The following is a 144,179-nucleotide window of genomic DNA, read 5'->3' as shown; positions in this document are numbered from 1 at the left end:
GAGTTTTTAAGATTTTTATAAGGAATTTTAAGAGGACAAAACGGGCATATTTAGAAAACATGCAGTTCTTACACCTTCAGCATTTATGCTAACGAGGGTATATACACTTTCATACGGTCGAAATGTGCATCATCGAAATAGTGGTTTTATACTCCAAGTATGTTTGGACGAAATACGTTTCAGACAATTTGGAGTTGATTTAGCCATGTCCGTACGTCTGTCTGTCTGGCTGGCTAAAGCGCACGATAACTCTCAAACCGATCAACCGATTCGGTTCAAAATTTGGCTTTCGTATTATATTGTCCAAACTTAGTTTAAGTTCGAAGATGGGTTATATCGATCCACTCCTTCCGGTACCTCCCCCACAAAAGTTCGGAAATATTGTGGGCACGATATCTCCTAAGGGGAGTAAACGATTTTGTCCATACTTTGTACATCGTAAAATTTCTACTACAGACTTAGATGAGGTTCCAATATGGACTCAATTTGTCCACTCCTTCGGGTACCTCCCACACAAAATTTCGGAAAAGTTCAGTTTAGGAAAAGCTCTCGAATCGATTTGATTTTTGTTGTAACAACTTGTATTTATTGTCCCCTATACAATGGCACAAGTTTTATCAGGGGTAAGGTGCAAAAAAACCTATGACACCGTGTGTAGTTGTTGGAGCGCACGATAACTCTTGAACAGATTAACTGATTCGGTCCCAAATTTGGCTTTCGTAATATTTTCTCCAAACTTAGTTTAAGTTCGAAGATGAGTTATATCGGTTCACTCCTTCAGGTACCTCCCTCACAAAAGTTCGAAAATGTTCGGAAAAATTGTGCGCACGATAACTCTTGAAATTAGTAACCGATTTAGTCCATACTTTGTACATAGTGAAATTTCTGCCAGACTTAGATGAGGTTCCAATATGGACTCAATCGGTTCAGTACTTCGGGTACCACCCTTACAAAATTTCGGATAAGTTCACTTTAAGGCCTTCCATCGAATCACTTCGATTTTTGTTGAAACAACCTGCATTCACTGACCCCCTTTGCGATGGTACAAGTTTTTTTCAGGGGCAAGTAAACACTTCCTAAGAAAATAGCCCGAAAGTTGTAAAAATCCCTATGGCACCAAGTGTAGTGGCTGGAGCACACTAAAGCACTCGCAATGGTCAACCGATTTGGCCGGAAATTTGCCCTTCGACATATTTTGTCCGAACTTAGTTTCAGTTCGAAGATGGGCAATTCCGGTCCACAAAATTCCGTACTTCCCCCAAAATCTGAAAAATTTCACTAAAATGGTATGCACGATGCACTTTCTTGAAAGGGGTAACCTATATGGTCCAAACTTTGGATCTTCTTATATTTTGTCCAAATTTAGATTAACTTCCAAAAATGGCCCATATTGATCCTCTCCTTAAGGTACCTTCCCAGCAAAAGTTCAAAATGTTTGTTTAAATGCAGTTTAGGGTATGTTCGGAGATCCTTTGGAAATGTATACCGATGCTATTTGTTGTCGTCCTGTTTACAGTGATATTATGTTTTCCATGGACAAGTTCATGCTTCCTGATATATTGGTCCAAAAGTTATAAGATGACCCACTGAAATGACTAGTGGGCGCGATATCTATCGAAACGATATGACTCCCAAAATAAGATCTACTTTCATAATGGGCAATGTCGGTCCATTCAGTCAAGTACCTCCTCCGCAACACTTTTGAACTTAAATCCTAATCCACACTTTTGTCTGTAAGTTCAAATGTTCAAAAAGGGCCACAAAATTCTGAAAAGACTCTAAATACATTCGATCTGTCCGTAGATGAACATTTCAATTCACATAGGCTGAGGGTATATCTCTGTCGGCAAGGCCGACTGATACTTTTTTACTTGTTTTCCTTGGAAATATATTACAAAAAATAAGTTTTGTCTTTGAAAATATATTTTTAAAAATTCCACTTTTGTCCTGTGAAAAATACTTTTTTGAAAATAGCTACGTTTGGTCCTTCAAAATTTAGTTTAAAAAAAACACTTGAAAAAATATGAAACCACGTTAGAGGGTCGTTGAAGGTTGAAGATCCTCCTTAAGCGCTCACTATTACTGGTCAAAACACCTTCCTTAAAAGTCTACGATTATGGGCTAAAAAGCCATTAAAAACCTTCTTTAAATGTTCACGATTATTTGACAAATAGTCTTTGATGACAAATGACACCTGAAAAAAATTGTATTGAGTTTTCCAATACGTATAAGCACTGACAATAATAATACGCCCTCGCTCACCCATGTAGGAGTGATTCAAATTAATAACAACTCCTCTTTTACAGTCATCATCATTATTATAACCCTAAAGACATCTGCTATTCACTTTTACATCAATTAATTGACCATTCCATTAGCACAAAAAAACAAAGCATCCTTTTGGATAAATTGGCAACTGGCCAAGTAGTAATGAAACCAACTGAATAGACCAACATTCAACTAAAACAAAAGGAAGCAGAAAAGAAGAAAGTTTATTTGTATAACAACTAATCAATCAGACATTAATTAAACCCATTAAAACAGACACTTTGCACAAGGCGTAACAACAACTAAATGGAGAGATGAGCAAGGAAGAGAGAGTGTGTAACAATAAATGAATGCAGAACCACATAGCAAATCGAAACGGAAAACGTATATGAAACGTTATAATGGCTACATGGCCACCAGCAGTGCCACCAAACAAACGGAAAAGTAAAAAGAAGAAACAAAAAACAACAATAATTTTCGATTTCCACTTGAGACTTGCGGAATTGTTTGTTCTCTCAACTCTGGTGCTAATGATGAACCTGAATAGATATAGACTAAGGATGCCCAGAAGAGATACTCATTATAACACTGGTCGCCTGCCACACCGACGGTGATATTGATTCTACTGATTATGGTACTGAAACAAAGGCAGCAGCATCACAAGCACTTGAAATACAAAATCACTTCAATAATAATTTTAATAGTATCACTGAAGCAAAAGAACTCCAAAAAACAAGTATTTGAAGTGGGAAAATGAAAGAGAGAGTAAGGTGAAACACACAAAACTCCTAGGAACACCAAATTGAAGGTAACCATTGATGACCATAATCATGGCAGTGGATGCTTGTTTTGCTCCCCGAAGACTAACCACAGCAAATACGCAATAATGCTACCTACCCAATAGCCATTGCTGTGGTTTCCATTTCGTTGGAATGCCCAAAGCGTTGATGGCATGGCATGATGCCTTGGTGAATCTCAAGTGATTTTGATAAAACAGAAACGCACACACAAACACGCACACTTTACACAGCGTGAAATGAAAAATAAATGAATTTTATGAATTGAAACACATTTTGAAGAGGATATTACAACCACACTTCAATATGTTGACCGCCGCCGCATTTCAATAGTCGTCAGAGTGAAGGTGAAAGTGTGAGTGAAGGCATTATGATGACCATTAAATCAATTGAAATGAAAATGAAAATGTGTATTTGTATGCGTCTTTTGTTGCGAAATAGTTATAAATTATTAACAATATTGATTTGATGTAATTGAAAGTAGAATTGTTGGGGAATAGAATAATTATTTTCTAAAATCAAAAGTTGGCGTTTAAGTCTTTTCTATTGAGTGTACGGGTGCGTATGATCATAAAGGCGAATCATACGCCCAAGCTGTCATTACTCTAGTAGAGAGATCGCCCGAGCGTATAACTAATGAGAATAATTATACGCTCATACTTAACGAAATTTATTATTCTTTCAGTTGCACATTTAAATTTATTCTAAATTATAAAATAATTGCATGCTCAGCAATACAATACAACTTGACTCAATACACCAAAATGAATATGAAAAACTGCATTTGATTAGCACAGACAGTTGGTTTCTTCCTCCAAGTTTTATAAGACCAAAATCAATAGGTGTTTGCATAAGCTGATAAGTAGTGACACTTTACGTCAAGTTCTGTTATTTGCCATCGACTAAAAGCACCAAAAGAGGCGTAGAAAATTTAAATATATTTTTTCAAGGACCAACATAGGCGTGGAATTTTTAAATATATTTTTCCAAGGACCAACATAGGCGTGGAATTTTTAAATATATTTTTTCAAGGACCAACATAGGCGTGGAATTTTTAAATATATTTTTTTCATAGACCACATAGGCGTGGAATTTTTAAATATATTTTTCATAGACCACATAGGCGTGAAATTTTTAAATATATTTTTCATAGACCACACATAAAAATATTTTTAAGGACCAACATAGGCGTGGAATTTTTAAAAATATTTTTAAGGACCAACATAGGCGTGGAATTTTTAAATATATTTTTTCAAGGACCAACATAGGCGTGGAATTTTTAAATATATTTTTCATAGACCACATAGGCGTGAAATTTTTAAATATATTTTTCATAGACCACATAGGCGTGGAATTTTTAAATATATTTTTCCAAGGACCAACATAGGCGTTGAATTTTTAAAAATATTTTTAAGGACCAACATAGGCGTGGAATTTTTAAAAATATTTTTAAGGACCAACATAGGCGTGGAATTTTTAAATATATTTTTTCAAGGACCAACACAGGCGTGGAATTTTTAAATATATTTTTTCAAGGACCAACATAGGCGTGGACTTTTTAAATATATTTTTTCAAGGAACCACGTAGGCATGGAATTTTTAAATATATTTTTTCAAGGACCAACATAGGCGTGGAATTTTTAAATATATTTTTTCAAGGACCAACATAGGCGTGGAATTTTTAAATATATTTTTTCAAGGACCAACATAGGCGTGGAATTTTTAAATATATTTTTTCAAGGACCAACATAGGCGTGGAATTTTTAAATATATTTTTTCAAGGACCAACATAGGCGTGGAATTTTTAAATATATTTTTTCAAGGACCAACATAGGCGTGGAATTTTTAAATATATTTTTTCAAGGACCAACATAGGCGTGGAATTTTTAAATATATTTTTTCAGGGACCAACATAGGCGTGGAATTTTTAAATATATTTTTTCAAGGACCAACATAGGCGTGGAATTTTTAAATATATTTTTTCAAGGACCAACATAGTCGTGGAATTTTTAAATATATTTTTCAAAGGACCAACATAGGCGTGGCATTTTTAAATATATTTTTCAAGGACCAACATAGGCGTGGAATTTTTAAATATAATATTTCATGGACCAAAAGAGGCGTGGAATTTTTAAATATATTTTTTCAAGGACCAACATAGGCGTGGAATTTTTAAATATATTTTTTCAAGGACCAACATAGGCGTCGAATTTTTAAATATATTTTTTCAAGGACCAACATAGGCGTGGAATTTTTAAATATATTTTTTCAAGGACCAACATAGGCGTGGAATTTTTAAATATATTTTTTCAAGGACCAACATAGGCGTGGAATTTTTAAATATATTTTTTCAAGGACCAACATAGGCGTGGAATTTTTAAATATATTTTTTCAAGGACCAACATAGGCGTGGCATTTTTAAATATATTTTTCAAGGACCAACATAGGCGTGGAATTTTTAAATATAATATTTCATGGACCAAAAGAGGCGTGGAATTTTTAAATATAATATTTCAAGGACCAACATAGGCGTGGAATTTTTAAATATATTTTTTCAAGGACCAACATAGGCGTGGAATTTTTAAATATATTTTTTCAAGGACCAACATAGGCGTGGAATTTTTAAATATATTTTTTCAAGGGCCAACATAGGCGTGGAATTTTTAAATATATTTTTTCAAGGAGCAACATAGGCGTGGAATTTTTAAATATATTTTTTCAAGGACCAACATAGGCGTGGAATTTTTAAATATATTTTTTCAAGGACCAACATAGGCGTGGAATTTTTAAATATATTTTTTCAAGGACCAACATAGGCGTGGAATTTTTAAATATATTTTTTCAAGGACCAACATAGGCGTGGAATTTTTAAATATATTTTTTCAAGGACCAACATAGGCGAGGAATTTTTAAATATATTTTTTCAAGGACCAACATAGGCGTGGAATTTTTAAATATATTTTTTCAAGGACCAACATAGGCGTGGAATTTTAAAATATATTTTTTCAGGGACCAACATAGGCGTGGAATTTTTAAATATATTTTTTCAAGGACCAACATAGGCGTGGAATTTTTAAATATATTTTTTCAAGGACCAACATAGGCGTGGAATTTTTAAATATATTTTTTCAAGGACCAACATAGGCGTGGAATTTTTAAATATATTTTTTCAAGGACCAACATAGGCGTGGAATTTTTAAATATATTTTTTCAAGGACCAACATAGGCGTGGAATTTTTAAATATATTTTTTCAAGGACCAACATAGGCGTGGAATTTTTAAATATATTTTTTCAAGGACCAACATAGGCGTGGAATTTTTAAATATATTTTTTCAAGGACCAACATAGGCGTGGAATTTTTAAATATATTTTTTCAAGGACCAACATAGGCGTAGAATTTTTAAATATATTTTTTCAAGGACCAATATAGGCGTGGAATTTTTAAATATATTTTTTCAAGGACCAACATAGGCGTGGAATTTTTAAATATATTTTTTCAAGGACCAACATAGGCGTGGAATTTTAAAAGAATATTTTTCAAGGACCAACATAGGCGTGGAATTTTTAAATATATTTTTTCAAGGACCAACATAGGCGTGGAATTTTTAAAGAATATTTTTCAAGGACCAACAAATGCGTATAATTTTTAAAGAATATTTTTTCAAGGACCAACATAGGCGTGGAATTTTTAAAGAATATTTTTCAAGGACCAACAAATGCGTATAATTTTTAAAGAATATTTTTTCAAGGACCAACATAGGCGTGGAATTTTTAAAGAATATTTTTCAAGGACCAACAAATGCGTATAATTTTTAAAGAATATTTTTTCAAGGACCAACATAGGCGTGGAATTTTTAAAGAATATTTTTCAAGGACCAACAAATGCGTATAATTTTTAAAGAATATTTTTTCAAGGACCAACATAGGCGTGGAATTTTTAAAGAATATTTTTCAAGGACCAACAAATGCGTATAATTTTTAAAGAATATTTTTTTCAAGGAACAAAATAGGTGTGGAATTTTTAAGAATATTTTTCAAGGACTAACGAAAGCGTAGAATTTTTAAAGAATATTTTTCCAAGGTCTATCGAAAGCGTGGAATTTTTAAAGAATATTTTTTCAAGGACCTACAGATGTGCAGAATTTGTTGAGAATATTTTTTCAAGGACTAAAAAAGGAATTTTAAAATATAATCTTTCAAGAACCAAAAAGGCGTGGACTCATTTAAAACGAAATGTTTTCCTAATCAGTTTCCATGGGTAATCTGACTATTAAAAGTGGATTTTTAAAGAAGGTATTTCGAAGGAATGACTGGCCAATAAGAGTGAATTTTAAAATAATATTTTAAGACACTTCTAGTCAAAAGTCGCAGCTTTGTACAGAACTTGTTTTGCCAATAAAGTGGGATATGTGCAGGTGCTGAGGCTTCACATAAATTGATTGAAATTTTTCCATATATGTAACGACAACAAGTAAGAAAGTGTCAGTCAGCTGTGCTGACGGAGATAGAACCTTAGCCGCTGAAAAAAAACAACAACAACAAAACCAACCCAAAGGCAACAATTATGCCGTATCTAAAATATATTGATTTTGATTTTTTGATGTTAGGCTATACCAAATCATTAACATATACCAAAAATTTTTAGTAACCAAAATTCTTCATAAAGGAATTGAAATATTAAATTACGTTAGTAAGATTGGAAAAAAATTAAAAAGTTTTAGAGTTATCATGCACAGTAGCAATTGTAGTGTGTGCCGGCAAGGTTTTAGAGCTGGGTCATTATGTCAGAAAATATTGACTTACACCGGAAAAAAAAGATTGTGTCGTTGTAAATGAGGCCGCTAGAACAACCTACTGGAAAAATTATCAAAACGATGCGAGAGGAGCTCTTAAACTTCACTTTTTCCGAATTTTGTGTGGGAGGTACTCGTAGGAGTGGACCGATATATTCCATATTCCTGATACATGACTGGATGGAATAAAACGATGTGCAAAGTATACACCAATCGGAAATTCCCAGCGAGAATTATGTTACGGATTTGACATTTTAGTTGGTGTCGTGAGGGTTTCTTTGAGCTATAAGGCCAATATCTCAAGAAGTATGGACTTAGGCAAGAAAAAAATTGCACCGTCGTAAAGGCAGTCGCAAGGACAACCTTCTAAAAAGTTCAAAATGATCCGAGGGGAGCTCTTTAACTTCTTTTTATCCGGATTTTTGTGTGGGGGGTACCCAAAGGAGTGGACCGATAAAGACCACATTCCAATCCGATCTATATCTTGAAGGAATAGTACGATGTACAAAGTTTGGACCAAATCGATTACTACCTTCGAGAGCTATCGTTCACACTATTTTACTGAAAAAAATGGAACTTTTTGGAGAAAATACCCGCAGGAGTGGACCGATATGGCCTTTCGTCGAACTTAAACTAAGTTTGGACAAATTACGATACCCAAAATATGATTCGAATCGGTTGATCCGTTCGAAAGTTATCGTGTGCACCAGCCACACGGACAAACAGACAGACGGAAGGACATGGCTATATCGACTCCAAATTGTCTGAAACTAATGTCGTCCAAACATACTTGGATTCTAAAACCGTTATTTCAATGAGGCGCATTTTTGGTCGTATCAAAGTGTACATACCCTTTCTAGCCTAAAGGCTGAGGGTATAAAAATATGCAAGAGCGAATGATTTACGGCACTAATCATATGCTTGATGCGGATACAAAAGTGGCGATCAACGTCAATCGCACATAAGGAAATACGGAAGGGGCGTATGATTAGTGTCAATAATCATACGAACTAGGAATCGCATTTAAATCATTTTTTTTTTTCAAAAATAGCCCAATTCAATTAGGGTTTTGCAGAAAATGTTTCCATGCATTATCTCACTATTAAACGTGAATTTTCAAGGAAGGCATTTTGAACAAATATCTGCCCAATAAACGTGGATTTCTAAAGAATATTATTTTTATTATAAGGAATATTCTTCTTCATGAAGGAAAAAAAATCTTCGATTGTATGTGTGTGTGTATTGAAGACGGATTCTATGAAGACCAGACACACTAGGCTGACTTGATAGTAAAAAGGCTTTAAAAATACTTCACAACTGCAAATTCGCAATAAGTTTAGTACATATATACACTTTTTCAAATTCAGCCTTTGTCTACCACCACATCTAAATATGCCTGAATAGCTGAATTAAACCACCAGCGAAACGATCTTAGCATATTGTTCGGGTGTGTGTGGACTTTGCTAGATATCACTTTTTCAATACAAAACTCCTTAGGTCATGATAGCTCAATTAATTCAATTAAATATTCTTTTTATTTGGCTTTTAAACTTGGATTTTGAAAGGACTCTCGGGCCAAAAAAAATTGGATTAAAGGAAGTGATTTTACTAATGAAAGGGACCACTCAAATAATTTAATAGACCGTTCGACACCACACACCGGCCGAACTTTTTATAGCATACACCACTATACAACTCGTGAATGTCACGCCAAGGCTTATCAAATACGACATCAGTGTTTTCTACCCAATCAAAGTCGTTGCAGTCTTTCCGTTTGAATGGTGTGTGGACAACCTTTAAAATACGTGAAATCGGGTGGTAACTTCATATGGGTTATATATGTACCTAAATATGAGTCTATATTGATGCGTGGAGGTTTTCCACCCGTTTAGAATCCGAAATACCAAGTTACAGCCACTTCAGTAGAAAAAACGTTAAAAGACAACGGGCGGTATCGTTTAACTTCTATCTAAGAACTTTTTTATTTTAGTTAATTTGCTTATATACATAATAATTATACATAAGTCAAATCGCTCCAATTGGACCTTCTAAGAACTTGATATACGAAATAACAGCACTATCGCCCTACAATGTTAGGGATAAGTTTTTCAATCTCTAGAAACCTTAAACTAAAGTCTTCAAAGTAGCTAAAACCGTGACATGGGGTAATACAAATCGTTTTTGTTAATTACAACAATTGTTTTTGTCATATCCGACAATAGTTTTTGTCTGCTGTACAATATTATTCTCTTTTCTCCTCATATCTTTGTTTTTATACCCTACACCACTATGTGGAAAGGGTATTATAAGTTTGTTTTGGTAAAAATTCATGTAACACCGCGAAATATTCGTCGGAGACCCGCAATGTGGTATACCAATCTTCATATCTCGGCGAGATAAAGCGATTTTGAGATGTGTGTCCGTCTGTCCGTCAGTGTGTCCGTCTGTCCATTATAAATTGTAATCAAACTCCTGGCCGCAATTATGGACCGATCGAAAATTTGTTATGGAGGTCGGTTTCACATCAGAATAGATCGCTATTTTAATTGGTGATGATCGTAAAATATTTAGCGGGGGAAATGGACCAAAAACATAATTTTTATCCAATTTTGTAGCGGCTCTGGTCGCATTAATGGTCTGATCAACGCGATATTTTAAATAAGGTAAGAGTATATGACAAAGAAGAAGCTTGCAATATGAGATGGAGATCAGATAATATTTAGAGGGTTAAATGGACCAGAACTTTTGTGTGAAATGTGTGAAATTTGTTAATATACAGCATATATCTTTATTCCTGGAAGAGACATTCCGGGCAAGTAAGCTATACTTTGAAGACGATCTCTTGACCTTTCCATTGATGTCAATTATGTAGATGTACGTGATCAGATAACAGAGTTACAGCCTAACTAAAGTAAATATTGTAGACAGGAAAATTATCTACAAGTTTGACTTTTATAATTTTTTTCCTAGGAGGAAATATTCTTGAGATATAGCTGTTCTAAAAAACACATGATTTTTATGCACTTATAAGGGAAATATGCACATATTCAGACGAACTGGCTAAAATAAGCGAAGTAATCGGGTCTGTCCCCCCAAAAAATGTATTTTTTCTTGAAGAGCGAAATTATAGCTATCTTCTAAAAAAAAAATCCAACAAAATCGGAGCGTGTTTAGTAGAGTTATTCAATGTTAGAGTCATTTTATGCGAAAATAGCCCATTTAACCCACATGTATAATCGAAAGCCCAACGGGAACGACCCCAACGAAAACTCTCCGATTTTTTTCAAGTTTTGTCCGAAGGTAGGGTTTGTTGCGCTGATTGCGGAAATGTATAATTTTCAACGGTTGCGGATCCGGTTCGCCGGTTATTCGACCCGAAAGGCCAAATTTAAAAACCGGGTTAGACCCGGTTCTACTGAACCGATTACTGCAAAGTGGATATCGTTTGAAAGCTTACGGAAGTATCTAATTCTTTATTTGACCTATAGATCGCGATATCTCGAAAATGGTAAGTCTTTTTTAAGAATCATAAAGACCATTCTTGTAGGCAATTATTAAATCTACAACTTTTACTTTAGCCGGCTTTTGCTAAGCCTTACCGTTTTTGAGAAAAATTAAAAAACTGAATAATGGCTCCAAAAATGACCTTTGACCCCGAATATCTTGTTTTGCACACATGGGATCGATGGGGACTTTTAGGACATTGCTTCTAATGGCTAACCCTAGCTCTCCACCAAAATTCAGCTTTGTGGGAATTTTTGCTATTTCCGCCTTATACGCATGTCTATTTTGACCGGACTAAATATATAATGGGTTTTGTGTAGAGAACCACAATTTTCTCTCATGCTACAAATTGTCTCAATCATGACAGCAATGTTCAGTTCAGTTGTCCAATCGAATTTTTATACAAATATTGCAGCATGGGGTCGCTTCGCCACTTATTTTATACCCTCAGCCTTTAGGTTAATACAAAATATACAAAATAGGACCAAAGATGTGCCCATCGAAAAAAATGGTTTTAGACCCCAAGTATGTTTGGACGAAATTAGTTTCAAACTATTTGGAGTCGATTTAGCCCTGTACGTTAATCTGTCTCTCTTTCTGTCTAGCTGGCTGGTGCGCACGATGACTCCCGAACGGATCTACCGATTCAAACCAAATTTTGGACTTCGTAAGTTTTTGCCCAAACTTAGTTTAATTTCGAATATGGGCTATATTGGTTCACTCCTTCGGGCACCTCCCACACAAAAGTTCAAAATTTTTCTTAAAAATTGTGTGAACGATAACTGTCGAAGTGCGAAATCGATTTGGTCCAAACTTTCCATATATTATTCCTTCCAGATATAGATCGGGTAAGACTATATCGGTCCTTCGAGTACCTCCTACACAAAATTTGGGAAAAGTGCAGTTTGAGGACCAGTCTCGAATCAATTTGAATTTTTTGAAGAAGGTTCTTTTCACGGTACCTATTGCAACGGTACAATTTTTCCGGAGTAAGTCTATACTTCCTGAGATAATAGACCAAAATCTCCGACAAAAAATATTCTTAAACTTTTTCAAAAATCAGAAGTTAACTTACTACAATTGATTTGGTATAGCCTTACATTCCACTACCTACAAAATACAAAATATATACATATATTTTTTATACGGCATAATTATTTTGTTTGTTTCTTTTATGGTCAGATGCTGAGGGTATATCACCGTTAGCGGAGCTGAGTTATACTATCTTATTTGGTGTGTAATTGAATATGAATAATTTGGGACTTATAATTATTTGAATTTTTATTCATTATTAGTTATTTCTGTCGGTATAAAATATGTACATATATAACCACAATGAACTATTGTCCAAATGCCATGAAAATCACAAAACTGCTATGTTACGTATTTTTATCGCCGAATCCGAAAGACGTGGCCTAAGTTGCCACTTGTAAAGAAGTTTTTCATGGCTGAAATACTCAGGAAATATCGGCAGCATTACTAAGGGGTATTATGCCACCGTTGAAAATTTGATGTGGCCAGGCCTGGGAATCATACCCGGACATTCAGCGTGCAAAATGGTTGCACATAGCTAATTCCTAGAAGTTGTGGTCGGCCCCGTCCGACTATTGCCTTGCTTACTTGTTTTAATATTCATTTTGGAGAAGGCAATCCTGACGTATAATTGAATATGAATTTTTCCTGCCACGCAACTTAAACTTTTTAATGGTGGTAAAATATCCCTCAGTAATGTTGGCAACATTTCAGCCATGAACAACTTCTTTACAAGTGGAGTCTTAGGACACGGTAGAATCCACAAAGTTATTTCTTACAATAAGTTTATTTGTTAAATAAATAAATTGTGATGTGCTAGTAGCTAATTGGTGTAGGGTATCACATGGTCGTCCCCGTTCGACTATAGCATTTGCGTAGTTGTTATCTAGTAATTGCAGTAAGCCGGGCGTATGACTGGTGTAATTGTGAATACGCATTAGGGTATAGGTTAGAATATCCAACAAAACTTGTTTATTGCTGATTTTTACAGAAAAAAAAAATAAATTATGCCAGTTAAAATGTCTACAGTAGAGGAAGTCTAAGGATGCTATTAGAGTTTCTGGTCGAGAATTCCCGGTCCGGGATTTCCCGGGAATTCCCGAAATTTTTTGAACGGGATTTCCCGGGAAATTTTTTTGAAATTCCCGGGAATACGGGTATTTGTATTTTCATGTATAAGTCATGTATAGTATTCTCTGCCCTTCCATAAAGTAAATCAATTTTAACTACACCCACTTTAAAAGCTTTTTGTTTTTAAAATTTGAAAACAACAAATCTGTGATTAAGCTGGGCTTATTTTAAAAATAAAAAGTAAACACACATCACAACAAAACTGCCAAAGTGAATCTAAAGCATGTATATTTTTATACTTTCCACCAAAGGGTATAATTAAAGTTGTCATTCCGTTTGTAACACATGGAAATATTCATCGGGGACCATATAAAGTATATACATATCTTCTTGATCAGGGTAAAATTCTATGTCGATATAACCATGTCCGTCTGTCCATCCATCCGTTCGCCCGTCTGTTGAAATCAAGATACAGCTAGCAATATTTTGAAGGTTGTGGCCTCAATATTTCTGCGAAATGGCTGAAATATCTTCGTTGGTAGTATAAAACGTTCCCCTAGAAATTTGGCGGTACAGGTCCACGCCTTAATATAGCCCCCATAGAACGGCATCTGCCGATTTTCGGTATTTTTGAAGGTTGTGGTCTCAATATTCCTCCGAAATGGCTGAAATTTGGTATTTCGTATTTGTTGGTGGTATAAGACTTTCCCCAGAAATTTGTCTTGTACTCAAAACGTCAGCCGTATAAAAATTCGTTATAAACGGATTTGTTCTATGATTAACACGCTCTTCGAACCATAAGAACAACATACCATATCGTTGACTTTAAAAATATAATCGGACAGCATTCTTTGATATCAAACATATTGATAGCATACATATAGATATTCTTGAACATCTGCCATATGCCGTATATGATTTATTGGTTCTTTCATGATTTCGGCGCAACGTCTTTTAAGATGTTTCCTATTGCTTTTTGACCCTTTTGTAGTTTACCCTTAATATTGTTCCAAAGAGATAACTAACGTCACAAATACGCATAAAGGGAGTAAGTACTTCATGTTTGCTTATTCTCTGTCACGTCTATGCCCCACGGATTCGATTTCCCATAGTCCCGGGAATTCCCGGGTTCCCGGGAATGAGAAATGTTCATTCCCGACTTCCCGGGAATGAAAAAAAGTCGGGAATTCCCAAACTCTAGATGCTATCCAAACTAGACTTTAAGACCTCGATTATCTAATTTATTAGAAAAAAACTTTAAAAAGAATATCTCCGTAAATACCCTCAGCCTATGACGAATAGTTCAACCAATGACAAGTACCCAAAAAGATCAGGAGTGCTGTTTATTTTTTAAAATTTTCTAAAATATTAAGACGTTTTTTGGGTACACATAGACAAAATCCTTAATTCTTGTCGGTTTTATCCACAGCAAAATACCCCGAGCTTTTGACAAATATCCATAAATCAACTAAAGTGGTACTAATTTTCAAAATGATCTAAGATCACTCTATAAGTAGCATTTAACTGGATAATCTTCGGTCAAAATTTCAAAACGTACTTTAAAGAGCCCTTAAACTGCATATAACCGAAAATGTTGAACTTTTGTGGAAAACGTACCAGAAAAAGAGAAACAATATAGACCTTAGTGGAATTTGATGTACACTTGGAAGAAATATTACGATTTGCAAAGTGTAACGGAAATGGGAACCGTGGTGCAATGATATGCACACCCGCCTTCCACGCTGAAGGTCGTGGGTTCGATTCCCCGGTCAAGCAACATCAAACAATTTTCAACGGTGGCAAAATGAAAACATATCAAAAAATGTTGTCACGGCGTGTTAGCGTTCAAAGCCAAAACTCATAACTTCAAAGGCAGCGCAAAAAAAGCGTTTGTCGTGAAGAAAATACATTTCAGCGGCCAAATATCCGCGTAAATGTATAAAACACATTTGCATTTGAAAAACGAAAAGTTTTAGGACAGAGAAGCCACTACATAGTCGATACGTCCGAAGATCTGCTTTACCACCAGTGAAATCAGGTAACGTAATTTGGTGACTATGTGGGTTCGAGTCCCTGGATTTCCTTTTTCACTTGCAAATAATTTCCGATCATCAAGCTTAACTCAAAACGAGAAAATAACTCAAAACTCATTAAAAATTATCTTCGCCCTAAAAGGCAAAATTTCAAAAAATACCCCGCAGTTATGTTGGCGACATTTCCTGAGTATTTCAGCCATGTAAAACTTCTCTACAAGTGGTGTCTTAAGACACACCGTTCGGACTAGGCGATAAACTGTAGGTGCCATATCATTAGGCTAATATGAATCGGAGTGCACTCATTGATATGAGAGAAGTATCCCTTGTCCCATCTGGGATGTTTGTGGAACAATTATAACTGAAATGGGTTCACAAATCGTATGTTATCATGCCCTGTTGTGAGTCATTACCTCAGGAAGTATGGACGTGTCCTTGATATAAAATATGGCCCAATCTCAGTCACGCCTTATAATAACTACATAGTGCTCTTTGACCAACTTTAAATTAAGGAGCTTACACCTTGGAAGTTTTTGCGGATGAGAAAAATAAAAAAATCGCCGGAGCGCTTTTTAAATAAATCGCGATCAAAGTTCACATTTTTGGCGTTATTTAGGTTTTCACAATATTGCTTGTTAACCGCAAGTCCTATCGAAATGGCTAGAAAAGTACTTTCAATGGATGCACATTTCTAGAAATGTTCCTTTTTCCTTCTTCGGTAAAGGACTTTGTGACGACAAACGAAATCAAGTATCAGTCGGCTTTGCGGACATGAATATACCCTGAGCCTGTGTGGACTAAAATTTTCATCTATGATCAGATCGAATAGCGGCTACAAAACCAAAATCTTTTAACCCAAAGCTATACATTAGGAGATTTTCAGAATTGTGTAGCTATTTTCGGAGATATGAACTTGCCAACAAAATATGGATTTTATCATTGATCACAAGTGTTGCGGAGGAGGTACCTGAAGAAATGGACCAGACCGACATAGTTCAGCTTGGAAGTAGATCTTATTTTGGGAGTCATTCATTTTAAAAATATTGCGCCCACCATTCCTTTCAGTTCGTCACAGTATAATTTTCAGTTTTTTTTTTCAGACATAATACTGCTCTAAACAGAAGGAATACCTTCAGTATCAATTTCTAAGAATCCTCGAACAGACCTAAACTACATTAAACAATTATTTTGAAGATTTGTGAGGTATGTACCCAGTATAGTTCATTTTCGAGCTAAAACTTAGTTTGGACAAAATATTACTAAATCCAAAGTTTGGACCAAATCTGTTGCTCCATTCATGAAAAATCGCACATTCCACTTCAGCTAAAATTCTTGAAATTTGAGGGGAAAATACCAGAAGGAGTAGACCGAAAATCACAATCTTCGAACTTTATATAAGGCTCGCAGAAATATTGCGATAAACAATGTTTTGACCAACGCAGTGTCCGTTTCAAGTGCTGTCGTGCGCATCGGCCACTACACATGATGGCCGTAGATGTTCTTTACAGCTTTCGGACCAGTTTCTCTCGAAGTATGGAAGTGCCCCTGAAAAAAATTGTACTGTAGTAATAGGGGCAAAAAAGCAAAGCGTTTACAGAGCGTTTTATACCCCCCATTCCGTTTGTAACACATCGAAATATTCAACGTAGACCCTGTAAAGTATTTATATACCTGATCAGGGTAAAATTCTAAGTCGATATAACCATGTCCGTCCGTGCGTCCGTCTTTTGAAATCAAGATAAAGCTCGCAATTTTTAAAACAGAGCTTTGTAATTTGGTATAGAAGTTTATATTACTCCTAGGATGTTTGGTATTGCAAATGGGTTATATCGGTCCACTTTTTGATATAGCCCCCATAGAACAGTACCACCCGATTTTCGGTATTTTGAAGGTTTTAGCCTCATTATCACACCGAAATGGCTGAAATTTGGTACTTAGTCTTTATTGGCGATACAAAACTTTCCCCCAGAAATTTGTTGGTATAAGTTCACACCTTCATATAGCCCCCATAGAACGGTACCACCCGATTTTCGGTATTTTGGAGATTGTGGTTGAAATTTGGTATTTAGTCTTCATTTGGGGTATACAACTTTCCATAAGGTCCACGCCTTCATATAGCTCCCATAGAACGGTACCTCCTGTTTTTCGGTATTTTAAACCGAAATGGCTGAAATTTGGCATTTAGTCTACGTTGAAGGTAAAAGCTTTTCCGACTGAAATTAGTCGGTATAGTTCCACGTTTTCGTATAGTTGCCATAGAACGGCACATCCCGATTTTCGGTATTTTGAAGATTGTGGCCACATTAATCCACCGAAATGGATGAAATTCGGTATTTGGTCTTCATTTAGGGTACTAAACATTCCATTTGAAATTTGTTGGTATAGGTCCACGCTTTTATATAGCACCCAAAGAACTTACCTCCCGATTTTCGGTATTTTGAAGGTTGTGGTCTTAATATTCCTCAGAAATGGCTGATGTTTAGTATTTAGTCTCCGTTGGGGTATAAAACTTCCCCCAAAAATTTGTCGGTATAGTTTCACGCCTTCATATAGCCCCCATCGAACTATACCTGCCGATTTTCGGTATTTTGAAGGTTTTTGCCTCATTATCACAAATTTGGTATTTAGTCTTTGTTGGTGGTACACAACTTTCCACCTGAAATATGTCCACCTTTAGTATAGCCCCCATAGAACGGTACCTCCCGATTTTCAGCATTTTGAAGGTTGTGGCTTTAATATAACAGCGAAATGGCTGCAATTTGGTATTCATTTGGGGAGCTAAACGTTTCATATGAAATTTGTCGGTGTAGGTCCACGCCTTCAAATAGCCCCCATTTAACGTACCTCCCGATTTTCGGTGTTTTGAAGGTTGTGGCCTCAATATTCCTCAGAAATGGCTGAAATTTGGTATTTAGTCTTGGTTTGGTTATAAAACTTTCCCCCCAGAAACTTGTCGGTACAGGTCCACGCCTTAGTGCAGCCCTCATTGAACGGCACTTCCCTATTTCCGGTATTTTGAAGGTTGTAGCCTCAATATTCCAGCGAAATGTCTGAAATTTGGTATTTGTTCTTCACTTGGTATTAAACGTTCCATATGAAATTTGTCGGTGTAGGTCCACGCCTTCAAATAGCCCCCATTTAACGTACCTCCCGATTTCCGGTATTTTGAAGGTCGTGGCCTCAATATTCCAGCAAAATGGCTGAAATTTGGTATTTGTTGTTCACTTTAGGTATTAAACGTTCAATATGAAATTTATCGGTATAGGTCTACGCCTTAGTATAGCCCCCATGGAACGGTACCTCCCTATTTCCGTTATCTTGAAGGTTTTAGCCTCATTATCACACCAAAATGGCTGGAATTTGGTACTTAGTCTTCATTGGGGTTATAAAATTTTCTCCGAGAAATTGCTCGGTATAGGTTCACGCCTTCAAAGAGCACCCATAGAACGGTACCTCCCAATTTTCGGTATTTTGAACATTGTGGCCACAGCAATCCACCGAAATGGCTGAAATTTGGTATTTAGTCTTTGTTGGAGTTAAAAACCTTTTTGACTGAAATTTGTTGGTATGAGTCCACATTTCGATATAGCCCCCATAAAACGGTACCTCCCGATTTCGGTAATTCTGAATGTTGTGACGTCAATATCACACCGAAAGACTGAACTTTGTTATTTAGTCTTCCATGTGGTTATAAAATATTCCAGAAGAGAATTATCAGTATAGGTCTGCGGGTTCCTAAAGCCCACAAAGAATCGTACCTCTTGATTTTCGGTGTTTTGAATATCGGAAATTTGGTATTTAGTCGTCTTTGAGTCCAAAAAATTTCCGCCAGGTATTTGTAGGTAAAGATCGACGTTTTGATATAGCCGCCATGGAACGTACCCCCGAATTTCGATATTTTTAAGGTAACCCGCTTTGTTTTACCGAACTTGCTGAAACTTGGTAATTTTGTCCTCTTCATAAACGAAAGGAAACTAATTGTTCCATTTTACTGCAATACAACTCGTGGTGGAGGGTCTAACAAGTTCGGCCTGGCCGAACTTAAAGCTGTTCTTACTTGTTTTGATGAGATATATTTTTACCTATCAACGGTTATACGCACTATTCGCCATTTCTTCGGCGGCTGCAGGGTTTTTTGTTAACCTTAAGATTTTAATTTCAGGACGTATGGTCTACGCAAATAAAAAGAAGTGAAAAGACCGTGACGAACTTTTTATATCCTCCGTTGCGAATTGAAGTAAATATTCAAGGAGAAAATGTAGTTAAAATCCTATTAATCCCTAATTTCAGAAGGTAAATGACCGAAACTGACCTCCATTGCGAATTGAAGTAAATATTCAAGGAGAAAATGTAGTTAGAATCCAATTAATCCCTAATTTCAGAACGTATATGACCGAAACTGACCTTTGGCTAAACTTTTTCATGGGACATTTTTTAGTTGGTGTGAACTTTATACGTAAAATTTGGTACTTTATACGTAAAATTTGGTACATTTAACTGAAAATCTTTAACCTTTGGACAGCTCGAAAGTTAGAGTTCTGGAAGCCGTTAATAGATTTAACCCAACTTCATTACGATATACGAAGTTAAGACCATGTCAGGTGCTCCTTGGGAAAGTTACATAAGAAACATATAAGAACAATTTTAATCCCAAACGTAGTTTAAATCTCTAAAAATGGCAAACCTTTAAAGTTTATCCTTAAAACATAGATTTGCATTTGAAAAACGAAAAGTTCTAGGACAGAGAAGCCACTACATAGTCGATACGTCCGAAGATCTGCTTTACCACCAGTGAAACTATGTGGGTTCGAGTCCTTGGCTTTCCTTTTTCACTTGCAAATAATTTCCGATCATCAAGCTTAACCCTAAACGAGAAAATGAATAAAAAATAGATTGTTTAAGACACTCTTTCAAGAATATTCAAACAATCATGTGATTATGTGTTATTATGTTAAGCTGAATTCGTTGATCCTAAGAATGCTCAGTGAAAGGTACACCGTGTTATGTTAACAACATTTCTGATGTATTATTCCAAAAGCGATAATATGTATGGATAATATAAAAGATTGTAATTTTTTATAGTTTAAAAAAATTTTCAATAATTACTTGTAAACCTTTTTACATTGGATTGATGACATAAAAGAAAGATACCTACGATCTTCAATCTCATAAAAATTATAACAAAATATTTATTTAGAAAATTATTCGCACCTTTCTATAAATAAATATGCTGCAGTTAAATCAATGCACTGTTTTTACACACTGGCCACAATATATAATTTTTATAATTTATTTTTTCTATTTATTTTTTATTTTTTTTTTTTTAATTTTCTTATAATTTTTTCTTATATTTTATATTATGTTTACAATTTCTTCACTCCACTCTAATCAAACACATTTAAATTTTAACGGTTTTTTTCAACGACCGGTTTAAAACTCGATTTTTCATTAAATTATATTTCAACAATTTTTTTTTTTAAATTATTTAAATATTTTTAATATTTTTTCCATATTTTCATGTGAATTTATATCACATGTATATTAATTTAATTTTTCAAATTAACAACAAAACCCACTTGTCACATCCGTTTCCTGTTTTGATTTTATTCATATTGTATATTATTTTTGGCAATTTATTTAATTTATTATCGCGTTCGCGTCACCGTTTTCATAACAACCACGTTCGACAACGTTCGTTTTATTACTAAAAGTTTTTTTCGTTGCGACCAAAGGAAGTCTTTGTCTGCAGTCGTTTAACATCAACATCATCATCATCATTGTTATAGTCATTAGCAGCATTATTATCATTGCAATCATGATTATCTCTGATTTTCACAGTTGTAGTCAACATCAAATAACCTGCCAGCCAGCCAACCAACCAACCAACAATCGTACACACAACACATAACCACACACACACTCCATCATCAACATTAAAGCCGACCGACCAACATTGCCTTCGTCGTCATCCCCCAGCTAGCATTTGGAAGTGACTTACTCACTTCCTCTACCAAAAGTAATCGCTTTCTGAACTTCTTTTCTATAAAAGAGCGATACTTTATCATTTTACAATAACAAATGTATTACTGTTCAAATTAGATCGATCTGCAAGAACTACCTAGTGTCACAGAAGAAGATGAAAATTCTGCATTTGATTGTTTACACAAACAATTTACATTGTTTTACTATTTCTTCTCGTGAGAGAGATAAGGTGAGAGTTTTACAGCTACTCCAAGTATTTGCAAATATCAACAATAAGAAAAATATCAGTCAGTTTGATATTGTAAGTGCGAAAGGTTCGTGGAAAAGTGAAATTGAAAAAATTAAATTAATAATTTAATATTTAAACATTTATAAATTGAAATGTAAAAAAGTGCAGTGACTAAATAATTGTGAATGATAAAAAGCAGAAAAAATAATAATATGTATTGTGTATAATGTGATTTTCTTTTTCTTTATCATAGAGTGAATTTGAATATTAGAAAAAAAAAAACAAAAAATCGAAAAAATTCCAAAAATTCAAAAGTGCCAACAGTACTTATTACACTCATTCGACAAAGAAAATTAAAACAAATAAGTTTGCAGAAATAATGATAATATAATTTGACTTTTAAAATGTAAACATTTTCGATTTTAATTTTTGTTTTATTTATTTATTTACTTATTTATTTATTTATTTATTTATTTATTTATTTATTTATTTATTTATTTATTTATTTATTTATTTATTTATTTATTTATTTATTTATTTATTTATTTATTTATTTATTTATTTATTTATTTATTTATTTATTTATTTATTTATTTATTTATTTATTTATTTATTTATTTATTTATTTATTTATTTATTTATTTATTTATTTATTTATTTATTTATTTATTTATTTATTTATTTATTTATTTATTTATTTATTTATTTATTTATTTATTTATTTATTTATTTATTTATTTATTTATTTATTTATTTATTTATTTATTTATTTATTTATTTATTTATTTATTTATTTATTTATTTATTTATTTATTTATTTATTTATTTATTTATTTATTTATTTATTTATTTATTTATTTATTTATTTATTTATTTATTTATTTATTTATTTATTTATTTATTTATTTATTTATTTATTTATTTATTTATTTATTTATTTATTTATTTATTTATTTATTTATTTATTTATTTATTTATTTATTTATTTATTTATTTATTTATTTATTTATTTATTTATTTATTTATTTATTGGTCATTGCCACTATTTTATGGTAAAATATACAATATCTTTCAAACAATGTACTTATTTGTCGCCTAAAGGTACTATATCCAACAAGCATTTTCTATCGCCCATTACCCGAAGCAGTCACTCCCGGGCGATAGAAACACACATCCCCGATATCGCATTCTAATTGATGTAGGCACACCGTACGGGAAGAAATGAACCACGCACTCGTTTCCTCATAAATGTGTCTCATGCGTTGTCTTTGAAAGAATCGCTTTAGTCCAGAGTCGAGAGTCACGATGGCGATATTTTTATGAGGAAACGAATGCGTGGTTCATTTCTTCCCGTACGGTGTGCCTACATCAATTAGAATGCGATATCGCGGATGTGTGTTTCTATCGCCCGGGAGTGACTGCTTCGGGTAATGGGCGATAGAAAATGCTTGCTGGGCCATGGCATTTATACTTCGTCGTATAACTCTCTCTCCTTGGTAAATAAAAACACACGAACACACACACAGTCACTTCATGTTGTAGCAACAACATCAAATGTTAAATGTGCCAACAGCAGCAACCATGGACCAAAAATCAACACAGCAAATATCATGTTGTTTTGTGGTTAACGGTAATGGTATTGTTATTTATTTTTTAACAGGAGTTAAGAGAGAAAATAAAAGGAGGCACATGTGGAGAGAGTTATGTTATCGAATAAATGCATTTATGTTAAAATGCCGCCTTTATTCAACAAAGAAAAACACGTGCATTAACATTTTGTATTTACATTCGTCCATTTAAAGAGATTTTCGAAGAAATTTCTCTTAAATTTTATTAAAATATAATTAACAGAATTTATATTAAAAATAAGCAGACATATACTCTTAAAGTGTTTTTATAAATCCATGGTAGTTTCCCCATGGACCAACATATCCATTAAACGTGGATTTTTCAAGGAAATTATTTCAAGCATTGCATTAATATTCTCACCAAGGATAACAATCTTGGCGATGATGTAAGAAGGGACCCTTGTTGATATTTAGGCGACTCAGTGTTGTCAAAATGAACTTCAAAACACAACGATGACTACATTTCAGAAATGTCCATAGATAATGATAATAACAAGTAAAAAAAGGCATTAAATTCGGCCGGGCCGAATTTTTAATACCCTACACCATGAGTTGTATTAAAGTAAAACGGACCAATTAGTTTCTAAAGTACTAAATTCTGCGCCGCGTCAAGGCTTATTCCTAGGAGAAGTGGAATTGCTAACTGAAATGTACATTTTCTTTTAAACATGGTTTAGTACCAATGTGACATCAATGTTTTATACCCATTCAGAAACGGAAATATTATGTCACAGTCATTCCATTTTGACTGAAGATATGTAAAATCAGGACGTACCTGTGTGCATACCATAGTATAACCTATATTTATAATTTTCTGCGTGGAAGTTTTCTACCCATTTCTATGAACCCGCAATATCTCTTCAATGGCAGCTATATTAAAACTTGCATCTTTACCCACAATTCTTTGTAGACATGTTTTATACCCATATCGAATACAATATGCCAAATTTCAACCATTTCGGTAGGATAATGTGGCTAAACCCATCATAATAATAACAAGTAAAAAGTCGTTAAGTTCGACCGGGCCGAACTTTTTATACCCTCCACCATAAAATAGTCTTAATTAAAATGGAATAATTAGGGTCCTTTCACAATTTTAGGTGTAACAACTTTTCGGCAATGGATAGACTCCTACTGCCTCCCACTATTGCTTGAATTACACTGTGAACACAAATGTTGGGGCAGAGATAATTCCTTTTGGAGATGAAAGCCCTTGGTGTGTGTATATTAAAAACCCCGAAGGACAGATGCGCCGTCAGTCGAACTTCCGCGCTATGGCGTGATGAATTTTTTGCAAGAGACCTTGTAAGCCATCATGAATTAGCTTTATATCTTTGTTTGTTGTTTTTGTAGAGCACTTAACCAACAGTGAACAAAGATATAACGCTAATTCCTGATGGCCCACAGGGTCTCTAACAAAAATTTCATCACACCATAACGCGGAAGTTCGACTCACGGCGGATCTGTCCTTCGGGGTTCATAATATACTAACCAAGGCCTTTCTTCCACAAGAGGAATTTTCCGTGCCCCAGACTTTCACCTCCATTTTGTTGCACAGTGTTATCTAATCTAATCTAAAAAATGTGTTCAGCTAGGTGAAAGGTACCATCTACGGGGCTATATCAATGAGTCAACCTATCTTTAAATTTTTTGGCGGAAAAGTTTTATAGCTGCAGGGAACTTCAAGAATCAAATTGACGGTAGTTTCATCAAAACAATGTAGACCCTCAAAAATGGATCCATGTCGACGAATTTTAGTGAAGAAATTTCGTGACCACTGAAAATGGGGGGATATACCAAAACATGGACCTACATTGACGATTATTTTTGAATAGACAAAATTGTAGCTAAAATTCTCAAAATACCGATCATTACAGCTAGTTCGGTTAAAAATTGCAGCTAAAATTCTCAAAACACGGAAAATCGGGAGATACCGTTATATGGGGGCTATACCAAAACATGGACCTATGTTGACGATGTTTGGTGGAGATATTTCATGACCACTGAGAACCTCAAATGGAAAATTACAGCTAGTTCGCTTCGTTGGATATGTTTTATGACCACTAAAAACTTCCAATGTCAAATTACAGCTATTTCGGTTAAAAACTATAGCTAAAATTCTTAAAATACCGAAAATCGGGAGGTACCGTTATAAGGGGGCTATACCAAAACATTGACCTATGTTGACGATGTTTGGTGGAGATGAGAACCTTAAATGGCAAATTACAGTTAGTTCGGTTAAAAATTGTAGCTAAAATTTTCAAAATACCGAAAATCGGGAGGTACCGATATATGGGGGCTATACCAAAATATGGACCTATGTTGACGATATTTCGTGGAGATGTTTTATGACCACTGAGAACATCAAATGTCAAATTACAGCTAGTTCGGATAAAAATTGTAATTATGATGCTCAAAATACCGAAAATCGGGAGGTACGGTTATAAGGGGGCCATACCAAAACATGGACCTATGTTGACGATATTTGGTGGAGATGTTTCATGACCACTGAGAACCTCAAATGTCAAATTGAAGATATTTCGCTTACAAATTGTGGCTAAAATTCTCAAAATACCGAAAATCGGGAGGTACCGTTATATGGGGGCTATACCAAAACATGGACCTATGTTGACGATGTTTCGTGGAGATGTTTCATGACCACTGAGAACCTAAAATGTCAAATTGCAGATAGTTCGGTTAAAAATTGTGGCTAAAATTCTCAAAATACCGAAAATCGGGAGGTACCGTTATATGGGGGCTATACCAAAACATGGACCTATGTTGACGATATTTGGTGGAGATATTTCATGACCACTGATAACCTCAAATGTCAAATTGCAGATATTTCGGTTACAAATTGTGGCTAAAATTCTCAAAATACCGAAAATCGGGAGGTACCGTTATATGGGGGCTATACCAAAACATGGACCTATGTTGACGGTGTTTCGTGGAGATGTTTCATGACCACTGAGAACCTCAAATGTTAAATTGCAGATAGTTCGGTTAAAAATTGTGGCTAAAATTCTCAAAATACCGAAAATCGGGAGGTACCGTTATATGGGGGCTATACCAAAACATGGACCTATGTTGACGATGTTTGGTGGAAATGTTTCATGATCACTGAGAACCTCAAATGGCAAATTACAGCTAGTTCGTTTAAAAATTGTAGCTAAAATTCTCAAAATACCGAAAATCGGGAAGTACCGATATATGGGGGCTATACCAAAACATGGACCTATGTTGACGATGTTTCGTGGAGACGTTTCATGACCACTGAGAACCTCAAATGTCAAATTGCAGATAGTTCGGTGAAAAATTGTGGCTAAAATTCTCAAAATACCGAAAATCGGGAGGTACCGTTATATGGGGACTATACAAAAACATGGACCTATGCCCATATCCTTTGGGATGTAAGTTTGTTGATCACTAGGAACCCTAAGTGCCAAATTATAGCTAATTCGGTCTGCAAATGTGGCGAAGAACGTCAAAATACATCAAATCCGGAGGTACCGTTATATGGGGGCTATACCAAAGAGTGGACCGATATAGCCCATCTTCGAACTTGACCTGCCTATGGAAAAAAGACCCTCGGGTGCAAAACTTCAGCACTCTATCTCAATTATTGCGGACGCTAGAGTGATTACAACAGACGGACAGACGGACAGATGGACATGGCTAGATCGTCTTAGAATTTTATCCTGATCAAGAATATATATACTTTATAGGGACGGAAATGATTAGTTCGATGTGTTACAAACGGAATGACAAACTTAATATACCCTCCATACTATGGTGGAGGGTATAAAAATCGGGATGTTGTTGTTGTTGTCGTTCCTCTGTCCAATCTGGCTCTGGGTATATCTCCAGTTCCAGGAAAGTGGCTGCTTCGATGGGATGGAACCACAGATCCACTGGAGTTAGAGGAGTAGGTTTGACTGGGCAGTTGACTGCAATATCCCGTGCGTAGTTGAGCCAAAACTACTCTAGTTTGTCGTGGCAGCTGACGCTTCTCAGCTGCAATATATGGGGGATGTATTACGAGGACTTTATTCACACTATAATTGCTTAAGGCCTTGGCAACTGCATCCGTGTGAATACTATTTAAACCTGCTTGATATGCTTGTTGATCTAGGGGTTCTCTCCTGTATCGTTGGACCTCTCCCTCTAGAGCATGGATATCCTTCCTGATCAGCCTGAATGTGTCGTGCCTAACCACAAGATGGTGATTGGGGTGGCTCACACGGTAACATCCAAGCAGGTACTGCAACTAAAGCCTCTCATTGTGTTGCTTTACTGGAAGAATCTTTGCCTCCTCATGTAGATGGTCCACTGAAGATTTGAGGAGGCACCCTGTTGCTGTTCTCAGGGCGGCATTCTGGCAAGTTTGAATATTTTTTCAATTCGTATCACATAATCTCGGGGACCACACTGTCGCGTTATATGTGGTCAACAAGGTTTCTTTATCTGCACCCCAAGTGCTGCTGGCTAGGGACTTGAGGACCTTGTTCCTACCTATCAATTTGTCGCAGATAGCTGTGGCGTGCGCGCACGACGTGAAAGTAGTGTCGAATGTGACCCCTAAAATTTTGGGGCAGTTTGTGGTTGGCATTCTGCTACCGTCGACCACGACATTCAATTCTCTTCCAAACTGCGCTGTCCATGTGGTGAACAGAGTGGCTGTTGATTTTGTGGGGGAAATCCACATATTGGTCGAAAGGTGGTAAGATCGGTTAATATTCCTCGAAAGGTGGTAAGATCGGATAAATAGTTGTTCAGTCTCTCACAGATGTCAACAGGATAGGTTCCCGACGCCAGGATCGTGCAATCATCCGCATACGTTACGATCTCGATGCCGTCTGGAGGGGGGCGGAATACAGGAGAGGTAGAGGTTAAACAGTTCCGGAGATATCACCCCACCTTGGGGAACTCCCTGTTTCACTCTACGCGGTTTAGACTTCTTGTTCCTGAATTCCACGTACGACTGGCGTCCACACATATAATTGACTATCCAACGTTTCAAGCTTGGTCGGAGGGTTTTCTGCTCAATGTCCTCAAACAGCGTGGAGTGCCTGACTGTATCAAAGGCTTTTGATAAGTCAAGCGCCACCATCACTGTTCTATCGCACGGCCGTCTCGTGGTTGAGTCCTTGACAAATATGTGTGGTAATGGTGTACAGCGCAGTTGTCGTGCTGTGCGGCTAACGGAATCCATGCAGATGATCGGCAACTTGATAGCTATTTATGATACTGGGGAGGACTAAGGCCTCAAGGGTCTTTGCTACAAAAGCGACAAAAGCGAAATCGGCCTGTACGATTCACTTTTGCTGGCATCCTTGCCGGGCTTCCGTAGTTTGACCACCCTGTCCATTTTCCAGACTTCGGGAACCATGAGGGTGGATAGCGACAAGTTGAGAACTTTAGTGAGATACTCCACTTCCGGCTCATCCAGCTGCTTCAGCATTACCATGGAGATTCCATCAGGACCCAACGCTTTGGATGATTTAGCGTTCCTGATGGCTTTGGCAACATCATCCATTGTAAACTGTGGTGGTTCATCCCCGGCAGGAAGAGATCTGATGCAAAGTAATACTCTTCGCCCTATAACTCTCGGGGTGCTCGACAAACTGTCGATTAAAATAACTTGCGCACCTCTTCGGGTCAGTCAACGTAACGCCGCCAAACGTGACTGAGGTCCTATCTTCCCTTCTTCCAGGGTTCGAGAGTGACTTAACCGTTGCCCACAATTCACCTATACCGGCTTCAATGTTGCAACTCTTCATATGATTTAACCACTTGTTCCGCTTATGCTCGCCGTGTCAGTGTCAGCTCCCTGACTCTGGGGTCATTGGGGTTGGTTCGCCGAAGCTCATCACGCTCATTTGCTAATCCTGTCGCCTCTGCTGGGAAGTTTGGTCTTACTTCGGGCATTCGACCAGCAGGGATATAGCGAGCGGCTGCAGCAGTGATGATGTGTCGGAACGTCCTTTCCTCTACCCGAACATCAGAAGGATTGGGAAGTTCTTTGAAGCGGAGATTGGTGAACTCTCTGAACCCCGGCCAATCAGCTTTCTTATGATTGACGAATGTGCGGCGTTCAGAGGTAATGAAATCGGGTGGTCTGCTAATGGAGACAATTATGGGGAGATGGTCTGATGACGGGTTACCAGGTAACGTCATTTGTCAGACCAGGTGACACGATGGTTATGTCTGGCGAGCTGTGACATTCCCCTCTAATTCTGGTAGGGGCGTCCTCATTGACCGTGCAAAACGTAGAGCTGTCAATCTGCTCAGCCAGCGCTGTACCTCTCTGGTCGTTTCCGAGGGCCGTATGCCACATCTCATGATGCGCATTAAAGTCCCCAGGACCAGACGAGTATGACCTTTCAAAAGCGGGGTAATGTCAGGCTTATAATCTGAGATACAGCTATTTCTCGGCGGGATGTATACGTTCAGCAACTCTTTCTCGGCAGTTCCACACCTGACTGCTATCCCCATGCATTCCATGTATGGGTCATTAGATACAGGCTCAAGCGAGATAGGTCTGTATTGGACAGACTGGTGCAATACGAAAGCTAATCCCCACCTCCACTTCTGGCGCGATCCTTCCTTAGCACGTTGTAACCATCGCAACGTTGTAAGCTACAGTTGTTGTTGAGCTGAGTTTCACCGCACCGACCTTGATATTCCTCCGACTCATGAAATCTACTATTACCTCGGAGTCCATTGCAATTAAATTGCAAAAAGGATGCATTTTCCGGCATTGGGACAACAACGGCTGGTGTTAAAGGCTGCATGTGCGGTTGTTCTCGAGGGGACTGGGGGGAGTCTCAGGCGTGGACCAATCAGGTCAGTGGGAAGTTTAGTACCCCCAAAGAAGACTAAATACCAAATTTCAACCATTTCGGTGGGATATTGATGCCACAACCTTCAAAATACCGAAAATCGGGAGGTACCGTTCTATGGGGCCTATGTGAAGGGGTGGACCAATACCGACGAATTTAAGGTGGAAAGTTGAATACCCCTAAAAAAGACCTAATACCAAATGTCAGCCATTTTGGTGAGATATTTAGGCCACAACCTTCAAAGTACCGAAAATCCGGAGGTACCGCCCTATGAGGCATATATGAAGGCGTGGACCTATAGCGACAAATTTCAAGTCCTTCAGTCAAATTTTAGTCCTTCAGCAAAGACTAAATACCAAATTTGAACCATATCATTGGGATATTGGAGCCACATCCTTCAAAATACCGAAAATCGGGAGGTACTGTTCTATGGGGCCTATGTGAAGGCGTTGACCAATACCGACAAATTTCAGGTGGAAAGTTGAATACCCCTAACGAAGACCTAATACCAAATTTCAGCCATTTCTGTGAGATATTTAGGCCACAACCTTCAAAATACCGAAAATCCGGAGGTACCGCTCTATGGGGCTTATATGAAGGCGTGGGCCTATACCCAAAAATTGCGAGTGGGAAATTTAGTACCCCCAAAAAAGACTTAAAACCAAATTTCAACCACATAGATAGGATATTGAGGCCACAACCTTCAAAATACCGAAAATCGGGAGGTACCGTTCTATGGGGCCTATGTGAAGGCGTGGCCCAATACCGACAAATTTCAGGTGGAAAGTTGAATACCCTTAACGAAGACATAATACCAAATGTCAGTCATTTTGGTGAGATATTGAGGTCACAACCTTCAAAATACCAGAAATCTGGAGGTTCTATGGGTGCTTTATGAAGGTGTGGACATATCCACAAATTTCATGTGAAAATTGTAGTACTCCCAACAAAAACAATATGCCAAATCTCAACCTTTTCGGTGCGACACTGAGGTCACAACCTTCAAAATACCGAATATCTGGAGCTATCATTATATGGGGGCTATATGAAGGAGGGGATCTATACCAAAAAATTTCCTGTTGAAAGTTTCATAATCCCATCGAAAACTAAATACCAAATTTCAGACATTTCGGCGCAAGGAGGTATAGTTCTATGGAGGCGTGGACCGATATAGCCCATTTTCAATACCATACCTAAGTCTAAGTCAGGATTGTGTTACTGTTGGTACCGAGTACAGTTTATCCGATTACGAACTTGAGAACACAGTCGTCCCAGCGACTGAAGTCATCGGTAAACTGGCCTCGACCTCAGCAGAAAGCGCTAAACATTTGAAGCCAAAACCATTAAAAACCCATGAGGACTAGTCATTGGCCCAAGCTTATAGTACTAAACTTCCGAGGCAAGACATTATTGAGGTAGGAACATCGACCAAATAATTGGCCAACAACCTTAACAAGTGTCGCAAATTTGTTGGTAAAAAGTTACCTAAAGATATGTCGACAGGAAGTTCATCAGCAGAGAACCCTCGTCCATTTCGACGAGAGAGTGCAGGTTGATTGGGATCAATCTAAAGGTGGTGAGCAAATTCGAAAGAAGATACTCTTACTTGCCCTAGAGAAATCCTTAGCTCTTGCCCACATAGGCAATGCTGGTTTTGGTTTCTAGCAAATCCGGAACGAAAGAACCCGCTACCGTGGGATTGCCGAAGCGATGGTGATTTGGTTCAATGCCCGATTAATAATTTGACCTCAACATCTTCTTCAAAGGGAGGTTCTGCCACCACACCGACAGGACAAAGTTGTAGGATATGTAGTCAAAAAAGATGAATTAGCCCCAGATTAAGTCAAGGATGCATAAACCGGGAAGGGCTGACTCGGCCTGGGTTTTTTTTTTCTCAACCGAAACCAACCTTTCTCCACCAAAGAAGTGGAATGATAGTTGTAGCGTCTTCCAAGCCAAAAACTTTGCAGTCCAAAAAGCTGCACATTTAATAGGCGGCAGGCGAAGGGACATCTATGGACCGGTGACTATCTACGAGTATAACAAAGCGGCCCTTACATCGCCCAAATCCTATTCTATTAAATCTGCGTAAGTCAACGGATTTATGGTGGATGAATCGGCTCGTCACATATCGGAGTCACACAAAGTTACAGTCATCCACTCGATAAAGTCATCATTGTGTCACTTCATGACATTTGTAGAATATCGCTATCGGGATATGGCCAACCAGATTTGCCGCAATGAACCAAAATGCAATGTTTGCAAGGCAATCTGACCAACCCTCTCCAAATGCAGAACCACTTCTCCACATCCACGGGTCACTGCAATTTTAGATCGTTATCTTATAAATGGGAGGGAGGCGAGAATACGGACTACGACTGCAAACAGTGAAGAAGAAATTGAGAGAAAGTGACGAAGAAATTGAGACAATCGAGGACTAACTATGTAGCTGTCCAATGGTGTTATATCCTATCGAATGCATAACAACAACCCAACACATGGTCGTATGTCAAACGGTCCTGAGTACTCTTAGGCTAAAAACTGTCAAATTTTAAAAAAAAAAAAATTCAAATGACAACTGGCGACACTGCCTGTTGCCTAGGCCAGAAGGTTTTTTAGTGACCCTTGTAGATAGAAGATTACTTTAACTGTTCTTCGGTAGGTTTCATGTGGATAAAAAAGGACTCAACGGGTCTGCCAAAGGTGGAAGGCCTCTTTTTAAGATCTTTTATAAGCAGAAAAACGCATTAACAAGTCTCCTGTAGGTATACAGAGAAGGTCTCTTCATCGAATCTTTTACAAATAGAAGACCCCTTTGGCAGGTTTCCTATAGAAGGAAAACACCTTGTAAAGGTCTCCTAAAGAAACAATATCCCTTCAACAGATCGAATTTAAATGAAAGACCTCTTCAAAAGGTATCTTATAGATAGGAGACATCTTCAACAAGTCTTCTGTAAGTAGAGAACATTTTAAACAGATTTTATGTAGGTAGAAAAGTACTAGAATAGGTATTTTATTCACCGCCAATTGGCATTCTATAGTCGGAAGACACCTTAAATGACTTTCTGAAGTTCTTCTGTACTAGAAAAACCTCTTCAAATTGTCTTCCATTGGTAAAGTAATCTTCTACTGAAGGCAGATGTCCTCCTCACAGGTCTTTGATAAGAACAGTGGTCTTCAACAACACTTCTGTAGATAGAATTTTCTTTTTACTGATCTTGAATAGGTAGAAGACCTTTCCAACAGGTCAGCTGTAGATAAAAATCCACTCAACAGGTCTCCTAAAGGTAGAACCTCTTCAAGAGGTCTTCTATAAACAGCAAACATCATCAACATGTCTTCTGGAGATAGGTCACCCATACAGCCGGCCTTTTACAGATAGAAGACGCCTTCAAAGGTCTCCTATATATAGACAACTCATTCAACGGGTCTCCCTCAGATAGACACGACTTCAACTGGACCACTACAGAAAAAGTTCGCTCCAATAGGTCTCTCATAGATAGAAGGCCTTTTTAACAGTTCTTCTATTGATAGAATGCAGGTCGCCTATATCAAAAAGACTAATCTAACAGGGGTTCTGTAGATAGAAGACCTCTTCAACATGTCTCATATAGGTAGAAGACACTTTTTTTAAAGGTCTTCCTTATATAAAAGACCCCTTCAGCATGTCTTCTATAGATAAAAGACACATTCAACGAGTATTCTATAGATAGAAGATCCCTTCAACAGGACTCAAATTTATAATAGACGACTTTTTCACCAGGTCTCCAATACGTAAAATAGGCCCTCAACAAGCATTTTATAAACAGAAGACCTCTTCAATAGGTAGAAGACACTGTTGAAGGGATTTCCTGTACATAAAAAAATCTTCAACAGGCCTTCTATAGATTGATGATATCTTCAACAGGACATCTACTGATAGATGATCTCTTCAACAGGTCTTCTACAGATATAAGATCTTCTCAACAGGTCTGCTATATATAGAAGACACTTTCAACAGGTCTCATAGAGATAGAAGGTCAATTCAACATGTCTTCTTAATATAGAAGACCCCTTCAACAGGTATTCTATATGTAGAAGATCCCTTCAATAGATCTTCTATAGATAAAAGATCCGTCCAACAGGTCTTCTATAGATAGATTCACCACCTTAATAGGCCAGTTATAACAGAAGACCTCATCACGAGGTCTTCTATAGTTGAACCTCACATCATCAGGTTTTTCTTCTTTAAAAAATCCACGTTGGGCTTAAAACAAAAAAATCTTTAAAAAGTCCACGTTGGGTTCACAACAAAAAAAATCTTTAAAAAGTCCACGTTGGGTTTACAACAAAAAAAATCTTTAAAAAGTCCACGTTGGGTTTACAACAAAAAATTCTTTAAAAATCCACTTTAGATTTACAACAAAAATTCTTTAAAAAATCCACGTTGTGTTTACAACAAAAAAATCTGTAAATAGTCCACGTTGGGTTTACAACAAAATATTCTTTAAAAAATCCACGTTGGGTTTACAATAAAAAATCTTTAAAAAATCCACGTTGGGTACAACAAAAACACTTTTAAATTTTCACATTGGGTTTACAACAAAAACTTCTCTAAAAATCCACGTTGAGTTTACAACAAAAAATTCTTTAAAAAATCCAATTTGGGTTTACAACAAAAAATGCCTTAAATATCCACGTTGGATTTACAACAAAAAAAATCTTTAAAAAATTCACGTTGGACTTACAACAAAAATTTTTTTACAACATCTACGTTGGGTTTACAACAAAAATACTTTTAAATTTTCACATTGGGTTTACAACAAAAAATTCTTTAAAAAATCCACGTTGGGTTTACAACAAAAAATTCTTTAAAAAATCCACGTTGGGTTACAACAAAAAATTCTTTAAAAAATCCAAGTTGGGTTTACAACAAAAAATTCTTTAAAAAATCCACGTTGGGTTTACAACAAAAAATTCTTTAAAAAATCCACGTTGGGTTTACAACAAAAAATTCTTAAAAAAATCCACGTTGGGTTACAACAAAAAATTCTTTAAAAAATCCAAGTTGGGTTTACAACAAAAAATTCTTTAAAAAATCCACGTTGGGTTTACAACAAAAAATTCTTTAAAAAATCCACGCTGGGTTTACAACAAAAAATTCTTTAAAAAATTCACGTTGGGTTTACAACAAAAAATTCTTTAAAAAATCCACGCTGGGTTTACAACAAAAAATTCTTTAAAAAATCCACGCTGGGTTTACAACAAAAAATTCTTTAAAAAATCCACGCTGGGTTTACAACAAAAATTCCTTAAAAAATCTACGTTGTGTTTACAACAAAAAATTCTTTAAAAAATCCACGTTGGGTTTACAACAAAAAAATTCTTTAAAAAATCCACGTTGGGTTTACAACAAAAAATTCTTTAAAAAATTCACGTTGGGTTTACAACAAAAAATTCTTTAAAAAATCCACGTTGGGTTTACAACAAAAAATTCTTTAAAAAATTCACGTTGGGTTTACAACAAACAATTCTTTAAAAAAATCCACGCTGGGTTTACAACAAAAATTTCTTTAAAAAATCCACGCTGGGTTTACAACAAAAATTTCTTTAAAAAATCCACGTTAGTTTTACAGCAAAAAATTCTTTAAAAAATCCACGTTTGGGTGTTGATAAAAATTCTTTAAAAATCCACGTTTGGGTGTTGATAAAAATTCTTTAAAAAATCCACGTTTGGGTGTTGATAAAAATTCTTTAAAAAATCCACGTTTGGGTGTTGATAAAAATTCTTTAAAAAATCCACGTTTGGGTGTTGATAAAAATTCTTTAAAAAATCCACGTTTGGGTGTTGATAAAAATTCTTTAAAAAATCCACGTTTGGGTGTTGATAAAAATTCTTTAAAAAATCCACGTTTGGGTGTTGATAAAAATTCTTTAAAAAATCCACGTTTGGGTGTTGATAAAAATTCTTTAAAAAATCCACGTTTGGGTGTTGATAAAAATTCTTTAAAAAATCCACGTTTGTGTGTTGATAAAAATTCTTTAAAAAATCCACGTTTGTGTGTTGATAAAAATTCTTTAAAAAATCCACGTTTGGGTGTTGATAAAAATTCTTTAAAAAATCCACGTTTGGGTGTTGATAAAAATTCTTTAAAAAATCCACGTTTGGGTGTTGATAAAAATTCTTTAAAAAATCCACGTTTGTGTGTTGATAAAAATTCTTTAAAAAATCCACGTTTGTGTGTTGATAAAAATTCTTTAAAAAATCCACGTTTGTGTGTTGATAAAAATTCTTTAAAAAATCCACGTTTGTGTGTTGATAAAAATTCTTTAAAAAATCCACGTTTGTGTGTTGATAAAAATTCTTTAAAAAATCCACGTTTGGGTGTTGATAAAAATTCTTTAAAAAATCCACGTTTGGGTGTTGATAAAAATTCTTTAAAAAATCCACGTTTGTGTGTTGATAAAAATTCTTTAAAAAATCCACGTTTGTGTGTTGATAAAAATTCTTTAAAAAATCCACGTTTGTGTGTTGATAAAAATTCTTTAAAAAATCCACGTTTGGGTGTTGATAAAAATTCTTTAAAAAATCCACGTTTGGGTGTTGATAAAAATTCTTTAAAAAATCCACGTTTAGGTGTTGATAAAAATTCTTTAAAAAATCCACGTTTGGGTGTTGATAAAAATTCTTTAAAAAATCTACGTTTGGGTGTTGATAAAAATTCTTTAAAAAATCTACGTTTGGGTGTTGATAATAATTCTTTAAAAAATCCACGTTTGTGTGTTGATAAAAATTCTTTAAAAAATCCACGTTTGGGTGTTGATAAAAATTCTTTAAAAAATCCACGTTTAGGTGTTGATAAAAATTCTTTAAAAAATCCACGTTTGGGTGTTGATAAAAATTCTTTAAAAAATCCACGTTTGGGTGTTGATAAAAATTCTTTAAAAAATCCACGTTTGGGTGTTGATAAAAATTCTTTAAAAAATCCACGTTTGGGTGTTGATAAAAATTCTTTAAAAAATCCACGTTTGGGTGTTGATAAAAATTCTTTAAAAAATCCACGTTTGGGTGTTGATAAAAATTCTTTAAAAAATCCACGTTTGGGTGTTGATAAAAATTCTTTAAAAAATCCACGTTTGGGTGTTGATAAAAATTCTTTAAAAAATCCACGTTTGGGTGTTGATAAAAATTCTTTAAAAAATCCACGTTTGGGTGTTGATAAAAATTCTTTAAAAAATCCACGTTTGGGTGTTGATAAAAATTCTTTAAAAAATCCACGTTTGGGTGTTGATAAAAATTCTTTAAAAAATCCACGTTTGGGTGTTGATAAAAATTCTTTAAAAAATCCACGTTTGGGTGTTGATAAAAATTCTTTAAAAAATCCACGTTTGGGTGTTGATAAAAATTCTTTAAAAAATCCACGTTTGGGTGTTGATAAAAATTCTTTAAAAAAATCCACGTTTGGGTGTTGATAAAAATTCTTTAAAAAAATCCACGTTTGGGTGTTGATAAAAATTCTTTAAAAAATCCACGTTTGGGTTTTGATAAAAATTCTTTAAAAAATCCACGTTTGGGTTTTGATAAAAATTCTTTAAAAAATCCACGTTTGGGTTTTGATAAAAATTCTTTAAAAAATCCACGTTTGGGTTTTGATAAAAATTCTTTAAAAAATCCACGTTTGGGTTTTGATAAAAATTCTTTAAAAAATCCACGTTTGGGTTTTGATAAAAATTCTTTAAAAAATCCACGTTTGGGTTTTGATACAAATTCTTTAAAAAATCCACGTTTGGGTTTTGATAAAAATTCTTTAAAAAATCCACGTTTGGGTTTTGATAAAAATTCTTTAAAAAATCCACGTTTGGGTTTTGATAAAAATTCTTTAAAAAATCCACGTTTGGGTTTTGATAAAAATTCTTTAAAAAATCCACGTTTAGGTGTTGATAAAAATTCTTTAAAAAATCCACGTTTGGGTGTTGATAAAAATTCTTTAAAAAATCCACGTTTGGGTTTTGATAAAAATTCTTTAAAAAATCCACGTTTGGGTTTTGATAAAAATTCTTTAAAAAATCCACGTTTGGGTTTTGATAAAAATTCTTTAAAAAATCCACGTTTGGGTTTTGATAAAAATTCTTTAAAAAATCCACGTTTGGGTTTTGATAAAAATTCTTTAAAAAATCCACGTTTGGGTTTTGATAAAAATTCTTTAAAAAATCCACGTTTGGGTTTTGATAAAAATTCTTTAAAAAATCCACGTTTAGGTTTTGATAAAAATTCTTTAAAAAATCCACGTTTGGGTTTTGATAAAAATTCTTTAAAAAATCCACGTTTGGGTTTTGATAAAAATTCTTTAAAAAATCCACGTTTGGGTTTTGATAAAAATTCTTTAAAAAATCCACGTTTGGGTTTTGATAACAATTCTTTAAAAAATCCACGTTTGGGTTTTGATAAAAATTCTTTAAAAAATCCACGTTTGGGTTTTGATAAAAATTCTTTAAAAAATCCACGTTTGGGTTTTGATAAAAATTCTTTAAAAAATCCACGTTTGGGTTTTGATAAAAATTCTTTAAAAAATCCACGTTTGGGTTTTGATAAAAATTCTTTAAAAAATCCACGTTTGGGTTTTGATAAAAATTCTTTAAAAAATCCACGTTTGGGTTTTGATAAAAATTCTTTAAAAAATCCACGTTTGGGTTTTGATAAAAATTCTTTAAAAAATCCACGTTTGGGTGTTGATAAAAATTCTTTAAAAAATCCACGTTTGGGTGTTGATAAAAATTCTTTAAAAAATCCACGTTTGGGTGTTGATAAAAATTCTTTAAAAAATCCACGTTTGGGTGTTGATAAAAATTCTTTAAAAAGTCCACGTTGGATTTGCAACAAAAAATTCTTTACAAAACCCACGTTGGGTTCACAACAAACATTCTTTTATAAGTCCACGTTGGGTTTGCAACAAAAAATTCCTTAAAAAATACACCTTGGGTTTACAACAAAAAATTCTTTACAAAACCCACGTTGGGTTCACAACAAACATTTCTTTAAAAAATTCACGTTGGGTTTACAACAAAAAATTCTTTAAAAAATTCACGTTGGGTTTGCACAAAAAATTTTTTAAAAAATCCACGTCGGGGTTTAATGAAATAAAGTAAAATGGAAATAAATCTTTACAATTTTAAATTTAGCCACTTTTAGTGTCTCTGTTGGTTTTGGTAAAATACTCCTTAAAGTCCACGTTTGTGAGTTTGTAGGTGTTAAGCTCTTATTGAAGGCTTTTTTTAAAAATAACGGATTTTCGATAAAAAATTTAACGAATAAAATTTCCCAGTATTTTCTCAATTATATTGCTCTCTTTTTCTCTCCCCGGAAGATATTGCAGCTTTAAACTCACCGTTAACGGTGCTAAAAGCTGGCAACATACTCTACACCCAGCGTAGCTTATGCATCCCCCCATGATTGTGTTTGTGCTTATGTGTCTGTGTGTGTTATTTCATTTACGAAGCTGCAAACATTAGCTATCGCATGTGTAAAAAAAAGTCACTTGTAGGTGATTGTAAGTTATTATGAGACTATCGCTTACTTATCCAACAATAATAGAATGTAAGAAAGAACTGTGCCACAACGGCGATGCTATCTAAACCTGTCGCTTTCATTACTACCGGAAGTAACTTAACCGATAGTGTTGGTAGCGGTGTAAGTGACACACACAATAATTACAAATATTAATTTTAACGGTTTTATGCATTGCACTCGGTGAATTAACACTTTCGTCATTTTTGAGAAAATAGCCACGATTAATTAAAGTATTCCACAAAAAGTGATTTCATGGGCATATTTTATTCTAATTAGGTGTTTGCATTTCAAACCCCAAAAATTCTAAATGGTTTTTGCAAACCATAGTTGTTTTGTAAATTGTTCAACTATCGCCTTTTAACAGAAAAGGTGTTACAAAGCAGTAACATAATTTCTGAAAGATAAAAAGAACTCTCTTTCAAATTCGTGTATGTGAGTAATGTCCTACATTCAGATAAGCTTACTAACACACTTACAAAACTAAATGCCAATAAAAGCTTTTTATACGGCAGCTTTACCCATGCTTAGATGATTTTTTGTTCTATTTTGAGTAGTGGTTGTTGTAATTTCTGCCTGATATTGTTTTTATTTATAAGAAATATAACAAATTGTGTTTGTATATACAAATAAATATAAATCATATAACCAATCATGAGAGGTCTTTTTATTTGTTGTTGAACTAAAAAAACACAAACTCACCGAAGGGCAAGAGAGAAAAACAAAATAAAGTTCTTTCACAGTTTGGCCTAAACAAATTGTAGTCGCAGTCAGTTATGTGGAGAAAGAATAATGTTAAGGGTATCATCCACGAAACGAGCATAAATTTTGGAAGCACCGCAAGACTGCAAATAATGTGGATTTTTAAAGAAACAATCAAGGACCATAGTATGCGTAGAATTTTATTCGAGATTTAAAAGTTTTATACGAACATCAAAATATCACAAAATATGATGATTGTTTGAAGATTTTCAGGAATATCCAATGATTTTTAAAAGCTTTTGGGAACTTATAAAGGCAACACTTAATGTGATTTTTTTAACTTTCAAGCAAAATTTTTGAGGACCATGTCCGTCCGTCTGTCTGGCTGGCTGGCTGTAGCGCACGATAACTCTCGAACGGATCAACCGATTCGGTCCAAAATTTGGCTTTCGTGATATTTTGTCCAAACCAGGCTTTCGGAGTGGGAGTCGGAGTCCGGAGTTGGAGTCTAGAAATTTTTGCTGGAGTCGGACTCGGAGTTGAGCAAAAAAGCTCGACTCCGGACAAAATTCTTTTTTCTTAATTTATGAAAAGAATTTATATTTTATTTTTGTACTAGCATGATCCCGCTAATTCGTTAGCGAAAATTTGACATTAATAGAAAAGCGGATGCAAACAGATTTTTATTTACCCCGTTCATATTTTGAGCATTGAAAATTTATAAAGTAAAATATGAAACATTTTTATACCCTCCACCATAGTATGGAGGGTATATTAAGTTTGTTTTTCCGTTTGTAACGCATTGAAATACTCATTTGCGACCCTATAAAGTATATATATTCTTGATCAGGGTAAAATTCTAAGTCGATCTGAGCACGTCCGTCTGTGGTAATCACTCTAGCATCCACAAAAATAGAGATAGGACGCTGAAATTTTGGGAAAATGCGTCTTTTGTTTGCAGGCAGGTCAAGTTCGATGATGGGCTATATCGGTCCACGTTTTGGTATAGCCCCCATATAACGGTACCCACCGATTTACGGTATTTTGACGTTTTTAGCTACATTTTCAGACCGATTTGGCTATAATTTGACATTTAGGGTTCTTAAGTGTCAACAAACATATATAACAAAAGTTGTGGACATAGGTCCACGTTTTGGTATAGCGCCCATATAACGGTACCCCCCGATATACGGTATTTTGACGTTTTTAGCTACATTATCAGACCGATGTAGCTATAATTTGACATTTAGGGTTCTTAAGTGTTAATAAACTTATATAACAAAAGTTGTGGACATAGGTCCACGTTTTGGTATAGCCCCCATATAACGGTACCCCCCGATTTACGGTATTTTGACGTTTTTAGCTACATTTTCAGACCGATTTGGCTATAATTTGACATTTAGGGTTCTTAAGTGTCAACAAACATATATAACAAAAGTTGTGGACATAGGTCCACGTTTTGGTATAGCCCCCATATAACGGTACCCCCCGATTTGCGGTATTTTGACGTTTTTAGCTACATTTTTAGACCGATTTAGCTATTATTTGAAATTTAGGGTTTTTAAGCATCAATAAACTTATATAACAAAAGTTGTGGACATAGGTCCACGTTTTGGTATAGCCCCCATATAACGGTACCCCCCGATATACGGTATTTTGACGTTTTTAGCTACATTATCAGACCGATGTAGCTATAATTTGACATTTAGGGTTCTGAAGTGTTAATTAACTTATAAATTAGAAGTTGTGGACATAGGTCCACGTTTTGGTATAGCCCCCATATAACGGTACCCCCCGATTTGCGGTATTTTGACGTTTTTAGCTATATTTTAAGACCGATGTAGCTATAATTTGACATTTGGGGTTCTTAAAAGTCAATAAACTTATATAACAAAAGTTGTGGACATAGGTCCACGTATTGGTATAGCCCCCATATAACGGTACCCCCCGATTTACGGTATTTTGACGGGTTTAGCTACATTTTCAGACCGATTTAGCTATAATTTGACATTTAGGGTTCTTAAAAGTCAATAAACTTATATAACAAAAGTTGTGGATATAGGTCTACGTATTGGTATAGCCCCCATATAACGGTACCCCCCGATTTACGGTATTTTGACGAGTTTAGCTACATTTTCAGACCGATTTAGCTATAATTTGTCATTTGAAGTTCTTAAATGTCAATAAACTTATGTGACAAAACTTGTGGACATAGGTCCACGTTTTGGTATAGCCCCCATATAACGGTACCCCCCGATTTACGATATTTTGACGTTTTTAGCTACATTTTCAGACCGATATAGCTATAATTTGACATTTAGGGTTCTTAAGTGTAACTAAACTTATATAACAAAAGTTGTGGACCTAGGTCCAAGTTTTGGTATAGCCCCCATATAACGGTACCCCCGATTTACGGCATTGTGACGTTTCTATCTACATTTTCAGACCGATTTAGCTATCAATTGACATTTAGGGTTCTTAAATGTCAATAAACTTATATAACTAGTGGACATAGGTCCATGTTTTGGAATAGCCCCCATATAACGTTACCGCCCGATTTCAGGTATTTTGAGAATTTTACCAACAAGTTTTAACCGAATTATCTGTAATTTGATCATTTGACATTTGAAATTCTTAGTGGTCACCACACCTCTCCACCAAAAATTGTCAAGAAAGCCCCCATATAACGGTACCTCCCGATTTTCAGTAATTTGATGATTTTAGCTACAATATTAAACCGAACAAGCAGTAATTTGACATTTAAAGTTCTTAGTGGTCACAACACCCCTCCATCAAAAATTGTCAACATAGGTTCATGTTCGGATATAGCTCCCATGTAACGGTACCTCCCAATTTTCAGTAATTTGGCAATTTTAGCTACAATTTTTAACAGAACTAACTGTAATTTGACATTTGAAGGTTGTAGTGGTTACCACACATCTGCATCAACAATTTTCAACATAGACCCAATATAACGATACTTCCCTATTTTCGGTACTTTGAGGATTTTACTTAAAATGTTTAACCGAACGTAGGTCCATGTTTTTGTATAGCCCCAAAACAAACCTCCCGATTTTCCGTACCTTAGCTTTATTTTTTTGGACGAACTTTCTGTAATTTGAAATTTAAAAGTCAACAAAAATTCTGCAACAAAAATTGTTCATTTAAGTTCATATTTTCGTATAGCCCAGATACCTCCGAACTAGCTGTTAATGACATTTGAAGTTCCCACGTTATGTACCGATTTTCGATATTTTGAGGATTCTAGCTAAATTTTTTAACCGAATTAGGAGTTATTTGCTCCCATCAAAAACTGTCAACATAGGCCCATGTTTTATTATAACCCCTATATAACAGTACCTCCCAATTTCTAGCCCACCAAAAATTGTCAACAGTTAGATATAGGCACCATAAAAAAGGCCTCCCGAATGAAGCATTTTATGTACATTATCTGACATTTTAACGTACTCACTTAAAGTTGGGGACAGGAATGAATATTTTATGGTGGAGGGTATGAAAAGTTCGGCCCGGCCGAACTTAATGCTTTTTTACTTGTTTCAAATTACAAAATTCGATTTCTTACCTGCCTAATACAAGTGGTATAAAATTAATACTTTTCGTACACCTATTGCGAGTTTCTGTAAGAATCGAATTCAAATTCGTTCGTATTAATACCAAACACATCAACGGTGACATTTATTCCAAATTTCAGTATTTAAAAATTTCCAAATTTATGGTACCTATTTCAAAATCAACCTCCTTATCTTAACCCTACGCACCAGCAGTGACCCTAATATCAGAATTCCAGCTTTATCTTTTCAACCAAGTTCTACCAAATTTAGTACCATTTATTACTTTCCGTACGCTCATAGTAATTATAGTTCCAAAACGACCTCACTATCTAAACACACTCACCAATAGTAACCATGTTACCAAATTTCGGATTTCCAGTTATATTACATTCCAGTACATTTGGTACGCTTATAGTTTATATTTTCTCATCACATCACCTGTGACCATAATGCAAAATTATTGGATCCCAATTCTATCCCTTCATCTAATAACAAAATTCCTCCAAATGTTGTACCATTCAAAAATCCCGAATTTTGTACAATTTATAACTGTTGTAACTTTATGGTACACATTCTCATAAACCACCTCCATATCTCAACCCTACACACTAACGTTGTATTGGGTGTACCATTTCGTACCTTTCGTAATAATATAGTACATATATCAAAAATTGTCCCTGTAACCAATACAAAATATAGTACCATTTAGTACCTTTCGGAAACATAAGTACGAATTTTCAAAATGACCAGCTCTATCCATTCACCCAAATTCAAATTGTACCAACTTTAGTACGATTTAGTACACATAAGTCGAATTTCCGAAACTACCTATCCCAATTCTACACTCGAACAGTAATCTTAATTCCAAATTTCAGGATTCCAGCATCATTACGAATTTCGAAACTACCTCCATATCTCAAACCTACACTCTAATCCTAATTCCAAACTTCAGGATTCCAGCTATATACGCTAACCCAAATCCAATTTGTATCCAATTTAGTACCATTTAGTACTTATCGTACACACCAGTACAAAATTCCAAAACTAATTCCACACATCTATCCTACACTCCAACAGCTATCATAATTCCAAATTTCAGGGTTCCAACCCAATTGTACCAAATTATAATTCCAAATTTTAAGATTCCAGCTTTATCCGTTGATCCAAATCAAATTTGTTCCAATCTTAGTACCATTTAGTAATTTTAGTGTACATAAGTACGAATTTCCAAAACTACCTCAAAAACTACAACTACATCAATCCTACACTCCAACACCAATTTTAGTTTCAAATTTTAGGTTTCCCGCTCTATCCGTTCAACCAAATCCAATTTGGTACAAACTTAGTACCATTTAGTACTTCTCATACACATAAGTACGAATTTCCAAAACTACCTTCAAAAACTTCAGCTACGTCTATCCTACACTCTAACAGCAATCTTAAATCCAAATTTCATTCAAATGCAAATTGTACCAAATTTAGTACCATTTAGTACATAAGTGCAATTTTCAAAACTACCTCTATATCTCAATTTTACACTTCAACCGCAATCTTAATTCGAAATTTCAGGATTCCAGCATTCTCCGTTCAACCAAATCCAAATTGTACCATATTTAGTACCATTTAGAACTTTTCGTACCCATAATTACGAATTTCTGAAACTACCTCCATATCTCAAACCTACACTCTAACAGTAATCCTAATTCCAAACTTCAGGATTCTAGCTATATACGCTAACCCAAATCCAATTTGTATCCAATTTAGTACTTATCGTACACACCAGTACAAAATTCCAAAACTAACTCCATACATTCGTCTGGGCGTTGATGAATCAATCAGTCAGTCAATCACTTTATTCTTTTATTAATATAGATGGTAGAGAGATGAACAATAACAAAATTTGGGAATCGTATATTCATTTTATAAAAAAAAAAAAAAAAAAAAAAAAAAAACAAGTAAAAACGTGTTAAGTTCGGCCAGGCCGAACTTTTTATACCCTCCACCATAAAACATTCTGAAGTAAAACGGAATAACTATTTTCTTTCCTATCCACAACTTTAGGAGGAGATATTCCGTGACCACTTACACCTAAATAAGATAAACAAATCATAAAAAATGTATTCAATGGGTCGGGAACCTTATATGGGGCTAAATCAAAGTATGGACCTACATATGTTTTTTGTGGAGAAGTTTTGTGACCACCGGGAAACTCAAATGTCGAATTGCAGATACTTGGATGAAAAATTGTAGCTAAAATCCAAAAAACCGAAAATCGGGAGATACCGTTATATGTGGGCTCTACCAACACATGTATCTATGTGGACAGGGCCAAAAATTCCGAATATGGGGAGGCACCGTTATGTGGGGGCTATACCAAAACATGTACCTACGTTGCCAATTTAAAAAGGGTGGGTGGTGGCTATACAAAAACATGGACCTATGCTGACAGTTTTTGGTGGAGATGTTGTGTGACAACTGGGAACCTCAAATGTCGACTTACAAATAGTTCGGTCGAAATTTGTAGCTAAAATCTTCAAAATACCGAAAATCGGGAGGTACCGTTATATGGGGCTACACCAAAACATGGACCTATGTTGACGGTGTTTAGTGGAGATATTTTGTGACCACTGGGAACCCCAAACGTGAAATTACAGGTAGTTCGGTCAAAAATGTTAGCTAAAATCTTCAAAATACCGAAAATCGGGAGGTACCGTTATATGGGGGCTATACTAAAACAGGGACCTATGTTGACGGTTTTTAGTGGAGATATTTTGTGACCACTGAGAACCCCAAACATGAAATAACAGGTAGTTCGGTCGAAATTTGTAGCTAAAATCTTCAAAATACCGAAAATCGGGAGGTACCGTTATATGGGGGCTATACCAAAACATGGACCTATGTTGACGGTTTTTAGTGGAGATATTTTGTGACCACTGGGAACCCCAAATGTGAAATTACAGGTAGTATAAAATGTAGCTAAAATCCACAAAATACCGAAAATCGGGAGATACCGTTATATGGGGGCTATACCAAAACATGGACCTATGTTGACAATTTTCGGTGAAGATATTTTGTGATTACTAGGAACCTGTCAAATTACAGGTAGTTCGAGTTTGAGTTGTATAACGAGTTTGATTTTAAATCTGTATGTACCGTAATGTGGGGCTATACCAAATCATTGACATATACCAAACATTTTTAGTAACCAAACTTCTTCATAAAGGATTCCAAATATTAAATTACGTTAATAATTAATTAAGTTATCTTGCACAATAGCCATTTTAGTATGTGGCGGGAGGGTTTTGGAGCTTGGACCATTATCTCAGGAAGTATTGACTTACCCCGGAAAAGGATGAGGCCGTTAGAAAAACCTACTGAAAAAAGAATCAAAACCATGCGAAAGGAGCTCTTAAACTTCGCTTTTTTTGGAAGGAGTGGATCGATATAACCCATATTCCAACCTGATACATGACTGGATGAATTAATATGGAGTGCAAAGTCTGCACCAATCAGAAACTCCCTGGTAGAATAATCTTGCGGATTTGCCATTTTGGTTGGTGCCGTCAGGGTTTCATGGAACTGTTAGGCCAATATCTTGCGCAAGAAAGAAAGTGTGCCGTCGTAAAGGGAGCCGCAAGGACAAACTGCTAAAAAAAATCAAAAATTTCCGAGAGGAGTTCTTAAACTTCACTTTATCCGAATTTTGTGTGGGAGGTACATGAAGACCGATATAGTCCATATTCCAACCTGAACATGACTGGATGAAATAATATGATGTGCAAAGTCTGCACCAATCAGAAACTCTCTGCGAGAATTATCTTGTGGATTTGCCGTTTTGATTGGTGCCGTCAGGGTTTCTTGGAACTTTTAGGCCAATATCTCAGGAAGTATGGACTTGAGCAAGAAAAAAATTGTAACGCCGTAAATTGTACCGTACCGCAAGGACAACTTACTGAAACAAATTTCAAAACGATCTTAAACATCACTTTGGTTCGAATCGATTGATCCGTTCGAGATTTATAGTGCGCACCCAACAGACGGACGGACATGGCTAAATCGACTCGAAATTGTCTAAAAGGAATTTCGTCCAAACATACTTGGGGTATAAAAGTGTTATTTCAATCACGCACATGTTTGGTCGTATCAAAACGTATATATACGGTATATATACCCTTTCTAGCCTAAAGGCTGGGGGTTAGGGTGGGGCGATTTGTGTGGAAGCAAAAAAACCTTAATGAGCCCTTCGCGTTTCTGATTCCTGGGATTGAACTGAGCAAAAAAGTCCACTGGACCATATATCTACCGTGAAAATCGATCCTCCCGATTTTGACTTTAAGTTTTTTATTGACGTTTTTTGGATATTTTGGCATATAACAGCCAAACCATTGGGATTTTCGATCCAACACAAAGACAAACATTGTAGCCAAGACAGTAATTGAAAACTCTCTAATACATCGCAAAAGCATTGGAATGCTCCTTCAGGCAGTTTTGGCCTTAAGAATGTGCAAACTTTTCGGAAAATGTCGATAAATGACATTGTGCTACAAAATTTGACCCGAAAAATATTCAAGTGTTCTGATGCAAAATTATATCGTGTTGGGATCCATGGACAACGACAATGCCTTTATTTCGTTTGGGTCACTTCGTTTTATTTCTTTATAACGGTAAAAGTAGTGAAAATCTGGGTTTCTTACATTTTCAAATTTAAACGGGCATATCTTATTTTTCCACAACGGATTTCTTTTGATCCTTCTTCCTTTTAAAGGTGTGAATAATGTCTTTTGAATAAGCTATTATTGTTTTAAATCGGTTAACAAATGGCTAAGTTATAGTGGTTTATGTCTGAAAAACCCCACAAAAAACCTATAAAGGAATTTCTCATAATTTTCAAAATAAATATTGAACAAATCAAAAAAACATTATATTTTTGAAAAATATGAGAAATCCCTTTATAGGTTTTTTGTGGGGTTTTTCAGACATAAACCACTATAACTTAGCCATTTGTTAACCGATTTAAAACAATATCTGTTTATCGATACAGAGTCGGCGAAAAAGGGAACTGATGAAGTTGTTTGGTGACAACTGAAACTATAGTATTCCCTACCCTTCGCCCGCAACTAATCAATTTCATATCCACTTTAAAATATTTTGTTGTTATTCAAACAATTGAATTACAACAAAATATGGACTAAAGCTGAAATAAACACAAAGATGTAAAATTCTGCAGTCCAACAATAAAAAACGCCAACAACGAAAAAACTTATTTATAAAAATTAAACAGAAATCCACGTTCACAAATGAAACAAGTACAAAACAATAAGTTCGTCCGGGCCGAACGTTTTTACACCCTCCACCATAAAGTATTCTGAACTAAAATGGAGTAATTAGTTTCATGTTAGGTGCAAAAATTGTTCGACCACGGATACCCCAAATGCCGAATTTTTATCACAAAATGTATCTAATGGACCTATGAGGACAATTTTTAGTAGACAAGTGTGGCGACCGTTAAAAAAGCCTCAAATGTAAAATTGCAGTTATTTCGGTTAAAAATTTTATCTAAAGTCCTCAAAATACCGAAAGTTGGGGGTATGTTAAATGGGGGCTATACCCAAACATGAACCTATGATAACGATTTTTGGTGGAGAAGTTTCGGGACCACTAAGAACCTCAAATGTCGGTGAAAATTTTAGCTAATATACCCAAAATACCTTAAATCGGGAGGTACCGTTATATCACACATATTAACAAATGTTTTAACGTCTCTATAAGCGGTGTTTTAGTGTGGAGTTTGCCATTATCCTACCAGGCGCGTCTTCCCGGCTGGCGGATGGGAAGGGGGTCACTGCATTGTGTAGAGTCGGAGCCGTCCTTGGGCAACCAAAGCCGGACCCGACCCCGCACATTGTGGAGACCCTGGGGGTCCTCGGACCCCCCGTGGACCAAAAATTGGATCGACGTAGTTCCCTTAAATAAATTAACTAAAATGGGTAGAAAGAATAGGAGAAATAAAGTTACGGTGCAGGGAGTTAATAACCCAGTACCGGCGGCAAGCGTTGGTGTGACCACAAGCCATGTGTCGTCGAGATCAAGTGATTGTGATCCGGCTGTTCTAGGTGTGGATGCCTTGGCACCTACAGCTGTACCTGCTACAAGTGCATCAATTCCAACCCCCAAATTAGATGACGACCCGGCAATTCAAAAGGAACATGATTTAGTCAGGGCTGGTGAAAGCCAGTCTACGGCAGACAGGACCGCAAACAGTTTAGAGAGGCAAAGTAGGGAACTCCTCAACCAGCTGGATAGGCTTGTACCGGATGAGCATTGTGAGGACACACTCCCGGAGTAATTGTTACACAATCTAACCCTGACTGATGATGAGCTGGAAACCACGGTGATCCCGGCCAAGTCTACACAGGAAGGTTGTTGTGACTCTAACAAAGGGAGTGCGAACCCTGATACCCAACCGGATGCAGGTACGATTCCGACTGGTCCTGTGTCGGCACCTGCCGACAATTGTCTTCAAAGGCAGACTGCAACAGAAATGATGTCCGAAGACGGGGAATCTAACGAGACCCCGACAACGGGCAGCGACTCGAAAGTTGCATCTGCACGAGAAGCATCGGATGCGAAGCACTACAAACGTGCTGTATCCTATCTTCGCAAGTTCGTAGGGAGAGATGCGAACTTGCATTCGGCGAAGGAGGTCCACCTCATCAGGGGTAAGCTGAAATTCATAAGGAAGTACGAGAGAACTTACCCGCATGAATTTCATCGCGAGCTCCAGGTTGAACGGATCTTCCTCCCGGATAAAGTAGTGGAGCCGGCTAAGCCTACTGCCTCTGGCAAATGTGCTACGCCGAAACCTATTCAGAAGCTTAACCCGAACCGACAGGTAAAGGAAAAGGCTATTGAGTGCACCCCCAAACCTACAGGCACCACTATGGTTGACCGACCGGTGAAGGACTCTGCCTCAAAGCCCGATTCTGCTCCGAAAGGCAAGGGTGAAGCGGCTGGAAATGCTGGTCTCAATAGGAAGATGGTTAGACCATCTAAGGAAACATCGTCTTCTGGAGGAACGAACAATGCCCCGCAGAATATATCTGTGTAGCGCGTTCGTTCCTCCGAGGGTTCACAGCCTTCACCAAAGAAGACGATGACTTCTCAGCTGGTTGAACCATCAACCTCGTATGCGGCGGCTGTTGAGCGTACAACCAAGGGGAAGCAACCGAGTACAGAGAAGGCATCCACCTCCTCTGGAAAAGTTAACCCCAAGGCGCGCGGTCAAGGACGCAAGAAGCCATACAGTAGACCAGTTACAGTGGCAGATGATAAAGACCTTCATTTGGCAATTATCGACAGAGCTGACCCGAACGGTAGAATCAGCGACAGTCACTGGTTGCTTTTTGAAATTGGTCTTCGTTCTGCCATAGTTTCTGGACCGGAAGATCAGAAAGACCGACAATTTGGCAGCGCTTTTTACGAAAGGGTGTCAAAGTTATTAACTGTCTGAACAAGAAGTCACGAGACTTTCTTGTTCGGACAGTTGAGGGCTTTGGCGCTCTGTGGGAAGGAGCTGATCTTGCGGCGGTCCCCCTAACTGATATTCCATCCAGGAAGGTTCGTTCAGCGTGGATTCCCCCACCTACTGTGGATAAGGAGCTCCTGCTGAAGATGCTTAGATTGCAAAATCCCAACCTCACTACATCGGGCTGGACTGTAATAAGTCTAGCACCCTGTAACGAGGATGGTGGTTTGGTTGCAAGAGTGGCGGTAGACCCCCCTGGGGAGTTATATCTTAGAGAACGTGAGGGAAAACTGAATTTCGGTTCAGGATGGGTTCGGTTTCGACTGAGTCCACCCCACGAAACTCAGTAAGGGTAGGGAAGCGGCAAAGGCTGCGTATTTTGCAGATCAATCTGCATCATTGCAAAGCCGCCGCCGCTGAATTACTCTTGTCCCTCACGACCTCTGAAGTAGACATTGTCTTAGTCCAGGAGCCTTATATCTATAAAAATAAGGTTTCTGGACTAAGCAATGCCAATTTCGACATCTTCGCCGCGTCCGAGGGGGACAAGGTGAGGACTTGTATAGTAGGTAAAAAGAGCTTAAATCTAATCTTTTTATCTAATTACAGCAACGGTGACATGTGCACGGTTAGGCTGGAGCATGGTACGGGGATGGACATCCGTATACATGCCTTTTGAGGCCCCAGACCCACCAAACTTGGATGTCCGACGGTTGCTCGGTGACATGATGGGTACCTATAACGTGATCCTGGGATGCGACGCAAACGCTCACCATTTCCAATGGGGCAGCAAGGACACCAACAAAAGGGGTGAGTCTATATTCGACTTTATTTTATCATATAATTTACGAATATGTAACAGGGGTAATGAATCCAACCTTTAAAATTAGGGATATGGAGGAGGTCATCGACCTTACCCTCTCTAATCTAGATGACTCCGTCCTATGTAATTGGAGGGTATCTAAAGAATGTTCCTTCTCGGATCATATGAAGATATCCTTTGATGTCATTTTGGACGGGGGTCGCCAAATGCCTTATAGGAACCCGCGAAGAACAAACTGGGATAAGTACACGAAAATTACGAGTTCTCAACTGGATCTTAACATTAATGTGGAAACAGCTGAGGATCTTAATGGGACCGTAAAAAATCTTACAGACGTTCTTCTCCGTTGCCATAAGGAATCCTGTCCACTAACCTATCCTGGGAAGAAATCTCAGCCAGTGTGGTGGAATAAGGAACTTGGCGAGCTTAGAAAAACTACCAGGCGACTGTATAACAGGGCTCATGAGACTAAACTCGACATTGATTGGGACTCCTACAAGGTGAGTTTCAATAAATACAAGAGTGAGATCAAGCGAGCTAAGAAAAAATCTTGGGTGAATTTCTGTGAGTCAGTAGAAGGAGTCAACGATGCAGCTAGGTTTCGTAGGATACTTTCCAAGGACCCTAAATCCATTGGAAGTATCAAGAAGCAAGATGGTACGTGGACTGACTCTGCTACCGAGACTCTTAACCTCCTGGCAGAGACCCACTTCCCAGGCTGTAAGGATGCGGACACCGTCAATAATGAATGTGACGACCTCCAAATTCAAGAGCCTAGGGATTTGGATCTCATTGATAAGGTGGTTAACAGAAATAAGATTAAATGGACTGTCAACACTTTCAAGCCATATAAGTCACCTGGACCGGATGGTATAACGCCGGCGATGCTTCAATTTGCAGCTCCGCTTTTATATCAAATCCTGGAGGAGATCTATAGGGCGTGTTTGACTCTCTTATATGTACCGGGTCTGTGGAAAGAGGTAAAAGTTACTTACATTCCCAAAGCGGGAAAACTTAGTCACTCTGCACCAAAGGACTACAGACCCATTAGTTTATCATCCTTTCTCCTTAAGACTCTCGAGAGACTGATCGATCTGGAGATAAGGAGCCATGTAGACACCGCCTCTATAAGCAGCTCACAACACGCCTATATTAAAGGCAAATCTGTGGAGTCTGCCTTGCATGAGGTGGTTGGCTTCATTGAGAGGAATATGGAAAACTCAAACTTTACCTTGGCTGCCTTTCTGGACATAGAAGGAGCCTTTAACAACGTAGAACTTGAGTCCATAAAACTCTCACTTAAGAAAGTTAACACACCTGAACCTCTAACTTGCTGGATAAATAATATGCTAGAAAGCAGAATAAAAAACTCCAGCATTGGGGAGACAAAAATTAGGAAAACAGTAACTAGAGGCACCCCCCAAGGAGGGGTGCTCTCACCGCTACTGTGGCTACTTGTTATAAACAATATTTTGACGGACCTGGACAATCAAGGTATAAAAGTTGTCGCCTATGCGGACGACGTTGTACTACTGATTTCCGGTAAGTTTCTGTCAACCATCTCGGAGCTTATGCAAGGAGCATTATCGACGCTGTCGCGCTGGGCTAAGGCCAATGGCATTGGAGTAAACCCAACCAAGACAGAACTGGTAATGTTCACGAGAAAGCGTAAGCTCGGCGTATTTGTACCACCAACACTGGATGGAGTGCAGCTTCAGCTCTCGCCCGAGGCAAAGTACCTCGGCACTATCCTGGACTGTCAATTGCGATGGAACAGGAATGCTGAGGAAAGGGCGAAGAAAGGATTGACTGCACTTTATTCATGTAAGAATTCATTGGGAAAATTTGGGGCCTAAGCCCATCGATTATACACTGGTTGTATAACACCGTGGTTAGACCCATTTTATCCTATGGTTCTCTTGTTTGGTGGCACTCACTGCGCCAAAAATCGACATCCGGTAGGCTCGACAAGGTACAAAGAGCAGCCGCGATCCTCATAACTGGAGCCACAAGGAGCACACCACAGGCTGCTCTGAACGCAATGCTGAACTTAAAACCGTTGAGTCTCAGCATTAAGTGTCAGACAACTCGCAGTGCCCTACGGCTGCATGAACAGGATCTCTGGCGCAGTTGTGCCTATGGGCATAGTTGTATCCTGAATGAATCAGGCATAAATGTGAACCAACGCGGAAAACTGAGCGACTATATATCACCAGTCCTGAGATTTGACGATATAGACGTCGTTATACCTAGTAGAGATGACTGGAACCGCAGTAACCCCCCTCTGGACGGTCTGGCTTTCTATACATACGGTTCCAAGATGGAGGAAGGTACCGGGGCTGGCGTCTACTGTGAAAGGCTATCTCTTGAGTACACCTACAGGCTAGACAGCAACTGTAGTGTCTTCCAGGCTGAAATCTTCGCGATTTGGAAGGCAGCGGAATTGATAAAAAGTTTGGATGCAGAAATCTTTGAACCGGTGACTATCTTTGTGGATAGCCAAGCGGCTCTTAAAGCCATCAAATCCTGTAACATCAAATCCAATGTCGTCCTTAAGTGTAGATCAGCCTTGGGAACGCTAATTAACGGCTTCCGGCTATGCTGGGTACCAGGACACCGCGACTATCTGGGTAATGAAAGAGCAGACGAATTAGCTAGGCGAGGATCGCAGTCCACAGACCTAGCTATCGCTGACTCTATCAAACCACCCATTTGTCATTTCTTTCAAAATATTAAAACGTTCTCTTACGAAAGAGCCAGTGAATTGTGGCATAATGAACCTAGATGCATTGTGGCAAGATCCATATGGCCGTCTCTGTCAGTCAAAAGAACGAACTCTCTGCTGAACCTGAGTAAAGCTGAAGTTAGAGTAACGACGGGAGTCATTACTGGACACTGCTACATCAGGGCCCATATCAACAAATGGGATGAGGATGTTACTGACTACTGCAGACTCTGTGAGGACGAGGAGGAGTTAGAGACGATCGAGCACATCCTGTGTCGTTGTCCAGCAATGGCTGGTAGACGGCATAGGTTAGTAGGTGCTCACTTTCCACCGTGTCTAACTTTCTACTCAACTGTGGAACCTGCTGTGATCTACAACATCATCAAAAATCTGAAGTGGCTGGGACAGCGCAACCTGAACGCGTAAATAAACTCAACTATTCTGCCTACCATTAAAAATAATTTTTTTCTCCTACTCTAAAACTATTACTCCACTCTTAAACATTCTTGTAATCTATTCGTTCTTTCACTGCGCTAACAACTTTCTCTTTTTATTTTTCCCCTATCCTCCCTTTTTCCACCTCCTCTTTTCCTGCAGCTCTTTTCTACTGGATGATCACAATGGACCGGAAGGTCTCCGAGTGACGCAGTCACAATTAGTGGCTGCACATCCCCTTACCTAACCTAGTGTGCGGCACGTCGTTCGGACTTGGAGGAGGTCACATGTCATTGATATGAAGATGTCTTTATGGGAAATACTTTTTTTCGGAATGATATATTTTATCCTCAAAAAATATGTATTAGGAATATATATTTTTTGTGTATCGAAAATATAAATACATAAATATATTAAATGTCATATGAAATTTGACACTAACGTTACAGCCCAATTAGGTCAGCTGGGTATTGCTGTTTCCTTATATTGTTCTGCCATGTTTCCTTATATTGTTCTGCCATTAAAAAAATAGTGAAAATTTTTCAAAAAAATATGCTAATATTCCAAAAAGTTTTACAATCGTTGAAGTTGAGGTTTACCATTTAATAAATCGCGAACTATAAATATATTTTATGCAATATGAATATATTTCTGTTGATTAAAGTGTTTTAGCAACGATCTCATAACATGGGTCATAAAAAATAATTAACGTGGCAGCTCTGTTGGTGGCAATACACAAAAATGGGTAAAAATGTGTTGAATTAGAAACATTTCATGTATTCTTTCTTGATTTCTGGCCAAACCACGCCAAATTCAGACCTGTGCTCAAAGAAAGAATTAAAGAATATCCCTTGGGCAACATGGTTCTAATGTATGATTTTTCGATGTATACACTACATCCCCCTAAAATCGATGCTGACATTTTGAAGTTTTGATTTCGGCGTTTTTTTAATCTTTTTTTATAATTAGAGGGCGCAAACAGATAATGATCCAAACTATATGTAGGATTGTAGAAGTAGTGATTCAACGTCGTTTGATCTATATCCCATGAGTGCGCTCTGTACAGCTTCCTGGTAATAGGAGTCCAAAGTCGAACATTTGATACGGAACTTTTCTTAAAAAAAAAAAAAACTATTTTTTGACTTAAAAAATTGCAACTGTAGCACTGGTACCTTTGAACACCGCGTGATTTTTTTACGCGCCGGATCTAATGGGTCCTTCCGCGTTCGAATCCATTCAATAAAACGGCGGATATAGATACCTTGAATATGGGAAAATCTGAAAATAATATATTTTGACAATTCCGCGCATTGAACATAAATGGAATCTATACGAGATTATATTATTTGACACACGAAGGTGTGTCATAAACGAAAGAGATTCACGAGTAATATTCGCATTTAACCCAAAATAGAATATGATGACACATCTGCGGTTCTTTACAAATCTGTTTAAAATTTTTTATGTATAAAAACACATTTGCATTTGAAAAACGATAAGTTCTAGGACAGAGAAGCCATTACATAGTCGATACGTCCGAAGATTTGCTTTACCACCAATGAAACCAGGTAACGTAATTTGGTGACTATGTGGGTTCGAGTCCATGGCTTTCCTTTTTCACTTGCAAATAATTTCAGATCATTAAGCTTAACTCTAAACGAGAAAATTAATAAAATCATTAAAAAAAATGATCTTCGCCCTAACAGGCAAAATTTCAAAAAATAAAAAATAGGCTGAGCCCGGCTGGGATTTGAACCCACGTCCTTGAAAACATATCAAAAAAATGTTGTCACGGCGTGTTAGCGTTCAAAGCCAAAACTCATAACTTCAAAGGCATCGCAAAAAGCGGTTGTTGTGAAGAAAATACATTTCAAAACGGCCAAATATCCGTTAATGTATAAAAACACATTTGCATTTGAAAAACGATAAGTTCTAGGACAGAGAAGCCATTACATAGTCGATACGTCCGAAGATTTGCTTTACCACCAATGAAACCAGGTAACGTAATTTGGTGACTATGTGGGTTCGAGTCCATGGCTTTCCTTTTTCACTTGCAAATAATTTCAGATCATTAAGCTTAACTCTAAACGAGAAAATTAATAAAATCATTAAAAAAAAATGATCTTCGCCCTAACAGGCAAAATTTCAAAAAATAAAAAATAGGCTGAGCCCGGCTGGGATTTGAACCCACGTCCTTGAAAACATATCAAAAAAATGTTGTCACGGCGTGTTAGCGTTCTAAGCCAAAACTCATAACTTCAAAGGCATCGCAAAAAGCGGTTGTTGTGAAGAAAATACATTTCAAAACGGCCAAATATCCGTTAATGTATAAAAACACATTTGCATTTGAAAAACGATAAGTTCTAGGACAGAGAAGCCATTACATAGTCGATACGTCCGAAGATTTGCTTTACCACCAATGAAACCAGGTAACGTAATTTGGTGACTATGTGGGTTCGAGTCCATGGCTTTCCTTTTTCACTTGCAAATAATTTCAGATCATTAAGCTTAACTCTAAACGAGAAAATTAATAAAATTTTTTATATTGACGTATTTTTGTCAGGCGGTCACTGAAATCGGATTCGTCTTACAAGCATCTGGACATCGAGAAATTTTTACCTATTTGAAGATTTTTTGAATGGTGTAATGCAATTGACGGCACATTTTGACCGCTGAATGAAACATAGATAAACGCAGACATATTGATAGAGATGCATTCGCTTTATCCGCATGCGCCTCAACTGATTTTAAAGTATTCGCGAATTACACGTTTTTAACTTTTGTTTCTCTTCTTTGGTTGTAATTTCATTATTAATCTCTACTTCTTATTGCTTATTGCTATATATATCACAGTAAGCGAATATATTTTCACGATGGTAAACTATTTTAGCAAAATACTTCAGGTTCTATATGGAAATTTAGCGAAATAGTAGAATGACTCCCAAAAGTTGTTCTCCAATTTTTCGTATTATAATTAAAAAAAAATATATTTTTGAAATAATTTCCAACAAGAAGTTATCGTCTTTTGTTGTTATTGTAATATGCAAGTTAGAAACCCAATCTTCATAATTATACCCTCCACCATAGGATGGGGGTATATTAAGTTTGTCACTACGTTTGTAACTACTCGAAATAATCATAGTAGACCCCACAAAGTATATATATTCTTGATCAGCGTGCAATTCTACATCGATATAGCCATGTCCGTCCGTCTGTCCGTCTGTCCGTCTGTGGAAATCACTCTAGCGTCCGAACGGATTGACGTAGGTTGATGAAACTTTTGGAAAATATATTATATGTACGTAGGACTTTTGGTATTGAAAGCGGGCTATGTAGGTCCACGCTTTCGTATAGCCCCCATACAAAATGACGCGTGACGCGTCGTCGTTTTAAGGAATTTTTAAGATATTTGTCCCATTTTACCACCGAATTGGTTGTAATTTGGTACTTTGTGTCTCCAGAGGCCAAAAAACATTCCTACCAAAGTTGGGTTATATAGGTCCACGTCTTGTTATAGCCCCCATATAAGGTCCCATATAAAGTACGCGTCATTTTAATATACTTTGAATGTATTAGACCCATTTGACCACAGAATTGGTTGTAATTTGGTATTTTGTGTCTCCAGAGGCCAAAAAACATTCCTACCAAAGTTGGGTTATATAGGTCCAAGTTTTGGTATAGCCCCCATATAAGGCACCATATAAAGTACGCGTCATTTTAATATATTTTGAATGTATCAGACCCGTTTGACCAAAGAATCGGTTGTAACTTTGTATTTGTGTTTCCAGAGGCTAAGAAACATTTCTACCATACAATATTTATATAGGTCCACGTGTTGATATAGCCCTCATAATACGATATCTCCCGATTTTCGATATTTTGAAGGTTTCAGCCTCATTATCACACCGAGATGGCTGAAATTTGGTATTTAGTCTTCTTTAGGCTTATAAAACTTTCCCCCAGAAATTTTTAGGTATAGGTCCACGCCATCATATAGCTCCCATAGAACGGTCCCTTCCGAATTTCGGTATTTTGAAGGTTGTGGCCACATTAATCCACCGAAATGGCTTAAATTTGTGGTGGAGGGTAAAAAAAGTTCGGCCCGGCCGAACTTAACGCTTTTCTTACTTGTTTTTGTCTCACATTTTTCTACGCGTTGTCTAGATTCTGTACGTATTTTGAATTTATTTTTTTTAGAGATTTTTATGGACTCTGAGTTAGAATAAATAAATGTACTCCAAGATTTCTTCATTATCTTTTGATTTTCCGCGAAAATAAAAATAAATATAGCAAATATTTTAGCATCTACGGATAGATATAAAATGATGTTAACGATCTCTCTAACATAGGTCCCAAAAATATTTTGCAGCAAACATATATTTGTTTGCAATCAGTCCCAAACATAACAAATGTTTGGGTCCTGCAAACAATTATATGTTTGGGTGCAAACAAATTATATGTTTGGATGCAAACAAATACAAACCCAAAAGCGACAAAAAAAAAACAAACACATGCACCAGTTGGCGCTTACTGAGAGCAAGGGAGCGTAAATTTCAATGTAAAACACATTGAAATGTATGCTCACTTGCTCTCAGTAAGCGATAACTGGCTATCTCTAACATATGAAATGTTTAGAAATAACAAACACAAAAGCAACAACAGACACATAGGTACATAAAAAATCCCAAAGAAATACATAACAGAATTTAATAAAAGAAAAACTGAATGAAATAATTTATAAAAAGTCACACTTTTTAAAAGAAACAAGTAAAAAAGTATCAGTCGGCTTTGCCGACAGAGATATACCCTCAGCCTGTGTATATTGAAACAATTTTTTTCCCAAAATACGTATGTATTTAGGGGATTTTTAAAATTTTGGACGCTCCAACCACCTCACACGGTGTCATAGGGGGTTTCTGCAACTTTCAGGCTATTTTCTCAGGAAGTAAGAATTTGCCCCTGATGAAACTTGTACCGTCGTATGGAGGGCAGTGAATACAAGTTGCTAAAACCACAAGTAAAAAAGGATCAGTCGGCTTTGCCGACAGAGATATACCCTCAGCCTGTGTATGTTGAAACAATTTTCTCCCAAAAAACATATGTATTTAGGGGGGTTTAAAAATTTTGGGCGTTTGAACCCACAAAAATGTTGATTAGGATAAAATATCAAAAGTTTTGCGGAGGAGATACTAAAAAGAATGGATCTCCAGCCACAACATATTATGCCATAGGAAGTTTTAACACCCTTAGGGCTGTTTGCTCAAGAAGTATGGACTTGCCACTGAAAAACCTTTTACCATCGAAATTGAGGCAGCGAATGCAATTTTCTTCAACAAAAATCAAAGTGATTCGATAGCAGGTCTTACAGAGAACTTATCAGAAATTTTGAGTGTGAGGTACCGGATGGAGTGGACAGATATAGTCCATATTTAAACCTGATCTGTATCTGGTAGATATATTAGGATGTGTAAAGTACGGACCATCTCGGCCACTCCCTTCAAGAGTTACCGTACGAAAATTTTTTCCGAACATTTTTGAACTTTTGTGGGGGAGGTACCGGAAGGAGTGGACCGATATAGCCCATCTTCGAACTAAAACTAAGTTTGGGCAAAATATTACGAAAGCTAAAATTTTAACCGAATCGGTTCATCCGTTCGATAGTTATCGTGCTCTCCAGCCAGCAGGACAGACAGACAGACGGACGGACATGGCTAGATCGACTCCAAATTGTCTGAAACACATTTCGTCCAAACATACTTGAGGTCTTAAACTATTATTTTGATGAGGCACATTTTCATCGTATCAATGTGTATATACCCTCTTTAGCCTAAAGGCTGAGGGTATAAAAATCAAAGCGATTCGAGAGATGGTCCTAAACTGAACTTTTCTGAAATTTGGTGTGGGAGGTACCCGAAGGAGTGGACCGATTGAGTATTGAAACCTTATCTAAGTCTGGTACACATTTCACGATGGACAAAGTATGGTCCAAATCGGTTACTCCCTTCAAGAGTTATCGTACGCACAAATTTTTCGAACATTTTCGAACTTTTGTGGGGGAGGTACCGGAAGGAGTGGACCGATATAGCCCATCTTCGAACTTAAACTAAGTTTGGGTAAAATATTACGAAAGCCAAAATTTCAACCGAATCGGTTTATCCGTTCGTGCGCTCCAGCCAGCCAGACAGACGGACCGACATTGCTCAATCGACTCCAAATTGTCTGAAACACATTTCCTCCAAACACACTTGGGGTCTAAAACCATTATTTCGATGAGGCATATTTTGCCGGTATGAAAATGTATATACCCTCGTTAGCATAAATGCTGATGGTATAAAAACCCGACAATTGGGCGGTACCGTTCCACGGGGGTTATATCAAAACGTGAACCAATACCAACAATTCTCTGTAAAAATATTTCGCAAGACCTGGCGAAGACTAAATACCAAATATCAGCTACATTGGTTGTTTAATGTGGCTAAAACCATGAAAATACCGGAAATCGGGCGTTACCGTTCCATTGGAGCTATATCAAAACGTGGAACCATTGGGAACCCTCAATTCAAAATTTCGGCGTATTTGGGCGTGAAACATATGTATATATCAAAACGTGGACCTATGTCCATAATTTTTATCGGAAAAGTTTTTTGTAAAGTGTAAACCCCGCATCTCAAAATTCAACCAATTTGGTTGATAAGTTTATTTAAAATTTTGCACTTATTTAAAATTTTGTGTGGGAGGTACCTGAAGGAGTGGACCGATATAATCCATATTCGAACCTGATGTATGCCTAGAGGTAGTATTATCATATGCAAAGTTGGGTTCAATTCGGTTTCTCCCTTCGAGAGTTATCGTGCCCACAAGTTTGCGACAATTTTTTAACATTTGTAGGGGAGGTACCTGAAGAAGTGGACCTATATGGTCCATCTTCGAACTTAAATCAAATCTGGACAAAATATTTCGATACCCAAAATTTGAACCGGATATCGTACAAACATACTTGGGGTCTAAAACCATTATTTCGATGAGGCACATTTTTGGTCGTATCAAAGTGTATATACCCTCTTTAGCCAAAAGGCTAAGGGTATAAAAATTATATAGAAACATCGTTGAACGGTTCTTCTTAGTTGTGAAATAAAACACATTTTCCGTCAATGTTGAAATCATCAGCGGTAAATCGGCATCTGGAATCAAATGATTATATAATGTAAAAAGAAATATTGATGTACCATATTTCAAATATACATATGTAAGTATGTATATGAAAAATGTATGGATACAATTACCAATATTAAATACGATTTTTTCCTTGTCCAATAAAATATTTCCATTCACCTTTTTGATTCAATTATAAAATTTCCAATTATAAAATATATTGGGCATTTAATTTACTAAAAAGCACAATTTTTTAAACAAAACGCAAAACAGTAATTTGTAATTTGTGGTATGCACACCCGCCTTGCACGCTAAAGGTCGTGTGTTCGATTCCCCGGCCAGGCTACTTCAAATTTTCAACGGTGGCAAAATACACCTCCTGAGTATTACACGTCGTTCAAACTCAGCCATAAACAATAGGTCCCATATCATTGAGCTAATATGAATCGGAGTGCACTAATTGATATGAGAGAAGTCTCCCTTGTGCCCTCTGGGATGTTGGTGGAACAATTACACTGTTCAACAAAATGAAAAAAGTTGGATGTTTCCCCGAATTTCTTTCTGTTTCTTAAGCTAGGGTCACACTAGGCAAATATTTGCTCCAGCGACAGGGAGTGTGTGTTTACTGAGAGTAAGTGAGCATAAATTTCAATGCATTATTTGCTCTCAGTAAGCGCACACTACTTGTCGCTAGAGCAAATATTTGCCTAATGTGACCCTAGCTTTACTCAAATTGACGAGTTATTTTCAAATCCGGATGCCACCACGGCCACACCCTTCAATATTTTGACCTAATTATAGCTTCCACCATAGTATGGAGGGTACATTAAGTTGGTTTTTCTGTTTGCAGCACCTCGAATAAAATTCTAATCACTCTAGCGTACGCAATAATTAAATTAGAACGCTAAAAGTTTGCACCCGAGTGTCTGGTTTCTATAGGCAGGTCAAGATCGAAGATGTTATAGTCCCCATATAACCGTACCACACGATTTAAGGTTTTTTAAGGAATTTATTTATTTATTTATTATCAAGATAGGCCCACGTTTTGGTACAGTCCTCCATATAACGGTACCTCCCAATTTTCGGTATTTTGAGGAGTTTAGCTACATTTTTGGCCCGAACCACCTGTTATTTAACATTTGAAGTTCGAAGTGGTCATAAAATATATACATCAACAAGTAAAAAAGTATCAGTCGGCTTTGCCGACAGAGATATACCCTCAGCCTGTGTATATTGAAACAATTTTTTTCCCAAAAAACGTATGTATTTAGGGGGTTTTAAAAATTTTGGGCGTTTGAACCGACAAAAATGTTGATTAGTATTAAAGATCAAAAGTTTTGCGGAGGAGATACTAAACGGAATGGATCGACATTGACCATTATGGAAGTGGATCTCCAGCCACTGCATATGGTGCCTATGGGGTTTTTACACCCTTCGGGCTGTTTGCTCAAGAAGTATGGACTTGCCCCTGAAAAAAACTTTTACCATCGTAATTGAGGCAGCGAATGCAAGTTGCTTCAACAAAAATCAAAGTGATTCGATATCAGGTCTTAAAGTGAACTTATCCGAAATTTTGTGTGGGAGGTACCGGATGGAGTAGAAAAATATAGTCCATATTTGAACCTGATCTATATCTGGTAGATATATTAGGATGTGTAAAGTATGGACCAATTCGGCCACTCCCTTCAAGTGTTACCGTACGAAAAATTTTTCCGAACATTTTTGAACTTTTGTGGGGAAGGTACCTGTCATAGGGGCTTTTTGCATCTTTCAGACTATTTTCGCAGGAAGTATGGACTTGCCCCTTATGAAGCTTGTACCGTCGTATGGGGGGCAATGAATACAAGTTGTTGCAACAAAAAGCAAAGCGATTCAAGAGCGCGTCCTAATCGGAACTTATCCGAAATTTTGTGTGGAAGGTACCCGAAGGAGTGGACCGATTGAGTCTATATTGGAACCTCATCTAAGTCTGGTAGAAGTTTTACGATATGCGATATGATATCGTGCGCACAAATTTTCCGAACATTTTCGATCTTTTGTGGGGGAGGTATCGGAAGGAATGGACCGATATAACCCATCTTCGAACTTAAACTAAGTTTAGACAAAATATTAAGAAAGTCAAATTTTGGACCGAATCGGTTGATCCGTTCGAGAGTTATCGTGCGCACCAGCCAGACCGACAGACGGACGGACATGGTTAAACCAACTCCAAATTGTCTGAAACACATTTCGTCCAAACATACTTGGGGTCTAAAACCATTATACCGTCGTTAGCATAAATGCTGAGGGTATAATAATGAATTACCTTCAGATTTATCAGCGTGGATATTAAAAGAAGTAAAAAAGTATATCAGGACAATTATATCAGGAAACATGGGCTTGCCACAAAAAACATTATATCGCTATAAACATGGCTACTAAGAGAACTTTCGGTAAAAATTTCCATAGGATTCTCGCACAGACCCTTAACCCTTAACACTTAAACAAAAATGTTGATCATTAGTGTGGGTGATAGCCTAAGGAATGGACGCCGATAGGGACCACTTTTGAACATAAACTAATTTTGGACCAAATATTTCTAGATCCATAGTTGGGACCAAATCGTTTGCTCCTTCTATGAGATATTGCGCTTACCATTTTAGCGAATGTTTTCGAACTTTTGTGGGGGAGGTACCGGAAGGAATGGACCTATAAGCACCATCATCGAATTTCATCAAATATTACGATGTGCAAAGTGTCAACGCAGTAGTAGGTTTGGAAGTTGTTGTGCGCACCAGCCACTACACATGCTGACCGTAGGGGTTTTTTACAGTTTTTGGTTCATTTTCTTAAGAAGTATGGACTTGGAACTGAAAAAACTTGTACCATCGTAATAGGGGCATTGAGTACAACCTGTTGCAAGAAAAATCAAAACGATACGAGAGGAGGTCCTAACCTGCACTTTGCAGAAAATTGGTGTGGGAGGTATCCGAAGGAGTTCATATTCTAACCTGATCTATGTCTTGTAGAAATATTACGATGTCCAAAGTATAGACTAAATCGGTTACCACCTTCGAGAGTAGTTGTCGTGCGCACCATTCTAGCGAAAAGTTTTGAACTATTGTGGGAGAGGTACCCAAAGGAGTAGACCGATAAGGCCCATCTTAGAACATGATTTAACTTTGGACAAAATATTAAGATTGCCAAATTTTGGATCGAATCGGTTTATCCGTTCAAGAGTTACCGCACGCTTCATCCACAACACATGGTGCGGGTTTTTACAGCTTTCTGGCCATTTTCTGAGGAAGTATGGACTTGCCCCCGAACAAAATTTGTATCGTAGTAATGGGGGCAGTGAATAAAAGTTGTTACAACAAACATCAAAAGGATTGGAGAGAAGGTCTTAAACTGCACTTTTCCGAAATTTTGTGTGAGAGCTACCCGAAGGACTGGACCGATATGGCCCATCTTCGAACTAAAACTAAGTTTGGACAAAATATTACGAATGCCAAATTTTAGACCGGTATAAATATTTTTTATAAAGGGAATTGACATTTCATATTCGAACAGCTGGTGTGATACCACTACTTTGTTAATTGTGCTATGCCTTCAGAGCTATCAGCGTGGATTTTTTAAATATCTTTTTACCTTCAACGGCAATTTTAGAAAATATTCTTCATTTATATTTGTCAACAACCTCCAAAGCTTTCAATGAAAACTTTTTAAATTCTGCTCTTACTGAAGTTGATAACAAGTTCAGCCCTCTGAACTTCAAGTAACTTTTATTACCAGGAAACTTTAAGCTATTTGTTGACAAGGCTTCCGTCCACTTAGTTTCAGTAAAAGCTTTCAAAAACTTCCATTTCACATTAGTTGGCAAGTCAAGAACGGGAGGAGCTTTACAACTTTTTGACAATCAGCTGTAATTTGAAAACAACTTTTTTGACATTTGTCAAGAAAGAGAGCACAACAAATAGAGAATATGGGAGACATCCGGACATATACTGTGCAGCAAAATTGAATTGCATTTGAATAGTTTCACTATCGCTGTGCTCTATACACCACCTCTAAACCATATACTCGGAAAAAGCTATACTACGGCAACATTTATTGTCAATTCGTTAAACGTAACTTGAAACAAAAGGAGTTCTTCTGTGTGTGTGCCCGAGTGTGTTCGTGTGCATTACCAATGATTGTGTAAAACATTGCCAAAACGGAATTCTCCTCTAAACAAAAAACGAAAGGATCCCTCGAGCAATAAATAATTATTAGCAGTAAAATAAAATTTCATGCTAACAAAAAGGATGTGTAAATAACCTGAAAGGATGGCCAAAAGAACAATAACAAAAACAACAACCACAACAAAATGTTGGCCAACAAAATAGAAATATACACACATAAATTGCCATAGAATCAAAAAAAAAGAAAAGAAACATTGGTGAAAGTGAAAGTCAATGCAAATTTTACATTCTTTGTTGTGGGTCGGCGTGTGTGACGTCGTCGGCTGGCCAAAGTTCTTTTTTCAAACGAAGTTGACTTAAAGCCTTTAAAACAAAAAATTTTTGTTGTTTTGAATTGAAATCCTTGACCTATTGCGGGGTTCTCAGCGGGGAGAAAGAACTTCTTTTTGAATTTTGGTTTTTGTTGTTGTTGTGTTTAGCTTTTCTTTTTTGTTTCGTCGTTTCTCATTGACAAAGTGTTCGTTTATTCGCTCGTTACGAATTTTGTTGGGTGAAGCAAAAAAAAAACAGAAGAAAAAAAAATAAATCTAAAGTGTTGTAAAGTTGATACTTGATGTTATTGTTGTTGTTGTTTGGAAAGTTTTTTTAAGCATTATCAAGGTTAAGCAACAAAACCAACAAAAATCCAAAACAAAAACAATAGAAATGATTTGAATTGAAACTACATACATTTGTAAACATTAATTGTTGTGGTGTTTAATATCCGTTTTATACGCGTCCCGTGTGTGTTTGTGCACGACTTGTATCCTGTCAACAATGTGTGTCCTGCAGCTACATAATGTGAAAACAGTTTCCTGCAAAAGCTAGGTTCTGTCAACAAACAACCATCACCAACACCCCAACAATAACACCAACACCAACAACAACATTTGAAAACAGGAACCAACCAACCGACCATTGCTGTTGATTATGGGCTCTTGCTTGGGAACGTCCACGTCAAATAAGTTGACAGGAAACAACAGCAGCACCTCCAGTTTGGTATCCACATGTTTGGGGTAAGTAAGGTGAAGAAGGCGAACAAGAAGTAGCAGAAAATAAAAACAAAACACGTATCCTAGTGGCCCATATTTATTGTATGTACCTAACAACAAAAGAGCATGCCATGACACGTTTTGAAATTTAAATGCTAGCCATATGTTTCAGTGGAAATTTATGGGGATGCATTTGGGAAAAGACGTTGGAGGTTTTATTACAAAAGAAGAATTTTATGTGATCTTCCATATATACAAAACCCACTAAGAGGTCTTCTGGACATGGAAGACCTTTAGGAGGCCTTCAAAGTAAACGAATCCTTTATACAGTCTGTTATCTTAACAAGATTTGTATCTAAAGAAGAACTTATGCAGTTTTTTTATATAAATAAAGATTTCATGATGGATTCTAGCCATAGAATATAACTTTAGGAGCCCTTCCAATTAGAAAAGGCTTCTTTAGGGGCTCTTAGAAGACTCCATTAAGGGGCCAGATAAAGAATATGTCCCCCAAAGGAGGCCTCATATTTCTAGTAAGCCGTTTATTTATAGAACTCAACCTTAGGAGGTCTTCTTAAAACCCATGCCGTCGGAAAAGTTCTTACTTAATACCATTTCAAACGAAAAGCGCTTCTGAAGAAGCTTTCCAATGACAAGGGCGCTTCTCCAGGCCCTTTCCAACGCAAATGGTGCTTTTTCAGAACCTTTCCAAAGGAAAGGGTGCTTCCTAAGACCCCTTCCAACGGAAAGGGTGCTTCCTAAGACCTAAAACCCTTCCATTGGAAAGTGTCTTAAGCACCATTCCTTCCATTGGAAAGTGTCTTAAGCACCATTCCTTCCATTGGAAACTGTCTTAAGCACCATTCCTTCGATTGGAAAGTGTCTTAAGCACCATTCCTTCCATTGGAAAGTGTCTTAAGAAGCACCCTTTCCATTGGAAAGGGTCTTAAGCACCATTGCTTCCATTGGAAAGGGTCTTAGGAAGCACACTTTCCATTGGAAAGGGTCTAAGGAAGCACCCTTTCCATTGGAAAGGGTCTAAGGAAGCACCCTTTCCATTGGAAAGGGACTTAGGAAGCACCCTTACCGTTGGAAAGTGTCTAAAAAGCACCCTTTCCGTTGAAAAGGGTCTAAGGAAACTCCCTTTGCGTTGGAATGTTTCTCAAGAAGCACCCTTTCCATTGGAAAGGGTCTTAAGAACCACTCCTTCCATTGGAAAAGGTCTTAGGAGGCACCCTTTCAGTGGAAAAGAGTCTTAGGAAGCACCATTTCAGTGGGAAAGGGTATTAGCAAGCACCCTTTCAGTATGAAAGGGTCTTAGGAAGCACCCTTTCAGTATGAAAGGGTCTTAGGAAGCACCCTTTCCATTGGAAAGGGTCTAAGGAAGCACCCTTTCCATTGGAAAGTGTCTAAGGAAGCACCCTTTCCATTGGAAAGGGTCTTAGGAAACACCCTTACCGTTGGAAAGTGTCTAAAAAGCACATTTTCCGTTGAAAATGGTCTAAGGAAACTCCCTTTGCGTTGGAATGTTTCTCAAGAAGCACCCTTTCCATTGGAAAGGGTCTTAAGAACCACTCCTTCCATTGGAAAGGGTCTTAAGAACCACTCCTTCCATTGGAAAAGGTCTTAGGAAGCACCCTTTCAGTGGAAAAGGGTCTAAGGAAGCACCCTTTCCATTGGAAAGGGTCTAAGGAAGCACCCTTTCAGTGGAAAAGGGTCTAAGGAAGCACCCTTTCCACTGGAAAGGGTCTAAGGAAGCACCCTTTCCATTGGAAAGGGTCTTAGGAAACACCCTTACCGTTGGAAAGTGTCTAAAAAGCACCTTTTCCGTTGAAAATGGTCTAAGGAAACTCCCTTTGCGTTGAAATGTTTCTCAAGAAGCACCCTTTCGGTGGGAAAGGGTCTAAGGAAGCACCCTTTCCATTGGAAAGGGTCTTAGGAAGCACCCTTACCGTTGGAAAGTGTCTAAAAAGCACCCTTTCCGTTGAAAAGGGTCTAAGGAAACTCCCTTTGCGTTGGAATGTTTCTCAAGAAGCACCCTTTCCATTGGAAAGGGTCTTAAGAACCACTCCTTCCATTGGAAAAGGTCTTAGGAAGCACCCTTTCAGTGGAAAAGGGTCTTAGGAAGCACCATTTCGGTGGGAAAGGGTATTAGCAAGCACCCTTTCAGTGGAAAAGGGTCTTAGGAACACCATTTCGGTGGGAAAGGGTATTAGCAAGCACCCTTTCAGTATGAAAGGGTCTTAGGAAGCACCCTTTCAGTATGAAAGGGTCTTAGGAAGCACCCTTTCCATTGGAAAGGGTCTAAGGAAGCACCCTTTCCATTGGAAAGGGTCTTAGGAAACACCCTTACCGTTGGAAAGTGTCTAAAAAGCACCTTTTCCGTTGAAAATGGTCTAAGGAAACTCCCTTTGCGTTGGAATGTTTCTCAAGAAGCACCCTTTCCATTGGAAAGGGTCTTAAGAACCACTCCTTCCATTGGAAAAGGTCTTAGGAAGCACCCTTTCAGTGGAAAAGGGTCTTAGGAAGCACCATTTCAGTGGGAAAGGGTATTATCAAGCACCCTTTCCATTGGAAAGGGTCTTAAGAACCACTCCTTCCATTGGAAAGTGTATTAAAATGCACTCTTTTCATTGGAAAGTGTATTAAAATGCACTCTTTCCATTGGAAAGTGTATTAAAATGCACCCTTTCCATTGGAAAGTGTATTAAAATGCACTCTTTCCATTGGAAAGTGTATTAAAATGCACTCTTTCCATTGGAAAGTGTATTAAAATGCACCCTTTCCATTGGAAAGTGTATTAAAATGCACCCTTTCCATTGGAAAGTGTATTAAAATTCACCCTTTCCATTGGAAAGTGTATTAAAATGCACCCTTTCCTTTGGAAAGTGTATTAAAATGCACCCTTTCCATTGGAAAGTGTATTAAAATGCACCCTTTCCATTGGAAAGTGTATTAAAATGCACCCTTTCCATTGGAAAGTGTATTAAAATGCACCCTTTCCATTGGAAAGTGTATTAAAATGCACCCTTTCCATTGGAAAGTGTATTAAAATGCACCCTTTCCATTGGAAAGTGTATTAAAATGCATCCTTTCCATTGGAAAGTGTATTAAAATGCACCCTTTCCATTGAAAAAGGTCTTAGGAAGCACCCTTTCCATTGGAAAAGGTCTTAGGAAGCACCCTTTCCATTGGAAAAGGTCTTAGGAAGCACCCTTTCCATTGGAAAAGGTCTTAGGAAGCAACCTTTCCATTGGAAAAGGTCTTAGGAAGCACCCTTTCCATTGGAAAAGGTCTTAGGAAGCACCCTTTCCATTGGAAAAGGTCTTAGGAAGCACCCTTTCCATTGGAAAAGGTCTTAGGAAGCACCCTTTCCATTGGAAAAGGTCTTAGGAAGCACCCTTTCCATTGGAAAAGGTCTTAGGAAGCACCCTTTCCATTGGAAAAGGTCTTAGGAAACACCCTTTGTGTTGGAAAGGGTCTTAAGAAGCACCCTTCCCTTGGAAAGCGACTTAGGAAGCACTATTTCCATTGGAAAGGGTTTATAGGAAGCATCCTTTCCATTGGAAAGCGACTTCGGAAGCACTATTTCCATTGGAAAAGCCTTATAGGAAGCACCCTCCCCATTGGAAAGGGTCTTGAGCACCATTCCTTCCATTGGAAAGTGTCTTAAGAAGCAGGTTCTTAAGAGGCACCCTGGAAACGGTCTTAGGAAGCACTATTTCCGTTGGAAAGGGTCTTAGGAGGTGCTTCTTGAGACACTTTCCAACGGATAGGGTGCTTCCTAAGACCCTTTCCAATGGAAAGGGTGCTTCCTTAGACCCTTTCCAACTGAAAGATTGCTTCCTAAACCCTTTCATACTGAAAGGGTGCTTCTTAAGATCCTTTCCAACCCAAAGGGTGCTTCCTAAGAAATTTTCCAATGGAAAGGGTGCTTTTTAATACACTTTCCAACGGAAAGGGTGCTTTTTAATACACTTTCCAACGGAAAGGGTGCTTCCTAAGACCCTTTCCAACGGAAAGGGTGCATCATAAGACTCTTTCAACGGAAAGGGTGCTTCCTAAGACCCTCTCCAAGGGAAAGGGTGCTTCCTAAGAACCTTTCCAACGGAAAGGGTGCATCATAAGACTCTTTCAACGGAAAGGGTGCTTCCTAAGACCCTCTTCAACGGAAAGGGTGCTTCCTAAGAACCTTTCCAACGGAAAGGGTGCATCATAAGACTCTTTCAACGGAAAGGGTGCTTCCTAAGACCCTCTCCAACGGAAAGGGTGCTTCCTAAGACCCTCTCCAACGGAAAGGGTGCATCATAAGACCCTTTACAACGGAAAGGGTGCATCATAAGACTCTTTCAACGGAAAGGTTGCTTCCTAAGACCCTTTACAACGGAAAGGGTGCATCATAAGACCCTTTACAACGGAAAGGGTGCATCATAAGACTCTTTCAACGGAAAGGGTGCTTCCTAAGACCCTCTCCAACGGAAAGGGTGCTTCCTAAGCTCCTTTCCCACGGAAAGGGTGCTTTTTAAGACCCTTTCCCATGGAAAGGGTGCTTCATAAGACCCTTTCCAAAGGTCTTAGGAAACACCCTTTGTGTTGGAAAGGGTCTTAAGAAGCACCCTTCCCTTGGAAAGCGACTTAGGAAGCACTATTTCCATTGGAAAGGGTCTTGAGCACCATTCCTTCCATTGGAAAGTGTCTTAAGAAGCAGGTTCTTAAGAGGCACCCTGGAAACGGTCTTAGGAAGCACAATTTCCGTTGGAAAGGGTCTTAGGAGGTGCTTCTTGAGACACTTTCCAACGGATAGGGTGCTTCCTAAGACCCTTTCCAATGGAAAGGGTGTTTCCTTAGACCCTTTCCAACTGAAAGATTGCTTCCTAAACCCTTTCATACTGAAAGGGTGCTTCTTAAGATCCTTTCCAACCCAAAGGGTGCTTCCTAAGACATTTTCCAATGGAAAGGGTGCTTTTTAATACACTTTCCAACGGAAAGGGTGCTTCCTAAGACCCTTTCCAACGGAAAGGGTGCATCATAAGACTCTTTCAACGGAAAGGGTGCTTCCTAAGACCCTCTCCAACGGAAAGGGTGCTTCCTAAGACCCTTTCCAACGGAAAGGGTGCATCATAAGACTCTTTCAACGGAAAGGGTGCATCATAAGACTCTTTCAACGGAAAGGGTGTTTCCTAAGACCCTCTCCAACGGAAAGGGTGCTTCCTAAGACCCTCTCCAACGGAAAGGGTGCATCATAAGACCCTTTACAACGGAAAGGGTGCATCATAAGACTCTTTCAACGGAAAGGGTGCTTCCTAAGACCCTTTACAACGGAAAGGGTGCATCATAAGACCCTTTACAACGGAAAGGGTGCATCATAAGACTCTTTCAACGGAAAGGGTGCTTCATAAGACCCTTTCCAATGGAAAAGGTGCTTCCTAAGACCCATGCCAACGGAAATGGTGCTTCCTAAGACCCTTTCCCAGAAAGGGTGCTTCCTATGAATCTATCCAATGGAAAGGGTGCTTTTTAAGACCCTTTCCCAGAAAGGGTGCTTCCTATGAATCTATCCAATGGAAAGGGTGCTTTTTAAGACCCTTTCCAATGGTAAGGGTGCTTCTTAAGACCCTTTCCAAAGGAAAGGGTGCTTCCTAAGACCCTTTCCAATTTAAAGGGTGCTTCCTAAGACCCTTTCCAATTTAAAGGGTGCTTCCTAAGACCCTTTCCAATTTAAAGGGTGCTTCCTAAGACCCTTTCCAATTTAAAGGCTGCTTCCTAAGACCCTTTCCAATTTAAAGGGTGCTTCCTAAGACCCTTTCCAATTTAAAGGGTGCTTCCTAAGACCCTTTCCAATTTAAAGGGTGCTTCCTAAGACCCTTTCCAATTTAAAAGGGTGCTTCCTAAGACCCTTTCCAATTTAAAGGGTGCTTCCTAAGACCCTTTCCAATTTAAAGGGTGCTTCCTTTGACCCTTTCCAATTTAAAGGGTGCTTCCTTTGACCCTTTCCAATTTAAAGGGTGCTTCCTAAGACCCTTTCCAATTTAAAGGGTGCTTCCTAAGACCCTTTCCAATTTAAAGGGTGCTTCCTAAGACCCTTTCCAATTTAAAGGGTGCTTCCTAAGACCCTTTCCAATTTAAAGGGTGCTTCCTAAGACCCTTTCCAATTTAAAGGGTGCTTCCTTTGACCCTTTCCAATTTAAAGGGTGCTTCCTTTGAACCTTTCCAATTTAAAGGGTGCTTCCTTTGACCCTTTCCAATTTAAAGGGTGCTTCCTTTGAACCTTTCCAATTTAAAGGGTGCTTCCTTTGACCCTTTCCAAGGGAAAGGGTATTACCTTAGAACTTTTCCAAAGTCCCTTGGAAACGGAAAGGGTGCTTCCTAAGACCCTTTTCAACGGAAAGTGTGCTTCCTAAGACCCTTTTCAACGGAAAGTGTGCTTCCTAAGACCATTTTCAACGGAAAGGGTGCCCCTAAGACCCTATTCAATGGAAGGGGTGCTTCCTAAGACCATTTCCAACGGAAGGGATGCTTCCTAAAACCCTTTCCAACGGAAGGGGTGCTTCCTAAGACCCTCTCCGACGGAAAGTGTGCTTCTTAAGATCGTTTCCAATGAAGGGGTAATACATTGTCCAATGAAATGGGGACTTCTTAAAACCAATGGAAATGTGCTTCTTAATACCCCTTCCAATGGAAAGAGTTCTTCTTAAAACCCTTTCCAATGGAACGGGTGCTTTCGTAGACCCTTCCATATTGAAAGGGTGATTCCTTAGATCCTTTCATATTCAAAGGGTGCTTCCTTAGACCCTTCCATATTGAAAGGGTGATGCCTTAGATCCTTTCATATTGAAAGGACCATTTTAATAAGATTTCTTCTAACTTTTTGGAAGTCTTCTATGTCTAGAACTACCTTTAGTATGACTTCTATCGCTTGACGACGCTTTTACGTGGTTTTCTATCTATAGAAGACTCCGTTAGGAGTTTTTCTGTCTATGGAAGACCTGTTTAGTATGTGTTCTGTCTATAGAAGGCTCATTAAGAAAGTCTTCTATTTATAAAGGACCCCTAAAGGAGTTATTCTATCAATAAAAGATCCCTTATGAAGTCCTGCTAATTATTGGAGAACTACTTAGAAAGTTTTATTTGTATGGAGAGACCCCTTAGGAAGCCTTCTCTCTGTAGAATAATCCCTAAGGATTCCGTAGGATTTTTGAAAAAAAATTTTAGGAACTCTTCTTTGTATGGGGACCAGTTTAGGAGGTCTTCTCTCTATAGGAGTTCCCTAAAGAAGACTTCGTTTTATAGAAAAACTATTTAGGAGGGCTTATATTTATAGAAGACTCCTTAAGGAGGCCTTATTTTTATTGCAGAACTCCTTATCAAGTCGTATATTTATAACAGTCCCCATTTGAAAGGTTTCTATGTAAAGAAGAATTTAGGAGGTCTCTTATATATAGAAGGCCCCTTTGGAGAGCCTTCTGTCTATAGAATATCCTTTAAAGAGGATCTTTTTAGAAGGTCTTCTGTCTATAGAAAATTCCTTAAGAAGACCTTCTACTTATAGCAGATCCCATTAGGAGGCTTTTTATTCAGAGAAGACCCCGATGGGAGGCCTTCAATTTATTGAATTCTCCGTAAGAAGGGATTTTATTTAAAACTCTTCTGTATACAGAAGGCCACTTTAGGATGCCTTATGTGTTCTTTAGGATGTCTTCTATGTATAGAACCGATATAGAAGGTGAGGTCTTCCTTCTAAAAGCACCCCATCCCTTTAGGATGCATTCTTTCTATAAAAGACCCCTTTAGGCTATTTTCTATTTATAGAATTACCCCTTTAGGAGGCCTTCTTTCTATAGAAGACATCTTTAGGATGCCTTCAATCTATACAATACCCTTTTCGGAGGTGTTGAAGATACCTGTAGAAGGTCTTCTGTTAACAGAAGACAACTTGATGGGGTCTTCCATCTATAGAACACACATTCTAAAAGCACAATTTCCCTTTAACATGTCTTTTTTCTATAGAAGACCTCTTTAGGATATTTTTTATTTTTGTAGAAGCCCCCTTTAGGAGGTTCTCTATCTAAGGATGCCTTATATACAGACACCTATGTCCATACAACCCATTCAGAAGGCCTTCTCTATATAAAAATACTCTATTTATAAAAGACATCTTTAGGAACACTTTTATGTATAGAGAAGGTCCTTTCAAGAAGACTTCTGTGCACAGAAGACTCATTTTTAATGTCTTCTGTATATAGAAACCCCCTTAAGGAGGCCTTCTATTTATAGAAGACCATTTTAGAAAGATTTTCGTGTATAGAGAACCCCTTAAGGAAGTCTTCTGTATACAGAAGACCCCTTAAGGAGACCTTATGTTTATGGAAGATCTCTTCATGAAGCCTTCTATTAATAGAATATCCCTTTAGGAAGACTTCCATATATAGAAACACTCGCTAAGAGATCTTCTGTCTATAGAGACAGAAGACCACGTTAGCAGTATGTAGAAAACCCGTTTAAAAAGTTTATATATAAAGAAGGACTTTAGAAGTGTGTCTTCTATCTATTAGAGACCTTTAGTATTTCTTTGATCTGTAAAAACATATAGCTAGTGTTTCATCTATAGGAGACCTTGAGAAGCTCCTTGATCTACAGAAGGCCTTTGGTAGCGTATAAAAGACCTTTAGTAGGTCTTCTCTCTATGGAAGACATGTAGGAGAACTCATATCAAAGGAAGAGTTCTTCATGTTTTACAATTGACCTTAATTGTTGTTTTATTCCACGCAACTAAAAAACATATGTTTTGTTTGTTTGTTTTTTAAATACATTTGCCTAAAAGTATACATCACCCATTCCTGCATACTAAGGCACTTAAATACCCATTGAGAACACAAAAGAACATCTTCAACCTCAACCAGCATCACCAACACCACTACAACCATCCACCCAGCATCATAACATATTGTCTTCTTGTGTTCATTTCAATTTCCTACACTTAATTTAATTAAAACGTTTTTGAAGAACAGTTCCTTCATTTTCAAAACAAGAAGACATTCAATAAATGTTTTTATGTTCTACAAAAGCAACAACAACAAAAGTATACAATATGTTACCAATGGAAGAGAGTATTTACAATTCAATACATCTCTTTTCAATATTGAAGAATTGCACACAAACACACATTTGAATGAAGGACCACCTAGAGCCCTGGTGGTGCCAATGGGTGGCCCTTTTTGGTATGCTTCACAGGACATACTACTGTTCTAATTAGCCATTTAATAGTAGGTGGCCAAGAAGAGAGCCTTTTTGTGTTTTTTTGCCTGTCAATTGATATCTATCTATGTATGGGTGGCTGAAGGATGCTAAACAAACAATTATACAAAAAATAAATAAAAAGCTTTCAATATCTAAAAATCGAATCGAAGTCTATGGAAAAACAATTTCGGAGAAGAAGAAATGCCATTAAAGCTCTCCATGTCTCCCAAGACATGGACTAGGAATGGCATAGCATAGAAAATTGAAATTGATTGACTTTGAGTTGAAGACAATTAAATCAAATGTGCAAATAAATGAGCGGGACAGGGAGGGAGGAAGGATGCTGTTAGATGTTTATTACAATAATGACTAAGATGGTTATTCCGATGATGATGCTGATGACGATAACGGGCAAATATGACTATGATGATGGTTGTGAATATGACGCAATTTGAATGTTTCTATTGTTGGAGATGAAGAAAGTTGTCAGAGGTTTGGGTTATTAAAGAATTATAGAGGTTTGCAAGATGTCTCTGTCCATGGGTTTATTAAAGAATTATTACAGAACTGCCAGAGCTCCATAGAAGTGGGTGTAATAAGAAACTGTATAAAGTCTTTAGAATATAAAACTTAGGTAGATGGATTCTATGGAATTGAAAACCTCCGTAGGAGGTTTCTATAGAATAGAAGACGTACGTAGAAGGCTTCTTTAGAATGAAAGACTTCCATATGAGGCTTCTATAGAATATGAGACCTCCGTAGGACGCTTCCATAGAATATGAGACCTCCGTAGGAGACTGCTATAGAATAGAAGACCTCCGTGGGAGGCTTATATAGCATAAAAGACCTCCGAAGGAGGCTTCTATAGAATAGAAGACCTCCGTAGGTGGCTTCCATAGAATAGAAGACCTACGTAGGAGGCTTCTATAGAATAGAAGACCTTCGTAGGTGGCTTCCATAGAATAGAAGAACTACGTAGGAGGCTACAATAAAATAGAAAATCTCCGTAAGAGGCTTTAATAGAATAGAAGACCTCCGTAGAAGGCTTCTTTATAATAGAAGACCTCCGGTGGAAGTTTCTATAGAAAAGAAGACCTCCGTAGAAGGTTTCTATAGAACAGAAGACCTCCGAATAGAATAGAAGACCTCCGGAGGAAGTTTCTATAGAAAAGAAGACCTCCGTAGGAGGCTTCTATAGAATAGAAGACGTCCGTAGGAGGCTTCTATAGAATAGAAGACTTCCGTAGGAGGCTTCTATAGAATAGAAGACCTCCGTAGGAGGCTTCTATAGAATAGAAGACATCGGTAGGAGGCTTCTATAGAATAGAAGACGTCCGTAGGAGGCTTCTATAGAATAGAAGACGTCCGTAGGAGGCTTCTATAGAATTGAAGACCTCCGTTGGAGGCTTCTATAGAATTGAAGACCTCCGTTGGAGGCTTCTATAGAATAGTAGACCTCCGTAAGAGGCTTCTATAGAATAGGAGACCTCCGTAGGAGGCTTCTATAGAATAGAAGACCTCCGTTGGAGGCTTCTATAGAATAGAAGACCTCCGTTGGAGGGTTCTATAGAATAGAAGACCTCCGTTGGAGGGTTCTATAGAATAGAAGACCTCCGTTGGAGGCTTCTATAGAATAGAAGACCTCCGTTGGAGGCTTCTATAGAATAGAAGACCGCCGTAGGAGGTTTCTATAGAATAGAAGACCTCCGGAGGAAGTTTCTATAGAATAGAAGACCTCCGAAGGAGGCTTCTATTGATTAGAATACCTTCTATAGAATAGAAGACCTCCGTAGGAGGCTTCTATAGAATAGAAGACCTCCGTAGGAGGCCTCTGTGGAATAGAAGATCTCCGTAGGAGGCTTCTATAGAATAAAAGACCTCCGTAGGAGGCTTTTATAGAATAGAAAATCTCCATAGGAGGCTTCTATAGAATAGAAGACCTCCGTAGGAGGCTTCTATAGAATAGAAGACCTCTGTAGGAGGCGTCTATAGAATAGAAGACCTCTGTAGGAGGCGTCAATAGAATAGAAGACCTCTGTAGGAGGCTTCTATAGAATAGAAGACCTCCGTTGGAGGCTTCTATAGAATTGATGACGTCCGTAGGAGGTTTCTATAGGATAGAAGACCTCCGTAGGAGGTTTCTATAGAATAGAAGCCTTCCGTTGGAGGTTTCTATAGAATAGAAGAAATCCGTAGAAGGCTTCTATAGAATAGAGACCAACGTTGGAGGTTTCTATAGAATTGATGACGTCCGTAGGAGGTTTCTATAGAACAGAAGACCTCCATAGAAGGCTTCTATAGAATAGAAGACCTACTTAGGAGGTTTCTATAGAATAGAAGACCTCCGTAGGAGGCCTCTGTGGAATAGAAGATCTCCGTAGGAGGCTTCTATAGAATAAAAGACCTCCGTAGGAGGCTTTTATAGAATAGAAAATCTCCATAGGAGGCTTCTATAGAATAGAAGACCTCCGCAGGAGGCTTCTATAGAATAGAAGACCTCTGTAGGAGGCGTCTATAGAATAGAAGACCTCTGTAGGAGGCTTCTATAGAATAGAAGACCTCCGTTGGAGGCTTCTATAGAATTGATGACGTCCGTAGGAGGTTTCTATAGAATAGAAGCCTTCCGTTGGAGGTTTCTATAGAATAGAAGAAATCCTTAGAAGGCTTCTATAGAATAGAGACCACCGTAGGAGGTTTCTATAGAATTGATGACGTCCGTAGGAGGTTTCTATAGGATAGAAGACCTCCGTAGGAGGTTTCTATAGAATAGAAGCCTTCCGTTGCAGGTTTCTATAGAATAGAAGAAATCCGTAGGAGGTTTCTATAGAATAGAAGACCCCCGTTGGAGGCTTCTATAGAATAGAAGACCTACTTAGGAGGTTTCTATAGAATAGAAGACCTCCGTAGGAGGCCTCTGTGGAATAGAAGATCTCCGTACGAGGCTTCTATAGAATAGAAGACCTCCGTAGGAGGCCTCTGTGGAATAGAAGATCTCCGTAGGAGGCTTCTATAGAATAAAAGACCTCCGTTGGAGGCTTCTATAGAATAGAAGACCTCCGCTGGAGGCTTCTATAGAATAGAAGACCTCCGTTGGAGGCTTCTATAGAATAGAAGACCTCCGTTGGAGGCTTCTATAGAATTGATGACGTCCGTAGGAGGTTTCTATAGGATAGAAGACCTCCGTAGGAGGTTTCTATAGAATAGAAGCCTTCCGTTGCAGGTTTCTATAGAATAGAAGAAATCCGTAGAAGGCTTCTATAGAATAGAAGACCACCGTAGGAGGTTTCTATAGAATTGATGACGTCCGTAGGAGGTTTCTATAGAACAGAAGACCTCCGTAGGAGGCTTCTATAGAATAGAAGACATCCATTGGAGGTTTCTATAGAACGAAAGACCTACGTAGGAGGCTTCTTTAGAATAGAAGACGTACGTAGGAGGCTTCTATAGAATAGAAGACCTCCGTAGGGGGTTTCTATAGAATAGAAGACCTCCGTAGGAGGTTTCTATAGAATAGAAGACCCCCGTTGGAGGCTTCTATAGAATAGAAGACCTCCGTAGGAGGTTTCTATAGAATAGAAGACCTCCATAGAAGGTTTCTATAGAATATAAGACCTCTGTGTGAGGCTGCAATAAAATAAAAGACCTCCGTAGAACGCTTCAATAGAATAGAAGAGTTCGGTAGGAGGTTTCTATAGAATAGAAGACCTCCGTAGGGGGTTTCTATAGAATAGAAGACCTCCGTAGGGGGTTTCTATAGAATAGAAGACCTCCGTAGGGGGTTTCTATAGAATAGAAGACCTCCGTAGGGGGTTTCTATAGAATAGAAGACCTCCGTAGGGGGTTTCTATAGAATAGAAGACCTCCGTAGGGGGTTTCTATAGAATAGAAGACCTCCGTAGGGGGTTTCTATAGAATAGAAGACCTCCGTAGGGGGTTTCTATAGAATAGAAGACCACCGTAGAAGGCTTTTATAGAATAGAAGACCTCCGTAGGAGATTTCTATAGAACAGGAGACCTCCGTTCGAAGCTTCTATAGAATAGGAGACCTCCGTACGAAGCTTCTATAGAATAGAAGAGCTCCGTAGGAGGTTTCTATAGAATATAATAGAATAGAAGGCCCCCGTAGGAGGCTTCTATAGAATAAAAGACCTCCGTTGTTGTTGTTGTTGTAACAGTGTTTGTTATTATGTTTGTATGTTCGTTCTTCTGTTCAATCTGGCTCTGGGTCTATCTCCAGTTCCAGGAAAGTGTCTGCTTCGATGGGATGTAACCACACATCCACTGGAGTTAGATGAGTAGGTTTGGCTGGGCAGTTGAAAAGGTGTTTTGTGTTGTGCGGGCCCATGCCACATACTGGGTTGATGTCTTGCACGGCGCGGTCGATTTCCGCCCACTATGAATTAAGACGACTGCAATATCCCGAGTGTAGTTGAGCCAAAACTACTCTAGTTTGTCGTGGAAGCTGACGCTCCTCAGCCGCAATAGATGGGGGGATGTATTTCGAGGACTTTATTCACACTATAATTGCTTAAGGCCTTGGCAACTGCATCCACTGAAGATTTGAGGAGGCACCCTGTTGCTGTTCTCAGGGCGGCATTCTGGCAAGTTTGAATCTTTTTCCAATTCGTATCACATAATCTCGGGGACCAGACTTGCTCCGCATAGCTTACCGCAGACCGACCTATCGCGTTATATGTGATCAACAAGGTTTCTTTATCTGCACCCCAAGTGCTGCCGGCTAGGGACTTGAGGACCTTGTTCCTACTTTTCAGTTTGTCGCTGTGGCGTGCGCGCACGACGTGAAAGTAGTGTCGAATGTGACCCCTAAAATGTTGGGGCAGTTTGTGGTCGGAATTCTGCTACCGTCGTCCACCACATTCAATTCTCTTCCAAACTTCGCTGTCCATGTGGTGAACAGAGTGGCTGTTGCTTTTGTGGCGGAAATCTGCATATTCCTCGAACGGAAAAAGGTGGTAAGATCAGTTAAATAGTTGTTCAGTCTCTCACAGATGTCATCAGGATAGGTACCCGACGCCAGGATCGTGCAATCATCCGCATACGTTACGATATCGATGCTGTCTGGAGGGGGCGGAATACAGGAGAGGTAGAGGTTAAACAGTTCCGGAGATATCACCCCACCTTGGGGAACTCCCTGTTTCACTCTACGGGGTTTGGACTTCTTGTCCCTGAATTCCACGTACGACTGGCGTCCACACATATAATTGACTATCCAACGTTTCAAGCTTGGCCGGAGGCTTGTCTGCTCAATGTCCTCAAACAGCGTGGAGTGCCTGACTGGCTTTTGATAAGTCAAGCGCCACCATCACTGTTCTATCGCACGGCCGTCTCTGGTTGAGTCCTTGACAAATATGTGTGGTAATGGCGTGCAGCGCAGTTGTCGTACTGTGCTGCTTACGGAATCCATGCTGATGATCGGCAACTTGATAGCTATTTCTGATACTCGGGGGGACTAAGACTTCAAGGTTCTTTGCTACGGGCGACAAAAGCGAAATCGGCCTGTACGATTCACTTTTGTTGGCATCCTTGCCGGGCTTCCGTAGTGGGACCACCCTGCCCATTTTCCAGACTTCGGGAACAATGTGGGTGGATATCAACAAGTTGAGAACTTTAGGGAGATACTCCACTCCCGGCTCATCCAGCTGCTTCAGCATTACCATGGAGATTCCATCAGGGCCCAACGCTTTGGATGATTTAGCGTTCCTGATGACATTGGCAACATCATCCATTGTAAACTGTGGCGGTTCCTCCTCGGCAGGAAGAGATCTGATGCGACGTAATACTCTTCTCTTCGCCCTGTCACTCTCGGGGTGCTCGACAAACTGTCGATTGATATAACTTGCGCACCTCTTCGAGTCAGTCAACGTAACGTCGCCAAACGTGACTGAGGTCCTATCTTCCCTTCTTCCAGGGTTCGAGAGTGACTTAACCGTTGCCCACAATTCACCTGGAAGCCTGTTAACTTCCAGTGTCAGCTCACTGACTCTGGGGTCATTGGGGTTGGTTCGGAGAAGCTCATCACGCTCATTTGCTAATCCCGTCGCCTCTGCTGAGAAGTTTGATCTTACTTCGGGTATTCGACCAGCAGGGATATGGCGAGCGGCTGCAGCAGTGATTATGTCCCGGAACGTCCTTTCCGCTACCCGAACATCAGAAGGATTGGGCAGTTCTCTGAAGCGGTGATTGGTGAACTCTCTGAAACCCGGCCAATCAGCGTTCTTATGATTGACGAATGTGCGGCGTTCAGAGGTAATGAAATCGGGTGGTCTGCTAGTGGAGACAATTATGGGGAGATGGTCTGATCCAAGGGAAATGACGGGTTGCCAGGTAACGTCATTTGTCAGACCAGGTGACACGATGGTTATGTCTGGCGAGCTGTGACACCCTCCTCTAATTCTGGTAGGGACGTCCTCATTGACCGTGCAAAACGTAGAGCTGTCAATCTGCTCACCAGCGCTGTACCTCTCTGGTCGTTTCCGAGGGCCGAATGCCACATCTCCTGATGCGCATTAAAGTCCCCCAGGACCAGACGATTATGACCTTCCAAAAGCGGGCTAATGTTAGGCACGTAATCCGAGATACAGCTATTTCTCGGCGGGATGTATACATTCAGCAACTCTATCTCGGCAGTTCCACACCTGACTGCTACCCCCATACATTCCATGTACGGTTCATTAGAGACAGGCTTAAGCGAGATAGGTCTGTATTGGACAGACTGGTGCAATAGGAAAGCTAATCCCCCACCTCCACTTCTGGAGCGAACTTTCTTTAGCACATTGTAACCATCACAATGTTGTAAGCTGCAGTTGTTGTTGAGCTTGGTTTCTTGCACAGCAGCGACCTTGATGTTCTTCCGACTCATGAAACCTACTATTTCCTCGATCTTACCTCGGAGTCCATTGCAATTAAATTGCAAAAAGGATGCATTCTCTGGGATTGGGACAACAACGGCTGGTGTTAAAGGCTGCGTGTGCGGTTGTTGTCGAGCGGACTGCTGGGGAGTTTCGTAGACCTCCGTAGGAGGCTTCTATAGAATAGAAGACCTCTGTAGAAGGCTTCTATAGATTAGAAGACCTTCGTAGGAGGCTTCTATAGAATAGAAGACCTACGTAAGAGGCTTCTATAGAATTGAATAGAATACCTCCGTAGGAGGCTTCTATAGAATAGAATACCTCCGTAGGAGGCTTCTATAGAATAGAATACCTCCGTAGGAGGCTTCTATAGAATATAAGACATCCGTTAGAGGCTTTTATAGCATCCTACAGGGGTCTTCTATAGAATAGAAAATCTCCGTAAGAGGCTTCTATAGAATACAAAATCTCCGTAAGAGGCTTCTATAGAATAGGAGACCTCCGTGGGAGGCTTCTATAGAATAGAAGACCTCCATAGGAGGCTTCTATAAAATACAAGACTTCCGTAGAAGACCTCCGTAGAATAAAATAGAAGACCTCCGCAGGAGGCTTCTATAGAATAGAAGACCTCCATAGGAGGCTTCTATAAAATACAAGACTTCCGTAGGAGGCTTCTTTAGAATAGAAGACCACCGTAGGAGGTTTCCTTAGAATAGAAGACCTCCGTAAGAGGCTTCTATAGAAGAGAAGACCTCCATAGGAGGCTTCTATAGAAGTAAAGACCTCCGTAGGAGGCTTCTATAGAATAGAAGACCTCCGTAGAAGGCTTCTATAGAGGAGAAGACATCCGTAGGCGGCTTCTATAGAATATAAGACATCCGTAGGAGGCTTCTATAGAATAGAAGACCTCCGTGGGAGGCTTCTACAGAATAGAAGACCTCCGTAGGAGGCTTCTATAGAATAGAAGACCTCCGTAGGATGTTTCTATAGAATAGAAGACCTCCGTAGGAAGCTTCTATAGAATAGAAGACCTCCGTTAGAGGCTTCTATATGGAATAGAAGACCTCCGTTGGAGGTTTCTATATAGAATAGAAGACCTCCGTAGGAGGCTTCTATATAGAATAGAAGACCTCCGTTGGAGGCTTCTATATAGAATAGAAGACCTCCGTTGGATTCTATAGAATAAAAGACCTCCGTAGGAGGCTTCTTTAGAATAGAAGACCTCCCTAGGAGGCTTCTTTAGAATAGAAGACCTCCCTAGGAGGCTTCTTTAGAATAGAAGACCTCCGTAGGAGGCTTCTATAGAATAGAAGACCTCCACAGGGGATTCTATAGAATAGAAGACCACCGTAGGAGGCTTATATAGAATAGAAGACCTCCTTAGGAGGTTTCTTTAGAATAGAAGACCACCGTAGGAGGCTTCTATAGAATAGAAGAACTCCGTTGGATGCTTCTATAGAATAGAAGACCTCCGTTGGATGCTTCTATAGAATACAAAATCTCCGTGAGAGGCTTCTATAGCATCCTACGCAGGTATTCTATACAATAGAAGACCTCCGTAGGAGACTTCTATAGAATAGAAGACCTCCACAGGAGCTTCTGTAGAAATGAGGACCTCCGCAGGAGGCTTCTATAGCGTTCTTATGATTGACGAATGTGCGGCGTTCAGAGGTAATGAAATCGGGTGGTCTGCTAGTGGAGACAATTATGGGGAGATGGTCTGATCCAAGGGAAATGACGGGTTGCCAGGTAACGTCATTTGTCAGACCAGGTGACACGATGGTTATGTCTGGCGAGCTGTGACACCCTCCTCTAATTCTGGTAGGGACGTCCTCATTGACCGTGCAAAACGTAGAGCTGTCAATCTGCTCACCAGCGCTGTACCTCTCTGGTCGTTTCCGAGGGCCGAATGCCACATCTCCTGATGCGCATTAAAGTCCCCCAGGACCAGACGATTATGACCTTCCAAAAGCGGGCTAATGTTAGGCACGTAATCCGAGATACAGCTATTTCTCGGCGGGATGTATACATTCAGCAACTCTATCTCGGCAGTTCCACACCTGACTGCTACCCCCATACATTCCATGTACGGTTCATTAGAGACAGGCTTAAGCGAGATAGGTCTGTATTGGACAGACTGGTGCAATAGGAAAGCTAATCCCCCACCTCCACTTCTGGAGCGATCTTTCTTTAGCACATTGTAACCATCACAATGTTGTAAGCTGCAGTTGTTGTTGAGCTTGGTTTCTTGCACAGCAGCGACCTTGATGTTCTTCCGACTCATGAAACCTACTATTTCCTCGATCTTACCTCGGAGTCCATTGCAATTAAATTGCAAAAAGGATGCATTCTCTGGGATTGGGACAACAACGGCTGGTGTTAAAGGCTGCGTGTGCGGTTGTTGTCGAGGGGACTGCTGGGGAGTTTCGTAGACCTCCGTAGGAGGCTTCTATAGAATAGAAGACCTCTGTAGAAGGCTTCTATAGATTAGAAGACCTTCGTAGGAGGCTTCTATAGAATAGAAGACCTACGTAAGAGGCTTCTATAGAATTGAATAGAATACCTCCGTAGGAGGCTTCTATAGAATAGAATACCTCCGTAGGAGGCTTCTATAGAATAGAATACCTCCGTAGGAGGCTTCTATAGAATATAAGACATCCGTTAGAGGCTTTTATAGCATCCTACAGGGGTCTTCTATAGAATAGAAAATCTCCGTAAGAGGCTTCTATAGAATACAAAATCTCCGTAAGAGGCTTCTATAGAATAGGAGACCTCCGTGGGAGGCTTCTATAGAATAGAAGACCTCCATAGGAGGCTTCTATAAAATACAAGACTTCCGTAGAAGACCTCCGTAGAATAAAATAGAAGACCTCCGCAGGAGGCTTCTATAGAATAGAAGACCTCCATAGGAGGCTTCTATAAAATACAAGACTTCCGTAGGAGGCTTCTTTAGAATAGAAGACCACCGTAGGAGGTTTCTTTAGAATAGAAGACCTCCGTAAGAGGCTTCTATAGAAGAGAAGACCTCCATAGGAGGCTTCTATAGAAGTAAAGACCTCCGTAGGAGGCTTCTATAGAATAGAAGACCTCCGTAGAAGGCTTCTATAGAGGAGAAGACATCCGTAGGCGGCTTCTATAGAATAGAAGACATCCGTAGGAGGCTTCTATAGAATAGAAGACCTCCGTGGGAGGCTTCTACAGAATAGAAGACCTCCGTAGGAGGCTTCTATAGAATAGAAGACCTCCGTAGGATGTTTCTATAGAATAGAAGACCTCCGTAGGAAGCTTCTATAGAATAGAAGACCTCCGTTAGAGGCTTCTATATGGAATAGAAGACCTCCGTTGGAGGTTTCTATATAGAATAGAAGACCTCCGTAGGAGGCTTCTATATAGAATAGAAGACCTCCGTTGGAGGCTTCTATATAGAATAGAAGACCTCCGTTGGATTCTATAGAATAAAAGACCTCCGTAGGAGGCTTCTTTAGAATAGAAGACCTCCCTAGGAGGCTTCTTTAGAATAGAAGACCTCCCTAGGAGGCTTCTTTAGAATAGAAGACCTCCGTAGGAGGCTTCTATAGAATAGAAGACCTCCACAGGGGATTCTATAGAATAGAAGACCACCGTAGGAGGCTTATATAGAATAGAAGACCTCCTTAGGAGGTTTCTTTAGAATAGAAGACCACCGTAGGAGGCTTCTATAGAATAGAAGAACTCCGTTGGATGCTTTTATAGAATAGAAGACCTCCGTTGGATGCTTCTATAGAATACAAAATCTCCGTGAGAGGCTTCTATAGCATCCTACGCAGGTATTCTATACAATAGAAGACCTCCGTAGGAGACTTCTATAGAATAGAAGACCTCCACAGGAGCTTCTGTAGAAATGAGGACCTCCGCAGGAGGCTTCTATAGAATAGAAGACCTCCGTAGGAGACTTCTATAGAAAAGAAGACCTCCGTAGGAGGCTTCTATAGAATAGAAGAACTCCGTTGGATGCTTCTATAGAATAGAAGACCTCCGTAAGACGTTTCTCTAGAATAGAAGACCTCCGTAAAAAGTTTCTCTAGAATAGAAGACCTACGTAGGAGGCTTCTATAAAATAGAAGACCTCCGTAAGAGGGTTCTATAGAATAAAAGACCTCTGTAGGAGGCTTCTATAGAATAGAAGACCTCCGTAGGAGGCTTCTATAGAATAGAAGAACTCCGTTGGATGCTTCTATAGAATAGAAGACCTCCGTTGGATGCTTCTATAGAATACAAAATCTCCGTGAGAGGCTTCTATAGCATCCTACGCAGGTATTCTATAGAATAGAAGACCTCCGTAGGAGACTTCTATAGAATAGAAGACCTCCACAGGAGCTTCTGTAGAATAGAAGACCTCCTTAGGAGGCTTCTATAGAATAGAAGACCTCCGTAGGAGGCTTCTATAGAATAGAAGAACTCCGTAGGATGCTTCTATAGAATAGAAGACCTCCGTTGGATGCTTCTATAGAATACAAAATCTCCGTGAGAGGCTTCTATAGCATCCTACGCAGGTATTCTATAGAATAGAAGACCTCCGTAGGAGACTTCTATAGAATAGAAGACCTCCACAGGAGCTTCTGTAGAATAGAAGACCTCCGCAGGAGGCTTCTATAGAATAGAAGACCTCCGTAGGACGCTTCTATAGAATAGAAGACCTCCGTAAGACGCTTCTATAGAATAGAAGACCTCCGTAGGAGGCTTCTATTGCATAGAAGACTTCCTTAGGAGGCTTATAAAGCATAAAAGACCTCAGTAGGAGGCTTCTATAGCATAGAAGACCTCAGTAGGGGGCTTATATTATTCGCCAGGTAGTAAGAGGCTTCTATAGAATAGAAGACCTCCGTAAGACGTTTCTCTAGAATAGAAGACCTCCGTAAGAGGTTTCTCTAGAATAGAAGACCTACGTAGGAGGTTTCTATAAAATAGAAGACCTCCGTAAGAGGGTTCTATAGAATAAAATACCTCTGTAGGAGGCTTCTATAGAATAGAAGAACTCCGTAGGAGGCTTCTATAGTATAGAAGACCTCCGTAGGAGGCTTCTATAGCATAGAAGACTTCCGTAGGAGGCTTATATAGCATAAAAGACCTCAGTAGGAGGTTTCTATAGAATAAAAGAGCTCCGTAGGAGGTTTCTATAGAATAGAACACCTCCGTAGGAGGCTCCTAAGACCTCCGTAGGAGGCTTCTACAAAATAGAAAACCTCCGTATGAGGCTTCTTTAAAATAGAAGACCTCCGTAGGAGGCTTCTACAAAATAGAACCTCCGTATGAGGCTTCTATAGAATAGAAGACCTCCGTAGGCCCTCCTCCTTAGACGACATTATTTATATTATTTCTTTAGAACATGACATACGTACTTAGGTTTTAATACCTAAATATGTATATACCTAATTTCCTGCTTCGCTGCTCACCATAACCGTTCTCCCATAAGGTCTAACTAATAACTTAAAATCTTATAATTCCCTAGAATATCATTAAGTTTCATTTAATACCTAAACTTATGGTTTCATAACATCATCTTCAAGTTTGCACCTCCTCTTGGAAGAGTAGGCATGCTCGTTTTTGTTGCAAATTAGTACAATTGTAAAAGTTCTTTTCTTTGTAATAACCATTGCTAGTTTTGTGTTGGTGTTTGTGTTCTTTGCTTTTACTGCTTCCTTCATTCGACTCTGTTTTATTTTCATTTATAGCATTTTTTTCTTTCTTTCTTTTATTTTCGTTATGGAATAACCTCAAGCATCGTTGTATGTTGCTACATTTGAAGCATTGTTATAGTTTGAATATTCATCTACACATAATTTCCAAGTGTGTAGAGAAAGAAGAAGGAGAGGCGGACGGGCAGTAAAGAGCACAACTTAGCAAAGAAGTGTAGGCATAATGAATCCATAGAAAAAGTTAGCAACAACAACTATTTCCTACTTTACTCTACAAAGTCTTAAAACAAGAAATAAACCAACAACTATATGCAACAAATGTATTTCTATGCAACGCCTAAATGTAGGCAACAGGAAATTGCATGACTTTTAGTATGAAAGAAAATAAGTCAACAAACAGCAACATATTAAGTGGAAATTATTACTGTGGAAATAATGTTAAAAGCATAAACCCCAACCAAAGTGCCTAAAAACCTTCAATATATTATTTAATCTTACATAAAACCCTTAAAATATGCAAAAAAATAATTTAAACCTAAAGAAACCTCAACAATTAAAATTTTTAACTTTCAATGCTATACCATAATATAAAAACATAATGCTTGACTTCCTCCTTCCATCTATTAATTATTCATGCTAGCCCGTTATCCCCAGAAGTATGCAAAACATTCCAAAAAATTACTTTCAAAAAGAAAACTATGTAAAAACTTTGTCATTACCATTGTAAACGGAAAGGGTTATTTTTGTATGCATACAAATTCCATTACTTCAACGTTTCAAAGTGTGACCTAATACCTTACTTCCCTGTTTCGCCCCAAAAGTATGCTATATTTATATAATAAATTTATGCTACAAGTTCTGTAGTTACCAGAGTTTTTTCTTCTACTTCTTGGCGAATTGGAATGAATGGCCTTGCAACAACAACAATAAAAAACAAGAAGTGCTTAGTGCCAAGAATTTTGTGGAAAATATGCAATTTTAACATTGTGGAGAGTTCATGCACCCTAAAGTATGCTAAGGATTTTTTGTAAATATTTTATTAAAGAGGGGTTGAATTTAAAAACGAAATAATAATGCTTAACGAGGTCTAGCAGACCTCTAATAATTCTTTAATCCACGTTTTCAGACATCTTGCAGACCTCTAATAATTCTTAAATAAACCCATGCCTAAATAGCTCTTGCAGACCTCTAATAATTCTTTAATAAACCCACGCCTATGGAGTTCAACAGTTCTCTAATAATTCTTTAATAAACCCACACCTATGGAGCTCTAGCAGTCCTCTAATAATTCTTTAATAAACCCACACCTAGATGGCTCTTGCAGACCTCTAATAATTCTTTGATTTCTGTTTGACGGAGATTCTCTACTCTATTGAAACCTCCTAAGAAGCTCCTCTTCTCTATAGAAACCTCCAACGGAGGTCTTCTTTTCTATAAAAACCTTCTACGGAGGACTGCTATTCTATAGAAGCCTCCTACGGAAGTCTTTTATTCTATAGAAGCCTCCTATGGAGGTCTTCTATTCTATAGAAGCCTCCTATGGAGGTCTTCTATTCTATAGAAGCCTCCTATGGAGGTCTTCTATTCTATAGAAGCCTCCTACGGAGGTCTTCTATTCTATAGAAGCCTCCTACGGAGGTCTTCTATTCTATAGAAGCCTCCTATGGAGGTCTTCTATTCTATAGAAGCCTCCTACGGGGGTCTTCTATTCTATAGAAGCCTCCTACGGGGGTCTTCTATTCTATAGAAGCCTCCTACGGGGGTCTTCTATTCTATAGAAGCCTCCTACGGGGGTCTTCTATTCTATAGAAGCCTCCTACGGGGGTCTTCTATTCTATAGAAGCCTCCTACGGGGGTCTTCTATTCTATAGAAGCCTCCTACGGAGGTCTTCTATTATATAGAAGACTCCTACGGAGGTCTTTTACTGTAGGAGCCTCCTAAGGAGGTCTTCTATTCTCTAGGAGCCTCCTAAGGAAGTCTTCTATTCTATAGATGCCCTCTACGGAGGTCTTCTATTCTATAGGAGCCTCCTACGGAGGTCTTCTATTCTAAAGAAGCCTCCTCCTGAGGTGTTCTATTCTATAGAAGCCTCCTCCTGAGGTGTTCTATTCTATAGAAGACTCCTCCTGAGGTGTTCTATTACATAGAAGCCTCCTCCGGAGGTCTTCTATTCTATAGAAGCCTCCTACGGAGGTCTTCTATTCTATAGAAGCCTCCTACGGAGGTCTTCTATTCTATAGAAGCCTCCTACGGAGGTCTTCTATTCTATAGAAGCCTCCTACGGAGGTCTTCTATTCTATAGAAGCCTCCTACGGAGGTCTTCTATTCTATAGAAGCCTCCTCCTGAGGTGTTCTATTCTATAGAAGCCTCCTCCTGAGGTCTTCTATTCTATAGAAGCCTCCTACGGAGGTCTTCTATTCTATAGAAGCCTCCTACGGAGGTCTTCTATTCTACGGAGGTCTTCTATTCTATAGAAGCCTCCTACGTAGGTCTTCTATTCTATAGAAGCCTCCTACGGAGGTCTTCTATTCTATAGAAGCCTCCTCCTGAGGTGTTCTATTCTATAGAAGCCTCCTCCTGAGGTGTTCTATTCTATAGAAGACTCCTCCTGAGGTGTTCTATTCCATAGAAGCCTCCTCCGGAGGTCTTCTATTCTATAGAAGCCTCCTCCGGAGGTCTTCTATTCTATAGAAGCCTCCTACGGAGGTCTTCTATTCTATAGAAGCCTCCTACGGAGGTCTTCTATTCTATAGAAGCCTCCTACGGAGGTCTTCTATTCTATAGAAGCCTCCTACGGAGGTCTTCTATTCTATAGAAGCCTCCTACGGAGGTCTTCTATTCTATAGAAGCCTCCTACGGAGGTCTTCTATTCTATAGAAGCCTCCTACGGAGGTCTTCTATTCTATAGAAGCCTCCTACGGAGGTCTTCTATTCTATAGAAGCCTCCTCCTGAGGTGTTCTATTCTATAGAAGCCTCCTCCTGAGGTGTTCTATTCTATAGAAGACTCCTCCTGAGGTGTTCTATTCCATAGAAGCCTCCTCCGGAGGTCTTCTATTCTATAGAAGCCTCCTACGGAGGTCTTCTATTCTATAGAAGCCTCCTACGGAGGTCTTCTATTCTATAGAAGCCTCCTACGGAGGTCTTCTAATCTATAGAAACCTTCTACGGTGGTCTTCTAATCTATTGAAACCTCCTACAGAGGTCTTCTATTCTATAGAAACCCCCTACGGAGGTCTTCTATTCTATATAAACCTCCTACGGAGGTCTTTTATTCTATGGAAACCTCCTACGGAGGTCTTCTATTCTATAGAAACCTTCTACGGAGGTCTTCTATTCTATAGAAACCTCCTATGGAGGTCTTCTATTCTATAGAAACCTCCTATGGATGTCTTCTATTCCATAAAAACCTCCTACGGAGGTCTTCTATTCTATAGAAGCCTCCTACGGAGGTCTTCTATTCTATAGAAGCCTCCTACGGAGGTCTTCTATTCTATAGAAGCCTCCTACGGAGGTCTTCTATTTTTTAGAAACCGCCAACGAAGGTCTTCTATTTTTTAGAAACCTCCTACGGAGGTCTTCTATTCTATAGAAATCTCCTACGGAGGTCTTCTATTCTATAGAAACATCCTACGGAGGTCTTCTATTCTATAGACCCCTTACGGAGGCTGAATAAGTTGTCAATTGCAATGATTACAGGGTATTTCAGTATGTATTTTGGAAACCAACGTTCATTAGTTCTATCGAAGGTTGGCTTCTCTTGGATTATTCTTCTTCGATCGGTTTCCCTTGGATTAATTGTAGGATTTGGAATTTTTGAAAAATCCCCTTCGGGGATGTTCTGGGAACATATGTATGTAATAATTCTTTAATAAATCCACGCCTAGAGGCCTTTTGAGGAACTTTAATAATTCTTTAATAAATCCACGCCTAGAGGCCTTTTGAGGAACTCTAATAATTCGTTAATAAATCCACGCCTAGAGGCCTTTTGAGGAACTCTAATAATTCTTTAATAAATCCACGCGTAGAGGCCTTTTGAGGAACTCTAATAATTCCACGCCTAGAGGCCTTTTGAGGAACTTTAATAATTCTTTAATAAATCCACGCCTAGAGGCCTTTTGAGGAACTTTAATAATTCTTTAATAAATACACGCCTAGAGGCCTTTTGAGGAACTTTAATAATTCTTTAATAAATCCACGCCTAGAGGCCTTTTGAGGAACTCCAAAAAATCTTTAATAAATCCACACCTTAGGGCATTTTGGGGAACTCCAATAATTCTTTGTTCACCGAAGTAGGAAAGTTATGAAAGAGGCGGAAATATTTGCCAACTGCAAACTTTAAATTGTGTTTGATGTTTTAGCCTTGATACGAACTTCAACCCGTAATCAGTCAGCTAAAATAAAAAGGTTTATATCCAGACACTTTTGTTGCTGCCATAGTTGCCAACTGCAAACATTACAGGGTGTTTTGAGTGTTTAGCCTTGGCACAAACCTCGATCAGTAAGATTTTTTCATAGACACATTGGTTGCGGAAACGAAACTTTATAACGATTTGTCAGCAAAATGGATAAACCTGGGCAAATGCCATCGATTTCAAGATTATTAGTCATAACTTCACGACTAACTGGAGAAGAGGAATCATCTCCAAAGTCTTACATAGAGTCTTCATAAAGGAGATAACATTTTCAAAAAGACCCTCATATCCATTACCCTGGATTTTTTTATATAATTCACATAAATGGGTATCGTCATTCTTTCATAATATTTGCCTACATTTAGGCTTATCATTGCTTGCCCTATTTCTCATAATATGCTTTCGCTACAGTTTCATCATTTATTTATATAAAGAAATACATTATCTCGAGCTTGAGCAATTATGAAATTTCATTTCATTTTGATTTTGGCTTATAGCAACCATTGTTAACCTAGAAAACATGAAGAATATGACTTCAAAAGCCTAAATGTAGGCAACAACATCAGCTGTTAATTACAAACTGGTAAAGCAATGAATGTGTATGCCAACAAATATTTGGTTTGGAAATGTTATGTGTGACACAATTTGTATGGAAAAACAACACAAAAAACCCCTACCAAAAAAAAGAACATTCGAATACAAAAACCCCAAACAAAAGCTTGCCATATCCGTAGCCTACAAATATGCAATGTATGGCAAATCGTAATGGAATTCATGTTCATTCACATTTACCACAAACACTTTTTTGTGCCATAAAATATGTGTTAGGGCTTTTTTTAATTCACTCATGGTTTTCGTTTTGTTGGCCAACTCAACTCGAAATAGCCTCGAAATGTATGCAACAGTTGTTTTAAATAACCATAAATTTGGAGACCACCATTATACCGAAATGCATTTTGGTTTTAAACAAAAGGAAGGATAAACCAACAAACAAACAAACTCTCGAATCATCAATGCGAGTGCATTTTTCCAAAGCCTCACACAAAACGCAGTAGAAGCAGCATCACAGTTGTGTGCTTTGAAATGTATGATCTAAAGGCCACGCTAAAAGTATGCTTTAACAAACAAATTTTATCATAAATTTTATTTTACAGAAAAGGTTTTTCTTTGCACTTTGTTTGAGGCAAGCAAACTCGTTGTTTACCGGCAACGATGCGTAACATAAATTCTCCAAAGATTCCACAATATGAACAAACAAAAACTTATAACCTTTATGGCGCGGTATATTTTTTCACCTGACTTTCAAAGAGGAATTTATCTTGCTTCCTTTTGCCTCCGTTCAATTTTTCTCTTCTTGTTTGTTAGTTAAATTTTTCATGATCTTTTTCTTATCCCCTTTAAATGCCACTACAGACTACAGCAGAATTCAATAACGCCCCAAAGTATGCAATATTCCCACAATGTATGCTAAAGATATGGGCTATATGAATGTGTAGTTGTAATTGTAACATATTTTATGGCTGACAATGGAAGAAGAGAGAAACATAACTAAAACTGAAAAAATATGGAGGATATTGGTTGTAAATTATTTATGGGAAGGACGATTACAATTTTTAATACAACAACTAAATGTCAAAAGATAAATTATGGACAAAAAGATTCAAAAAAAGGGAATATAAGCAAAGGAAAAATATTAAAAATAATTCTTTAATAAATCCACGCCTAGAGGCCTTTTGAAAGGCTCAAATAAATACTTGGTTTAATAAATCCACGCCTAGAGGCCTTTTGAAAGGCTCAAATAAATATTTGGTTTAATAAATCCACGCCTAGAGGCCTTTTGAAAGGCTCAAATAAATATTTGGTTTAATAAATCCACGCCTAGAGGCCTTTTGAAAGGCTCAAATAAATATTTGGTTTAATAAATCCACGCCTAGAGGCCTTTTGAAAGGCTCAAATAAATATTTGGTTTAATAAATCCACGCCTAGAGGCCTTTTGAAAGGCTCAAATAAATATTTGGTTTAATAAATCCACGCCTAGAGGCCTTTTGAAAGGCTCAAATAAATATTTGGTTTAATAAATCCACCCCTAGAGGCCTTTTGAAAGGCTCAAATAAATATTTGGTTTAATAAATCCACGCCTAGAGGCCTTTTGAAAGGCTCAAATAAATATTTGGTTTAATAAATCCACGCCTAGAGGCCTTTTGAAAGGCTCAAATAAATATTTGGTTTAATAAATCCACGCCTAGAGGCCTATTGAAAGGCTCAAATAAATATTTGGTTTAATAAATCCACGCCTAGAGGCCTTTTGAAAGGCTCAAATAAATATTTGGTTTAATAAATCCACGCCTAGAGGCCTTTTGAAAGGCTCAAATAAATATATGGTTTAATAAATCCACGCCTAGAGGCCTTTTGAAAGGCTCAAATAAATATCTGGTTTAATAAATCCACGCCTAGAGGCCTTTTGAAAGGCTCAAATAAATATTTGGTTTAATAAATCCACGCCTAGAGGCCTTTTGAAAGGCTCAAATAAATATTTGGTTTAATAAATCCACGCCTAGAGGCCTTTTGAAAGGCTCAAATAAATATTTGGTTTAATAAATCCACGCCTAGAGGCATTTTGAGAAGCTCAAATAAATATTTGGTTTAATAAATCCACGCCTAGAGGCCTTTTGAGAAGCTCAAATAAATATATGGTTTAATAAATCCACGCCTAGACACCTTTTGAGAAGCTCAAATAAATATATGGTTTAATAAATCCACGCCTAGAGGCCTTTTGAAAGGCTCAATTAAATATTTGGTTTAATAAATCCACGCCTAGAGGCCTTTTGAAAGGCTCAAATAAATATATGGTTTAACAAATCCACGCCTAGAGGCCTTTTGAAAGGCTCAAATAAATATCTGGTTTAATAAATCCACGCCTAGAGGCCTTTTGAAAGGCTCAAATAAATATTTGGTTTAATAAATCCACGCCTAGAGGCCTTTTGAAAGGCTCAAATAAATATTTGGTTTAATAAATCCACGCCTAGAGGCCTTTTGAAAGGCTCAAATAAATATTTGGTTTAATAAATCCACGCCTAGAGGCCTTTTGAAAGGCTCAAATAAATATTTGTTTTAATAAATCCACGCCTAGAGGCCTTTTGAGAAGCTCAAATAAATATTTGGTTTAATAAATCCACGCCTAGAGGCCTTTTGAGAAGCTCAAATAAATATATGGTTTAATAAATCCACGCCTAGAGGCCTTTTGAAAGGCTCAAATAAATATATGGTTTAATAAATCCACGCCTAGAGGCCTTTTGAAAGGCTCAAATAAATATTTGGTTTAATAAATCCACGCCTAGAGGCCTTTTGAAAGGCTCAAATAAATATATGGTTTAATAAATCCACGCCTAGAGGCCTTTTGAAAGGCTCAAATAAATATCTGGTTTAATAAATCCACGCCTAGAGGCCTTTTGAGAAGCTCCAATAAATATCTGGTTTAATAAATCCACGCCTAGAGGCCTTTTGAAAGGCTCAAATAAATATTTGGTTTAATAAATCCACGCCTAGAGGCCTTTTGAAAGGCTCAAATAAATATTTGGTTTAATAAATCCACGCCTAGAGGCCTTTTGAGAAGCTCAAATAAATATCTGGTTTAATAAATCCACGCCTAGAGGCCTTTTGAAAGGCTCAAATAAATATTTGGTTTAATAAATCCACGCCTAGAGGCCTTTTGAAAGGCTAAAATAAATATTTGGTTTAATAAATCCACGCCTAGAGGCCTTTTGAAAGGCTCAAATAAATATTTGGTTTAATAAATCCACGCCTAGAGGCCTTTTGAAAGGCTCAAATAAATATTTGGTTTAATAAATCCACGCCTAGAGGCCTTTTGAAAGGCTCAAATAAATATTTGGTTTAATAAATCCACGCCTAAAGGCCTTTTGAAAGGCTCAAATAAATATTTGGTTTAATAAATCTACGCCTAGAGGCCTTTTGAAAGGCTCAAATAAATATTTGGTTTAATAAATCCACGCCTAGAGGCCTTTTGAAAGGCTCAAATAAATATTTGGTTTAATAAATCCACGCCTAGAGGCCTTTTGAAAGGCTCAAATAAATATTTGGTTTAATAAATCCACGCCTAGAGGCCTTTTGAAAGGCTCAAATAAATATTTGGTTTAATAAATCCACGCCTAGAGGCCTTTTGAAAGGCTCAAATAAATATTTGGTTTAATAAATCCACGCCTAGAGGCCTTTTGAAGGCTCAAATAAATATTTGGTTTAATAAATCCACGCCTAGAGGCCTTTTGAAGGCTCAAATAAATATTTGGTTTAATAAATCCACGTCTAGAGGCCTTTTGAGAAGCTCAAATAAATATTTGGTTTAATAAATCCACGTCTAGAGGCCTTTTGAAAGGCTCAAATAAATATTTGGTTTAATAAATCTACGCCTAGAGGCCTTTTGAAAGGCTAAAATAAATATTTGGTTTAATAAATCCACGCCTAGAGGCCTTTTGAAAGGCTCAAATAAATATTTGGTTTAATGAATCCACGCCTAGAGGCCTTTTGAAAGGCTCAAATAAATATTTGGTTTAATAAATCCACGCCTAGAGGCCTTTTGAAGGCTCAAATAAATATTTGGTTTAATAAATCCACGTCTAGAGGCCTTTTGAGAAGCTCAAATAAATATTTGGTTTAATGAATCCACGCCTAGAGGCCTTTTGAAAGGCTCAAATAAATATTTGGTTTAATAAATCCACGCCTAGAGGCCTTTTGAAAGGCTCAAATAAATATTTGGTTTAATAAATCCACGCCTAGAGACCTTTTGAAAGGCTCAAATAAATATTTGGTTTAATAAATCCACGCCTAGAGGCCTTTTGAAAGGCTCAAATAAATATTTGGTTTAATAAATCCACGCCTAGAGGCCTTTTGAAAGGCTCAAATAAATATTTGGTTTAATAAATCCACGCCTAGAGGCCTTTTGAAAGGCTCAAATAAATATTTGGTTTAATAAATCCACGCCTAGAGGCCTTTTGAAGGCTCAAATAAATATTTGGTTTAATAAATCCAAGCTTAGAGGCCTTTTGAAAGGCTCAAATAAATATTTGGTTTAATAAATCCACGCCTAGAGGCCTTTTGAAAGGCTCAAATAAATATTTGGTTTAATAAATCCACGCCTAGAGGCCTTTTGAAAGGCTCAAATAAATATTTGGTTTAATAAATCCACGCCTAGAGGCCTTTTGAAGGCTCAAATAAATATTTGGTTTAATAAATCCACGCCTAGAGGCCTTTTGAAAGGCTCAAATAAATATTTGGTTTAATAAATCCACGCCTAGAGGCCTTTTGAAAGGCTCAAATAAATAATAAATCCACGCCTAGAGGCCTTTTGAAAGGCTCAAATAAATATTTGGTTTAATAAATCCACGCCTAGAGGCCTTTTGAAAGGCTCAAATAAATATTTGGTTTAATAAATCCACGCCTAGAGGCCTTTTGAAAGGCTCAAATAAATATTTGGTTTAATAAATCCACGCCTAGAGGCCTTTTGAAAGGCTCAAATAAATATTTGGTTTAATAAATCCACGCCTATAGGCCTTTTGAAAGGCTCAAATAAATATTTGGTTTAATAAATCCACGCCTATAGGCCTTTTGAAAGGCTCAAATAAATATTTGTTTAATAAATCCACGCCTAGAGGCCTTTTGAAAGGCTCAAATAAATATTTGGTTTAATAAATCCACGCCTAGAGGCCTTTTGAAAGGCTCAAATAAATATTTGGTTTAATAAATCCACGCCTAGAGGCCTTTTGAAGGCTCAAATAAATATTTGGTTTAATAAATCCACGCCTAGAGGCCTTTTGAAAGGCTCAAATAAATATTTGGTTTAATAAATCCACGCCTAGAGGCCTTTTGAAAGGCTCAAATAAATATTTGGTTTAATAAATCCACGCCTAGAGGCCTTTTGAAAGGCTCAAATAAATATTTGGTTTAATAAATCCACGCCTAGAGGCCTTTTGAAAGGCTCAAATAAATATTTGGTTTAATAAATCCACGCCTAGAGGCCTTTTGAAGGCTCAAATAAATATTTGGTTTAATAAATCCACGCCTAGAGGCCTTTTGAAAGGCTCAAATAAATATTTGGTTTAATAAATCCACGCCTAGAGGCCTTTTGAAAGGCTCAAATAAATATTTGGTTTAATAAATCCACGCCTAGAGGCCTTTTGAAAGGCTCAAATAAATATTTGGTTTAATAAATCCACGCCTAGAGGCCTTTTGAAAGGCTCAAATAAATATTTGGTTTAATAAATCCACGCCTAGAGGCCTTTTGAAAGGCTCAAATAAATATTTGGTTTAATAAATCCACGCCTAGAGGCCTTTTGAAAGGCTCAAATAAATATTTGGTTTAATAAATCCACGCCTAGAGGCCTTTTGAAAGGCTCAAATAAATATTTGGTTTAATAAATCCACGCCTAGAGGCCTTTTGAAAGGCTCAAATAAATATTTGGTTTAATAAATCCACGCCTAGAGGCCTTTTGAAAGGCTCAAATAAATATTTGGTTTAATAAATCCACGCCTAGAGGCCTTTTGAAAGGTCAAATAAATATTTGGTTTAATAAATCCACGCCTAGAGGCCTTTTGAAGGCTCAAATAAATATTTGGTTTAATAAATCCACGCCTATAGGCCTTTTGAAAGGCTCAAATAAATATTTGGTTTAATAAATCCACGCCTATAGGCCTTTTGAAAGGCTCAAATAAATATTTGGTTTAATAAATCCACGCCTAGAGGCCTTTTGAAAGGCTCAAATAAATATTTGGTTTAATAAATCCACGCCTAGAGGCCTTTTGAAAGGCTCAAATAAATATTTGGTTTAATAAATCCACGCCTAGAGGCCTTTTGAAAGGCTCAAATAAATATTTGGTTTAATAAATCCACGCCTAGAGGCCTTTTGAAAGGCTCAAATAAATATTTGGTTTAATAAATCCACGCCTAGAGGCCTTTTGAAAGGCTCAAATAAATATTTGGTTTAATAAATCCACGCCTAGAGGCCTTTTGAAAGGCTCAAATAAATATTTGGTTTAATAAATCCACGCCTAGAGGCCTTTTGAAAGGCTCAAATAAATATTTGGTTTAATAAATCCACGCCTAGAGGCCTTTTGAAGGCTCAAATAAATATTTGGTTTAATAAATCCACGCCTAGAGGCCTTTTGAAAGGCTCAAATAAATATTTGGTTTAATAAATCCACGCCTAGAGGCCTTTTGAAAGGCTCAAATAAATATTTGGTTTAATAAATCCACGCCTAGAGGCCTTTTGAAAGGCTCAAATAAATATTTGGTTTAATAAATCCACGCCTAGAGGCCTTTTGAAAGGCTCAAATAAATATTTGGTTTAATAAATCCACGCCTAGAGGCCTTTTGAAAGGCTCAAATAAATATTTGGTTTAATAAATCCACGCCTAGAGGCCTTTTGAAAGGCTCAAATAAATATTTGGTTTAATAAATCCACGCCTAGAGGCCTTTTGAAAGGCTCAAATAAATATTTGGTTTAATAAATCCACGCCTAGAGGCCTTTTGAAAGGCTCAAATAAATATTTGGTTTAATAAATCCACGCCTAGAGGCCTTTTGAAAGGCTCAAATAAATATTTGGTTTAATAAATCCACGCCTAGAGGCCTTTTGAAAGGCTCAAATAAATATTTGGTTTAATAAATCCACGCCTAGAGGCCTTTTGAGAAGCTCAAATAAATATTTGGTTTAATAAATCCACGCCTAGAGACCTGTTGAGAAGCTCAAATAAATATTTGGTTTAATAAATCTAGGCCTAGAGGCATTTTGAGAAGCTCAAATAAATATTTGGTTTAATAAATCCCGGCCTAGAGGCATTTTGAGAAGCTCAAATAAATATTTGGTTTAATAAATCCACGCCTAGAGGCCTTTTGAGAAGCCCAAATAAATATTTGGTTTAATAAATCCACGCCTAGAGGCCTTTTGAGAAGCTCAAATAAATATTTGGTTTAATAAATCCACGCCTAGAGGCCTTTTGAGAAGCTCAAATAAATATTTGGTTTAATAAATCCATGCCTAGAGGCCTTTTGAGAAGCTCAAATAAATATTTGGTTTAATAAATCCACGCCTAGAGGCCTTTTGAGAAGCTCAAATAAATATTTGGTTTAATAAATCCACGCCAAGGGTCTCAAATTATTCTTTAATAAATGTTGCCTTTTTCAATAAATTCACCAAAAATATATTTTTTTCTTTTGCCAAATTTAAGCTCTAAAATATCTTGAGAAATTCTTAGAAATTATAATGCAAGTCTACCTATATTTTTCTGTGTTTTCTTTGGAAATGTCAAGTGTGTACTTCAAAATGTATTTAAAATTGAAATTATTACAATAATCCGAAATACTTGAAAATCCAACAACCAAGGTCAAGAACATGGCGGTGAATGTAACTGAGTTTCGAAGAAATTTTGCTTGAGTTTTCTTGTTTCGTTTTCGTTATGAAACATATTTTTAAACTCATTAATTGTTGTGCTTAGACACTGCGGCGTATGATTAATATTTATTAATGGTAACTGTTGGCGTATGATTGTTGTCGTTAGTTATACGTGCATCTGTCAAAAAGGTCAACATTTTTAATATTTTTTTAATAATGAAAATTATTCTGCGAAATATTAACAGACAGTAACATGTCTGTGGATGCCCATGCCTTTCCTCCTTGAATATAAAATTTGGATTTTGGACTTTTCTGAGGCCACAAGTAGATGACTTTTCCTTCTCTTAAGTCACTAAGAAGACGGAAAAATTTGTTCCTCTCTGGCCACATAACAACAAATTTTTTTCTTTTGTTTAAAAAGACACTTGAAATACTAAACCCACCCTAAAAGTATGCCCATATTTTGTAATTTATATTTGCTTAGCCTAAATGTATGCCTTGATTTGTGTGTAATATCAATTTCCATCAACCTCGCTTACTTTATTGGCGAGTACTGCTGCAGGTATTGCTTAAATCACATTTCACATTGCGTTATTCAAGAGCTGGCTCTGTTAAAGAAATAGCGGAAATTAGGTTTGGTATGCAATTAGGCTAAAAGCCAAATCAGTTTAATGTTGTTGAGTAACATGGCAAATACCAGCTCAAAAATCGAATGCACTTTCGAAGCTGCTCGAAGTCGAAGCAGCACCACCAGCCCCATCCACCCACACTTGTGTCGTAACGCTAATTCTATTTATGGCTAGCAAAGTAATGAGCAAACTGCTCATTCCCAGGCTGTGGGTGTTGGCCCAAGTGTTCGAGGAGAGTTTAAAGGATTTTTGAAGTCAATGGTTTGCTTTGTTTTGTTTTCGGGTTCTTTAGAATATCGCCGCATTTATGGTTCAAGTTTGGTTTGACCCAATTTGTAAGGTAAAGCAAAAAACAAACAAACACATTATAAGCAAGCTGTTTTTCCTGGCGTCAACCTCATCATTGTCATCACCATTAGCTTCCTGCAAGGCGTCTGGGTAATGTTGTAGGGTGCTGTTGTAGTTTTTGTTCAAGCCAAGCATATGCTTTGTACGCCAAACAATGGCTGCTTAGCAGGGGAAAAAACTTAAGGTAAACTTTAAGGATTAAAGTGGTAAATTAATGAGCCAAGTTGTTGGGTATTTGTTCTCCAGTTACTTTTCTAAGGTAAGATTCTTCTTCTCCTTGTTTTTGTAGTTCAAAGCAATGTGTAAATAATAGCTAAAACTTTACTTCACCGAAAGGCGAATAGCAGGTGATAAAACTACTGGTGAAACTGCAAAAAATGCAAGCAAGTAAAAATAATCCCCAGCCAAGACAAGGAAGTAGACGCTGACAGCTAGCTTGAACGTTGTTGGCAATTAAAACTTCCTGTATAATATGCAATATAATAGTGTTGAGATTAGATACCTAAAGTATGCAACACACTTTTTTGTTCTTACTTATGAATAATGTATTGTAATGAAATCAAACTTTTTCTTCTTCTCTGTTGTTGAATAAAAAAAGAAGCTAATTAGTATGTGGGGAATTTCGATTAGTAACTCATGGAATTAGCTTAAGATAAACTTTAGTAACACAGAACTAAATTACATTTTCATGTAGCTTAGATCATATAATTAATTTAAACTTTTCATAAAAAGAAATTTGTAAGGAATAATTCTAGATTGAAAACGTCTACACAAGACCCATCCTCTGGGTTTCGTCTATGAGGAATTAATTCGCCTAACAATTTCTCATTACTAACAAATTGTAAACTTGTTGATCGGAACGTATAACTAACGACATCTCTCATACGTCACCAGTTCCCATTACTTAATATTAATCACAAGCCGCAGTGTCTACGCAAAAAAAAATTAATGAGCTTAAAAATATGTATCATTACGAAAATGAAACAAATAAACTTAAAAATAATGTCGTCAAAAATCTATCACATGCACCTTCAAGTTCTTGACCTTTTTTCAAGTATTTTCAATTACTATAATGCATTATATTTGAAATGCACACTTGACATTGTGGAATAAAAAATATAATTACCGGAAGATTCAAAAAGGGTATTTTTAAACAATTTATGAGGACTCTATCAAGATTTTTCAAAAAAAATATTTTTTCAATAAAACATTGAATTTTCAAAAATATTTTGAAATAAACCTGGATTTTTCCAAAATATTTTTTCTATAATTGCGGATTTTTTTAAACATATTTTTTCCATAAATGCTGATTTTTCCAAATTTTTTTTCCATAAACGTGGATTTTTTAAAAGTATTTTTTCCATAAACGTGGATTTTTCACAAATATTTTTTCCATAAACGTGGATTTTTCAAAAAATATTTTTTCCATAATTGCGAATTTTTTTAAAATATATTTTCCATAAATGTGGATTTTTTTAAAAATATTTTTTCCATAAACGTAGATTTTTCAAAAATATTTTTTCCATATATGTGGATTTTTCTAAAATAGTAGTTCCATAAACGTGGATTTTTCAAAAAAATTTTTTTCCACAAACGTGGATTTTTCAAAAATAGTTTTTTCCACAAACGTGGATTTTTCAAAAATAGTTTTTTCCACAAACGTGGATTTTTCAAAAATATATTTTCCATAAACGTGGATTTTTCAAAAATATTTTTTCCATCAACGTGTATTTTTCAAAAATATTTTTTCGATAAACGGGGATTTTTTCCCTACACGTGAATTTTTCAAAAATATTTTTTTCCATAAACGCGGATTTTTCCTTTGAGAAGCTCAAATAAATATGGATTTTTTAAAAATATTTTTTCCATAAACGTAGATTTTTCAAAAATATTTTTTCAATATATGTGGATTTTTCTAAAATATTAGTTCCATAAACGTGGATTTTTCAAAAATATTTTTTTCCACAAACGTGGATTTTTCAAAAATAGTTTTTTCCACAAACATGGATTTTTCAAAAATAGTTTTTTCCACAAACGTGGATTTTTCAAAAATATATTTTCCTTAACGTGGATTTTTCAAAAATATTTTATCCATCAACGTGTATTTTTCAAAAATATTTTTTCGATAAACGGGGATTTTTCCCTACACGTGAATTTTTCAAAAATATTTTTTTCCATAAACGCGGATTTTTCAAAAAATTTGGACTTTTTTTAAAAATATTTTTTAACAAACGCGGATTTTTCAAAAATATTTTTTCAATTAAGGTGGATTTTTCAAGAAAAATTTTCCATAATCGTGATTCTTTAAAAATATTTTTCAACAAATATATTTACAACCGACGATTTACAAACGCCGATTTTTCAAAAACATTTTTCTTAAACGTGAATTTTTTTCCATAAACGTGGATTTTTCAAAAATATTTTTTCCATAAGCATAAATTTTTCAAAAATTGAGGCCTTTTGAGAAGCTCAAATAAATAATTCGTTTAATAAATCCACGCCTAGAGGCCTTTTGAGAAGCTCAAATAACTAATTCTTAAAAAATTCAGGCCTTTGAGAACCTCAAATAAATAATTCTTAAATAAATCCATGCCTAAGGTCTCAAATAACTCTTTAATACATTTTTGCCTTTTTTCAATAAATTCACCAAAAATATTTATTTTCTTTTGCCAAATTTAAGCCCTAAAATATCCTAAGAAATTCTATAGAAATTCTAGCTATATTTTTCTGTTTTTTTTTTTGGAAATGTCAAGTGTTTGCTTCGAAATGTATTTAAAATTGAAATCATTACAATAATTCCAAATACTTGAAAATACAACAACCAAAGTCAAGAACATGTCGGTGAATGTAATTGAGTTTCGACGAAATTCTGCTTGAGCTTTTTTGTTTCGTTTTCGTTAAGAAACATTATTTTCAACTCATTAATTGTTGTGCTTAGACACTGCAGGGTCTGATTGATATTAATAAATAATAACTGATGGATTTTGGAAAAATATTTTTCCATAAACGTGGATTTTTCAAAAATATTTTTCCCATAAACATGAATTTTTCAAAAATACTTTTTCCATAAACTTGGATTTTTTTAAATATATTTTTTCCATCAACGATGATTTTTCAAAAATATTTTTTCCATAAACATGGATTTTTCTAAAATATTTTTTCCATAAACGTGGATTGTTCAAAAATACTTTTTCCATAAACATGCATTTTTAAACATTTTTTTCCAAAAACGTGGATTTTTCAAAAATATTTTTTTTTTCATAAACGTTGATTTTTCAGAAATATTTTTCCCATAAACGTGGATTTTTTTCAATAAAGGTGGATTTTTCAAGAAAAATTTTCCATAATAGTGATTTTTTAAAAACATTTTTCAACAAAAGTGGATTTTTCGAAAAAAAAAATTCCATAAACGTGGATTTTTTAAAAATATTTGTACAAACAGCGATTTTTCAAAAACATATTTGACATAAACGTGGATTTTTCCAAAAAGAAAAAAATATCCATTAACTTGGATTTTTCAAAAAAAAAATGTCCATGAACGTGGATTTTTCAAAAAGGTCTTCTATTCTATAGAAGCCTAATATGGAGGGTTTCTATTCTATGGAAGCGTCCTGCGGAGGTATTCTGCTTAAAGAAAGCTGTGTTCCTTTACTTACCCGAGGTTACCATTTGTTACCATTTTTAACCTGCAAAGCGTTCCTTAACACCAAAAAGTGGTAAAACTGGCAGCAATTTTTAAGAGCGTGAGAGAGCAGAGAGATCACATATGCCTTTCTCTTCTGCCACAGGCTACCAGACAAATTTCTGCAGGTAAAAAATGGTAGAACTGATTTTTCGACATTTGTTTCACGATTATTTCACAATGAAGAAAAAATGAACGAAAAATGAAAGAAAAACAAAATTAAAATTAAAGAAAAAATTGAATTTTTATGTTTCTTTTTGACATTGCTACCAGATCTACCATTTTTTCTTTTCATAAAAGTGGTCATGAGAGAGCAATTTTGACAGTTTTCTCTTTTACCACTTTTACCATTAAAAAGTAAAGGAACAAAGCTGAAGCCTTCGTAAGTCGTTTTTTCTGTGGATACTCCTTTTCACTTTTCTCGTGAGACCTCTCTCGGGCGATACATGTTGCTACTGATTGCAGATTTACCCTGTAGATGCATTTTTTCTTCGGTAGCAACGGTGAAGGTTTGTGGTATCCTACTGTGGAGGTCTTCTATTCTATAGAAGCCTCCTACGGAGGTCTTCTATTCTATAGAAGCCTACGGAGGTCTTCTATTCTATAGAAGCCTACGGAGGTCTTCTATTCTATAGAAGCCTCCTACGGAGGTCTTCTATTCTATACAAGCCTCCTACGGAGGTCTTTTATTCTATAGAAGCCTCCTACGGAGGTTTTCTATTCAGTAGAAGCATCCGACGGAGGTTTTCTATTCAGTAGAAGCCTCCTACGGAGGTTTTCTATTCAGTAGAAGCCTCCTACGGAGGTCTTTTATTCTATAGGAGCCTCCTACGGAGGTCTTCTATTCTATATAAGCCTCATACGGAGGTCTTCTATTCTATAGAAGCCTCATACGGAGGTCTTCTATTCTACAGAAGCCTCATACGGAGGTCTTCTATTCTATAGAAGCCTCATACGGAGGTCTTCTATTCTATAGAAGCCTCATACGGAGGTCTTCTATTCTATAGAAGCCTCCTACGGAGGTCTTCTATTCTATAGAAGCCTCATACGGAGGTCTTCTATTCTATAGAAGCCTTCTACGGAGGTCTCCTATTCTATAGTCTTCTATTCTATAGAAGCCTCCTACGGAGGTCTTCTATTCTATAGAAGCCTCCTACGGAGGTCTTCTATTCTATAGAAGCTACGGAGGTCTTCTATTCTATAGAAGCCTCCTACGGAGGTCTTCTATTCTATACAAGCCTCCTACGGAGGTCTTTTATTCTATAGAAGCCTCCTACGGAGGTTTTCTATTCAGTAGAAGCATCCGACGGAGGTTTTCTATTCAGTAGAAGCCTCCTACGGAGGTCTTCTATTCTATAGAAGCCTCCTGCGGAGAACTTCTATTCTATAGAAGCCTCCTACGGAAGTCTTCTATACTATAGAAGCCTCCTGCGGAGAACTTCTATTCTATAGAAGCCTCCTACGGAGGTCTTCTATACTATAGAAGCCTCCTACGGAGGTCTTCTATTCTATAGAAGCCTCCTACGGAGGTCTTCTATTCTATAGAAGCCCCATACGGAGGTCTTCTATTCTATAGAAGCCTCATACGGAGGTCTTCTATTCTATAGAAGCCTCATACGGAGGTCTTCTATTCTATAGAAGCCTCATACAGAGGTCTTCTATTCTATAGAAGCCTCCTACGGAGGTCTTCTATTCTATAGAAGGCTTCTATAGTATAGAAGACCTCCACAATGGGATACCACAAACCTTCACCGTTGCTACCGAAGAAAAAAATTCATCATACAGGGTAAATCTGCAATCAGTAGCAACAAGTATCACCCGAGAGGGGTCTCACGAGAAAAGTGAAAAGCGACTTAAGAAGGCTTCTTTAAAGCAGAACACCTCCGCAGGACGCTTCCATAGGATAGAAACCCTCCGTAGTAAGTTTCTAGCAGGCTTCTATAATATAGAAGACCTCAGTAGGAGGCTTCTATAGAATAGAAGACCTCAGTAGGAGGCTTCTATAGAATAGAAGACCTCCGTAGGAGGTTTCTATAGAATAGAAGACCTCCGTAGGAGGTTTATATGGAATAGGACACCTCGGTAGGAGGTTTATATGGAATAGAACACCTCCGTAGGAGGTTTCTATAGAATAGAACACCTCCGTAGGAGGTTTCTATAGAATAGAACACCTCCGTAGGAGGTTTCTATAGAATAGAACACCTCCGTAGGAGGTTTCTATAGAATAGAACACCTCCGTAGGAGGTTTCTATAGAATAGAACACCTCCGTAGGAGGTTTCTATAGTATAGAAGACCTCCGTAGGAGGTTTCTATAGAATAGAAGACCTCCATAGGAGGTTTCTATAGAATAGAAGACTTCCGTAGGGGGCTTCTATAGAATAGAAGACATCCGTAGGAGGCTTCTATAGAATAGAACACCGCCATTGGAGGCCTCTATAGAATAGAACGCCTCCGCAGGAGGCTTTTATAGAATAGAACACCTCCGTAGGAGGCTTCTATAGAATAGAAGACCTCCGTAGGAGGCTCCTTTAGAATAGAAGACCTCCGTAGGAGGCTCCTATAGAATAGAAGACCTCCGTAGGAGGTTTCTATAGTATAGAAGACCTCCGTAGGAGGTTTCTATAGAATAGAAGACCTCCGTAGGAGGTTTCTATAGAATAGAAGACCTCCATAGGAGGTTTCTATAGAATAGAAGACTTCCGTAGGGGGCTTCTATAGAATAGAAGACATCCGTAGGAGGCTTCTATAGAATAGAACACCGCCATTGGAGGCCTCTATAGAATAGAACGCCTCCGCAGGAGGCTTTTATAGAATAGAACACCTCCGTAGGAGGCTTCTATAGAATAGAAGACCTCCGTAGGAGGCTCCTATAGAATAGAAGACCTCCGTAGGAGGCTCCTTTAGAATAGAAGACCTCCGTAGGAGGCTCCTATAGAATAGAAGACCTCCGTAGGAGGTTTCTATAGTATAGAAGACCTCCGTAGGAGGTTTCTATAGTATAGAAGACCTCCGTAGGAGGTTTCTATAGAATAGAAGACCTCCATAGGAGGTTTCTATAGAATAGAAGACTTCCGTAGGGGGCTTCTATAGAATAGAAGACATCCGTAGGAGGCTTCTATAGAATAGAACACCGCCATTGGAGGCCTCTATAGAATAGAACGCCTCCGCAGGAGGCTTTTATAGAATAGAACACCTCCGTAGGAGGCTTCTATAGAATAGAAGACCTCCGTAGGAGGTTTCTATAGAATTGAACGCCTCCGTAGGAGGTTTCTATAGAATAGAAGACCTCCGTAGGAGGCTTCTATAGAATAGAAGACCTCCGTAGGAGGCTCCTATAGAATAGAAGACCTCCGTAGGAGGCTCCTTTAGAATAGAAGACCTCCGTAGGAGGCTCCTATAGAATAGAAGACCTCCGTAGGAGGTTTCTATAGTATAGAAGACCTCCGTAGGAGGTTTCTATAGAATAGAAGACCTCCGTAGGAGGCTTCTATAGAATAGAAGACCTCCGTAGGAGGTTTCTATAGAATAGAAGACCTCCGTAGGGGGCTTCTATAGAATAGAACGCCTCCGCAGGAGGCTTTTATAGAATAGAAGACCTCCGTAGGAGGCTTCTATAGACTGATTTTTTTTTTTGTGTTCGATTTTTTACTTCTAAAAATAAATGTTATAAATTATTTGAAAACCATTCATCGTCTCCCTCCATTGACATCACAACATTAATACTTGACACAATGTATGTCACGAGAAGAATAAAAAAGAATACAAAGCGTCTACACAAAAACCCAACAAACAAAATAGCAAATTATACAGACAGAAGACCTCTGTAGTGTGGTTGTTGACTCTGTTGTAGTAGTGCTTGTACTTTGTCGATTGTGCCAACAATTGCCGGTAATGTTGAACAACAAGAAGAACTGCTAAGCGAAAAAAACATCTAACGACAAGTATGGCATGGAAGCATACAAAAACTGCAAGTTGTTGCAAAAAAATATACCTTGGCAGATAAATACTTTGAAGCATGCAAGTTGCTGCTATTGCTATGAATTACGTTCGTTATACACATACCAGCGACAAAGGCAAGAGGTGTTATAAATTTATAAACCTACAAAAAAACCCCGCTTCTCACAGATATGCGGATTGGAAGGGATTGGGGGGTTTTGGTATGGGTACTTAAACCATATCAACGAACCACTCAACCAGTATTAGTAACATTTTTTTTCAGACACACATAACTAAAAAAATGGAAGAAAATAAAAAAGCCCTTAAACCCAGAGGTCAATAGCCTAAAAGTATGTTTCTCCACTGTTTTTTGTTTAGCCCCTCTCAGTGTGTGTTGGTGTGAGTACAAGCCATTCATTCATAGAAATTGTAACTGTTGTTAGTTAGCTGCTATATGCTTCTTGTTGTTTTGCATGCATTTCTCTTCTTCAAGTGGCAAATTGTGTCTCGAGTTTGTTGTGCTTAAGGCATAGGAGGGGGGACAAGGGTGTTTGGGGATCAGGGTTCTGTGATATATGGCCTAAACAATTTTGTATTGAAATTAATTTGCTTCTCCATTCAATGAATGCTTCGCCGCTCATTGCCAGTGGCTTTGTGTGAAGAATGGCAGTTTATTATTACCATTCATTTATTCTTTTTTTTCTGTTTCTTGTTGTATACTTTTAGGCGCCATTCAACAGATGACCAAGATTTCGATTTAATCTCCAATGTAAGTGGCTCTTATAAGCGAGATAATTTTATATTTCGCATATGGAATTTTAAACGGAAGGTAAGTCAAGGAAAGCTATTTATTTTCATGACATTCGACTCATTTCCTGTTCTCCTTTTGTTTTGCAGAAAAAATCCTCCCACATTTTGGACAAATTTTGGCAACATCAAGACACAACATATGCCAAATTGAGCAATGGGAATAATGGAGAAAGGTAAAACATAGATTCTTACGTAACCCAAACCAATACCTCTAAAAAATCGGCGATTATTAAAAAAATTATTTTTAAAAAATCCACGAGTTTTGAAAAATATGTTTTGAAAAATCAACGATTATTAAAGAAGTATTTTAAAAGTCCACGCTGATTGAAAAAAATATTTTTTAATAAATCCACGAGTAGTTTTTTGAAAAATCCAGGATTGTTAAAGAAATTTTTTTCAGAAAATCCAATCTGAGTGAAAAAAAATATATTTTGAAAAATCCACGATTATTAAAGAAATATTTTACAAAAAATCCACGATTATTGAAAAAAATATTTTTTTTAAAAAAATGTACGATTATTGAAAAAATATTATTTACAGAAATCATGGATTATTATTTTTAAAAAATCTACGATGACTAACAAAAATATATTTTAAAAAATCCACAATTACTGAAAAAAACATTTGTTATAAAATATATATTTAAAAAAAAAATCACGATTATTGAAACAATAGTTTTAGAAAAACCATGATCATTGATCGAAAATTTTTAAAAAAAATTTACGATTATTGGAAAATTTTTTATTTTTAAAGTAAGCCCGCTTAATAACTTATTTGTTGTTTTCAAATTTTAAAAACAACAAGTAAAAAAGTATCAGTCGGCTTTGCCAACAGAGATATACCCTCAGCCTGTGTATATTGAAAAAATTTTTCCCAAAATACGTATGTATTTAGGGGGTTTTAACAATTTTGGGCGTTTGAACCGACAAAAATGTTGATTAGGATTAAATATCAAAAGCGGAGGATATACTAAAAGGAATGGATCGACATTGGCCGTTATGGAAGTGGATCTCCAGCCACAACATATGGTGCCATAGGGGGTTTTTACACTCTTCGGGCTGTTTGCTCAAGAAGTATGGACTTGCCCCTAAAAAACGTTTAGCATCGTAATTGAGGCAGCGAATGCAAGTTGCTTCAACAAAAATCAAAGTGATTCGATATCAGGTCTTAAAGTGAACTTATCCGAAATTTTGTGTGGGAGGTACCGGATGGAGTGGACAAATATAGTCCATATTTTAACCTGATCAATATCTGGTAGATATATTAGGATGTGTAAAGTATAGACCAATTCGGCCACTCCCTTCAAGAGTTACCGTACGAACATTTTGGAACTTTTGTGGGGGAGGTACCCGAAGGAGTGGACCGATATGGCTTATCTTCAAACTTAAACTATGTTTGGACAAAATATTACTAAGGACATATTTTGGACCGAATCGGCAGATCCGTACAAGAGTTATTTTGCGCTCCAACCACCTCACACGGTGTCATAGGGTTTTTTTGCAACTTTCATGCTATTTCCTCAGGAAGTATAAACTTGCCCCTGATGAAACTAGTACTGTCGTATGGAGGGCAGTGAATACAAGCTGCTAAAACAAAAATCAAAGCGATTCGAGAGATGGCCCTAAACTGAACTTTTCCGAAATTTTGTGTGGGAGGTACCCGAAGGAGTGGACCTATGAGACCATATTGAAGCTTCATATTACTATGATAGAAAGTTTACGCTATACAAAGTATTGTCCAAATCGGTCACTCCCTTCAAGAGTTATCGTGCGCACAAACTTTCCGAACATTTTCGAACTTTTGTGGGGGAGGTACCGGAAGGAGTGGACCGATGTAGCTCATCTTCGAACTTCAATTTGGCACTTAGGGTTCCTAGTGATCAACAAACTTATATCCCAAAGGATATGGGCATAGGTCCATGTTTTGGTATAGTCCCCATATAACGGTACCTCCCGATTTTCGGTATTTTGGTAATTTTAGCCACAATTTTTAACCGAACTATCTGCAATTTGACATTTGAGGTTCTCAGTGGTCATGAAACATCTCCACGAAACATCGTCAACATAGGTCCATGTTTTGGTATAGCCCCCATATAACGGTACCTCCCGATTTTCGGTATTTTGAGAATTTTAGCTACAATTTTTAACCGAACTAGCTGTAATTTGCCATTTGAGGTTCTCAGTGGTCATGAAATATCTCCACGAAACATCGTCAACATAGGTCCATGTTTTGGTATAGCCCCTATACCAATTTTCGGTATTTTGAGAATTGTAGCCACAATTTGTAACCGAAATATCAGCATTTTGACATTTGAGGTTCTCAGTGGTCATGAAACATCTCCACGAAATATCGTCAACATAGGTCCATGTTTTGGTATAGCCCCCATATAACAGTACCTCTCAATTTTCGGTATTTTGAGAATTTTAGCTACAGTTTTTAACCGAAATAGCTGTAATTTGACATTTGAAGTTCTCAGTGGTCATAAAACAGCTCCAACGAAACATCGTCAACATAGGTCCATGTTTTGGTATAGCCCCCATATAACGGTATCTCCCGATTTTCGGTATTTTGAGAATTTTAGCTGCAATTTTTAACCGAACTAGCTGTAATGATCGGTATTTTGAGAATTTTAGCTACAATTTTGTCTATTCAAAAATAATCGTCAATATAGGTCCATGTTTTGGTATATCCCCCCATATAACTGTTAGTGTTGGGCAATCTCGTTCATTGAGCGGATCGATCTTTTTCATTCCGTTCACCAAAAAGATCCGGGTCGTTTACTTCGTTCGTTGGCTCTTTTTCGTTCAACAATACATTTGACTGTATTATTTACTTTTGAAGTCGTTCGTTCTCTGCTGCATATGACTCCGTCGTTCTTTTCACCGAATCGTTCTTTTGAAAATGTTCGTTCACGAATGACACATTGTGTGCTAATGGGGGTGGTTTTTGTTTCTGAACGTAGTGGTGGTGGTTTTGATATGAAAGAACCAGATGAACGAATGATGCAAAAGAAAGATATGATCGAGATGTGCTACTGAATGAGGTGAGTTACTGAGCGAGAGTAGCTCTCTGAATCATTGTTTTTTTTGTGCGGAAATCTGTGCTGCTTGCGCTAAGCTGCGTTTGTTTAGAGTTTGACTGCAAAACCAATGCTGCTAATTTTGTAAGCAGCAATGTCTCGTCCATCGGGGATCTAAATGAACGATATATAAGAATGAGCTGGATACGGATCCGTTCGTTCTTTTCACGGAATCGTTCCTTTGAGCCGGTTCGTTCATGAACGACGCAACTCTAATAACTGTACCTCCCGATTTTCGGGAATTTTCAGTGGTCACTAAATTTCTTCACTAAAATTCGTCAACATGGGTCCATTTTTGAGGGTCTACATTGTTTTGATGGAACTACCCTCAATTTGACTCTTGAAGTTCCCTGCAGCTATAAAACTTTTCCGCCAAAAATTTAAAGATAGGTTGACTCTTTGATATAGCCCCGTAGGTGGTACCTTTCACCTAGCTGAACACATTTTTTTATATTAGATCAGATAACACTGTGCAACAAAATGGAGGTGAAAGTCTGGGGCACGGAAAATTCCTCTTGGGGAAGAAACGCCTTGGTGAGTATATTATGAACCCCGTAGGACAGATCCGCCGTGAGTCGAACTTCCGCGTTATGGAGTGATGAAATTTTTGTTAGAGACCCTGTGGGCCATCAGGAATTAGCGTTATATCTTTGTTCACTGTTGCTTAAGTGCTCTACAAAAACAACAAACAAAGATATAATGCTAATTCATGATGGCTTACAGGGTCTCTTGCAAAAATTTCATCACGCCATAACGCGGAAGTTCGAATCACGGCGCATCTGTCCTTCGGGGTTTTTAATATACACACACAAAGGGCTTTCATCTCCCAAAGGAATTATCTCTGTCCCAACATTTGTGTTCACAGTGTAATTTAGGCAATAGTGGGAGGCAGTAGGTGCCTAACCATTGTAGGTGCCAGTAGGTGCCTAAAGTTGTTCCACCTAAAATTGTGAAAGGACCCTAATTATTCCATTTTAATTAAGACTATTTTATGGTGGAGGATATAAAAAGTTCGGCCCGGCCGAACTTAACGACTTTTTACTTGTTTTTTTATTTGATTTGAAAATTTTGATTTTTTAGGCGAAGATCATTTTTCGTGTTCATTATACCCTACACCACTATGTGGGGAGGGTATTATAAGTTGGTTTTGGCCAAAATGTTTGTAACGCATCGAAATAATGGTCGTAGACCCATACTTATATAAACCAAAATGAATGTCTCGACGAGCTGAGTCGATCTGGCTATGTGTGTCCGTCCGTCCGTCCGTCTGTCCATCTAAACCTTGTAATCACGCTACAGGTCGCAATTTTGATCGGATCGTCACGAAATTTTGGGTGTTGATGGGGTCCCGGAGGGGAAGAAGCCTATTGATTTTGGTGATGGTCGGATAATAATTAGGAGTCGGAATGGGCAAAAAACTTATTTGTATAAAACGACAACGTTTTTTCCAAAGCAAATATCTCAGCTTCTATAAGGCTTATACCAAAAACAAAACCAGACAATGAAAGTAGAAAATATCAAGTAGGTTCTCGTAGGTGCTCAAATAACGAAGATATCACAATAGTCGCAAGTAAAACCCAACTTTTCATTTTTGCGATTTTAATTATAATAACGAATGTCACAGCTTTGGTTGGGGACTTTCCAAAAGCAAAGCCTGACTATGAAAGTAGAAGATCCCGTCTTTACAATGGTGCAAACTAGGTCGGCGTAGGTGACCAACTAACGGAGATATCGCAATAGTCGGTAATACATCCCATTTTTCCATTTTTTTTGGAAATCACGCTACAGGTCGCAATTTTGATCGGATCGTCACGAAATTTCGAGGGTTAATGGAGGACTCACGGAGGAAGAAGCCTATAGATTTTGGTGATGGTCAGATAATATTTAGAGGTCGGAATGAGCAAAAAATTTATTTACAGAAAAAGTCAACATTTTATTCCAAAGCAAATATCTCAGCGTCTATAAGTGTTATACAAAAAGCAAAGGCAAAGCAAACAACGAAGATATCTCAATAGTCGCTAACAGAACCCAACTTTTCATTTTTTCGACTTTAGTAATAATGACGGATATCACACCAGTGGTTGGGGACCTTCTAAAAGCTAAGCCTGACTAAGAAAGTAGAAAATCCCATCTTTAAATATATGCAAAGTAGGTTGGCATAGGTGGTCAAATAATAGAGATATCGCAATAATCGGTAATGCATCACTTTTTTCCACTTCTTCTGCAATAACACTACAGGTCGGAATTTCGATTGGATCATCACGAAATTTCCTCACAGAGATAGAAGCATATTGATGTTGGTGATGTCGATAGTAGTCAAATATAAAATTAAATATTAATTATTTTGGTTCAGTTCGCCTTAAGTCATTTGGTATAAAAGCCAGATAGGTGAAAACTTTCGTATCTCCCTAAAAGAAATGTTTTCGAGTTAAAAGACAGAGGTAGTGGTGTAGGGTATCACATAGTCGGCCCCGTACCGACTATAGCCTTTTCTCACTTGTTTTTAATTAATTTCTCGTTGGAATCGAGCTTAATGATTAATAATGCAAATGATCTTCGCCTAAAAAGGCAAAATTTTCAAGTAAATAAAATCAGCTGAGCTAGGCTGTGGTTTGAACCCACGTCCTTGAAAAACACAGAAAAAAGTGTTGTCAAGGCATGTTAGCGTTCAGAGCCAAACTCTTTACTTTCAAAGGCAGCGCTAAGCGTTTGTCATTAAAGCACATTGTTGTTGTAAAAACAAACAAAACAAAATGCATTTGCAAGAAAAAAAGTTCGAGGTCAGCGAAGCCGCTCCACATCCGATATGTCTGAAGAGTCTTTACCGAAGGCGAATCGTCGGCTTTCTTTTTTCACTTGATTATTGATCATTAAGCTCGATTCCAACGAGAAATTAATTAAAAAAATTTTTATTTTTTAAATCAACGATTACTAAAAAAATATTTTATTTTTTTAAAATATTTTTCCAATAATCGTGGATTTTTTAAAAAAAAATATTTTACAATAATCGTGGACTTAAAAAAAATATTTTTTAAAAATCCACGATTATTGAAAAATATTTTTTTTATAATAGAACCCAACTTTCCTTTTTGCGATTTTAATAATAATGACGAATATCACAGTTTTGGTTGGGGATCTTCCAAAAACAAAGTCCGACTATAAAAGTAGAAAATCCCATCTTTACAGTGATGAAAAGTAGGTGGCCACATAACGGAGATATCGCAATAGTCGGCAATACATCCCATTTTTTCATTTTTTTGTAATCACGCTACAGGTCCCAATTTTGATTGGATCGTCACGAAATTTTTGGGGTTAATGAAGGTCCTATAGAAGAAGAAGCCTATTGATTTTGATGATGGTCGGATAATATTTAGGGGTCGGAATGAGCAAAAACTTATTTGGAGAAAAGGTCAACGTTTTATTTCAAAGCCAATATATCTGTTTCTTTAAGAGGTATGTATATCAAACGCAAAACCTGGCAAGGAAAGTAGAAAATATCACCCTTACAACAATGTATAGTAGGTTGTCGTTGGTGGTCAAACAACAGAGATATCGCAATAGTCGGTAATGCATCCCATTTGCCGTTTTTTTGTAATCACGCTACAGGTCGCAGTTTTGATCGGATCGTCACGAATTTTTTGGGTGTTTATGCGGGCCCCTCAGAGGAGGAAGCCTATTAAGTTTGGTGGTAGTTGGATAATAGTCAGGAGTCGGAATAAGCAAAAACCTAATGTGGAGAAAAAGTCAAAGTTTTATTCTTATGCGAATATCTCCGCTTCTGGTAGGAGTATTCCAAAAGGAAAGCCCGCCAATGGAAGAAGAAAAGATCTCCTTTATATTGATGCAAAGTATTTTGGCGTAAGTGGGCAAACAACCGAGATATCGCAAAAGTCAGTAATATATCCAAATTTTCCATTTTTTTGTAATCACGCTACAGGTTGGAATTTTGTGAAGGTGGTCAAACAAGGGAGATACCACAATAGTCAGTAATGCATCCAATTCTTCCATTTTTTGCAATCAGGTTACAGATCGTAATTTTGATCGGATGGTCACGAAATTTTGGTTGCTTATGGGGGACCCAGAGAGAAAGAGGCATATTATGTTTGGTGGTAGTCGGATTATATTCCCTAAAAGAAATGTTTACCAGTGAAAAGCTTATACACAGGGTAGTGGTGTAGGCCTGGTCCCGACTATAGCATTTCCTCACTTGTTTGTGTGTTTTTTAAAAAATATTTTTCACTAATCAAAATTTTTTTAAAAAATATTTTTCAATAATCGTGGATTTTTTAAAATATATTTTTTCAATAATCGTATATTTTTAAAAAATGATTTTTTTAATTTCACTTTAAAATATTAAAACAACAATTGAATTAATCCAGACTATAAAAAAAATTTTAAAAATATTTTTTTAAAAATTTGAAATAATTCTTCCAGAATTTAAGAATATAAAAAAGATATTTTCACATTTTTCGAAAAAACATTTTTCAAAAATTGTAAGATATTTTTTTAAAAAAAATATTTTTTATAAATTTAAAAAAATACAAATATTTCTTCAAAAAAATACAAATTAATTTTTTTTTTTTTGAAAATTTAATAACATTAAATATTTGAAAAAGAATTTTTTAAAAACTTAAAATTTGTTTTTAGTAATTAAAAAAAGAGATATTTTGTAAAAAATCCATGTATATTACATAAATATTTTGTTTATCGAAAAAATATTTTTTTAAAAAATCCACAATTATTGAAATTTTTTTAAAAAAAAAATCCACGGTATCAATTTTTTTTTTAAATCCACGGTATTGAATTTTTTTAAATCCAAGATTATTGAGAAATTTATTTTTAGAAAATCTACTATTATTGAAGAAATTATTTTCAAAAAATCCACTAATATTAAGAAAATAAAACCTATAATAAATATTTTTTAAAAAAATCCACGATTATTGGAAAAAACCATGATTATCGAAAAAAATTTTTTAAAAAAAATCCGCAGTTATTGAAAAAAATATTTTTAAAAAAATCAAGAGTTATTGAAAAAGTATTTTTTAAAAATCCACAGTTATTGAAACAATATTTTTTTAAAAATCCACGGTTATTGAAAAAATATTTTTTAAAAAATCCACAATTATTGGAAAAATATTTTTTAAAAAATCCACAATTATTGGAAAAATATTTTTTTAAATATCCACAATTATTGAGAAAGTACTTTCTAAGAAATCCACAATCATTGAGAAAATATTTTTAACAAAATCATTATTCAAGAATTTAAAAATATAAAAAAGATATTTTCACATTTTTCAAAAAAAAAAAAACATTTTTCAAAAATTGTAAGATATTTTTTTAAAAATATTTTTTTAGAAGCATTGTGGCGTTTTTTTATTGGGATAGCGTTTGCAATTTTGTTTTTTCAAAATAGTCTGGCTTAATCCCATTGTTGTTGTTTTAATATTTTAAAACAACTATTTTATTAGTGGAAAAGATTTGGCATTGTTCTGTGGAGTTGTATGAGGTTGCCAAGGAAAAACTTCTCATTGAACTTTTTTCTTTGCTTACCTTTATACTTCGAGCTGATGATTGATGTTTGGGTATTAAAAGTTTCTTGTTGAAGAAGTTATTGAAAAATAACTTCGGTGGAGAATATCCACAAACAAGAAACAAGGGAACTGATGAGATCCAGTGGCGTGGATCGAAACTATAGTATTCCCTGCCTTACCCCTTGGCGAACAATGCCAAATCTTTTCCACTAATAAACTAGTTGTTTTAAAATATTAAAACAACAACAATGGGATTAACCCAGACTATTTTGAAAAAACAATATTTTTTTATAAATTTAAAAAAAAAAAATCCAAATATTTCTTCAAAAAAATACAATTTAATTTTTTTTTTGAAAATAAAAAAAATAAATTTTTTAAAAAGAATTTTTTAAAAAATTAAAATTTGTTTTTAGAAATTAAAAAAAAAAAAAATTGAAAAAATCCACGAATATTAAAGAGATATTTTGTAAAAAATCCATGTATATTACAAAGATATTTTGCAAAAAAATCCACGTTTATCGATTTTTTTTTTTTTAAATCCACGATTATTGAAATTTTTTTAAAAAAACTCCACTGTATTGAATTTTTTTTAAATCCAAGATTATTGAGAAATTTATTTTTAGAAAATCTACTATTATTGAAGAAATTATTTTCAAAAAATCCACTAATATTAAGAAAATAAAACCTATAATAAATATTTTTTAAAGAAATCCACGATTATTGGAAAAAACCATGATTATCGAAAAAATTTTTTTAAAAAAAATCCGCAGTTATTGAAAAAAATATTTTTAAAAAAATCAAGAGTTATTGAAAAAGTATTTTTTAAAAATCCACAGTTATTGAAACAATATTTTTTTAAAAATCCACGGTTATTGAAAAAATATTTTTTAAAAAATCCACGATTATAGAAAAAATAGTTTTTAAAAAATCCACAATTATTGGAAAAATATTTTTTTAAATATCCACAATTATTGAGAAAGTACTTTCTAAGAAATCCACAATCATTGAGAAAATATTTTTAACAAAATCATTATTCAAGAATTTAAAAATATAAAAAAGATATTTTCACATTTTTCAAAAAAAAAAAAACATTTTTCAAAAATTGTAAGATATTTTTTAAAAATATTTTTTTAGAAGCATTGTGGCGTTTTTTTATTGGGACAGCGTTTGCAATTTTGTTTTTTCAAAATAGTCTGGCTTAATCCCATTGTTGTTGTTTTAATATTTTAAAACAACTATTTTATTAGTGGAAAAGATTTGGCATTGTTCGCCAAGGGGCAAGGCAGGGAATACTATAGTTTCGATCCACGCCACTGGATCTCATCAGTTCCCTTGTTTCTTGTTTGTGGATATTCTCCACCGAAGTTATTTTTCAATAACTTCTTCGGAGTTGTATGAGGTTGCCAAGGAAAAACTTCTCATTGAACTTTTTTCTTTGCTTACCTTTATACTTCGAGCTGACGATTGATGTTTGGGTATAAAAAGTTTCTTTTTGAAGAAGTTATTGAAAAATAACTTCGGTGGAGAATATCCACAAACAAGAAACAAGGGAACTGATGAGATCCAGTGGCGTGGATCGAAACTATAGTATTCCCTGCCTTGCCCCTTGGCGAACAATGCCAAATCTTTTCCACTAATAAAATAGTTGTTTTAAAATATTAAAACAACAACAATGGGATTAAGCCAGACTATTTTGAAAAAACAAAATTGCAAACGCTGTCCCAATAAAAAAACGCCACAATGCTTCTAATTGAAGACACTGGCACGACGTGTGTTGTTTTTGCTGTAAAGCAGACCAACCAAATTTTTGGTGTGTGCATTCGTTGAAATTCGACGACACATTGGTTTCGCAGACACTTTCGTCGGAGTTGTATGAGGTTGCCAAGGAAAAACTTCTCATTGAACTTTTTTCTTTGCTTACCTTTATACTTCGAGCTGATGATTGATGTTTGGGTATTAAAAGTTTCTTGTTGAAGAAGTTATTGAAAAATAACTTCGGTGGAGAATATCCACAAACAAGAAACAAGGGAACTGATGAGATCCAGTGGCGTGGATCGAAACTATAGTATTCCCTGCCTTACCCCTTGGCGAACAATGCCAAATCTTTTCCACTAATAAACTAGTTGTTTTAAAATATTAAAACAACAACAATGGGATTAACCCAGACTATTTTGAAAAAACAATATTTTTTTATAAATTTAAAAAATACAATATAATTTTTTTTTTGAAAATAAAAAAAAATAAATTTTTTAAAAAGAATTTTTTAAAAAATTAAAATTTGTTTTTAGAAATTAAAAAAAAAAAATTGAAAAAATCCACGAATATTAAAGAGATATTTTGTAAAAAATCCATGTATATTACAAAGATATTTTGCAAAAAAATCCACGTTTATCGAATTTTTTTTTTTAAATCCACGATTATTGAAATTTTTTTAAAAAAACTCCACTGTATTGAATTTTTTTTAAATCCAAGATTATTGAGAAATTTATTTTTAGAAAATCTACTATTATTGAAGAAATTATTTTCAAATAATCCATGAATGTTGAGAAAATAAAACCTATAATAAATATTTTTTTAAAAAATCCACGATTATTGGAAAAAAACCACGATTATCGAAAAAAATTTTATTTAAAAAATCCACAGTTATTGAAAAAATATATTTAAAAAAAAATCCAGGGTTATTGAACAAATATTTTTTAAAAAATCCACGGATATTGAATTTTTTTTTAAATCCACGGTTATTGAAAAAATATTTTTTAAAAATCCACGATTATAGAAAAAATAGTTTTAAAAAAATCCACAATTATTGGAAAAATATTTTTTTAAATATACACAATTATTGAGAAAATATTTTTTAAGAAATCCATAATCATTGAGAAAATATTTTTTACAAAATCCACAAGTATTGAAAAAACATTTTTTTTAATCCAAGATTATTGAAAAAAACTATTTTCGAAAGAATCCAAGATTATTAAAAAAAATATTTTTTAAAAAATCCACCGTTATTAAAAACGATTTTTTATAAAAATTCACGGTTTTTGAAAACAATTTTTTAAAACATCCACGATTATTTAATTAATTTCTCGTTAGAGACGAGCTTACTGACCAAGATGCTTTTTGAAAAAGGAAAGCCGACGATACGAACCCACACAATCACCACTGTGTGACAGGCATGTTTCGCCTTTGGTTTAGGAAGGCTCCTCAAACACATCGACTGTGGGGCGGCTTCGCTATCCTCTAACTTATTTCCTCTTTCAAATGCAAGTTGTTTTTTTACAAAGTTGAATTTTTTGTTCAAATCTTTGTATGGCTTTCATGACAAACGCTTAGCGTCGCCTTTGAAAGTTATGAGTTTGGTTATGAACACTCAAGGACGTGGGTTCGAACCCCAGCCTGGCTCAAGCTGATTTTTATTTTTATTGGAAAATTTTGCCTATTACGCGAAGGTCCTTTTATTTTTTTTTCTTTATTCATTCCACTTGGGAACATAGGGCATTTACAAGAAAATTACATTCTATTCTATTGTTACAAATACATTTAACTTCTTCCCGCGACTTGTTTATTCTTTTTCGTTCGATAGAAAATGTTCTGCGCCACGTGTTCCTCGGCCGACCTTCCTTGCGGGTTCCAGTCTAAAGCAATTCTAGAAATGCTGTCGGAACTTTTTCGCAGAGCGTGGCTTATCCACTTCCACTTTCTTCTTGTGATCTGGCGTTTAATGGGTTCTTCATTAGTTTTATTCCATAGTTCTAAATTGGAAATTTTATTTGGCCAAAAGATGCCGCAAATTCTTCTAAATCATTTGATAATGAATCCTTTTAGTCTATGAATAGTTGAATTTGAAAAAAAAACAGCTAGGTTTCGCTCCCATATAACAAAATAGATTTTACGAACGCGTTAAATATACGCAGTTTTGTTTGTAGGGAGAGATGATGTGACCGCCATGTTATGTTAAGATGACCAAATGCAGATCTAGCTTTATTTAGCCTACTGTTGACATCTTTTTCTACTCCTCCGTCAATATCCATGAAAGTAGCAGAATGATTTCACATATTTTAGTGGCTCATTGTTTATTTTTATTTGGTTGTCCATTGAATAATTCAAGCGCATTGCATGCGTCTTTTTTGTGTTTATTTCGAGGCCAACCTCTTTTGCTGGAAGAACAAGTTCGTTTACTTTGTCCTGCATATCGTTGAACTTATGCGACATGAGACAAATATCGTCGGCAAAGTCCAGGTCCTCTAGATGACGATGAAGTGTCCAAACGATTCCTCTTTTCTTCGAAGAAATCTTCTCCATGATGTTGTCGAGAACGACCGCCGACATTGTTTTACCCCGGCGTTGGTTGTCAAAGGCTCTCTAATTATGTTGTTATGCTTGACTTGTTGCGTTGTTATACATTGCCTGTATGAAAGCGGACCAAATTGCACTTCGTTTAATAGAATCGAATGCTTTTCGAAAATCTACAAAAACGAGATAAAGTGGAGTTCGCCATTCTATAGACTGCTCTATTATTACCCGCAGGGTATTTGTCTAGTCGACGCAGCTTCGATGTGGGCGGAACCCGGCCTGTTCGTCACGTAATGTTCCTTCAATAAGATGCAATCTATCGTTTATTATGATTGCAATTTTTTTGTAAACAGTGTAAATAATTTTTGCCGATGTTGTAGAATCCACTTGTAGTAATTCGGGTGGTATGCCGTCTTCTTCTGGCGCCTTGTTCCTTTTCAATTTGTTAATGACTATTGCAATTTATGATATTGTGGGGGCATCTGTTTTTATAGAATCGTCCGGCATTTGATTTCCATAGCTTTGTTGAGAGTTAGGCTCGCAATCGTCACCGTCCATGTTGCTTATGTTTTCGAAGTGCTGTTTCCCACGTTTCGTTTGCTCTACGACATTTGTTAAAACACTGTTGTTTTAAGCATTTCCGTTCGTGGATTTTTTAAAAAATCCAAGATTATTTAGAAAATTATTTTTTTAAAAAATCCATCCATAAAAATATTTTATCAATAATCGTGGATTTTTTAAAAAATATTTTTTCAATAATCGTGAATTTTTAATTGTTTTTTCAATAATCTAGAATTTTTTAAAAAAAATATGTTTTTAGTAATCGTGTTTTTTTTAAAAAATATTTTCTCAAAAAATGCACTATTTTTGAAAAAAATTTAAAAAATTCACGATTATTGAAAAAAATTTTTTTTTTAAATCCACGATTATTGAGAAAATATTTTTATAGGCAGTGGAATAATAATTTTCATTTTTGTTTCTTCTCTTTTCCTTTTCAGCTTCTCCGACATACAACTCCAAAACTTGGATGTCAATAATCTCCTAATAACAACTGGTCACACCAAAGAATCTTCTGTTAACTATATACCCAGTCGGGTGCCAAGTTCTCGGGCAAGTTCCTCTTTGGATCTGGAGTGGGAACATGAATACAGTCAAATGCGTCACTATCAACAGCACATGATTAAGCAACGGACCCAAATGTTACAGAACTATCAACAATTACAAATGATGGAACCTAAAAACTGTGATGAAACCTCAGCCGATGAATCGTGGCATTATGTCAATCACGATGGCGATGAAGAGGTGGAGGATCAATTAAATTCAATGGCTTCCATGTCATCAATGGCTGAATTGCCCAGTGAGGCAGAGGTAGTGGAGCTAACACGACAACGTTCCCACAAAACGAAAGATTCACAACGCAGCGTGGAGAGAAGAGCTTTGTTACGATCCAATTCACGTCTCCACCGTTCGATAACACGAAACAGTTCTCACAACTCCTGGTCACATATATCCACACCAGAATCTCTTGAATGGGATGTTGATGAGGAACAGCAGAGGCAAATGCACGTTGAAGATGACAACTTGGATCATGAGACCCTGAAGCTTTTGCATCAAATTGAACAACTGAAAAATCGGGTACTCTATGAAACTGGTGAAGGGCTCTTCGATATAATGGATGGTGGTGGTGGCCACCACCAAATAACGGATGGCTTAATGACCACGGCACTTAGCAATTATAGGCTCAATAATATGAATGTGGCACCAACGACAACGGCCACAACAACAAAAGGCATCGTTGGAACAGCCCCAGCTTGCTTCCAAATGGGCGACAGTGATGGTGAAAATGGCAATTATAGATGATTTGTGGCAATATAAATCGTTTCTTTTATAGTAACTACCATTAGGTTCGTTATAGGCCATGGACTCTAATAGGTATTTAAGGCCTCAAAGTCTAGGAGGCATTTGTATGCCCCCTATCGGGAGCAGATCAAATGTTAACAACAACTTGCTATGGTACTCTGCAGTATAGGTGATAATAGGTGTCTAGTATAATTGTCCCTCACCCACAAGACGATAAAGTGAACTACAACAGAAATCGATAACAATTACAAAAACAAAACAAGAACAACAACAACAACAAATACATAAAACAAGTGCCTCGTTTTAGAACACACTCACAAAATGATACACGAAACAAAACTTAAAACGAAATAAAAATAAATTGTTAAAAGCGAAATTCCCCTAGCTTATGTGAATCCTAAAATAAACCAAAAATAAATAACAGAGGTGTGAATTGGGGTTTACTTCACAAAATACCCTCGAGACTAAGGTGAATAGTTTCCTATAAAATATACCTCGTAAAACGAGGTGAATTTTTTGCTATTAAATATGCTTTTCTATAAAACATGCCTCAGAAAATGAGGTGAATTTTTCGTATAGAAAAAATACCTCAAGAGCTGAGGTGAATATTTTTCTATAGAAAAAAAATACCTCAGAAGCTGAGGTGAATATATTTCTGTGGAAAACACCTCATACGAGGAGGTCTTCTATCCTAAAGAAGAAGTCTTCTATTCTATAGAAGCCTCCTACGGAGGCCATCAATTCTATAGAAGCCCCTTACGGAGGTCTTCTATTGTATAGAAGCCTCCTACGGAGGTCTTCTATTCTACAGAAGGCTCCTACGGAGGTCTTCTATTCTATAGAAGCCTCCTACGGATGTCTTCTATTCTATGAAAGCCTCCTAGGGAGGTCTTCTATTCTATAGAAGCCTCCCAAGGAGGTCTTCTATTCTATAGAAGCCTTCTACGGAGGTCTTCTATTCTATAGAAGCCTCCTACGGAGGTCTTCTTTTCTATAGAAACCTCCTACGGAGGTCTTCTATTCTGTAGAAACCTCCTATGGAGGTCTTCTATTCTATATAAGCTTCATACGTAGGTCTTCGATTCTATAGACGCCTCCTACGGAGCTCTTCTATTCTATAGAAACCTCCTACGGAGGTCTTCTATTCTATAGAAACCTCCTACGGAGGTCTTCTATTCTATAGAAACCTCCTACGGAGGTCTCCTATTCTATAGAAACCTCCTACGGAGGTCTTCTATTCTATAGAAACCTCCTACGGAGGTCTTCTATTCTATAGAAACCTCCTACGGAGGTCTTCTATTCTATAGAAACCTCCTACGGAGGTCTTCTATTCTATAGAAACCTCCTTCGGAAATCGTCTATCCTACATAAGCGTCCCACGGAGGTCTTCTATTCTATGGAAGACTCCTACGGAAGTCTTGTATTCTATAGAAGCCTCCTGCGTAGTTCAAATATTCTATAATAGCCTGCTGTGCAGTTATTCTATTCTATAGAAGCCTCCTACAGAGGTCTTCTATAATAGAGCAGCCTCCTATGGGGGTTTTCTATTCTATAGAAGCCTCCTACGGAGGTCTTCTATTATATAGAAGCATCCTACGGAGGTCTTCTATTCTGTGGAACCCTCCTACGGAGGTCTTCTTTTCTATAGAAGCCTCCTACGGAGGTCTTCTATTATATAGAGCCTCCTACGGAGGTCTTCTATTCCATAGAAACCTCTTCTTCTATTCTATTGATCTTCTATTCTATGGAAGCCTCCTACGGAGTTCTTCTATTATATAGAAGCCCCCTACGGAGTTCTGCTATTCTATAGAAGCCTCCTACGGAGGTCTTCTATTCTATAGAACCCTCCTACGGAGGCCTTCTATTCTTTAGAAGCCTCCTACGGAGTTCTTCTATTTTTTTGAATCCTCCCACGGAGGTCTTCTATTCTAAAGAAGCCTCCTACGGAGGTCTTCTATTCTATAGAAGCCTCCTACGGAGGTCTTCTATTATATAGAAGCATCCTACGGAGGTCTTCTATTCTGTGGAACCCTCCTACGGAGGTCTTCTTTTCTATAGAAGCCTCCTACGGAGGTCTTCTATTCTATAGAGGCCTACTACGGAGGTAGTCTATTCCATAGAAACCTCTTCTTCTATTCTATTGATCTTCTATTCTATGGAAGCCTCCTACGGAGTTCTTCTATTATATGGAAGCCTCCTACGGAGTTCTGCTATTCTATAGAAGCCTCCTACGGAGGTCTTCTATTCTATAGAAGCCTCCTACGGAGGCCTTCTATTCTTTAGAAGCCTCCTACGGAGTTCTTCTATTTTTTGGAATCCTCCCACGGAGGTCTTCTATTCTATAGAAGCCTCCTACGGAGGTCTTCTATTCTATAGAAGCCTAATACGGAGATCTTCTATTCTATAGAAGCCTCCTACGGAGTTGTTCTATTCTATAGAAGCCTCCTACGAAGGTCTTCTATTCTGTAGAAGCCTCCTACGGTGCTCTTCCACTCTTCTATTCTACAGAAGCCTCCTACGGAGGTCTTCTATTCTATAGAAGCTTCCTTCGGAGGTCTTCTATTCTACAGAAGCCTCCTACGGAGGTCGTCTATTCTATAGAAGCCTCCTACGGATGTCTTCTATTCTATAGAAGCCTCCTACGGAGGTCTTCTTTTCTACAGAAGCCTCCTACGGCGCTCTTGTATCTCGTGAGGCCTTTTATTCTTTAGAAACTTCCTTCGGAGATCTCCTATCCTACATAAGCGTCCTACGGAGGTCTTTTATTCTATAGATGCCTCCTACGGAGGTCTTCTATTCTGTAGATGCCTTCTACGGATGACTTCTATTCTATAGATGCCTCCTACGGAGGTATTCTATTCTATAGATGCCTCCTATGGAGTCTTTTATTCTATAGAAGCCTCCTACGGGGGTCTTCTATTCTATAGAAGCCTCCTACGGAGGTCTTTTATTCTATAGAAGCCTCCTACGGAGTTTTTCTATTCTATAGAAGCCTCCTACGGAGGTCTTTTATTCTATAGAAGCCTCCTACGGAGGTCTTTTATTCTATAGAAGCATCTTACGGAGGTCTTCTATTCTATAGAAGCCTTTTACGGAGGTCTTCTATTCTATAGAAACCTCCTACGGAAGTCTTCTATTCTATAGAAACCTCCTACGGAAGTCTTCTATTCTATAGAAACCTCCTACGGAGGTCTTCTATTCTATAGAAACCTCCTACGGAAGTCTTCTATTCTATAGAAACCTCCTACGGAGGTCTTCTATTCTATAGAAACCTCCTACGGAGGTCTTCTATTCTATAGAAACCTCCTACGGAGGTCTTCTATTCTATAGAAACCTCCTACGGATGTCTTCTATTCTATAGAAACCTCCTACGGATGTCTTCTATTCTATAGAAACCTCCTACGTAGGTCTTCTATTCTATAGAAACCTCCTACGGAGGTCTTCTATTCTATAGAAACCTCCTACGGAGGTCTTCTATTCTATAGAAACCTCCTACGGAGGCTTTCTATTCTATAGAAACCTCCTACGGAGGCTTTCTATTCTATAGAAGCTCCCTACGGAGGTGTTCTATTCTATAGAAGCCTCCTACGAAGGTATTCTATTCTATAGAAGCCTCCTACGGAGGTCTTCTATTCTATAGAAGCTTCCTACGGAGGCCTTCTATTTTATGGAAGCTTCCTACGGAAGTCTTCTATTCTTTAGACGCATCCTACGGAGGTCTTCTATTTTATGGAAGCCTCATACGTAGGTCTTCTATTCTATAGAAGCCGCAGACGGAGGTCTTCTATTCAATACCTCCTCCTATGGATGTCTTCTATTCTACAAAAGCCTCCTACGGAGGTCTTCTATTCTATAGAAGCCTCCTACGGAGATTTTCTATTTAATGGAAGTCTCCCACGGAAGTCTTCTACTTTAAGGAAGCCTCCTACGGAGGTCTTCTATTCTATAGAAACCTCCTACGGAGATCTTCTATTGCATTCTATAGAAACCTCCTACGGAGGTCTTCTATTCTATAGAAACCTCCTACGGAGATCTTCTATTCTATTCTATAGAAACCTCCTACGGAGGTCTTCTATTCTATAGAAACCTCCTACGGAGGTCTTCTATTCTATAGAAACCTCCTCCGGAGATCTTCTATTCTATTCTATAGAAACCTCCTACGGAGGTCTTCTATTCTATAGGAACCTCCTACGGAGGTCTTCTATTCTATAGACACCGCCTACGGAGGTCTTCTATTCTATAGAAACCTCCTACAGAGGTCTTCTATTCTATAGAAACCTCCTACGGAGGTCTTCTATTCTATAGAATCCTTCTACGGTGGTCTTCTATTCTATAGAAACCTCCTACGGAGTTCTTCTATTTTATAGAAGCCTCCTACGGAGTTCTTCTATTCTATAGAAGCCTCCTACGGAGTTCTTCTATTCTATAGAAGCCTCTTAAGGAGGTCTTCCATTCTATAGAAGCCTCCTAAGGAGGTCTTCTATTCTATAGAAGCCGCCTACGGAAGTCTTCTATTCTATAGAAGCCTCCTAAGGAGTTCTTCTATTCTATAGAAGCCTCGTACGGAGGTCTTCTACTCTATAGAAGCCTCCTACGGAGTTCTTCTATTCTATAGAAGCCTCCTATGGGGCTCTTCTGTTCTATAGAAGCCTCCTACAGAGTTTTTCTATTCTATAGAAGACTCCTAAGGAGGTCTTCTATTCTATAGAAGCCTCCTACGGAGCTCTTCTATTCTATAGACGCCTCCTACGGAGCTCTTCTATTCTATTGAGGAGGTCTTCTATTCTATACGGAGGTCTTCTATTATATAGAAGCCTCCTACGGAGGTCTTCTATTATATAGAAGCCTCCTATGGAGGTCCTCTATTATATAGAAGCCTCCTACGGAGGTCTTCTATTATATAGAAGCCTCCTATGGAGGTCCTCTATTATATAGAAGCCTCCTACGGAGGTCTTCTATTATATAGAAGCCTCCTACGGAGGTCTTCTATTCTATAGAAGCCTCCTACGGGGCTCTTCTGTTCTATAGAAGCCTCCTAGAAAATCTTATATTGTTTAGTAGCCTCCTGCCACGCCTCTGTCCAAAATATTACGTCCAAATACAGGTATATATTTTTAGTTAAGCATCTTTATAATATTTTATATATATGTACATTTTTATTAAAATAAATCCTAAATATTTTTTGCAATTAAAAAAATAATTTTTGTAAAATTTATTTTGCTATTGCAAACTGGCTATTTTGTTTACGGGATAATATTTAAAATATTTAAACTGGCTATTTTGTTTACCGGATAATATTTAAAATATATCCATGCTAATGAAAGAAAAAATTAATATATATTTGTTGAAATTTATAAAATGTCCATAAACTCCCGGAAAAAAACATACATTAGACATATCCCTTATAAAATAAGAAAAAATAGCTAAACACAAAAACACATACATACAAACACAAATACATAACTACAAATGTAATCCAAAAACAAATCCCAACACACATACAAGAAGAAGAAAAACTACAACAATAAAGTTACATATGTCAAATTGAAGTTATGTATATGACATTTTTAAAGAGGAAATGAATATGTATATTTTTCTATGTCTGCACATTTCCTCCTTAACCTCTATACGACGACTTTGTAAGGAAAATGGTATTTGATTTTAAGAATCTATGACTTGATGATTGTTTTAAAAAGAGAAATTTTAAGGAAATTTAAATGATAAATGGATAATTATTAATTATATTAAATCTATAGAAAAGAGAATCTACTGTTATGAATTGTGTAATTATATTGTAAAAATTAAAGAACAACAAAAAAACCAACAATTATGAATACAAAAATAAACTACAAAATAGTAAAAAACTTAACGAAATACATGATATTATACCACAAAAATTCTTTATATATAAAAAATCTATCTACTATCTAGAAACGATTTATTGAGAGTAAATAAATAGTATTAAATTAAAAAATAGAAATGAAAACTAAATAAATAAATTGTGTTTTGTAAGTGTTTTATTTGGGAATTTAGCATAAAAAATTAAAAGGTTTGTAGATGTGATTGGCGGTAGTGGTAACTTATACAAAACAAGTGAGCAAAGGCTATAGTCGGGACGGGGCCGACCATGTGATACCCTACACCAATACCCCTGTGCATAATCTTTTCACTGGTAAACATTTTTTTTAGAGAATATAAACCGACTACCACCAAACATAATATACCACTTTCTCTCTGGGACTCCCATAAGCAACCAAAATTTCGTGACCATCCGATTGCCAAAAATTAAAGAATTGGATGCATTTCCGACTATTGTGGTATTTCCTTTGTTTTCCCACTTTCGCCAACCTACTTTACACTAATGTAAAGGTAATACTTTTTTCTTCTTCCATTGACAGGCTTTGCCGTTGGAATACCCCTACTAGAAGCCGATATATTCACAAAGAATAAAACTTTGAATTTGTCTCCACATTAGTTTTCCCCCATTCCGACCCCTAAATATTATCCGACTATCACCAAAATCAATAGACTTCTTCCTCTGTGGGGCTCCCATCAACCCCTTAAAATTTCGTGATTATCCGATCAAAATTCCAACCTTAGCGTTATTACAAAAAATTTAACAATTGGGTATATTACTGACTTTTGCGATATCTCGGTTGTTTGCCCACTTACGTCAAAATACTTTCCATCAATATAAAGGAGACCTTTTCTTCTTCCATTGACGGGCTTTGGAATACTCCTACCAGAAGCGGAGATATTCGCATAAGAAAAAAACGTTGACTTTTCTCCACATAAGCTTTTTGCTTATACCTACTCCTGAATATTATCCGACCATCACCGAACTAAGTAGGCTTCTTCCTCTGTGGGATCCGCATTAACTCCCAAAATTCGTGACGATCCGATCAAAATTGCGACCTGTAGCGTGATTACAAAAAATATCGGAAAGTGGGCAAAATATTTTTGGGCAAAACCAACTTATAATACCCTCCCCACATAGTGGTATAGGGTATAAAAAAGCACTCTGGTAACACCGACTCAACAAATACATTTAATGGCTTGCATTTTTAAAGCATACTTTCAGGCGTTAGGATTCTAAACATCCAATTGGTAATAAGAAACTGCTGAATAAAAAAATATTTTTTAAAAATATTTATTGAAAAAATATTTTTTAAAAATATTGAAAAAATATTTTAAAAAATATTTTTAAAAAATATTTATTGAAAAATATTTTTAAGAAATATTTATTGAAAAAATATTTTATAAAAATGAGTATTGAAAAAATATTTTCTTTTTAAATATTTATTGAAAAAAAAATTTAATAAAAATATTTACTAAAAAAATATTTTTTAAAAATATTTATTCAAAAATATTTTATAAAAATATTTATTGAACAAATATTTAATAAAAATATTTATTGAACAAATATTTTTTTAAAAATATTCATTGAAAAATATGTTTTTATTGAAAAAATATGTTATAAAAATATTTTTTAAAAATATTTATTGAAAAAATAGTTTTTTTAAAAGTATTTATTGAAAAAATATTTTTTAAAAATATTTATTGAAAAAATATATTTTTTTAAATATTTATTGAAAAAATATTTTATAAAAATATTTATTCAAAAAAAATTTTATAAAAATATTTATTGAAAAAATATTTTTTTTAAAAAAATTTATTGAAAAAATATGTCATAAAAATATTTATTGAAAAAAATATTTTATAAAAAAGTGTATTGAAAAAGTATCTTTTAAAAATATTTATTGAAAAAATATTTTTTTTAATATTTATTGAAAAAATATTTGTTAAAAATATTTTTTATTGAAAAAATAGGTTTATAAAAATATTTTTTATTGAAAAAAAACAGGTTTTAAAAATATTTTATATTGAATAGGTTATAAAAAATTGTTTTTAAAATATTTATTAAAAAATATTTTATAAAAATATTTATCGAAAAAATATTTTATAAAAATATGTATTGAGGAAATATTTTTTAAAAATATTTGGTGAAAGACTATTTTTTTAAATATTTATTGAAGAACTATTTTATAAAAATATTTTTTAAAAATATTCATTTAAAAAAATATTTTTTTAAATATTCATTATACAAATATTTATTGAATAATATTTTTTTAAAAATATTTATTGAAAAAATATTTTTTATATATTTATTGAAGCATACTTTCAGGCGTTAGCATTCTAAACATCCAATTGGTAATAAGAAACTGAATAAAAAAATATTTTTTAAAAATATTTATTGAAAAAATATTTTTTAAAAATATTGAAAAAATATTTTTAAAAATATTTATTGAAAAAATATTTTTAAAAAATATTTTTTGAAAAATATTTTTAAAAAATATTTATTGTATTATTAAAAATATTTATTATTATATTATTAAAAATATTTTATAAAAATAGGTATTGAAAAAATATGTTATAAAAATATTTTATAAAAACATGTATTGAAAAAATATGTTATAAAAATATTTTATAAAAACATGTATTGAAAAAATATTTTTTAAAAATATTTAGTTTTGAAAAATTTTTTTTTAAATCTTTATTGAAAAAATATTTTATACAAATATTTATTGAACAAATATTTTTTTAAAAATATTCATTGAAAAATGTGTTTTCATTGAAAAAATGTGTTATAAAAATATTTTTTTAAAAATATTTATTGAAAAAATATTTTATAAAAATATTTATTGAAAAAATATTTTATAAAAATGTGTATTAAAAAACTTTTGTTTCAAATGTTTATTGAAATAATATGTCCTAAAAATATTTATTGAAAAAATATTTTATAAAAATGAGTATTGAAAAAATATTTTCTTTTTAAATATTTATTGAAAAAAATTTTAATAAAAATATTTATTAAAAAAATATTTTTTAAAAATGTTTATTCAAAAATATTTTATAAAAATATTTATTGAACAAATATTTTTTTAAAAATATTCATTGAAAAATATGTTTTTATTGCAAAATATGTTATAAAAATATTTATTGAAAAAATAGTTTTTTTTAAAAGTATTTATTGAAAAAATATTTTCTAAAAATATTTATTGAAAAAATATATTTTTTTAAATATTTATTGAAAAAATATTTTATAAAAATATTTATTCAAAAAAATATTCTATAAAAATATTTATTGAAAAAATATTTTTTTAAAAAAATTTATTGAAAATATATGTAATAAAAATATTTATTGAAAAAATATTTTATAAAAAAGTGTATTGAAAAAGTATCTTTTAAAAATATTTATTGAAAAAATATTTTTTTTAATATTTATTGAAAAATATTTTTTAAAAATATTTTTTATTGAAAAAATAGGTTTATAAAAATATTTTTTATTGAAAAAACAGGTTTTAAAAATATTTTATATTGAACAGGTTATAAAAAATTGTTTTTAAAATATTTATTAAAAAATATTTTATAAAAATATTTATCGAAAATATATTTTATAAAAATATTTATCGAAAAAATATTTTATAAAAATATGTGGTGAAAGACTATTTTTTTAAATATTTATTGAAGAACTATTTTAAAAAATATTTATTGAAAAAATATTTTTTAAAAATATTTATTATACAAATATTTATTGAAAAATATTTTTTAAAAATATTTATTGAAAAAATATTTTTTAAAATATTTATTGAAAAAATATTTTTTAGAAATGTTTATTAAAAAATATTTTTTAACAATACTTATTGAAAAAAATATTTATTGAAAGAATATGAATATTTATTGAAAAAATCTTTTTTAAAAATGCTTATTGAAAAAATATTTTATAAAAACATGTATTGAAAAAATATTTTTTAAAAATATTTATTGAAAAAATATTTTTACAGTGTTTTATTTAACTTGCTTTGGTGGCTGTTTAGTTCAAATCTAGTAACTCATTTTTAAGACAGTTGGAGTTGACCAATCGAACTAAAACTTTGAGCACTTTTCAGATTTTGATGACAATACATGAATATGAAACCAAAACCAATATGGCTCCATTTATTCCTATAGCTCCTATATCGTGTTACCACCCGGTTTGAGGTATATTGAGGATTTTATCTTCATTTCTAGTCGGAATTGGCTGTAACTTGACATTTGGAGGTCCCAATGGTAGAGAAATTTCCCCACAAACAAATGTGGACATAGGTCTAGGTTTTTGTATAGCCCACATATAGAGGTACCACCCGATTTCAGTCCTTTTGAATTTTTAATCTACATTTTCGGTCTGAATTGCCTGTAAGGGTAAGTTGAGAGGGGGAAGTTCGGTAGAGGTTGTTTGGAGAAGGTAGTTTCGGAAGATCGGAGAAGGTTGTTCGGAAATTCAGAGGAGGTTGTTCGTAGGTTCAGGGGAGATTGTACGGAAGTTCGAAGGAGGTTTTTCGGAATAGTAAAATCAAAAAATTACTAAAAAATTGAAAATTTAAAATAATTAAAAAAATTAAGTTACAGTGTTTTATTTATAAATGAACTAAAACCTAGAACAAATTCTCTTAACCTCAATAAGTATATCCTTCTTCTGGATGGAATATCACACATAAAACGCTTGCATTTAAATTAAAAATGGTGACAAAATTTAATGACAATAAACGGCAAGCGTTTAATTCGAGATATCCCATTCTGAAGAATAATACACTTATTGAGAATAAGAGAATTTTTTTAGGTTTTAGCGCATTTATAAATTAAACACTGTAACTTATTTTTTAATTTAAAAATATTTATTGAAATAATATGTTTTAAAAATATTTATTGAATGTATATTTTATAAAAATATTTATTGAAAAAAATATTTTATACAAATATTTATTAAAAAAATATTTCTTTAAAAAATCCACGACTACTGAAAACACATTTTTTTAAAAAATCCACGATTTTTTTTAACCCACGATTATTGAAAAAATATTTTTTAAAAAATCCACAATTTTTTTTTAAGCCACGATTATTGAAAAAATATTTTTTTAAAAAATCGACTATTACAGAAAAAAATATTTTTTAAAAAATCCACGAATATTGAAAAAATATTTTTTTAAAAAATCGACTATTACAGAAAAAAAATATTTTTTAAAAAATCCACGAATATTGAAAAAATATTTTTTAAAAAATCCACGAATATTGAAAAAATATTTTTTAAAAAATCCACGAACATTGAAAAAATATTTTTTAAAAAATCCACGAATATTGAAAAAATATTTTTTAAAAAATCCACGAATATTGAAAAAATATTTTTTAAAAAATCCACGAATATTGAAAAAATATTTTTTAAAAAATCCACGAATATTGAAAAAATATTAAAAAAAATCCACGATTATTGAAAAAATGTTTTTTAAAAAATCCACGATTATTGAAAAAATGTTTTTTAAAAAATCCACGATTATTGAAAAATTATTTTTTAAAAAATCCACGATTATTGAAAAAATATTTTTTAAAAAATCCACGAATATTGAAAAAATATTTTTTATAAAATCCACGATTATTGAAAATTTTTTTTTAAAAACAATCCACGATTATTGAAAAAATATTTTTTAAAAAATCCACGATTATTGAAAAAATATGTTTTAAAAAATCCACGATTATTGAAAAAATATGTTTTAAAAAATCCACGATTATTGAAAAAATATCTTTTTAAAAATCCGCGATTATTGGAAACATCTATTTTTTTAAATTCACGATCAATGAAAAAATATTTTTTTTTAAAAATCCAGGATTATTGAAAAATAAAATTACTTCCGAACGTACGTATGTATATCAAGTACCAAGAGGGTCTCTATGCGACAACATCTTCGGTTACCTCCCTCACAAAATTTCAACATAAGTGCAATTTATGGGTTGTTTAAGATATTTTTACCAATGCTACTGCTTGCGGCCTTGGTTACAGCGATATTCTGTTTTTCGTGGTAAGTCCAGGCTTCCTGACATAACGGTTCAAAAGTTCTACATCTTACCATGACCAACTAAAATAACGGCTTGACACCATAACTATCAAAAGGCATGACTTCCAAAATTAGGTCCACTTCCAAAATGGACCATTCTTTCAGGTATGTTCTCCACAAAAGTGCAAAACTTTTGCGTTCTTATCGAAGTAAAATTTATGAGCTCAGCATAAGCATTTATTCGCAACGCCCACAATCGTGAAGTTTTGTACCCAAATGTTTCGATATTTTTGTCGGAAAGTTTATACGTCCAAAAGAGGCCACGAAATTCTGAAACTCCCTGACTACACAATTTTTAGGACAAAGATTTTGGTTATGAAGCCCGTATTCGGTCTGTCTATAGATAAAAATCTCAACTCAAGTATATCTATGTCGGCAAACCCGACTGATACTTTTTTACTTGTTTTCAAGAAAAAAAGTTATGAATTTTCATAAGTTTGCCTCCGCTGTGCCGACAGAAGTCATAGTCTTTGGAAAGTTTTAAATGTCATCGATTTCATAAACATCTAATCGTACAATTACTTACTTACTTAGTTGGCCCATTACAGAACATTTGTTCCATAGACCGAACTAAGAAAAGATATCCATTCCTCTCTGTTTTTCGCTTGACTTTTTGGAATACCGCGCCTTTTCATTTCTTCATCCACTTGTGTGCTCCATCGAAGCTTAGGCCTGCCGATTCTGCGTGCACCGCCATGAGGCATGTATTCATACGGCTTTTTAGCGGGTTCATCATCGCTCATTCTTATGATTTGGCCTAGCCAACGCAATCGTTGCATCTCGATACGTTTAACTATATTCATGTCTTTGTATAGCTGATAGAGCTCGTGGTTCATACGACGTCGATATTCACCGTCAACGCAAATCGGCCCGAAGAATTTTCCACTCAAACACACCAAGCACTGCCTAATCTGCTTGCGTAAGTACCCATGCTTCGGAGCCATACATTAGCACGGGTAGTATCAGCGTTTGTATAGTGTTATTTTTGTTTGACGAGATGTGGCTTTGTTTTTAAATTGCTTACTTAAACCATTTCATTTCTTCTTATTCCACAACTAATGTTGTTTGTTGTGTTTATGGCAGTGCCGAGGTAGACAAAGTCTTTAACTACCTCAAATTTGTAAGTACCAACTTCCACAGTTGGTCCGAGCACTATGGACGCTTTGCGCGTCGACACCATCAATTTGGTCTTTTCGCCGTTTACCGCCAGACCCACTTTCGCAGATTCTGCTTCGACCTTCCTAAAGGTATCAGTTACTTCCTTTACTGATCGTCCCAGGATGTCTATGTCATCAGCATAAGCAAGTAATATGTGGCTATTGGTGTAAATTGTGTCATTTCTTTTGACATTTGCATCTCGTATTACCTTTTCCAGCAAAATGTTGAATAGGTCACACGAAAGGCTGTCTCCTTGTCTGAAACCTCTTTTGGTACAAAATTCTTCGGAGAGGTTCTTTCCAATTTTAACTGAGGACCTAGTCTCAGTTAAAGTCATCTTACAAAGCTGGATGAGCTTTGCGGGGATACCAAATTCAGACATTGCGTGGAATACCTTTGATCGGAGGGGACTGTCGAATGCTGTTTTATAATCGACAAAAAGGTAATATGTGTCGATCTGCATCTCTTGGGTCTTCTCTAGGATTTGCCTCAGGGTAAATATCTGGTCAATGGTGGACTTGCCAGGTCTAAAGCCACATTGGTATGGTCCAATTATCTCGTTGACCATTGGCTTTAGTCGTTCGCACAATATCCCTGACACTATCTAATAGGCAATAGGGAGAAGACTTATGCCTCTATAGTTTGAGCATACAGTCTTATCTCCTTTCTTGTGGACGGGACATAGGATGCTCAGGTTCCAATCGTCAGGTACGCGTTCTTCCTGCCAGATGGTGCTAACTAGCTGATGCATACACCTTATCAGCGCGTCGCCTCCGGTTTTAAACAGCTCGGCTGGTAAGCCATCGGCTACTGCTGCTTTATTATTCTTCAGCCGGTTGATTGCTGTTTTTACCTCATCTTGGCCGGGCGGTATACATTCTATACCATCTTCTGGGATTGGATCTGTCGTATCATCGTCTTCACTACTATTGGACACCAGCAGATTGGAGAAATGTTCCTTCCATATACTGAGCACGCTATCTGTATCTGTTACCAGATTACCTTGCTGGTCTCTACAGGAGGATGTGCCTGTACCAAAGCCATCTGTTTGATGTTTCACTCTTTGGTAGAATTTTCGGACTTCATTCTGGCTCCTGTTCATCTCGATTTTATCACACTCCCGCTTTTCCATTTCTCTCTTTTTCTTGCGGAAAAGACGTTTCTCTTCTCTACTTTTCTCCCGATATCTCTCTCGTGGGCTACGCCTTGCTACTGATTGTAAAGCAGCTCTATATGCCGCATTTTTCTCTTCAGTAGCAGCACGACACTCCTGGTCATACCATGAATTCCTTTGTGGAGGTCTCTGGAATCCAAGTATGGATTTTGCGGTTGTTTGCATGGAGTGGGCAATATTTTGCCATTGTGTTGTTATGTTATCGGGACAAGGAGTGCTCGCGTTAAGCAATTGGGCTAGTTGAGTGGAATATGCTGTGGCTATCTGCTGTGTTTGCAGCCTATCGATCCAACTTCCGCGTTGTGTTTGTTCGTGCTTTATTTGCAACGGTTAGACGGGTACGTACCTTTGCTGCAACAACGAAGTGGTCCGAATCAATGTTTGAGCCTCGGAACGATCGATCCAACACGCTCGATGAATGTCTTCCATCTATCACAACATGATCAATTTGATTACTTGTTCCTTGATCTGGAGACAGCCAGGTGCCCATATGAATATCGAGATGATAAAATCTGGCACTGCTAACTTTCATGTTTTTTGCAGCTGCAAAGTCTATCAGCCTCATACCATTTTCAGATGTTTCACTGTGGAGACTGAATTTCCCGACTGTTGGACCAAAGATATTCTCCATTCCAATTTTGGCATTAAAATCACCTAGAATGATTTTAATGTCATGGGCAGGGCAACGGTCATATGTTTTTTCTAAGCGCTCGTAAAATATATCTTTGGTCTGTTCGTCCTTTTGTTGAAGAATTTAGCTTTTATTCGAATTGCAGCAAGTCTTTCATTCACTGGGGTGAAGCTGGATACAAGATCTTTTTTTTCGTATTTTCATAGTAGGCTGTTTTTTCTAGGGGAGGGCTACTAACCCGACGCCCAAATACAAGTTTTTAACGTTCTTATGGTTGAACGCGCGGCACATGTTAGCTCACTACCTTTAACGGGTGTTAAAGGCAGTTCCCCAGGTGACAACACGGGGAGGTCAGTGTCCACTTGAAATGAAAGACGGACCAAGATAAATCCTGGGCTTTGCCATGTTAAAACCGGTCAGGACCGTTCCTTGGTATCTTCCATCCCCTACGTCACGTTTTAAATCCACGATTGATTATTGAAAAAATATTTCTTTTTAAATTCACGATTATTGAAAAAATATGTTTTAAAAAATCCACGATTATTGAAAAAATATTTTTTTAAAAATCCGCGATTATTGAAAACATATATATTTTTTAAATTCACTATTAATGAAAAAATATTTTTTTAAAAATCCAGTATTATTGAAACCTATTTTTTTAAAAAAAAATACGTTTATTGAAAAAATATTTTTAAAATATTTTTTTTATTGAAAAAATATTTTTTAAAAAATCCACGATTATTAAAAAAATTATTAAAAATCTACGATTATTAAAAAAATATTAAAAAATCCACGAATATTTAAAAAAAAAATTTTTAAACAAATTACAATTATTGAAAAAATATTTTTTTAAAAATCCGCGATTATTGAAAACATATATTTTTTTTTAAATTCACTATTAATGAAAAAATATTTTTTTAAAAATCCAGTATTATTGAAACCTATTTTTTTTAAAAAAAAATACGTTTATTGAAAAAATATTTTTAAAATATTTTTTTATTGAAAAAATATTTTTTAAAAAATCCACGATTATTAAAAAAATTATTAAAAATCTACGATTATTAAAAAAATATTAAAAAATCCACGAATATTTAAAAAAAAATTTTTTAAACAAATTACAATTATTGAAAAAATATTTTTTAAAAAATCCACGATTATTGAAAAAATATTTTTTAAAAAATCCACGATTATTGAAAAAATATTTTTTAAAAAATCCACGATTATTGAAAAAATATTTTTTAAAAAATCCACGATTATTGAAAAAATATTTTTTAAAAAATCCACGATTATTGAAAAAATATTTTTTAAAAAATCCACGATTATTGAAAAGATATTTTTTAAAAAATCCACGATTATTGAAAAAATATTTTTTAAAAAATCCACGATTATTGAAAAAATATTTTTTAAAAAATCCACGATTATTGAAAAAATATTTTTTAAAAAATCCACGATTATTGAAAAAATATTTTTTAAAAAATCCACGATTATTGAAAAAATATTTTTTAAAAAATCCACGATTATTGAAAAAATATTTTTTAAAAAATCCACGATTATTGAAAAAATATTTTTTAAAAAATCCACGATTATTGAAAAAATATTTTTTAAAAAATCCACGATTATTGAAAAAATATTTTTTAAAAAATCCACGATTATTGAAAAAATATTTTTTAAAAAATCCACGATTATTGTAAAAATATTTTTTAAAAAATCCACGATTATTGAAAAAATATTTTTTAAAAAATCCACGATTATTGAAAAAATATTTTTTAAAAAATCCACGATTATTGAAAAAATATTTTTTAAAAAATCCACGATTATTGAAAAAATATTTTTTAAAAAATCCACGATTATTGAAAAAATATTTTTTAAAAAATCCACGATTATTGAAAAAATATTTTTTAAAAAATCCACGATTATTGAAAAACATTTTTTAAAAAATCCACGATTATTGAAAAAATAGTTTTTAAAAAATCCAAGATTATTGAAAAAAATTTTTTAAAAAATCCACGATTATTAAAAACATATTTTTTAACAAATCGACGATTTTGAAAAAAAAAATATTTTTAAAAAATCCACGAATATTCAAAAAATATTTTTTAAAGAATCCGGGATTATTGAAAAAAATGTATTAAAAAATCCACGATTATTGAAAAAAAATTTATTAAAAAATCCATGATTTTTGAAAAAAAATTATTAAAAAATCCACGGTTATTAAAAAAATATTTTTTTAAAGATTATTGAAAAAAATATTTTTTCAAAAATCCACGATTATTAAAGAAATATTTTTAAAAAATCAACGATTATTGAAAAAATATTTTTTAACAAATCCACGATTATTGAAAAATATTTTTTAGCAAATCCACGATTAAAAATATTTTTTAACAAATCCACGATTATTGGAAAAAATTTAAAAAATGTTTTTTAAAAAAATTCACGATTATTGAAAAAATGTTTTTAAAAAAATCCACGATTATTGAAAAAATGTTTTTTAAAAAATCCACGATTATTGAAAAAATGCTATTTAAAGAATCCACGATTATTGATAAAATATTTTTTAAAAAAATCCACGACTATTGAAAAAATATTTTTTAAAATATCCACGATTATTGAAAAAATATTTTTTAAAAAATCCATGATTATTGAAAAAATATTTTTTAAAAAATCCACGATTATTGAAA

The 144,179-nt window shown here is 36.2% G+C and overlaps 1 protein-coding gene across 1 annotated transcript; it reads left to right on the top strand.

The window, feature by feature from the left end:
- The first annotated feature begins 66,638 nt into the window (after nucleotides 1-66,638).
- On the top strand, nucleotides 66,639-126,870 carry LOC141393831 (uncharacterized). Its single transcript, XM_073967376.1, has 4 exons — nucleotides 66,639-67,873; nucleotides 111,768-111,870; nucleotides 111,939-112,024; nucleotides 125,750-126,870. The coding sequence occupies exons 1-4, from the start codon at nucleotides 67,788-67,790 to the stop codon at nucleotides 126,609-126,611; spliced, it is 1,137 nt and encodes a 378-aa protein (XP_073823477.1). The 5' UTR covers nucleotides 66,639-67,787; the 3' UTR covers nucleotides 126,612-126,870.
- The last annotated feature ends 17,309 nt before the right edge of the window (nucleotides 126,871-144,179 follow it).

The sequence above is a fragment of the Musca autumnalis genome, unplaced genomic scaffold (genome assembly GCF_047663935.1).
Source record: "Musca autumnalis isolate F117 unplaced genomic scaffold, ASM4766393v1 scaffold_2, whole genome shotgun sequence".
Classification (NCBI taxonomy): Eukaryota; Metazoa; Arthropoda; class Insecta; order Diptera; family Muscidae; genus Musca; species Musca autumnalis.
This window is presented reverse-complemented; position numbering and strand designations above follow the sequence as displayed.

Excerpts from the sequence above, each read along its gene's own strand:
- LOC141393831 (XM_073967376.1), top strand. The coding sequence starts at position 67,788 with ATGGGCTCTTGCTTGGGAACGTCCACGTCAAATAAGTTGACAGGAAAC. Across the intron at positions 111,871-111,938 it reads TATGGAATTTTAAACGGAAG|AAAAAATCCTCCCACATTTT; the intron begins GTAAGTCAAGGA and ends TTTGTTTTGCAG. Across the intron at positions 112,025-125,749 it reads AATGGGAATAATGGAGAAAG|CTTCTCCGACATACAACTCC; the intron begins GTAAAACATAGA and ends TTTCCTTTTCAG.